Source organism: Oncorhynchus masou, chromosome 32 (genome assembly GCF_036934945.1).
Source record: "Oncorhynchus masou masou isolate Uvic2021 chromosome 32, UVic_Omas_1.1, whole genome shotgun sequence".
Lineage (NCBI taxonomy): Eukaryota > Metazoa > Chordata > Actinopteri > Salmoniformes > Salmonidae > Oncorhynchus > Oncorhynchus masou.
The window spans coordinates 39,942,768-40,086,946 of record NC_088243.1 but is presented as its reverse complement, the minus strand read 5'-3'; the positions used below and the strand labels follow the sequence as shown (position 1 = coordinate 40,086,946).

The following is a 144,179-nucleotide window of genomic DNA, read 5'->3' as shown; positions in this document are numbered from 1 at the left end:
TTGAGTGATGATGAGAGAGATGTTGTCTCTAGAAACATCACTGAAACCAGGAGATGTCCTCGCATGTGTGGGTGGTGGAACTAATAGGTTGGATAAGGTATAGTGAGCAGGACTAGAGGCTCTACAGTGAAATAAGCCAATAAATACTAGCCAGAACAGCAATGGACAAGTCATATTGACATTAAGGAGAGGCATGCTTAGTCGAGTGATCAAAAGGGTCTAGTGAGTAGTGAGGTTGGTTGGGGTCACGGCGATTCAGACAGCTAGCCGGGCCATCGGTAGCAAGCTAGCATAGGATGGAGGTCTGTTTTTAGCCACCTCGTGCGTTTCCGTCGGTAAGATTAGTGGGGTTCCGTGTGGTAGAGGGGATCAATCCAATTTGCACAAAAAAATAGATATAGTTATAGAGGCCCAAGAAAATAAGAAAAAAATTGTCCGAGAGGTCTATTCAGATAGCAGCCAATAAGACAGCTAGCGATTAGAGGACCGCAGATGGGCGTTCAGGTAATGTCGCGACGGAGGAGCCAGCCGGATAACTCCCTCCTGCAGATAACGTCGGTAGTCCAGTTGTGAAGGCCCGGTGGGGCTCCACGTTGGCAGTAAAACAGGTCCGGATAGGTGATTGTAGCCCAGGAGTGACTGATGGAACTCTTCAGCTGGCTAGCTCCGGAATAATTGATGTTTGCTCCGGAATCGACGTAAGCCGATAGTCACACGGATAGCAGCTAGCTAGCTGAGAGATCCAGGTATAAAAATGGCTGGAGCCCGCAAGATGAAGGTCGTCTTCGGGGAGAACAACACTGAAAAACTGAACTTCCAGAATGGCATATCAGAAATGATGGATGACCTACTCAAAATGATAAAGATTGCCTTTTGGTTGAACGGCAACATTAGGCTGCAATACATGGACAAAGATTTTGACAACGAGTACTTCAATCTGACTACTACCTCTGAACTTCAGGATTTGGGGACAGTGAAGGTGATCCAACAACACACCATCTCACCTTTTACCAGTACCCCTGTTGAGACTGCGTCTCACTCAGCCTCACATGGCTCTAACGACAGCATTTCGATATTATCGGATGACACGCTGATCCTTTCGTCCTCCGAGTCTGTGTCATCCTGAACAGAACATTGGCCAAAGGACTTTCCGATTCCACGCTTCTCATATGACAGTGTGATCCAACTTGAGAGGGCAAATGCTGAATACCAGGTTAGCCAAACAATGCTGACTATCAGCTCCAAGCTGAAAACCGATATACTGGATAAACTAGCAGAGGAAATCTTCAAATACAAGACCTACCCAGCAGAAATAGATTTTTTCAATGTTTTGGAGGCCTTAATCAAGAAGCACCCCTGCTTGAAAGAACCCAGATCGTTCAATGGCTTCTACGGTTGGAAACAAAGACTTAAGCACAAAATGGGAAACTACAGGACACAGCTCAAATTACCCTGGTGTCTTGAGATCTCAGTTAACTCACTGAAATCCAAAGTGACTGCTGATCCTTTCCCTATTAAATAAAGGTTAAGAGGCCAAAACGTTTCTGAGGCTAACTACTACCCATCCATCCCTACTGGTCAGTCTCTCCAAAGCCATGAAAAAGAGGGGCTTGAACTTCTGAAAGAGGTTGGGGAAAGGAATAATGAGAAGACTACCTGGGACAAAATGGCAGGAGGTGGAGAGCAATCAACCCAGGATTGAAGGTTTTAAGACAATACTGCCTATGCTGTTCCAAGACAAAGAGGTAGGCCTATGTCTAAAATAATGGAAATGAGAGGATGTGCGAGCTGAATTGATTGGTTTAGTTACAGTGGGCTATTATACATTTGTCACAATGTGCAAAAGTTGAGAGGAAATAGATGTTGGGGATTTGAATATAAAATTCAGGCCGGATTTGTTATTCTGATTCCAAAGCTCTGTGCTATGTTATATGTTTCAGATAAATGCTGAGTTTCTGTGGATAAGTTCATGGGCAAGTTAGACGTGCATTAAGTCAGCTGATCAAAGTAATCCAAGCCAAAGGAGGAACAACGTGGGAAAAGACCACTGACATCATGAACATCAGGTACATCTAGTACATTTTTGATTGTACACACAAGACAACTATGCATGTGCTTCTTCAGAGGTGGAGGTAGATGGAGCAGAGAGGTAATTAGTGAAACTCATGCAAGGGAGAGAAATAGAAAATGGGGGATGATGAAATGTGTATGTGTGGAAAGAGTATATGAAGGATAATTGATCAAGTTTGTCTTTGCCAGGACTGAGGACATTCACATTAAAAGAGAGTGTATCCTGAAGTACCTCATCATCTACCTGGGAGAAGACGAGAAGGACCTGATCAGTGAGTACTTGGTAAGGTTCAACATTCATTCATTCAGGTCAGCATTTCTTGTCTTGATACTAAATTCCTTTACAGGACAGATAAAGCTGAGTGAACCGTGTCTTTCTTAGATTTTAACTAATTAATCTTTGCATTTTTGTCATGTTGTCTCTTGTAGGAAAGCCAGGCTGACGAGGCTGTGAAGGACCTGGAGGTAGCTCACTATGGCAGTGCTTGTCATTTGGAAGGAAGGAAAAGGACCCAAGCATCCTCCAGAGGACATTGGTGTAGTTATCAAAGGTGTGGAGGTAGTGAATTAACTGACTTCAGTGGCATCTGCTTGTACCATACTTCTATGTTTGATATATGCAAACTGGATGCAGTTTACCACAGTGCCATCCGTTTTGTCACTAAAGCACCTTATACCACCCACCACTGCGACCTGTATGCTCTAGTCGGCTGGCCCTCGCTACATATTTGTCGCCAGACCCACTGGCTCCAGGTCATCTACAAGTCCATGCTAGGTAAAGCTCCGCCTTATCTCAGTTCACTGGTCACGATGGCAACACCCATCCGTAGCACGCGCTCCAGCAGGTGTATCTCACTGATCATCCCTAAAGCCAACACCTCATTTGGCCGCCTTTCATTCCAGTACTCTGCTGCCTGCGACTGGAACGAATTGCAAAAATCCCTGAAGTTGGAGACTTTTATCTCCCTCACTAACTTCAAACATCTGCTATCTGAGCAGCTAACCGATCGCTGCAGCTGTACATAGTCTACTGGTAAATAGCCCACCCATTTTCACCTACCTCATCCCCATACTGTTTTTATTTATTTACTTTTCTGCTCTTTTGCACACCAATATCTCTACCTGTACATGACCATCTGATCATTTATCACTCCAGTGTTAATCTGCAATATTGTAATTATTCGCCTACCTCCTCATGCCTTTTGCACACAATGTATATAGACTCCCCTTTTTTTCTACTGTGTTATTGACTTGTTAATTGTTTACTCCATGTGTAACTCTGTGTTGTCTGTTCACACTGCTATGCTTTATCTTGGCCAGGTCGCAGTTGCAAATGAGAACTTGTTCTCAACTGGCCTACCTGGTTAAATAAAGGTGAAATAAAAAAAATAAAAAAAATATATGCACTTGATTTGAGCTACCCAGAGACACTCCATTTCACTTTTGAAGTGTTCCAGAATATACTAGTGCAGCTTGATCAACACAAGATGTCTTTGCAAAGTGCAAAGTCTGTGTTGCAACCTATGTAAGAAAAGTAAACACAGCAAGAAAAAACATTGTGTTTATCTCTTCTGATGGGTCCAAATATTTTTTATTTTGCTTTCAGGACTTTAGTACTTCAATGCGTGTAAGGTAGCTCCTACAAACAAAAATGAACCCTTATGGACCACAACTGTTGAACATTCAATAGAATGTAGCGCTTTGTAACTATACATGTTTAAAGGGGTTAGAGATCAGATAACTCAGGCTGGCTTTGCAGGGAATTACTACGGGGCACACACGTCACAAAACAGGGAAGTGACTAATAGACTAGTCCACTAACAAGGAAAATGGGGGATATAATTGGCCACAATCTGCATTCATGAGACATGCACCCTCCCCTCATATTATATAAATTCTTGCTAAGCAGTTGGAGCAAGATCTTTGGAATGGTTGATAAGATCTCCCATGTTCCCTTCCCACTAAAACTGAGTCTCCCCCCAGTGCCTTTAGAAACTCCTGTGGAAGCGCCTTGACTCCAACCATTCAAGTGTCTATTGTACCTGTGTCTTTAGTGATCTTTTCTTGGAAAATATTGTTGAATGTGTCATAGAACAGATTGTTGAATGTGACCACTGGTCTCTCAGGTAAAATATGACGAACTGGAAATGTTTTTGTCATTGAGGAAAGTGCACTACCCAACTAATGCGGACAAATTGACTTGTGTACATTGAAGGAGTTGTCTTTCTTGAGCTTGCACAACAGTTCAACACAATATTATTGATTGCTTGATGACTCAGTTGACTCAGTGCAAAATCTGTTTAGCAAACTACAAAACCCACTGTAACAAACATTATTTATCCTCTGTGCTTATTGGTCCAAATATTTCGTTTTTATTTTATGACTTAAGGTGATTTTATTTGAATGGGTTATAGCTTTTACCTCTGTAAAAACATATCTCCTCTCTCTCCCCCCTGCTCTGCTTTCTCATCCTCTGTTCCCTGACCTCCTCTCACTTTCCTATCTCATCCTCATGTCCTCTCTGCCCAAAACCCTCCTATCGCCCTATTCTCTCGTACCCTCATCTCTCACCCTCCTCTGCCCTCTCCTATCCTCGACTGGGCCAATTCCAAATGGTTCCCTAAACCTACGTCTTATGCTCTTGTCAAGATCTGAGAGGATTTGCTTGATATTTAAGCAATATGGTATAACTTCAACCTAATGAGGCAAGATTGATTAAACCTGTCAAATAATTTAAGTACAGTGCCTTCAGAAAGTATTCAATTTTTCCAAACTTTACAGCCTTATTCTAAAATGGATTAAATAAATAAAAATCCTCACCAATCGACACACAATGCCCCCATAATGACAAAGCGAAAACAGTTTCTTGTAAGTTTGCGAATTTATTCAAAATGAAAACAGAAATACCTTATTTATATACAGTTGATGTCGGAAGTTAACATAGGTTGGAGTCACTAAAACTCGTTTTTCAACCACTCCACAAATTTCTTGTTAACAAAATATAGTTTTGGAATGTCGGTTAGGACATTTACTTTGTGCATGAAACAAGTAATTTGTCCAAAAATGATTTACAGACAGATTATTTCACTTATAATTCACTGTATCACAATTCCAGCGGGTCAGATGTTCATGTACACTAAGTTGACTGTGCCTTTAAACAGCTTGGAATAAATAAAAAAATGATGTCATGGCTATAGAAGCTTCTGATAGGCTAATTGACATCATTTGAGTCAATTGGAGGTGTACCTGTGGGTGGATTTCAAGGCCTACCTTCAAACTCAGTGCCTATTTGCTTGACATTATAGGAAAATCAAAATAAATCAGCCAGGACCTGAGGAAAAAAATTGTAGACCTCCACAAGTCTGGTTCATCATTGGGAGCAATTTCCAAATGCCTGAAACTACCACGTTCATCTGTACAAGCAATAGTATACAAGTATAAACACCATGGGACCACGCAGCAGTCAAACCGCTCAGGAAGGAGACGCGTTCTGTCTCCTAGAGATGAACATACTTTGGTGCGAAAAGTAATCCCTGTCACGACTTCTACCGAAGTCGGTCCCTCTCCTTGTTCGGGTGGCGATCGGCGGTCGACGCCACCGCAGATCCACTTTTCCATTTGTTTTGTCATTGTCTTACACATCTGGTTTCACTTATCCAATTACTTGTTTATTATTTAACCCTCTGTTCCCCATGTTTGTTTGTGAGTGATTGTTCGTTGTTAATCGGTCCGTTTTTGTGGGCTTGCTATATTTCGTATATTTTGAGTAAAGTACTTGATTACTCATATCTGCTGTCCTGCGCCTGATTCTCTACACCAGCTACACACAGGACCTTTACAGAATCACTCACCTGGAATGGACTCAGCAGTGTGGCAGTAGAGGAGCGCGTCCAGCAGCACGCGACCATGTTGCAACGTCTGGGCACCGCCATGCATCGCGTGCTGCAGACGATGTATCGTTGGGAGAGAGGAGGAGTTTTTCCAGCGCCTCCACGAGCCCCACTACAGCATGCCCCACTGTCCACCCCTCCTTCACCCTTCGCACTCCCGAGGGAATAAGATGAGACGGCTACCGGATGCCAGGGGTTCCTACTCCAGCTGGAGCTCTACCTGGCGACCGCCACCCAGCTCCTTCGGGGTGTGAGAGCGTGTCTGCCCTCGTCTCCTAGACACCACCCTCACGTTGGACCAGCTGGTGGACCTGTCCATCCGGCTGGACAACCTACTGGCTACCCGCGGACATTCGGATCGGGGCCCGTCAGTTCCATCCCTCAGCACCTCCGCTCCGACGCCTGCGCCTCGTTCTCCGGTCAACGTCACCGGCCCTCTAGCCACCGCCGATCCACATTTCATTTACCATTTGTTTTGTCTTTGTCTTACACACCTGGTTTCACTCACCCAATTACTTGTTTATTATTTTACCCTCTGTTCCTCATGTTTGTTTGTGAGTGATTGTTCGTTGTACATTTTGAGTAAAGTACGTTGATTACCCATATTTGCTGTCCTGCCCCTGACTCTCTACAACAGCTAAACACAGGACCTTTACAATCCCAGAACAACAGCATAGGACCTTGTGAAGATGCTGGAGGAAACAGGTACAAAAGGTACAAAAGTATTATTTCCACAGTAAAAACGAGTCCTATATCGACATAACCTGAAATGCACCTCAGTAAGGAAGAAGCCACTGCTGCAAACCACCATAAAATAGCCAGACTACAGTTTACAACTGCACATGGGGACCAAGATCATACCTTTTGGAGAATTGTCCTCTGGTCTGATGAAACAAAAATGAAACTGTTTGGCCATAATGACCATCGTTATATTTGGAGGAAAAGGGGGAGGCTTGCAAGCCAAAGAACACCATCCCAACCCCTAATGCACGGGAGTGGCAGCATCATGTTGTGTGGTTGCTTTACTGCAGGAGGGACTGGTGCACTTCACAAAATAGATGGCATCATGAGGAAAGAAAAATTAAGTGGATATATTAAAACTCTTACACCTATGGTGGCGATATTTCATTTTTGGAAGAAAAACGTTCCCGTTTTAAACAAGATATTTTGTCACAAAAAGATGCTCGACTATGCATATAATTGCTACTGTTCGAAAGAAAACACTCCGACGGTCCAGAAATACAAATATGCGTGGTGAGCTTCAGGCAAAACCAAGATGACTTGGCATCCAGGAAATGACAAGGATTTTTGAGGCTCTGTCTTTCATGATCTCCTTATATGGCTGTGAACCAAGAGGAATGAGTCTGCCATTTCTGTCGTTTCCCAAGGTGTCTGTGGAAAAGGCAGATCATTGGAAGATTGACCATAAGAGACCACAACCGGTGTCCTGAAACAAAAGTCACCTGCCATTTTTCCATGGGGCACAGAGAGAGGATCCGGATCAATGAAGAGATATGTTAAAAAACACTTGAGGATTGATTCCAAACAACGTTTGCCTCAGGTCTCAGTTAATAGTTTCACGTTGTAGGTGACTGCATTTCGGTTCGTTTCGGTAGCCAGGCGCAATGTAGAAAACGGAACGATTTCTCCTACACAGACGCTTTCAGGAAACATGCGCATCTGGTATGTGGCTGGGAGTCTCCTCATGAAAACAAAAGCTCTTCAAAGGTAAATTATTTTATTTATTTGGTTATCTGGCTTTTGTGAAAATGTTGCGTGCTTGCTACACAAAATCTATGCTAGCTTTGCATACTCTTACACAAATTAGTCAATTTCTACAAAAGCATATTTTGAAAATCTGAGATGACAGGCTCTTCATTATTTTAATTTTATTTGCGATTTTTCGTTAACGTTGCGTTATGCTAATGAGCCTGAGGCTTAGTCACAATCCCGGATCCGGGATGGGGAGTTTCAAGAGGTTAAAGTAAAATCTCAAGACATCAGTCAGGAAGTTCAAGCTTGGTTGCAAATGGGTATTCCAAATGGACAATGACCCCAAGCATACTTCCAAAGTTGTGGAAAAAGTGCTTAAGGACAAGAAAGTCAAGGTATTGGAGTGGCCATCACAAAGCCCTGACCTCAATCCTATTGAAAATGTGTCGGCAGAACAGAAAAAGTGTGCGGAAGTAAGGATGCCTACAAACCTAGTGGCCAGACTGAACCCACTCCTTAGTAAAAGGCACATGACAGCCCACTTGGAGTTTGCCAAAAGGCACTTAAAAAGATTCTCAGACTATGAGAAACAAGGTTCTCTGGTTTAATGAAACCAATATTGAACACTTTGGCCTGAATGCCAAGCGTTACGTCTGTAGGAAACCTGGCACCATCCCTACAGTGAAGCATGGTGTTGGCAACATCATGCTGTGGGGATGTTTTTCAGCGGCAAGGACTGGGAAACTAGTCAGGATCAAGGGAAAGACGAACGGCGCAAAGTACAGAGAGATCCTTGATGAAAACCTGCTCCAGAGCACCCAGGACCTCAGACTGTGACGACGGTTCACCTTAAAACAAGACAACAACCCTAAGCACAAAGCCAAGACAACGCAGGAGTGGCTTCGGGACAATAAATCAATGAATAAAATGTATTTATAAAGCCATTTTTACATCAGCAGATGTCACTAAGTGCTATACAGTATCTGAATATCCTTTAGTGGCTCAGCTGGATCCCGGACCTGAACCCGATGAAACATCTCTGGAGAGACCTGAAAATAGCTGTGCAGCAACGCTCCCAATCCAACCTGACAGAGCTTGAGAGGATGTGCAGAGAAGAATGGGAGAAACTCCCCAAAATACAGCTGTGCCAAGCTTGTAGCATCATACCCAAGAACACTCGATGCTGTAATCACTGACAAAGGTGCTTCAACGAAGTACTGAGTAAATAGTCTGAATACTTATGAAAATGTGATATTTAATTTATTAGTATTTATTTTGGGAAAGAACATCTACAAACCTGCTTTTTGCTTTCTCATTATGGGGTATTGTGTGTTGATTAATGAGAGGAAAAACTATTTAACTTGTTATGGCTGGGGGCAGTATTGAGTAGCTTGGATGAATAAGGTGCCCAGAGTAAACTGTCTGCTACTCAGGTCCAGTTGCTAATATATGCATATTATTAGTAGAAGTGAATAGAAAACACTCTAAAGTTTCTAAAACTGTCTAAATGATGTCTGTGAGTATAACAGAACTCATATGGCAGGCAAAAACCTGAGATAAAATCCAACCATGAAGTGGAAATCTAAGGTTTGTAGTTCTTCAACTCATTGCCTATCGAATACACAGTGTCTATGGGGTCATATTGCACTTCCTAAGGCTTCCACTAGATGTCAACAATCTTTAGAACCTTGTTTGATGCTTCTACTGTGAGGTGGGGGCGAATGAGAGGGGAATGAGTCAGAGGTCTGCCAGAGAGGCATGAGCTGACCACGCGCGTTCACGTGATAGTTAGCTTGCGTTCCATTGCAATTCTACAGACAAAGGAATTCAGAGTTACACATGGGATAAACAAACGTACAGTCAATAACACAACAGAAAAATCTATATACATTGTGGGCTAATGTAGTAAGATTAGGGGGGTAAGGCAATAAATAGGCCATAGTGGCGAAATAATTACAATTTAGCATTAACACAGGAGTGATAGATGTACAGAAGATGATGTGCAAGTAGAGATACTGGGGTGCAAAAGAGCAAAAAGATAACAATATGGGGATGAGGTAGTTGGGTGGGCTATTTACAGATAGGCTGTGTACAGGTGCAGTGATCGGTAAGCTGCTCTGACAGCTGATGCTTATAGTTAGTGAGGGAGATATATGTTTAGAGCTTCAGTGACTTTTGCAATTAGTTCCAGTCATTGGCAGCGGAGAACTAGAAGGAAAGGCGGCCAAAGAAGTATTGGCTTTGGGGCTGACCACTGAAATATACCTGCTTGAGCGTGTGCTACGGGTGGGTGATGATATGGTGACCAGTGAGCTGAGACAAGGCGGGGCTTTATCTAGCAAAGACTTACAGATGACCTGGAGCCAGTGGGTTTGGCGATGGATATGTAGCGAGGGACAGCCAATGACAGCATACAGGTCGCAGTGGTGGGTAGTATATGGGGCTTTAGTGACAAAACGGATGGCACTGTGATTGACTCCATCCAATTTGCTGAGTAGAGTGTTGGAGGCTATTTTGTCAATTACATTGCCGAAGTCATGGATTGGTAGGATAGTCAGTTTTAAGAGGGTACGTTTGGCTGCATGAGTGAAGGAGGCTTTGTTGTGAAATAGGAAGCCAATTCTAGATTTAACTTTGGATTGGAGATGTTTGATGTGGGTCTGGAAGGAGAGTTTACAGTCTAACCAGACACCTAGGTATTTGTAGTTGTCCACATATTCTAAGTCAGAACCGTCCAGAGTAGTGATGCTAGTCGGGCGGGTGTGGGCAGCGATCGTTTGAAGAGCATGCATTTAATAGTACTATCATTTAAAGCCTGTTATGGCTAGCGTTCCCCTAGTGGAACTCCCCCCCCCACCCCCATTCAGCTGAAAAAAATATTATTTAGAAATATTTAACTTTCACACATTAACAAGTCCAATACAACAAATGAAAGATAAACATCTTGTTAATCTACCCATCATGTCCGATTTGTTTTAAATGTTTTACAGCGAAAACACAACATATATTTATGTTAGACCACCACCAAATCCCCCAAAAAACACAGCCATTTTTCCCAGCCACAGATAGTCACAAAAACAGAATTAAAGATAAAATCAATCACTAACCTATGATAATCTTCATCAGATGACACTCACATGACATCATGTTACACAATACGTTTATGTTTTGTTCGATAATATGCATATTTATATCCATAAATCTCGGTTTACATTGACGCCATGTTCAGAAATGCCTCCAAAAAATCCGGAGTAATTACAGAGAGCCAAATAACAGAAATAATCATCATAAACTTTGAAGATACATGTTTTACATATAATTAAAGATACACTGGTTCTTAACCTGTTGCGTCGCGCAATCCCGGATCGGGGATTCTATTTATAGCCTCAAGCTCATTAGCATAACGCAACGTTAACTATTCATGAAAATCGCAGATGAAATGAAATAAATATATTTGCTCTCAAGCTTAGACTTTTGTTAACAACACTGTCATCTCAGATTTTCAAAATATGATTTTCAACCATAGCTAAACAAGCATTTGTGTAAGAGTATTGATTGCTAACATAGCTATAAGCCTAGAATTCAGCCAGCAACATTTTCACAACAACAAGAAAATAATTCAAATAAAATCATTTACCTTTGAAGAACTTCAGATGTTTTCAATGAGGAGACTCTCAGTTAGATAGCAAATGTTCAGTTTTTCAAAAAAATATTATTTGTGTAGGACAAATCGCTCCGTTTTGTTAATGTTTGGCTATGAAAAAAACCTGTATACAGTTATAGCCTCAAGCTCATTAGCATAATGTAACGTTAACGATTTCTGAAAATCGCAAATAAAATGAAAATAATGCGCCTGCTCTAAAGCTTAGCCTTTTCTTAACAACACTGTCATCTCAGATTTTCAAAATATGCTTTTGAACCATCGCTATTCACTAATTTGTGTAAGAGTATGCTAAGCTAGCTTAGCATTTTTACGCAACATTTTCACAAAAACCAGATAACCAAATAAATAAAATCATTTACCTTTAAAGAGCTTCGGATGTTTTCAATGAGGAGACTCTCAGTTACATAGCAAATGTTCAGTTTTTCCTGAAAGCATCTTTGTGTAGGAGAAATCGCTCCGTTTTGTACATCACATTTGGCTACCGAAACGAACCGAAAATTCAGTCACCAACAACGTCAAACTTTTTCCGAATTAACTCCATAATATCGACCAAAACATGGCAAACGTTGTTTGGAATCAATCCTCAAGGTGTTTTTTCACATATCTCTTCATTGATATATCGTTCGTGGAAGCCTGCTTTCTTCTCTGAATTCCATGGAAGAATACTTGCAGCTGAGGTTTGCGCACCAATTTCGGCGCAGGACACCGGGCGGACACCTGGTAAATGTGGTCTCTTATGGTCAATCTTCCAATGATATGCCTATAAATACGTCACAATGCTGCAGACACCTTGGGGAAACGACAGAAAGGGCAGACTCATTCCTCTCGCATTCACAGCCATATAAGGAGACAATGGAAAACGGAGCCTCAAAAATCCTTGTCATTTCCTGGATGCCGTTTCATCTTGGTTTTGCCTGTAGCTCACGTTCTAGGGCACGCACAGAAAGATATTTGCAGTTCTGGAAACGTCAGAGTGTTTTCTTTCCAACAGTTACCAATTATATGCATAGTCGAGCATCTTTTTGTGACAAAATATTGCGCTTAAAACGGGCACGCCTTTTTATCCAAAAATGATATAGCGCCCCTAGAGTTTCAAGAGGTTAATGCAACCGCTGTGTTAGATTTTTTTTTTAAAGCCTACATGCAATAATCTGAGACGGCGCTAAGACGTAAATATATTTCTCCACCATGTTGGAGTCAACAGAAATATGAAATTACATCATAAATATTCCCTTACCTTTGATGATCTTTCATCAGAATGCAGTGCAAGGAGTCCTAGTTCCACAATAAATCGTTGTTTTGTTCCATAATGTCCATTACTAGTGTCCAATTAGCTGCATTTGTTACCACATTCAGCTCACGTGCCCAAAAGCTGACGCTGGTCCATGAGAACTCGGACAAAAACTTCAAAAAGATATGTTCCAGGTCGAATAAACTGGTCAAACTAAGTAGAGAATCAATCTTCAGGATGTTATTTTCATATATATCCAATAACGTTCCAACCGGAGCATACGTTTACATCTGCAGCCAAATGGAACGATGGTGACATCAACAGACAAATGCGCAACAGGGAAATTGCATTCTGCCAGGACAGTGACTCATTCCCCTCCCATTCAGTCAAAGTTAACACCAGAGGCTCCATTCCACGTTCTACTGAATGAGGACATCTAGTAGAAGGCGTAGGAAGTGCTAACATATCCATATCTTGTTTGGAAGTGAAGAGGTGATGACTTGAAATTAGATCCGAATTCAGAATTTCACTTCCTGTTTGGAAGATTGCCTGCCCTATGAGTTCTGTTATACTCACAGACATCATTCAAACAGTTTTAGAAACTTCAGTGTTTTCTATCCAATAGTAATAATACTATGCATATATTAGAAATATAGGACAGAGTAGGATGCAGTTCACTATGGGCACGCAATTCATCCAAAGTTAAAATACTGCCCCCTATCCCCAACAAGCTAAGAGCAGTTGGAGGCCACGGAAGGAGTGTTGTATGGCATTGAAGCTTGTTTGGTGGTTTGTTAACACGGTGTCCAAAGAAAGGCCAGATGAATACAGAATGGTGTCGTCTGCGTAGAGGTGGAACAGAGATTCACCAGCAGCAAGAGCGACATCATTGATATATACAGAGAAAAGAGTCGGCCCGAGAATTGAACCCTATGGCACCCCCCATAGAGACTGCCTGTTGTCCGGACCTCTGATTTGACACACTGAACTCTATCTGAGAAATATTTGGTGAACCAGGCAGGGCAGTCATTTGAGAAACCAAGGCTTTTGAGTCTGCCAATAAGAATGCCGTGATAAGTTGCTGCGGGGAGTGCAGAGCTGTTTGCCGAATAGGGGTAGCCAGGTGGAAAGCATGGTCGGCCGTAGAAAAATACTTATTTAAATTCTCGATTATCGTAGATTTATCGGTGGTGACAGTGTTTCCTAGCCTCTGGGAGGAGGTGCTCTTATTCTCCATGGACTTTACAGTGTCCCAACATTTTTGGAATTAGGGCAACAGGATGCAAATTTCTGTTTAAAAAAACTAGTCTTTGCTTTCCTAACTGACTGTGCATTTTGGTCCTGACTTCCCTGAAAAGTTACATATCACAGGGGTCGATGCTGATTTAATACGCCACAGGATGTTTTTGTGCTGGTCATGGGCAGTCAAGTCAGGAGTGAACCAGGGGCTATATCTGTTCTTAGTTGTGTTTTTTTTTAATGGGGCATGCGTATGGTGGTGAGGAAAGCTCTTTTAAAGAACAACCAGGCATCCTCTACTGATGGGATGTGGTCAATATCCTTTCAGGATAACCTGGCCAGGTCGATTAGAAAGGCCTTTTCGCTGAAGTATTTTAGGGAGCGTTTGACAGTGATGAGGGGTGATCATTTGACCATTATGGACACAGGCAATGAGGCAGTGATCGCTGAGATCCTGGTTGAAGACTTCAGAAGTGTATTTGGAGGGCAAGTTGGTCAGGATAATATCTATGAGGGTGCCCATGTTTACGGATTTGGGGTTGTACCTGTTAGGTTCTTTGATAATTTATGTGAGATTGAGGGCATCTAGCTTAGATTGTAGGACGGATTGTAGGACGTTAAGCATATCCCAGTTTAGGTCACCTAACAGTACGATCTCTGAAGATAGATGGGGGGCAATCAATTCACATAGTGTCCAGGGCACAGCTGGGGGCTGAGGGGGTCTATAACAAGCGGCAACAGTGAGATCCTTGTTTCTGGAAAGGTTGATTTTTAAAAGTAGAAGCTCGAACAGTTTGGGCACAGACCTGGATAGCCTGCAGAATTCTGTCTTACTATCTCTGCAGTAGATTGCAACTCCGCCCACTTTGGCAGTTCTATCTTGACGGAAAATGTTGTGGTTGGGGATGAACATTTCAGAATTTTTGGTGGCCTTCCTATTCCAGTATTCAGATAAGGCTAGGACATCAGGGTTGGCGGAGTGTGCTAAAACAGTGAATAAAACAAACTTAGGGACGAGGCTTCTGATGTTAACATGTATGAAACCCAAGGCTATGTGGCACATAGTGTAATTAATGAGCGATTATTTATTTATTTGCGCAACTCATAAAATAATATCTCTTGTTCATTTGAGTTACATAACTTACTGCAACGTTTGGGACATTCTTTGAATCACTTATTGTGCTTTGTGGTCACAGCATGCAGTATACTGTACGCTTAGAAGTCATCTGTGTACTGCTTTACCATTCTGGCACCATGTCTTACAAACCTATTCCATTAAAACCTTTTACTGCAGTGGGCTAATTCAGAATCATGCAGTGATTGTTGGTAGTCTTCAACAAATCTTCTTTGAAACAAAAATGTACCTGTACCATGTCAGATATAGATTTGAAATGTATTCCATTTTGAGTTTGCGTCCAAATATTATACATTATATACATCACAGCAGACTGAAATATAACCAAACAGTTTGACATAGAAACACCGGATTTTCGAAAATATTAATAACATTCCATCCCATGAGGCCAAAGAGGGGAAATGATCATTGACTGCAGGGACAGGCTATGTAAGCTTATGCGTAGTGTATAATAATAGAGAAGAATATACATCCCTATACTATGACAGAGACAGACAATCTCATAGTCACTTCAGTGTCAACTAAAGATAACGATGATACTTTCAGTGAACTGCAATGTCCATAATGCATTTGGGACACTCTAATCACAAAAATACGCACATATAATCCATTATTAGGAATGGACTTAAATTAACGATTTTTCCTCCTTTCCAGTAACGAATACCTGAGTGTCCCAAATCCTGGGAGAGAAAGAGAGGCTAAGAATACACTTTATGACAGGTGGCACCAGAAGCTTATGTGATGCATAACACATGAGAGAGAGAGAGAGAGAGAGAGAGAAGCTGGGGTGTCATCAGGCAGAATGAGCAGGATTCATCAAGCACATCTGAAAACATCCAGAAACATTTCACATGACGTCTGTCTCCCACTCTCTGGGTGCTCCTACTCTAACTCATAGACATCATGGTAATTGGAGATGAGCAGACGTGTTGGACGTTTTAGACATATTCGACAACTGGGCTGTCATCCAATTAGTGCTGATCTGGTTGTTTATCAACTGCAGACATCATTTTGCTTCATTTAGAATATTGTGTATCATTATGAATTATGTGAGGATGAGGAACCTCCTGTACATACCACTATGCTGTGGAGTGTGTGTGTGTGTGAGCGTGCGTGTGTCAGAGTGTGTGTGATAGAATAATCAATGGCCCAACTCTACACATTGACAAAGACAGGCCCTTGACCAACAGGAAGCTATGGTCATGCCTGGTGATTCCATTCAACCCTCAGTAGTCCTCACCAGTCTCTCCTTCTACTCCGATGATGCAGGGGAAAAACCAGGGACTGCAAAGAAAACTGCTGAGGTACTAAAAGCACTTGAGGAGAGACTGGCTTCCTCAACTTGCCTTTTGGCTAATAAAAATGCTTACATACAATGAGAGAAATACACGAGCAATCAATATTTTATGTAAAAGCCAGGGATGGGCCTCAGAAAAGCAACAGAGAGGGAAGCAGAGGGGATGGAGCCAGGAGGAGATGAAAAATAGATTGCATTAATACAGCACAGTGATTTACTACAATTATGTGATCTGTCATAGGACTGGGACTGAGCAGTGAAGAGAGGGAATTGATAAGAGAGAGAGAGAAGGAGGAAGAGCGCGAGGAAGGTGGGGAGAGAAAAATAAGAAAAGGGAATTCATCCTGGGCCTCTACCTCTCTACCTCTCTACCTCTTTAATTAGAATTTTGCAGATTAACACTGAAGTGATAAATGATCAGATGGTCATGTACAGGTAGAGATATTGGTGTGCAAAAGAGCAGAAAAGTAAATAAATAAAAACAGTATGGGGATGAGGTAGGTAAAATTGGGTGGGCTATTTACCGATAGACTATGTACAGCTGCAGCGATCGGTTAGCTGCTCAGATAGCAGATGTTTGAAGTTGGTGAGGGTGATAAAGGTCTCCAACTTCAGCGATTTTTGCAATTTGTTCCAGTCACAGGCAGCAGAGAACTGGAACGAAAGGGGGCCAAATGAGGTGTTGGCTTTAGGGATGATCAGTGAGATACACCTGCTGGAGCGTGTGCTACGGGTGGGTGTTGCCATCGTGACCAGTGAACTGAGATAAGACGGAGCTTTACCTAGCATGGACTTGTAGATGACCTGGAGCCAGTGGGTCTGGCGACGAATATGTAGCGAGGGCCAGCCGACTAGAGCATACAGGTCGCAGTGGTGGGTGGTATAAGGTGCTTTAGTGACAAAACGGATGGCACTGTGATAAACTGCATCCAGTTTGCTGAGTCGAGTATTGGAAGCTATTTTGTAGATGACATCGCCGAAGTCGAGGATCGGTAGGATAGTCAGTTTTACTAGGGTAAGTTTGGCGGCATGAGTGAAGGAGGCTTTGTTGCGGAATAGAAAGCCGACTCGATTTGATTTTAGATTGGAGATGTTTGATATGAGTCTGGAAGGAGGGTTTACAGTCTTTCCCGGTCGTGTGCAAAAGAAAGGGATTACTACTTCACTAACACCCAGCCCAGAAGGCAAGCCAAAACAATAAAATAGGGATGCAAAATAGAGAGAGAGAGAGAGAGAGAGAGAGAGAGAGAGGGAGAGGGAGAAGAGGGAAAGAGGAGTGACGAAAAGTGCCACCCAGTGTAAATTCTTAATTTGAAATCCAGCCAGGCAACAGGCCCCAGTCTCAGTGGTCCTATACTCCTCTACAGCCCTACACAGTGTAGCCATCCACCATCACATTCTCCTTCTCTGCTCAATGTTCCATGACAACAAGGTGAGATGGACAGCAGAGGTTAGCCTGAACAGCTGCTTCCTGGCCTGGAAATTCCAGGCATTGAGGACCATCTGTCTATATGTTCACTGATGTATATGGGAGCCATCTATCAGGCAGCAGCTCTACATCTGCCGGACCCGTCAGGCCTGGTGCCTTCTGCAGGGCGCCCAACAATGAGAACTACTTCTTCACTTTGTGTCACACAGAATAGCTGATTTGATTAAGTCCTGGGCTCTCATTATGTTAGGTAGGGGTGTAGAATTTCAATGACAATCCATAATGCATGACCAGTTTTGTTGCCATGGCGACATAAATTCAAGGTTACTGGCTCAGACGCATAATTGGGTGTGCATTGAGCGCTGAAGAGGTGCTGTTAAAATTCTCCTCATGAAAGTGAAGCATTAATCATGCTGTCGCAGATTGCAAAGTACTCATAATCAGTTGAAATGCCTTGTAAAGAGAGAAAATGTTAAAGTTCCAATGCAGACGTTTTTATCTCATTGTCAAATAATTACTGGGTAACAGTTAAGTACTAACAATTTTCATGGAAGAAAAAAAATAAGGTTCTTAGCAAAGGGTAATTTCACAAGCAAGAATTTTTCTAGGACTGTCTGGGAGTGGTCTAAGTGGGGAGGAGAAAACTGAAAATGAGCTGTTATTGGCAGAGAGGTTTGGAACGCTCTCTCTTATTGGTCTATTAACTCATTTCCACATGGTGATGTCACAATGGAAGCCCAAAACTCCATTCCACCAAAACAAGCTGACATTTCAGGCAGTCTTTTCAAACAGCTCTTACACTAACAGGGCATTATCATAATTCTAACAATTTCACAGTGTTATTCCAATCTCATAGTGTGGAAATATATATAAAACACAGAAAAATCTAATTGTTGATGCACTGGGCCTTTAAGACAAACCAAAAGGATTCCATTAAAAGAAACCAAGCCAATACAGTGAAAGTACACTGATCTGAACATTTTGAAGGAAACCTCTCAATTTTTTTCTTACATTTTTTTTGCACTTTCTTGTAAGTTGGTCTCACTTCATTTGGCCCACATCTTGCTCTCCCGGGCAGGAATGTACCCTGATTCGGTGCAGAGCTCGAAATGATGGGAATCAATTCTCACAAGAGATCAGGACCTATATGACAAGCAGAGCCTCCAGCTCGTGCCTCATCAGACCCATTTCAACAGCAGACAAAAGGGAAAAGATGTCTGCCCCTGTGTCTCCTCTGCTTAAATCCCATTGAAAATCAGCTCATGCCTTCTCTTGTCTGCACCCACTTATTTTATTGATGCTGTTTTGAGGGCATAGACACTAGACAGAGGGATGTTATAGAAGACAAGGAGGAGTAAGGGAGGGGCGTCAATCCCTTGATAGAATATCTTCTTTCTTCCCCCTCTTTTTAAGAACTAACTTTTAGCATTGCTAACAAGTGTCATATGAAAAATACAAATTGCTTATTGAGGATAGGATAGAGAAGCTACTTTTGGAGTCATGGAAAAGTTTAAAGGCAGATTAGATTAGGAATAGAGAGTGCACATGGCCTGAAGTTCTGAATGACTTGTGGATAGTTGATTTAGCATATAGGTCTATATTGGCTCTACTATATCTATAGGGGTGGTTGTGAGCTCTAATATGCTTCTTCCATTTTACTGTAACTATGTGGGCTATACCATGGACGACCCCAGTCCATTAGTGTGGGGTGAGGCATAACCGTCACACAGCTAATAATCATAACTCCAATGAGATTCATAAGCCATCAAAATGGCATTTATGATCTCTGACACAGGCTCCTTGAGATATTCATGCCCTGAAAGTACAGTATATGCTGCATTGGACCAATAGTCCACTCCATATATTCAATATTTTTTTTCTCTTTCTTGAAACAAACATGGCAGTGAATCTTTATTTTGGTGCGGTTTTATTTTGGACTATCTCAGCAGGTGGTGTGTGTATATGTCCATTGAATGACTTCGTACGGCTACTCATGTCTTTTACGAGAACCGTATTCTTCTGCTGGTAAAATGTGAAGAAATGACAGCAGTCAGTTCGGTCAGTTTATAGGCCTGTGGATTCAAACCACCATGCTATCAAAACAACATGCTACCCTATGGATTAGTGGTATATTTAAACTGCAAAAAAATAGATGCAGTTTACTTGAGCAACAGTCAGCGAATTGTTAAAAGTTTTAAAAACAATTATAGTAAATGCAACAGTTGGACAATGCATGAAGATACTCCAAACTTCTCCACTTTTTATAATCCATCAGAAATTGACTGATTTATAGCACAAAACACATTTTACTGGCACGGACAAATAATGGAGTTCAGGGTATTCCCCTTTTATATGTGTGAAAAAAAGAATGTTATATGTGCCCTAATTGCAAAAATACACCGTGTGTACAGTGCATTTGGTATTATTCAGACCCCTTGACATTGACACCCCTTGACATTTTCCACATTTTGTTACGTTACAGCCTTATTCGAAAATTGATTAAATATTAATTATTTCTACACACAATACCCCATAATGACAAAGTAAAACAGGTTTTTAGGAATGTTTGAAATGTATTACAAATAAAAAAACGAAATACCTTATTTACATAAGATTTCAAACCCTTTGCTATGAGAATCGAAATTGAGCTCATGTGTCACATCTAATCAAGGTGGGTGGAATCAGGCGCAGAGAGCAGATAGCGATATAAAGTTTTATTCTCCGGTGAACAAAATATACAACGGTCAACCCAAATACACACAGGGTGAATTTATCCAACACAGGATAAAGACTAACCGGGGAATAAGAAACAATAAACACCGACAGACAAAACGAATGACAAAATAAACAATCCCGCACAAAACAAGGGCGGGACAACCTGCATTAAATACAGACACTAATTAACTAAACAACACACAGGTGAAACCAAGACAAAACCAACAGATACACGAAAAAGGGATCGGTAGTGGCTAATAGGACGGTGACGACGACCCCCGAGCACCGCCCGAACGGGCAGGAGAGCCAACTGCGGCGGAAGTCGTGACAGTACCCCCCCCCTGACGCGCGGCTCCCGCAGCACGCTGCCACCGTCCTCGAGGACGACCCGGAGGACGAGGTGCTGGGCGATCCGGGTGGAGGCGGTGGAAATCTCTCAGGAGGGAAGGGTCCAAAATATCCCTCACCGGAACCCAGCATCTCTCCTCCGGGCCATACCCCTCCCAGTCCACGAGGTACTGTAGGCCCCCCACCCGGCGTCTCGAATCTAGAATGCCTCGAACTGTATACGCCGGGGACCCCTCGATGTCCAGAGGGGGCGGAGGGACCTCGACACCTCACCTTCTTGCAGGGGACCAGCCACCACCGGCCTAAGGAAAGACACATGAAACGAGGGGTTAATACGGTAATACCTAGGAAGTTGTAATCTATACCACACCTCGTTTATTCTCCTCAGGACTTTGAACGGCCCTACACACTGCGGCCCCAGCTTCCGACAGGGCAGGCAGAGAGACAGGTTTCGGGTCGAGAGCCAGACCCTGTCCCCCGGTGCAAACACGGGGGTCTCACTGCGGTGCTGGTCAGCGCTCCTCTTCTGCCGTTCTCCCGCTAACCGTAATGAGTCCTGAACGGCTTTCCAGGTGTCCTTGGAGCGCTGTACCCATTCCTCCACCGCAGGAGCCTCGGTCTGACTCTGATGCCATGGAGCCAGGACCGGCTGGTAACCTAACACACACTCAAAAGGAGACATGTTAGTAGAGGAGTGGCGTAAGGAGTTCTGGGCTAGTTCGGCCCATGGAACATACCTTGCCCACTCACCAGGCCGGTCCCGACAATAGGACCGCAGAAACCTGCCCACATCCTGGTTAACGCGCTCCACCTGCCCATTACTCTCGGGGTGAAAACCTGAGGTTAAGCTAACCGAGACCCCCAGTCTCTCCATAAACGCCCTCCACACTCTGGACGTGAATTGGGGACCCCGATCAGATACGATATCCTCAGGCACCCCATAGTGCCGGAAGACATGGGTAAACAAAGCCTCAGCAGTCTGCAGGGCCGTAGGAAGACTGGGCAATGGAATGAGACGACAGGACTTAGAAAACCGATCCACAACGACCAGGATCGTAGTACTTCCCTGGGAGGGGGGAAGGTCGGTAAGAAAATCCACCGATAAATGTGTCCACGGCCGTTGTGGAATGGGGAGGGGTTGTAATTTCCCTCTAGGCAGGTGTCGAGGAGCCTTGCTCTGAGCACACACTGAGCAGGAGGAGACATAAAATCTCACGTCTTTAGCCAGTGTGGGCCACCAGTATCTCCCTCTCAGACTCTGCACTGTCCTCTTGATACCAGGATGACCCGAGGAGGGAAGAGTATGAGCCCACCTAATCAGCTTGTCCCGGACCACCCTCGGCACGTACTTGGTCCCAACTGGACAGTTAGGAGGAGCCGGCTCTGACTGTGAGGCCCTCTCTATCTCAGCGTCCACCTCCCATATCACCGGTGCCACGAGACATGACGGTGGAATGATGGGAGTTGGCTCTACTGACCGTTCCTCGGTATCATAGAGGCAAGACAGTGCGTCAGCTTAAGTGTTTTGGGAGCCTGGCCGATATGTGAGGGTAAACTGGAACCTAGTAAAAAACATGGCCCATCTAGCCTGACGTGGATTTAGTCTCTTAGCTGCCCGGATGTATTCGAGATTACAATGGTCAGTCCAGATGAGAAAAGGGTATTTAGCCCCCTCAAGCCAATGTCTCCACACCTTCAGAGCCTTGACTACAGCTAACAACTCCCGGTCTCCCACATCATAGTTTCGCTCCGCTGGGCTGAGCTTGCTCGAAAAGAAAGCACACGGGCGGAATTTCGATGGCACGCCCGTGCGTTGGGACAGCACGGCTCCAACCCCAGCCTCGGACGCATCCACCTCCAATATGAACGCTAAAGAGGGGTCCGGATGTGCCAACACGGGCGCATTGGTGAACAGCTCCTTCAGACGACTGAAAGCTCTGCCCGCCTCTGCTGACCAGCGCAAGCGCACCGGTCCTCCCTTCAGCAGTGAGGTGATGGGAGCAGCCACCTGACCAAAACCCCGGATAAACCTCCGGTAGTAATTGGCAAACCCTAAAAACCGCTGCACTTCTTTCACCGTGGTCGGAGTCGGCCAATTACGCACGGCTGTAACGCGATCATCCTCCATCACCACCCCGGAGGTGGAAATACGATACCCCAGGAAGGAAACGGACTGTTTGAAAAACTCACATTTCTCCGCCTTGCAATACAGGTCATGCTCCAGTAGTCGCCCAAGTACCTTACGCACCAGAGACACATGCTCCGCGCGTGTGGCAGAATAGATCAAGATGTCATCAATGTACACTACCACTCCCTGCCCGAGCAGGTCCCGGAGAATCTCATCTACGAAGGATTGAAAAACGGTTGGAGCATTCTTCAACCCGTATGGCATGACGCAGTACTCATAATGACCAGAAGTAGTACTAAATGCGGTTTTCCACTCATCTCCTCCCCGGATACGTACCAGATTATACGCGCTCCTCAAGTCCAGTTTTGTGAAGAATCGCGCACCGTGAAATGATTCCATTGCCGTAGCGATTAGAGGTAGTGGGTAACTAAACCCCACTGTGATGGAATTTAGACCTCTATAATCAATACACGGACGCAGACCTCCATCCTTCTTCTTCACAAAAAAGAAGCTTGAGGAGACGGGTAATATGGAGGGCTGAATGTACCCCTGTCCCAGCGATTCGGAAACATATGTTTCCATCGCAACTGTCTCCTCCTGGGACAATGGATACACGTGACTCCTAGGAAGTGCAGCATTTTCCAGAAGGTTTATCGCACAGTCCTCTCGACGTTGAGGTGGTAATTGGGTCGCCTTCCCTTTACTGAAGGCGATAGCCAAATCGGCATAATCAGAGGGAATGCGCACGGTGGAAACTTGGTCTGGACTCTCCAACGTAGTCGCACCAACGGCAACTCCTATACACCTACCTGAACACTCCACTGACCACCCCTTAAGAGCCCCCTGTCGCCAGAAAATCACCGGGTTGTGTTGAGCTAACCAGGGAACCCCCAACACCACTGGAAACGCAGGTGAATCTATAAGGAACAGGCTAATCTGCTACTTATGATCACCCTGTGTTACCATGTCCAGCAGCACCGTAGCCTCCCTAATTACTCCTGACCCTAATGGTCGGCTATCTAATGAGTGCACGGGGAAAGGTCGCTCTAACGACACCAGGGGAATCCCTAGCCTTAACGCAAGCCCACGATCCATAAAATTCCCAGCTGCGCCTGAATCGACTAGCGCCTTATGCTGTAGAGATGGGGGAAAACCAGGGAAAGAAATCAATACAAACACATGACCGACAGGAAGCTCTGAATGAGTTTGGTGCTTACTCACCTGGGGTGATCGAGCAGTGTTCTGCCTGTCCTCCCGACTCCTAGATGAGTTCCTCCAGCACCGGTCGGACGTGTGCCCTCGTCGACCACAACTGGTGCAGGAGGACACTCCTCCTCCGGTCCCCCTTGAAGCCGTACCTCCTAATTCCATAGGGATAGGAACAGGGGGGCTGGGGATTGGAAACGACAGGACCTGATCCGAACGCCCGCGAGCAGCCAACAGGTTGTCGAGACGGATAGCCAGATCGATAAGTCCATCCAGTGTGAATGTGGTGTCCCGACATGCCAGCTCCCTGCGGACGTCCTCCCTGAGACTACATCTAAAATGATCAATCAAGGCCCTGTTGTTCCATCCTGCTCCTGCTGCCAAAGTCCTAAACTCAAGGGCGAAATCCTGTACGCTCCTCGTCTCCTGACGCAGGTGGAACAGCCGTTCACCCGCCGCCCGACCCTCGGGTGGATGGTCAAAAACAGCTTGGAATCGGCGGGTGAACTCTGGGTAATTATCCTTAGCCGAGTCCGGACCATTCCATACTGCGTTGGCCCACTCGAGGGCTCACCCAGTCAAGCAAGAGACGAGGGCGCACACGCTCTCCTCTCCAGAGGGAGCAGGACGCACGGTAGCCAGGTATAGTTCCAGCTGAAGGAGAAAACCCTGGCACCCAGCCGCCGATCCGTCAAACTCCCGTGGGAGTGTCAGCCGAAGAGCCCCAGAGCCAGATGTGGTCGCAGAAACAGGAGGTGCTGGAGAAGGGGTTGCTAGAGATGATGTAGGGAGGCCAATCCTCTCCCATCGATCCATTCTCTCCATCATTTGGTCCATAGCAGAACCAATCCGGTGAAGCACGCTGGTATGATGGAGGACCCTCTCTTCCATCGATGGGAGAGGAGACGCTGCTGCTCCTGCTGATTCCATGGGTGGTGCGGGATTCTGTCACGTCTAATCAAGGTGGGTGGAATCAGGCGCAGAGAGCAGATAGCAATATAAAGTTCTATTCTCCGGTGAACAAAATAAACAACGGTCAACCCAAATACACACAGGGTGAATTTATCCAACACAGGATAAAGACTAACCGGAGAATAAGACATTTACATCATTACATTACATTTAAGTCATTTAGCAGACGCTCTTATCCAGAGCGACTTACAAATTGGTGAATTCACCTTCTGACATCCAGTGGAACAGCCACTTTACAATAGTGCATCTAAATCATTTAAGGGGGGGTGTCAGGATTTGGCCAGGGTTGTTCCGGGTTTTGGTCAGTAGATGTCCCCATTGTGCTTTTTGTCCCTATGTTTTCCCTTGATCCCCATTATTATTTGCACCTGTGTCTCGTTTCCCCTGATTGTATTTAAACCCTTTGTTTCCCTCAGTTCTGTGCTCTGTGTTTGTATGTTAGCACCCTGCCCTAGTGTTCTGTGTGCTCTTGTCGATTCCGGGTGAAGTTCTTGTGGTATTCTGTTTTTTTGTTTTTGTTTATTTTTGATGAGTTTCTTTTGAGGTCTTTTTGTGTTTTTCCTACCACCTTTTGGATTTGCCATTTTTTGTATTTTAGGATTTTTTCTTTATTAAATACACCGTCTTAAGTACTGCTGTGTCTGCCTCATCTTCTGGGTTCTGCTGTCTATTCGTGGCTCAGTTGGTTAAGTGACTGTTTCTCACTCCGGAGACCCAGGTTCGAAACCGGGTCCTGACAGGGGGTGAGAAGGATTACTTTATCCTATCCTAGGTATTTCTTGAAGAGGTGGGGTTTCAGGTGTCTCCGGAAGGTGGTGATTGACTCCGCTGTCCTGGCGTCGTGAGGGAGTTTGTTCCACCATTGGGGGGCCAGAGCAGCGAACAGTTTTGACTGGGCTGAGCGGGAACTGTACTTCCTCAGTGGTAGGGAGGCGAGCAGGCCAGAGGTGGATGAACGCAGTGCCCTTGTTTGGGTGTAGGGCCTGATCAGAGCCTGGAGGTACTGCGGTGCCGTTCCCCTCACAGCTCCGTAGGCAAGCACCATGGTCTTGTAGCGGATGCGAGATTCAACTGGAAGCCAGTGGAGAGAGCGGAGGAGCGGGGGTGACGTGAGAGAACTTGGGAAGGTTGAACACCAGACGGGCTGCGGCGTTCTGGATGAGTTGTAGGGGTTTAATGGCACAGGCAGGGAGCCCAGCCAACAGCGAGTTGCAGTAATCCAGACGGGAGATGACAAGTGCCTGGATTAGGACCTGCGCCGCTTCCTGTGTGAGGCAGGGTCGTACTCTGCGGATGTTGTAGAGCATGAACCTACAGGAACGGGCCACCGCCATGATGTTAGTTGAGAACGACAGGGTGTTGTCCAGGATCACGCCAAGGTTCTTAGCGCTCTGGGAGGAGGACACAATGGAGTTGTCAACCGTGATGGTGAGATCATGGAACGGGCAGTCCTTCCCCGGGAGGAAGAGCAGCTCCGTCTTGCCGAGGTTCAGCTTGAGGTGGTGATCCGTCATCCTCACTGATATGTCTGCCAGACATGCAGAGATGCGATTCGCCACCTGGTCATCAGAAGGGGAAAGGAGAAGATTAATTGTGTGTCGTCTGCATAGCAATGATAGGAGAGACCATGTGAGGTTATGACAGAGCCAAGTGACTTGGTGTATAGCGAGAATAGGAGAGGGCCTAGAACAGAGCCCTGGGGGACACCAGTGGTGAGAGCGCGTGGCGAGGAGACAGATTCTCGCCACGCCACCTGGTAGGAGCGACCTGTCAGGTAGGACGCAATCCAAGCGTGGGCCGCGCCGGAGATGCCCAACTCGGAGAGGGTGGAGAGTAGGATCTGATGGTTCACAGTATCGAAGGCAGCCGATAGGTCTAGAAGGATGAGAGCAGAGGAGAGAGAGTTAGCTTTAGCAGTGCGGAGCGCCTCCGTGATACAGAGAAGAGCAGTCTCAGTTGAATGACTAGTCTTGAAACCTGACTGATTTGGATCAAGAAGGTCATTCTGAGAGAGATAGCGGGAGAGCTGGCCAAGGACGGCACGTTCAAGAGTTTTGGAGAGAAAAGAAAGAAGGGATACTGGTCTGTAGTTGTTGACATCGGAGGGATCGAGTGTAGGTTTTTTCAGAAGGGGTGCAACTCTCGCTCTCTTGAAGACGGAAGGGACGTAGCCAGCGGTCAGGGATGAGTTGATGAGCGAGGTGAGGTAAGGGAGAAGGTCTCCGGAAATGGTATGGAGAAGAGAGGAGGAGATTGTTGGGCGGCCGGCCGTCACAAGAAGCAAGATTTCATCTGGAGAGAGAGGGGAGAAAGAGGTCAGAGCACAGGGTAGGGCAGTGTGAGCAGAACCAGCGGTGTCGTTTGACTTAGCAAACGAGGATCGGATGTCGTCGACCTTCTTTTCAAAATGGTTGACGAAGTCATCTGCAGAGAGGGAGGAGGGGGGGGGGAGGAGGATTCAGGAGGGAGGAGAAGGTGGCAAAGAGCTTCCTAGGGTTAGAGGCAGATGCTTGGAATTTAGAGTGGAAGAAAGTGGCTTTAGCAGCAGAGACAGAGGAGGAAAATGTAGAGAGGAGGGAGTGAAAGGATGCCAGGTCCGCAGGGAGGCAAGTTTTCCTCCATTTCCGCTCGGCTGCCCGGAGCACTGTTCTGTGAGCTCGCAATGAGTCGTCGAGCCACGGAGCGGGAGGGAGGACCGAGCCGGCCTGGAGGATAGGGGACATAGAGAGTCAAAGGATGCAGAAAGGGAAGAGAGGAGGGTTGAGGAGGCAGAATCAGGAGATAGGTTGGAGAAGGTATGAGCAGAGGGAAGAGATGATAGGATGGAAGAGGAGAGAGTAGCGGGGGAGAGAGAGCGAAGGTTGGGACGGCGCGATACCATCCGAGTAGGGGCAGTGTGGGAAGTGTTGGATGAGAGCGAGAGGGAAAAGGATACAAGGTAGTGGTCGGAGACTTGGAGGGGAGTTGCAATGAGGTTAGTGGAAGAACAGCATCTAGTAAAGATGAGGTCGAGCGTATTGCCTGCCTTGTGAGTAGGGGGGTGAGGTCAAAAGAGGAGAGGAGTGGAAAGAAGGATGCAGAGAGGAATGAGTCAAAGGTAGACGTGGGGAGGTTAAAGTCGCCCAGGACTGTGAGAGGTGAGCCGTCCTCAGGAAAGGAGCTTATCAAGGCATCAAGCTCATTGATGAACTCTCCGAGGGAACCTGGAGGGCGATAAATGATAAGGATGTTAAGCTTGAAAGGGCTGGTAACTGTGACAGCATGGAATTCAAAGGAGGCGATAGACAGATGGGTAAGGGGAGAAAGAGAGAATGACCACTTGGGAGAGATGAGGATCCGGTGCCACCACCCCGCTGACCAGAAGCTCTCGGGGTGTGCGAGAACACGTGGGCGGACGAAGAGAGAGCAGTAGGAGTAGCAGTGTTATCTGTGGTGATCCATGTTTCCGTCAGTGCCAAGAAGTCGAGGGACTGGAGGGAGGCATAGGCTGAGATGAACTCTGCCTTGTTGGCCGCAGATCGGCAGTTCCAGAGGCTACCGGAGACCTGGAACTCCACGTGGGTCGTGCGCGCTGGGACCACCAGATTAGGGTGGCCGCGGCCACACGGTGTGGAGCGTTTGTATGGTCTGTGCAGAGAGGAGAGAACAGGGATAGATAGACACATAGTTGACAGGCTACAGAAGAGGCTACGCTAATGCAAAGGAGATTGAATGACAAGTGGACTACACGTCTCGAATGTTCAGAAAGTTAAGCTTACGTAGCAAGAATCTTATTGACTAAAATGATTGAAATGATACAGTACTGCTGGAGTAGGCTAGCTGGCAGTGGCTGCGTTGTTGACTTTGTAGGCTAGCTGGCAGTGGCTGCGTTGTTGACACTACACTAATCAAGTCGTTCCGTCGAGTGTAATAGTTTCTACAGTGCTGCTATTCGGGGGCTAGCTGGCTAGCTAGCAGTGTTGATTATGTTACGTTACGTTAAAAGAACGACAATAGCTGGCTAGCTAACCTAGAAAATCGCTCTAGACTACACAATTGTCTTAGATACAAAGACGGCTATGTAGCTAGCTAGCTACGATCAAACAAATCAACCCGTTGTACTGTAATGAAGTGAAATGAAAATGTGATACTACCTGTGGAGCGAAGCGGAATGTTGACCGGGTAGTTGAAGTTCAATTCGGTAGACGTTGGCTAGCTGTTGGCTAGCTAGCTAGCAGTATCTCCTACGTTAAGGACGACAAATAGCTGGCTAGCTAACCTCGGTAAATTAAGATAATCACTCTAAGTCTACACACTCTAAACTACACAATTATCTTGGATACGAAGACAGCAAAGACAACTATGTAGCTAGCTAACACTACACTAATCGAGTCGTTCAGTTGAGTGTAATAGTTTCTACAGTGCTAGTAGACGGTGGACGTTAGCTAGCTGCTAGGCAGATAGCAGTGTAGACTACGTTAGGACGACGAAATACGATAATTACGCAATTATCTTTGATACAAAGACTGCTATGTAGCTAGCTAAGAAGAAATTGCTAAGATTAGACAAATCAAACCGTTGTACTATAATGAAATGTAATGAAAAGTTATACTACCTGCGGACCGAAGTGTAGATGCGACCGCTCGCTCCAACCCGGAACCGGAATAAGAAACAATAAACACCGACAGACAAAACAGACAAAACGAATGACAAAATAAACAATCCCGCTGTCACGCCTTGGTCTTAGTATTTTGTGTTTTCGTTAATTAGTTGGTCAGGCCAGGGTGTGACATGGGTTTATGTTGTTGTATTTCGTAGTGGGGTTTTTTAGTTATTGGGATTGCGGCTGAGTAGGGGTGTTGCATAGGTTTGGCTGCCTGAGGCGGTTCTCAATCAGAGTCAGGTGATTCTCGTTGTCTCTGATTGGAAACCGTATTTAGGTAGCCTGGGTTTCACTTTGTATTTCGTGGGTGATTGTTCCTGTCTCTGTGTAGTGTTCACCAGATAGGCTGTAATAGGTTTCACATTCCGTTTTGTTGTTTTGTATTTGTCTCAGTATTTTTGTTTATTAAAAAAACATGAGTAACCAACACGCTGCATTTCGGTACGACTCTCTTACGACAAACGAAGAACGCCGTTACAGAATCACCCAGCACACACAGACCGAGCAGCGTGTTAACAGGCAGGAGCCACAGGAGAGGCAACAGAAGCAGCTTCAGTGGGAGAGGCTACACCACTTGGAGAATTGGACATGGGAGGAAGAACTGGACGGAAAAGGACCCTGGGCTCAGCCTGGTGAATATCGCCGCCCCAAGGAGGAACTAGAGGCGGCTAAAGCGGAGAGGCGCTGGTATGAGGAGGCAGCACGGCGACGTGGATGGAAGCCCGGAAATCAGCCCAAAAATTTCTTGGGGGGGCTTTCAGGGAGTATGGCTACGCCAGGTAGGAGACCTGCGCAAACTCCCTGTGCTTACCCGGGGCTAGAGAGACCGGGCAGGCACCGTGTTATGCAGTGGTGCGCACGGTGTCCCCAGTGCGGGTGCATAGCCCGGTGCGGTATATTTCAGCTCCGCGTATCGGCCGGGCTAGATTGAGCGTCGAGCCAAATGCCATGAAGCCGGCTCTACGCATCTGGTCCCCAGTGCGTCTCCTTGGGCCGGCTTACATGGCACCAGCCTTGCGCTCGGTGTCTCCGGTTCGCCTACATAGCCCAGTGCAGGCTATTCCACCTCGCCGCACTGGCAGGGCAACCGAGAGTATTCAACCGGGTAAGGTTGGGCAGGCTCGGTGCTCAAGAGCTCCAGTGCGCCTGCACGGTCCGGTCTATTCAGTACGACCTCCACACCCCAGCCCTCCGGTAGCAGCTCCCCGCACCAGGCTTCCTGTGCATGTCTTCGGTCCAATACCACCAGTGCCAGCACCACGCATCAGGCCAACAGTGCGCCTCGCCTCTCCTGCGCTGTCGGAGCCTTTCTTCTCTCCTGCGCTGTCAGAGTCTCCCGCCTGTTCAGCGCTATCAGAGCCTTTCTCCTCTCCAGGGCTGCTGGAGCCTCCTGCCTGTTCGGAGCAGCCAGAGCTGCCAGTCTGCATGGAGCAGCCAGAGCTGCCAGTCTGCATGGAGCAGCCAGAGCTGCCAGTCTGCATGGAGCAGCTAGAGCTGCTAGTCTGCATGGAGCAGCTAGAGCTGCCAGTCTGCATGGAGCTGCCAGTCTGCAAGGAGCTGCCAGTCTGCATGGAGCAGCCAGAGCTGCCAGTCTGCATGGAGCAGCTAGAGCTGCCAGTCTGCAAGGAGCTGCCAGTCTGCAAGGAGTTGCCAGTCTGCAAGGAGTTGCCAGTCTGCAAGGAGCTGCCAGTCTGCAAGGAGCTGCCAGCTGCTGCCAGTCTGCAAGGAGCTGCCAAAGCTGTTAGTCTGCATGGAACAGTCAGAGCTGTCAGTCTGCAAGAAGCCGCCAGAGCTGTCAATCTGCATGGAGCAGCCAGAGCCGTCAGTCAGCATGAAGCATCCAGAGCCGTCAGTCTGCCAGGATCCGCCAGTCAGAGCCAGACAGCTTCCAGATCTGCCAGTCAGCCAGACTCTTCCAGATCTGCCAGTCAGCCAGGATCTGCCGGATTCAACTGCCTGGCTGGGCTTCCAGATCTGCAGTACTCTTCCAGATGGGCTTCCAGATCTCAGCCAGATTCAACTGGGCTTCATCTCAGTACTGGGCTTCCTCTCAGTACTGGGCTTCCTCTCAGTGCTGGGCTTCCTCTCAGTGCTGGGCTGCCCCTCAGTCCCGAGCTGCCCCTCAGTCCCGAGCTGCCCCTCAGTCCCGAGCTGCCACTCAGTCCCGAGCTGCCCCTCAGTCCCGAGCTGCCCCTCAGTCCCGAGCTTCCCCTCAGTCCCGAGCTGCCTCAGTCCCGAGCTGCCCCTCAGTCACGTGGGGTTCTGGGTGAGGACTATTAGGCCATGGTCGGCGGCGAGGGTGGATCATCCCAGGACGCGAAGGGGAGGAACTATGACATTTATGGAGTGGGGTCCACGTCCCGAGCCAGAACCGCCACCATGGACAGACGCACACCCGGACCCTCCCTATGGTTTTGAGGTGCGTCCGTGAGTCCGCACCTTAGGGGGGGGGGGGGGTGGTTCTGTCACGCCTTGGTCTTAGTATTTTGTGTTTTCGTTAATTAGTTGGTCAGGAAGGGTGTGACATGGGTTTATGTTGTTGTATTTCGTAGTGGGGTTTTTTAGTTATTGGGATTGCGGCTGAGTAGGCGTGTTGCATAGGTTTGGCTGCCTGAGGCAGTTCTCAATCAGAGTCAGGAGATTCTCGTTGTCTCTGATTGGGAACCGTATTTAGGTAGCCTGGGTTTCACTTTGTATTTCGTGGGTGATTGTTCCTGTCTCTGTGTAGTGTTCACCAGATAGGCTGTAATAGGTTTCATGTTCCGTTTTGTTGTTTTGTATTTGTCTCAGTATTTTCTTGTAATCGTTATTTGTTTCATTAAAAAACATGAGTAACCAACACGTTGCATTTCGGTCCGACTCTATTGCGACAAACGAAGAACGCCGTTACACCCGCACAAAACAAGGGCGGGACAACCTACATTAAATACAGACACTAATTAACTAAACAACACACAGGTGAAACCAATTTGGTAGTGGTTAATAGGACGGTGACGACGACCGCCGAGCACCGCCCGAACGGGCAGGAGAGCCAACTTCGCCGGAAGTCGTGACATCATGTGTATCCTGTTTCCATTGATCATCCTTGAGCTCTTTCTACAACTCAATTGGAGTCCACCTGTGGTAAATTATATTGATTGGACATGATGTGGAAAGGCACACACCTCTCTATATAAGGTTCCACAGTTGACATTGCATGTCAGAGCCAAAAAACAAGCCATGAGGTCAAAGGTGTTGTCCGTAGAGCAGACAGGATTGTGTCGAGGCAAAGATCTGGCCCGGACAGGGCCAAAACAGGAAGGATATAACCCCACCCACTTTGCCAAAGCACAGCCCCCACACCACTAGAGGGATATCTTCAACCATCAACTTACCATCCTGAGACAAGGCCGAGTATAGCCCACAAAGATCTCCGCCACAGCACATTGTGTAACATTAACGCAGTTTTATATTGAAAAATAACGGAGCTAAGGACAACATACCTCGCTAGCTGAAGGTCAGTAAAGAGACAACAATAGGAGGGTATGGTAACACAGATACCCCACGATGGACCAAACCAAAATGTGCAAAACTTTTACAATCAAGTGAATTTACAATATAGATATGAAAAAGTGTTTGCCCACAAAAAATAACATTAGCTATGCAGCTGTAATTAAATAAAAAGCACAATCTGAAATATTATTATTGGTATTATCAAATTATTAACATCCCCTCTTGATCTAGCCTATTTGAACTGGTCCTTGTGTGCACGTTGGTGCGTAATCTAGGGGAACAATGTCACACTACTACACTTAGCTCTAGATTAAAAATTTCCACCACGCTAACTCAGCTAACTTGGCATGTAACACAAGCACATGAAAACAGTACACAGGCATCAAATTAAGACCTGAGAAGATAACCGCATGCAAGGCCCATCACTCATCAACTTCAAAGGCCCGTGTATTACACGGGAAGACATTTTGTTTGAGAGTACGAAGAGGACGTCTTTAAAACACGTGACCATGCCACTGTATTTACCACTTATTATTCTGATGAGGGGCGTTTTTTAAAGCTGCTCAACAGGGTTCTACCAACGGGAGGATGGGGTTTAATGAGAGCTTGTTCTCATCCTCCCCTACAGTCACAGCTGTATGAAATGATGTGCCATTGAAGCTCAGTGGGATTAACACAGGCCTAACCCAGTCAATTAGAAATTAAGGCCAACCCGTCTTGGTTGTTTTGTTTTTATTCTTCACAACCCATGCTTTAGAGATGACAACACCCATACTTCCTCTCCTCAGAATCCCACACATGCCCTGTTATCACTGAGTTATTGTATGTTTCTAACGTTGTAAGTTATTGTACACTTTGAAATTCTAGCTCATTCTGTTATTATAGTTGGCCCTAGATGTAAATTGTTTGATTTAAAGATGTTGGTGTTGAATTCATTGCCATCCTTGACAGAATCATCAGAGCTACTCCCTTCTAACCCTGAGAGGGCCCATACTCCCCTGTCCTCTGTGTGAACCCTGGATACTGCCCCATATGTTATGTCCACCCATTCCCCTTGACATGGGGCTGATGTGTAGCACGTAAAGAGAGGTAGCATGTGTGCCAAATGTGTGTCAGTGTTTTTAGCTTGTGACCCACTCATGTGCTTTTATGTGTTGTACCATTCCATTCTGTTTAATTGCAAATTTCCAAATTTGCTTTATGTAAATATAGAGACAGCCTGTCAGCCAGACAGATACATTGTCTTCAGAAAGTATTCATATCCCTTGACTTGTTTCACATTTTGTTGTGTTACAGCCTGAATTCAAAATGGATTACATTTGTTACTCTCAACCATCGACACAGTACCCCAGAATGACAAAGTGTTTCAGATGTGTTATTTATTTATTGAAAATTAAATACAGAAATAAGAAATATCTTATATACATGAATATTCACACCCCTGAGTCAATACTTTGTAGAAACATCTTTGGTGGAATTTGCAGCTGTGAGTCTTTTTGGGTAAGACTCTAAGAGGTTTGCACACCTGGATTGTACAATATTTGCATATTATTCTTTAAAAAAAATCTTCAAGCTTTGTCAAGTTGATGGTTGATCATTGCTAGACAGCCATTTTCAAGCATTGACATAGATTTTCAAGCCAGTTTAAGTAATAAACAAATAAATAATCGCAAAACCTGTCACCAAGTCCTTGCCGATGACAAGTATACCCATAACATGATGCAGCCACCACCATTCTTTAAATTTGAAGAGTGGTACTCAGTGATGTGTTGTGCTGGAATTGCCCCAAACACAATACTTTGTATTCAGGTCAAAACATTCATTTATTTGCCCATCTTTTTACTAAAGTGCCTTGTTGCAAACAGGATGCATGTTTTGGAATATTTTTCTTCTGTACATGCTTCCTTCTTTTCACTCTGTCATTTAGGCTAATATTGTGGAGTAACTACAATGTTGTTGATCCATCCTCAGTTTTAAAATCACCATTGGCCTCATGGTGAAATCCCTGAGCAGTTTCCTTCCTCTTTGGCAACTGTTAGGAAGGACGCCTGTATCTTTGTAGTGACTGGGTGTATTAATAGACCCTCCAAAGCCTAATTAATAACTTCACCATGCTCAAAAGGATATTCAGCATCTGCTTTTTTTTGTACCCCACATCTCCCAATCTGGGGTACTGAGATTGGGTAGTCATTCAAAAATCATGTTAACCGCTACTTTTGAACACGGAATGAGTGATATGTGATTTGTTAAGCACATTTTTACTCCTGGACTTATTTAGGCTTGTCATTGACTCAAAACATTTATGCTTTGACATTTTTATTAATTACAAACATTCACATTATGGGGTATTATGTGTCGATCAGTGACACAAAATCTCAATCTAATCAATTTTAAATTCAGGAAGTGGAAAAAGGGGTGTGAATACTTTTTGAAGGCACTGTAGAGAGATAAACATAGATATAGAAACAAATATAGAAACATAGATATAGAAACATAGATTGATAATAACATAGATACATGGACAGATGGATCAGGGAATGTGATACTCAAGCATAGAGGCCCATAGATGCAGCAGTTGTAAAGACATGTCAGTCCTGTTCATTGCACCCAGTGCATGATGCATGGTGGCTAGAGAGGAATGCAGAATGGTCATTCACACACAGAGAAATAGGGAGTGCTCCTTTGCTCCCTGGGTACCATTGCATTGGGTGGACATTGTTAAGGGGCTCTTTTGTCCCTTTAGATTTGGGGTTCCCATTCAGCCAAGGCCATAGAGACCCTCTGTGCAAGCAGGCCATAGCGGGTCCTCAAACAGCTGTTTGGGATCAAGCTGAAACTCAGTTTTAAGCTGGGGTTCCATTTGAGTCAACTTATGACAGATGTTTATCCCACCGAATTAGCTGAAAAGCAGGATCATTCAGGCCTCTGTGTCTGCAATCAGGATGCTTTGCTACCGGAGCTTTACTGGGTCTGAAACACATCAGCATAGCTACCTAACCTTATGATAATTTTCTGGTTCAGACCCTATAGGCCTAGTACTGGATCTGATTGAATTCAGCCTAAACAGGCTTAGAGAGAGACAGACCATAGGAGCCCTTGCCAGTGTTCTCCCAAGCAGATATCCAATGCACAAACTGTGGCCTCCCCCCATTGTGCTATTTACAAGGTCAAGGTTAGCGGGTCAGTGTTGCAGGCTTAGTTAAATTGGCATGCTCTTTTTGATAATGGATTACTGACTTGGTGATGGCTTGATGCTTAGTGTCACTTTTATCAAGGTCAGAGAATAATATGGAGACAAGCGGGCAGATTTGAGGACAAACAAGGCACAATTGAAGCATCTCAATAGATATCGAACACAGTGGCAAAGGGGATTTGCATAACCTGGTCTGAAGCTGATAGGATAGAGAAAGCCACTCTTGGTCCTGATAGTCTGAAGGATCATTTGAGTGATTTATGCAGAGAATTGTATTTGCGAAGCAAGGGAAATAACTTAATAAACCAGGGCCTGGGTTAGTCCTCAAGAAGAAGGGGCTCATTGGTGAAAAATTATACTTCTCTTCGTCGCAGGGGATGCGAGACAACAAACTACAATATTTTATTAATGTGTGGATTTGTGCGTCTTCTATTTCCTGCTTCGATTTACCATTGTCTTATACAGACTTTTCTGAAATGAGCAAATATTATGTGCCTACATTGCATACATATAAATGAATAATATATGTAAATGTACAGTTTAATTTCCTTAATGTAAATGCTGCATCATTGCTATTAACCAAAATGAACCAAATATCAGTGAATCATCTGTAGCTTGAACCATGGCTGTGTATAATCATGAAATTACAAACCAAAGAAATGATCCTCTGTGAATGCAGATTAGTTTATGTTAAATAGGCCTATATGGCTTGTAATATTAAACATAAAAAAAAACAACACTTAGCTCAGTAGTTTTCAAAACAGTGTATTGAGACATATTCCGCACGCATGCACTGTGAAATGACAACAACAGACGCATCACTGGACATAAGCTAAATTGATGTAAGGGTGTTGACCCTGGCTGAAAAGGTGTTCTATGGCAGAGTGAAATGGGACAATCTATTGCCTTCAGGAAGAATTCACACCGTTTGACTTTTTCCACATTGTGTTGCATTACAGCCTGAATTAAAAATTTATTACACACTATACCCCCTTAATGTCAAAGTGGAATTATGTTTATTGTAATTTTTTACAAATTTTTACAAAATGTAAAGCTGAAATGTCTTTAGTCAATAAGTACTCAACCCATTTGCTATGGCAAGACTAAATAAATTCAGAGTAAAAAGTTGCTTAATTTTAGGGATTAAGTATTCGGAAGTTCGGATGACTGATGTGCCCAAAGTAAACTGCCTGTTACTCAGGCCCAGAAGCTAGGATATGCATATAATTCATATGCATATGCATGGTAGTATTGGATAGAAAACACTCTGAAGGTTCTAAAACTGTTAAAATAATGTCTGTGAGTATAACAGAACTGATATGGCAGGCTTGTTTGGACAAAGTCTATTGGTAACTTTTGGGTTTCCTTTGTATGCACTTTGAACGAGTGGAACAGATCGATTACTGAATCAAGTGTGCCATGAGGCCAATGGTGACTTTAAAACAGTTACAAAACATTGTTGTTACTCCACGATACTAATCTAATTGACAGAATGAAAAAAATATTCCAAAACATGCATCCTGTTTGCAACAAGGCACTGAAGTAATACTGCTTCTTAAAAGTATTGACTCAGGGGTGTGAATACTTATGTAAATGGTATTTCTGTATTTAATTTGCAAACATTTTTAAAAACATGTTGCCACTGTCATTATGGGCAATTTCGTGTAGACATAGTTTTAATCCATTTTGAATTCAGGCTGTAAGATATCAAAATGTGGAATAAGTTACTTCCCTCAACAACTCTTCCCTGACCACTGGTTGCATCACCTCTGACTTCAAAATGGCCCCCCGTCCTCAAGAAACCAACACTGAATCCCTTCTTTCTTTTTTTTCCAAATCACTTTTTTTTAATTTTACCTTTATTTAACTAGGCAAGTCAGTTAAGAAGAAATTCTTATTTTCAATGATGGCCTAGTGGGTTAACTGCCTGTTCAGGGGCAGAATGACAGATATGCACCTTGTCAGCTTGGGGGTTTGAACTTGCAACCTTCCGGTTACTAGTCCAACACTCTAACCACTAGGCTACCCTGCCGCCCCCACTTGAGTGTGATGTATCTGATCAACTCTCTCGTTATCTTTCTCAGAACGATCTTCTTGACCCTAACCTGTCAGGCTTCAAGATGGGTCACTCAACCGAGACTGCTCTTCTCTGTGTCTCGGAGGCTCTCTGCACTTCCAAAGTGGACTCTCTCTCCTTTGTTATCATCATCCTAGATATATCTGCTACCTTTGACACCGTGAACCATCAGATCCTCCTCTCCACCCTCTCAGGGCTGGGCATCTCAGGCTCTGCACACTCTTGGATTGCATCCTTCCTGGCAGGCCGCTCCTACCAGGTGACGTGGAGTGGATCTGTGTCCACAGCACATACTCTCTCTTCTGGTGTCCCCCAGGGCTCAGTTCTAGGCCCTCTTCTCTCTATACACCAAGTCACTCAGCTCCGTCATATCCTCACATGGTCTCTACTGTCATTGCTATGTGGATGACACTCAACTACTTTTCTCCTTCCCCCTTGTGACACCCAGGTGGCAACACGCATCTCTGAGTGCCTGGAAGATATCTCAACTTGGATGTCGGCCCACCCCCTCAAGCTCAACCTCAACAAGAAGGAGCTGCTCTTCCTGCCAGCTCAAAGACCTCTGCATCACAGTGACTCGCTCCTGCAGGTTAATACTCTACAACATCAGTAGAGTACGACCCTACCTCACACAGGAAGTAGAGCAGGTTCTAATCCAGGCACTCATCATATTCTGTCTGGACTACTGCAACTCCCTGTTGGCTGGGCTGCCTGCTTGTGCCATGACACCCCTGCAACCTATCCAGAATGCTGCAGCCCCCGCCTAGTTTTCAACCTTCCCAAATTCTCCCAAGTCACCCCGCTCCTCCACACACTCCACTGGCTTCCAGTCGAAGCTCTCATTCACTACAAGACCATGGTGCTTGCGTACAAAGCAGCAAGACGAACTGTCCCTCCCTACCTTTAGGCTATGCTCAAACCCTACACCTCAACCCTAGCACTCCGTTCTGCAACCTCTGGTCTCTTGGCCCTCCCACCCCTACGGGAGGGCAGCTCCCGCTCAGCCCAGTCCAAACTCTTCTCTGTCTCGGCACCCTAATGGTGGAACCAGCTTTCCCCCTGAAGCTTGGACAGCAGTCTCTGCCCATCTTCCAAAAGCACCCGAAACCCTTTCTCTTCTAAGGGAGTCTTAATTCCCTCCTCACCCTGACCCCCCCTTTCTATGAATGTGATATGTGGTTGTCCCACCTAGTTATTGTATCTTAAGATGAATGGACTAACTGCTCTGGGTAAGAGCTTCTGCTAAATGACTAAAATGTAAATGTAAAACATATAAATAAGTCAAGGGTATATGAATACTTTCTGAAGGCACAGTAAGTGGAGTAAGTTGGGTCTTGCTTATTATATATTGCGTGCAAGTGTGTGTGAAGAGCCTTAGTGGTATCTCTTTCCAGCAATTATCGTATACCCTGTGAGTACAGGGAATATACATCATAGTGCATCGGGAAGTATAGCAACAGATCTGATGCATACAAAGCAAACACATAGGGCTTTGTAATGTATGAAGAGTGCTTCTGGGCCCTGTTAACATTTCATGTGAGTGAGTGTAAAGGGCCTTACTGATACTTGTGTCCAGTTGTTATTGTATGCCCAGAATACAACATCACTAGTGCGCTGGGAATAGTGGTGGAGCTGATGAATCTAAAGTGAATGCATGTACAGTATGGGGCTTCTCTGATATCATATGTATGGAAATCTCTCTCTCTCTCTCTCTCTCTCGGCCTGATGCTTTCTCTCTCTCGCTAGGCTGTGCTGTGCTGAACTGGGCCTGCTGCTCTCTCTCTCGACAGTGGTCTGTTAATGTTTAAAAGCAGGAGGCCCAGGGGACTCTAAATCCCTGGGACACAAAGAGCCTCTGTGTGCTGCTGAGGTCACATCTGCCCGATGACTCTGGAGCATAGGAGCCCCAGCACCAACACCCTTATCACCATCACCACCGTCCATCAGCAAGGCCCTGCATGGCTGCAACTACATGGCCTCCTTTCATAACTAACGCCACTGCTGTTCCTGTAGGGGCCAGATGGGTGTGTGACATTTCCGCGTGTGGCGCCAGTCGCATTAAACTGACTGTCACTCGCGTCCCTTATGTCTTTAAGATTTTGGGAGAAATATGACTTCATAAAATAAAGGGGCATAGGGGTGAGATTAGGTTGTTGAATTATACAATTTGTAATTTGTATTTCATTTCTTGACTGACTCGATTGGTCTTATCTGCTCCTGAAAGGCACTACCTATTTGCCTATGAAATACAGATCAGGGAGATAGCGACCACTAACGTTTGCCTTGACGTGATTCCTTCCAATAACAGATGTTTACACAGTATCCCTATTTGGGCGCCTCTCCTTAATGAAGGTCTTTGAAGGTGAATACAGAGCTTTAGAGGAGCGTGAACCTTGTCCTTTTGATTAAAACATGAAAAACCAGAAATGGAACTGTGTCACCACCTCATTTGTCAGGTCCCCAACGAGAGAGGGAATATTGTGCCGGCTTGATGTTGTGCAGGAGTGATTAGCATAGCTATTGACTGGGTAAACAGTGATTAAAAATATATGCCTCTAATTAGCACGGGAGGACCAATCAGATAGTGTGAAGACTAGCTGCCGACATGCTATAAATCATTTGATCTGAATGGGGGCTGTGGTGGTGGACACTGTCAGTGGACTAGGCACTAACTGGATCCAGGTGGACTCAATATAGCGATATCAATGAAAGCCTTTGTTTTGTCTATCACAGCAAATGAAATGAGTCGGTTAAAGTGTGGTTGTATAGGACACTGTGATCCTGTGTGACCCTATAGGACAGTGACTGTCTTGGCAGTTGGATATCATCGAGGCAAACGTACATTTTCATAACAGAGAGGGAGAGAGTGAATGGGACCAAGAGAGGGAGAGAGTGAATGGGACCAAGATGGGGAGCGAGTCCGGACACCAATCAAATGGAGCCAGTATAAAATCAGTCAAATGGGACAGTGTTGTCATACATATGTTTGCAGCACCAAACCTGCCTTCGTGTAACCAGCTGTAAACATCCCATCAATTGTTTCGACGGTGGGCATCCATCCAAAGACGAGGGAACGAGGTCACCCCCTCCATCCTCCTGGTCCTTGTTTACCACTGAGAATAAAACTTTCTAGATCAGGGGCCAGTAAAAATGACACACAAGAGGCTCTAAGAGAGAGGGTGGTGGGGCCCCTTTTAGGTGACAATGACACTGTTGCATGAGGTCATGGAGGTTAATACCGCCCCATTCAGGGCTCAATGGCTCGCAGACATGCTAGAAGGCCTTCTGTGCATCCTCTGTGAAAGGAGTGGAGCCATTACACCAGGAAAGGTAGTTTATGATGGGTTGCAGGGTGAGGTTACAGAGAGAATAGGGAACATCCCCATACCAGAAGCATGCCTGGACACTCTCAGCATGCAAATGGCACCCGATTCCATTTATAATGCACTACATTTGACCAGAGCCCTGGTCAAAAATAGGGCATTATGTAGGGAATAGGGTACCGTTTAAGACACGGCCTGGACACTCAGCTTCATTTGGCTCAAAAGATAGCAATTCAACAACTATGGATGTGGTGGGTGGAATCTGGATGACTTTGTCGTTTTCTCAAAGAGGAGGCTAACATTAGGGGGACAGTGGCCGCAGCACTTCCAAATCTGACCATCTGGGTGGTGCTAGAGCGGGATATCAATCCTCATGGAGCTGCCAGTGGAGTCTTGTTTCAACTTTAGACTACAGCGCTTGATTAGCATGCCAATTTAGCCAGACAATACCTGGGGTGATAACCTGGACAAAGAGGAGCAACAAAAGGCTGGAGTGTGTGGGGACAGTTTAACTTTATGGGTGCATTGACTCTATACTGTTTGCGCGTGGGAACGTTGGGGCGGGATTGCATGTGTACACGCATGTGTGCAAGGTTGGTGTGTGTGGGCGTAAGAGGAGGAGAGGAAAAGGCAGAGAGGGAATGTGCGTGCATTCACACTGAACGTCTACATCACATGCTTATACGATACAACAATCATGACATCCAAATCACTTACGGATATGCTTTATTCATGTACCGTAAATCACAGGTACATGTGTTCGTTGGAACTGTTTCAAGCACGCGATCACCCGAGGGTGGTGTGACACTACACACATGCTTACAAATAAACTCGGCAAACCCTGTCTTTCAAAGATAATTCGTAAAACTCCAAGTAACTTCACAGATCTTCATTGTAAAGGGTTTAAACACCATTTCCAATGCTTGTTCAATGAACTATAAGCAACTAATGAACATGTACCTGTGGAATGGTTGTTAAGGTCACAGTTATACACACGTAGGACACTAAAGAGGCCTTTCTACTAACTCTGAAAAACACCAAAAGAAAGATGCCCAGGGTCCCTGCTCATCTGCGTGAACGTGCCTTAGGCATGCTGCAAGGAGGCATGAGGACTGCAGATGTGGCCAGGGCAATAAATTGCAATGTCCAAACTGCGAGATGCCGAAGACAGCGCTACAGGGAGACAGGATGGACAGCTGATCGTCCTCGCCATGGCAGACCACGTGTAACAATACCCGCTCAGGATCGGTACATCCGAACATCACACCTGCGGGACAGGTACAGGATGGAAACAACAACTGCCCGTGTTACACCAGGAACACACAATCCCTCCATCAGTGCTCAGACTGTCCGCAATAGGTTGAGAGAGGCTGGACTGAGGGCATGTATGCCTGTTGTAAGGCAGGTACTCAAAGGTCATCACCGGCAACAACGTCGCATATGGGCACAAACCCACTGTCGCTGGACCAGACAGGACTGGCAAAAATTGTTCTCTTTTTTTTCTCACCAGGGATGATGGTCGGATTCGCATTTATTGTCAAAGGAATGAGCATTACACCGCAGCCTGTACTCTGGAGCGGGATCGATTTGGAGGTGGAGGGTCCACCATGGTCTGGGGCGGTGTGTCACAGCATCATTGGACTGAGCTTGTTGTCATTGCCGGCAATCTCAACGCTGTGTGTTACAAGGAACACATCCTCCTCCCTCATGTGGTACCCTTCCTGCAGGCTCATCCTGACATGACCCTCCAGCCTCCATAAATGTCTGGGAACTGCAGGTGCCTTGGTAGAAGAGTGGGGTAACATCTCACAGCAAGAACTGGCATATCTGGTGCAGTCCATCAGGAGGAGATGCACTGAAGTACTTAGTGCAGCTGGTGGCCACACCAGATACTGACTGTTACTTTTGACTTTGACCCTCCCCCCTTTGTTCAGGGACACATTATTCCATGTCTGTGGAACTTGTTCAGTTTATGTCTCAGTTGTTGAATCTTGTTATGTTTCATACAAATATTTACACATGATAAATTTGGTGAAAATAAATGCAGTTGACCGTGAGAGGACGTTTCTTTTTTAGTAGTATACAATATGCCTGCTGAAATAGACAGTGGTGTATATTATAACATGCTTACTATGCTCCATTTTCCCTGCCGTGGCTTCCAGAATGATAAGGCAATTCTTGTGTATTGTGTTTCATGTGTTTTATCTCCACGCCCAGAAGTGGACAGGGGTGCACACGGGGGGGGGGGGGGGGGGGTGGAGGCTATGGGTTTTCTGAAGAGTGTCAGGGGATAATTTACGATTGTATGAGATTGTGTCTGTGGGGCCAGTCAAATGAGGCCATGACAAGAGCTTGCGGTGTGTAAATTTATCGTGCCTGTGACTCGCACACATTAGAAACATTACTGGTACTTTTGAAATGAAATATGCTAACCACAAACTTATTCGCTGGGTGGGTGGTGGGAGGAGTTGGGGGGGGGGGGTCCATATTTACTTCCTTGTGTAAGAGGAGACATGTGGTTCAACTTTGATGTCGACCTCAAAGAATTTAGTCTGCACAAATAACTGGCGTGTGGGCTGTGTTATGTTGATGTAATGCAGGGAAGTGATACTCTATCTATCCTAGCACCACTCTTCTTCATACCTACATCAATGTTAGAAAGCAATAGCATACCTGAAGCTCTTATTGAAATGGAAATGTTACTACAAGACTTCTTAATCCACTAGCAGCCTGTCCACAAATTGTTTACATTTTAAGCACATTTTCACTACAGCGAGTACTTGCAAACGTGGTACATTTGAAGTGAATGAAATAAAAAAATTACTGGGCTCATTGTGTAGCAAAGAAAGAGCCACACTCGACAAATAGAAGGGGTCATACATGTGCTTTAGTGACCCGGGAATGTGATGACGCTTCCATATTTACAGATAGATAAGATTCAGAACTAAAGGATATAGATTGGCTTCCAATGAGGATCTTGTTGCATGGGATTTTGAATGGCAGTTCTATTCGCCTCCTTGAGTGGCTCTGTAGTGGCTCAAAAACCGAATTAAACACAGTGTGACATGTGCTTTATGTTGTCTCTCATGTTGGAGTGACACAGATCAACGGCCTAGTAATCCTACCCTGAATTTCGACAGCTGACTGGTACCACCTCGGTGGCCAAACACTGTATGTTCTGATGAATCCTTTTTGTATTTTTCACGTCTCTCGTCAGAATGAGGATCGGACCAAAGCGCAGCGTGGTAAGTGTTCATGATTTTTATTTATCAAAACACTTGCACAAAATAACAACGTGAAAGATGAACAGTTCGGTAAGGCAAATAAACTATACAGAATAGCATAACAGCTACCCACAAAACACAGGTGGGGAAAAGGCTACCTAAGTATGATTCCCAATCAGAGACATCGATAGACAGCTGCCTCTGATTGGGACCACACTCGGCCAAAAACAAAGAAATAGAAATAAAGAAACTAGAATGCCCACTCTAGTCACACCCTAGCCTAACCAAAATAGAGAATAAAAGCCTCTCTATGGCCAGGGCGTGACAGTATTAATATAGAAACAATACACTGAAATCTGATAAATGTGAGGACAAAAACACTAGGCCTCTTATATTTACTCCTTGACAATATACACAGTACCCATTATATTGGACAAATGGACAGAGGGATAACTAGACAGGGAAGAGATATATATATAGATTCTGCAGCTAAAAATTTTGCATTTATTTTCTGGTGGTTTTTCATTGATTCAGCTTGCAGGACAGAAACACTCCCACAGGTCAGCAAACCTTGTACACCTTGGTCCTTCTGAGATGGGAAATGTGCAGGGCGCTAAAACCACAGGTAGCAAGGCTAAAATCTTTCCGGTAACACATAACTGGAGAAAATAACTACTTTGGATTTAGTATGCAACATCTGAGCGTGGGTAAACGGTTTACATTACAATTAGAGTGTCAAACCCAAGATTAAAAAAGCAGATAAATTACATCCTTTTGAGTTGATCAACGTCCCACGGCCTTTATGGGTTCTGTCTTCGTTAGGAACAAATGGCTGGGGGCCCATTTTGTATTGTGTATATTGTAGCTGTAGGCTAGAGCTATGTTGTATTTTAACTCCTCTTGTTTTCAAGCATCAGACCTCATCACCATCAATAGCCTTTGGATAATAACATTTTATCGCAGGCGCCCGATGTGCCTCGACTTTCCTATAACACTTCCTATATAAACTGATGCTGAGCACAAGCCTGTCTCTGGCGTTATAATTCAGGGTAGCTCTTGTAAGTGCCATCAGCCCAGATTGTAATTCAAGAAGCAACAGTGTTGGAGAGCCTCTTGTTTTTTGCAAAAGCCATTATTTGGGCATTGAGATGAAGCTTTTAGTGTAAAGAGGGCAGGCAAGCCAGGCATGGATGGGCTCGCCCAATTGTATTTACAAATGAATGTGCACCAGTTGGTGAACCAGCCAAACAGGACAGAATCCCTAGCTGATTCACGTGTTGCTCTCCCTCTCTCCTGACATCCGCCCTGTGATAGGAGGCCCGTTGTGATGGGCATAGAGGGTCATGATGTTATCCCCTCTGGTAATTACCACCATTAAAGCTAATCCTGGTCCAATTCAGGACCCTTTTGTTTTGGCCTTTATCTCCTCAATGCTCGAGAGTTTCTCCTTTCAGAGCACCACACAAAGACATTTTTTTTGGAGTTGGTAATTATCTGCTATATCCTCTCTGCTGAGAATAGGGTACTCGAGATGGGCAGGAGTCTCTCTCTCTATCTCTCTCCCTGTTTTGTAGTTGAGAGTTGGTGTGGCAAGCTCTGTCCTTCTTTCCCTGGTCTTTTCTTTAAAAAAAAGTTATTTGGTGGAGGGTTGACGCACTGTTAGTTTAGCGGTATTGGAGTTGAGGTGGAGGAGTTTCTGCTCGCGGTCGGTGAACAGGTAGGAGCTGAATTTATACATTCCGCATACAGAATGAACAAAGCTGTGGTTGTGTTCATGAAAAGAGTACATTTGGTGGGTAGGCTGATTACTAGTGGAATATTTGTAAGGGATGTGTTGGTGTCGATTTCTCCTCTTTTGAGTCCTTCGACTAGGGTGGTAGTTGTGAATCTGCCTCTGTTTATTATGGATGATCAAATCCGGAAAGAGCTGAGTCAGTTTGGTAAGTTTTCTAGCATTTTTTGTGTACTGTCTGCAGGTTTTTTACGCAGATGCTGTTAAGCATGTTGTTTCATTCCAGAGGCAAGAGTTGGTGGTGTAGCTGAGGCTGGGTCTAGTCATGTTATGGATGGTGGTGAAGCTGAGACTGGGCCTAGTCAGGTTATGGATGGTTGTGTAGATGAGGCTGGGCCTAGTCAGGTTATGGATGGTTGTGTAGATGAGGCTGGGCCTAGTCAGGTTATGGATGGTTGTGTAGATGAGGCTGGGCCTAGTCAGGTTATGCTAGTGGATGAGGGGAGTATAGTGGAGAAGGGCAAGCGACTATGGGCAGTGGAGGAGGGGGTCAAGTGGGAGACAAAAAAGGGGAAGAAGAAAGGAGGTGGGAGGGGAGAGGCTGCTGTGGTCAAAGGCACTAAGAAATATTTGGCTGGTGTTGGGGGAGAGGCCCCGACTAGAGAGAAAAGGCAGGTGGTCAGGATGGGAGATGGAGGGTGAGTCTGAGGAAGAGGATGATGAGGAGTCTTTCTTTTCAGACTCCTCCTCAATGGGTCCAAAGCTGACAGCCAGTCAGGCAGAGGGGTCAAGGTACTCTGTGAGGGAACTGTCAAGGTTCCTGAATGAGACTAAAGGGAAAAGGGTTAATCTTGAAGTTTTTTTTGCGAAGTCTGTAAAATCAGTACATCACACAATGAAAAATGAAGGGCAGGCTATCCTCTCACCCAGAAAACAGTTTAGGTTGAGGAAGTGGGCCACAACAGTGCGTAAGGGTCTACATTCAGATGCTGTTCAGATTTATCATTTTTTTCTGGCACTGGGGATTTTTGAGTTTTGCTATTGGTCTCTTTCTTTGCTGGCTTTTCTCCCACTTCTTAAAATAAATGGCACCAGAGATGCAGGAAAGAGGAGTGTGTTGGGTGAATATGTAAAACAAACAAAAGTACAGGTGCTGTTTCTGCAGGAGACGCATAGTGATGTGGTGAATGAAGTTGAGTGGGGGCTTTGGTGGAAAGGGGCAAGTGTGCTGAACCATGGAACAAATGTTAGTGCAGGGGTGGCAATCCTTTTTGCACCGGGTCTGGCCGTAGAAATGTGGTCCTCTAAGGTGTGTAGGGGTAGACTGCTTGTAGTAAAAGCAGAAATTAACAACAGGGGTTTTGTCCTTATAAATGTGGATGCGCCTAAAACAGGTATAGAAAGAGGGGTCTTGTTTTGGTGTCTTAGACAGGAACTTTCACAACTCTCATGTTCCAGGGTGGACTGGAATTGTACGATAGATTTTTTTCAAAAGATAGAATTGTGGAGGATCCTCATTCAGGCTCAGTGGGGGTAAGGGACATCATGAAGCAGTTTGACCTAGTGGATGTTGGGAGAACTAGACATCCCAACACAAGAAGGTATACCTGGGTGAAGGTCTTTGGGGCTAGGGTAAGTGCAGCTCGACTAGATCGGTTTTACATGTCCAGGAATCAGAGCAATAGGCTTTTGGGCGCTACCATTCTCCCGGTGGATTTTTCGGATCACCACATAACCATGGCTGGGCTGTCTATTTCACCAGGGCCTTGGCAAGCATCCTACTGGAGGTTTAATTAAGCCCTTACCAGATGCCACTTTTTGCTCAGGTTTCCAGACTTTTTGGGAAATTGGGGGCAGTGAAGAGAGGAGTATGAGTCAATGGTGGTATGTGGGAAAAGTCCAAATTTGGGTCTTCTGTCAACGGTATACAGCTCTTTCATCCTCAGAAGCTATTGGGGGAACTCGAGCATAGTATCAGTAAAGTAAAAGTATAGATGGTGGGGCAAGGCAATGTAGGCCTCCAGGCTAATTTAGATGAATTACGTAGGGACCTGGGCAGTTTTTTCCAGGTTAAAGCAAAGGGAGCACTTGTAAGAGCTACATTCTCCCTGCTCAAGGAGTTGGATGCTCCTTCTTCTTTGGTTTGGAAAGAGCAGTGAAGCCAAGGGATTGCATTGTCTGGGGCTGTCGGATGGGTGTGTGACCTCTGTGGTGGGGGAACTGTGTGATCCTATGTGTGCTCATGTTTTGTTTTCAGAACTCCCTAAGCTCTCTCTGGCACAGAGGGATGAAATTGACATACCCTGTTTGTCCCATGGACTGGCAGAGGCCGTAACCCAGATGTCCCCCACTCTGCACCGGTGGTCAATGGACTCCCAGTCAAGTATAAAAAATCTGGGGAATAATTGGAGTGGACTTCTTTTGCAGCTCTGACTTTCCTGACCAAAAAAAAGAGACTTGTGTGAACTAAAGAACTGGAGGCCTGTGACATTTCTCTGTGCGGACGACAAGATGTTTTCCAAGGTCCTCACTAACAGATTGAAGTCCCATTTGGACTCTATAGTACACAAGAACCAGACAAATTGTGTACCGGGACGCTTAATCATGGACAACTTGTTCTTAATCAGGGACATGTTGGACTTGTCACTTTAGACCAAGAGAAGACTTTTCATAGAGTGGAACATGAGTATCTCTGTTCAATGTGATGTGTGAAGATGTTTTTTTGCTGTGGCGTCATGTATGGTCAAGGTGGGAGGGGGGCTCAGTCGGCCAGTCTGGGTGAGGCGGGGCATTAGACAAGTATCCCCTCTATTGGGGAAGTTATATACACAAGCCATTGAGCCTTTTTTGGGCCTCCTACGAAAGAGACTACAGGGAGTGTGCTGGACAGGCATGGGGGTGTTGACAGGCATAGATAGCAGTGTCGGCGTATGCCGATTATGTTTCTGTGATGGTCAGGGATTCGCAGGATATGCAGGCACTAGAGACTAGACAGAAGGTATATGAGGGAGCTTCGTCAGCTAAGGTGAATTGGGGCAAGAGCAAAGCTCTATTATGTGGGGCATGGAGTGATAGCCCCCCCTGCTTCCATGGGGTTTGCAGTGGGGTTGTGAAGGGCTTAATATTTTGGGGGTGTACCTGGGCTTGGAGAGTTGGGTCAGGAAGAACTGGGAGGGGCTGTCACAGGCAGTGGTGTCAAGACTGTCCAGGTGGAGGTTGCTCCTGTCCCAAGTGTCATATAGAGGGAGGGTGCTGATAATCAACAACCTGATGGTATCCTCCCTGTGGCATAAATCGGCTGTCCTCAAATCCCCCGCCTTTCTGCACACAGACCTGCAACGCAAGCTGATGGATTTTTTCTGGTTGGGCCATCACTGGCTGAGGGCAGCAGTCCTGTACATGTCCGTCCATGAAGGAGGACAAGGCCTGGATGAACTGGAGAGCAGGGTGGCTGCATTCTGACTAAAGCCGGCGCAGAGACTGCTGTACCATACTGATGTCGGCTGGAGGGAACCAGCATGCGCGCTGCTGAGGAGAGCTGGCGGATTAGGGTTGGACCGGCAGCTGTTCCTCATGAGGCTGGAGAGAACAGAAAGTCTCTCTGATTTTTGCTCTGTGGTGTTGAGGGCCTGGCAGCTGCTAAGGCCCACACGAGAAGGGAGTGTGGAGCCTGGGCTGTGGGTGTGGGAGGAGCCTATCTTCCACAATCCAGCAATCCTTTTGAGATCGGTTCAATCGGCCACCTTGCAGAAGCGACTGATGGCAGCGGGTTTACTAAGGCTGCGTGACCTGCGGCTGCTAGGGGAGGAGGGGTGGAAAACCCCAGAAGTCCTGGCACAACAAACAGGACTAACTGCTGGAGAGATTCCTGGGGGAGGTCCAGGAGGCACTGTCTGAGCTGGTAAAGGGGGTGTTTGAGCAGCCAAGGGGGGAGGGGACACTGCAGGTGAAGGCTAAGACTGGGGACTGGCAAAGGGTATGGAGAACTTGTTGGACGTTAATACTCCGAACCTGGGGAGTTTGAGAGGGTGGGAAAGCTCTCTACAACCTCTGCATTAAGGTGAGGAACATTAGGAGCCTAACAGAAGTTAAGGCACATCAGTGGCAAGGGGTATGTGGGGAGGAGAGTATGGTGGGTTTTAGATGAAGGGGGCTCTACAAACTCCCAGTACTAAAGAGGTCAGGGGACCTCCAGTGGAGGGTTCTACATGGAGCACTGGCCACTAATAGCTGGTTGGCACGGGTCGACACGGGAGTCGGACAGGGGTGTCCTTTCTGTTTCTGTGCATCATGTGTTTTCTGTGTTCGCCAGGTTAATGGCATTAATGTCTCTGTTGAAATGTCTGTGTGAGAAGTTGAGGGTGGAGTTTACTGTCAGGATGTTTATAATGGGGTACAGGTATTTGGAAAAGGAAAAGTCCAAAGTTCGTCGTTGAATTTCCTGTTTGCTCAGGCAAAGTTGGCTATTTGGCTAACAAGGACGAACAGGAGAGGCTGTCCGTATAGCTAGGGAAGATGGGTTGGATATACGGTTGTAGAAGTGGTGAGGTTTTGGTTATTGTGATGATGTTTTGTATCGTGGGGTAGAGGGCAAGATGAGTATGCAGCACAGGGGATATTTGCTTTTAAAGGGGGAGGGGGGCTGGTCGTGGTGAGATTTTAATGAAATGAGGATATAGTTTTCAGCTGTGCTAACATAATTGCAAATGTGTTTTCCAATGATTAATTAGCCTTTTAAAATGGTAAACTTGGATTAACTGACACAACGTGCCATTGGAACACAGAAGTGATGGATGCTGATAACGGTCTTCTGTACACTTGCAGATATTTCAAAACAAAATCAGCCGTTTCCAGCTACAATGGTAATTAACAACATTAACAATATCTGCACTGTGTTTCTGATCAATTTGATGTTATTTTAATGGACAAAAAAACGAGGACATTCCTAAGTGACGCAAAACTTTTGAATGGTAGCGTACATATACCTACAATGTCTTCTGAAAATATTCAGGCCCCTTGACTTTTCCAAATGTTGTTAGTTCACCATATTAGCCATATTCTAAAATTGATTAAACTGTTTCTTTCCCTCATCAATCTATACACAATAATGACAAAGCAAAAACTGTTTTTCATTCTCCATTTTTGCTAATTTATTAAAAATAAATGGGTGTTCAAGCTCTGTCAGGATAATGGGAAGCATTGCTGCACAGTTATTTTCGCGTCTCTCCAGAGATGTTCGATCAGGTTCAAGTCCGGGCTCTGGCTGGGCCACTCAAGGACATTCAAAGACTTGTCCAGGAGTCACTCCTGCGTTGTCTTGGCTGTGTGCTTAGGGTTGTTGTCCTATTGGATGTTGAACCTTCGCCCAAGTTTGCGGTCTTGAGCACTCTGGAGGAGGTTTTCATTAAGGATCTACATTCATCTTTGCCTCGATCCTGACTAGTCTCCCAGAAAAACATTCCCATAGCATGATGCTGACACCGCCAGGCTTCCTTCAGACGTGACGCTTGGTATTCAGGCCAAAGAGTTCAATCTTGGTTTCATCAGACTAGAGAATCTTGTTTCTCATGGTCTAAGAGTCTTTAGGTGACCTTTGGCAAACTCCAAGCGGGCTGTCATTTGGCTTTTACTGAGAAGTGGCTTTTGTCTTGCCACCATAAAGGCATGATTGAGGCATGAGTGCTGCAGAGATGGTTGTCTTCTGGAAGGTTCTCCCATCTCCATAGAGGAGCTCTGTCAGAGTGACTATCGGGTGCTTGGTCACCTCCCCGACCAAGGCCCTTATCCCCCGATTGCTCAGTTTGGCCGGGCGGCCAGCTCTAGGAAGAGTCTTGGTGGTTCCAAACTTCTTCCATTTAAGAATGATGGAGGCCACTTTGTTCTTGGGGACCTTCAATGTTGCAGAAAAGTTTTGGTACCCTTCTCCAGATCTGTGCTTTGACACAATCCTGCCTCTCTTAGTCATTATGGGGTATTGTGTGTAGATTGTTGAGGATTTGTATTTATTTAATCCATTTTAGAATAAGGCTGTAACGTAACAAAATTAGGAAAAAGTCAAGGGATCTGAATACTTTCTGAAGGCACTGTATATATATATATATATATATATATATATGTCTCTCTCTGTCTCTACCCATCTCTCTCTCTTTTTCTCTCTCTACCTCCATCCATTTGTCAGGGCTATACGAAACTCATAATTGTGAAATTCTGCTGTGGATGTTATTGAGAGATGAACGAGATTGAGCGTGAATTTATCAATCTCTGTGACAATACGGTGATAAATGTAATTATATTCACTACTTATTAGCATGATGGTAATGCTGCCCTCTAATTTTCCACAGTAATTGCGGCCCCTATTTTTATGAGGTGTTAACCACTATAAATCACATAGAAGATTAGGTAAATGTAGTGCACAAATTCCCATTCAATCCCATTTCTTGTGACCTATCTCTGTCTCTTATCAAAGTAATAAAGACCACTGTTACATATAAAGAAAGCACTCTGTTTTCACCCGAAATGTATTTTGTAATCATTTTTAATTATACGATTTCTATTCCATTAGCTGGATATTTCATGATGGTAAATTACGTGATAACACAATGATATGTGTTGATGCATGGTATGAGCCACTAATCAAAGGGAGTGTGACAGCACGTTTTGGACCTCATCCTAATGTGGGCCACAAACTCCTCCACTGGGAAGTCTATCACTGAAGTCTATCATGGGGTGCGTAACATGTCTATTACAAAAAACATGACTAGAATCAGAATAAGACTAAACAACTACCATGGCAGAATTGTTGAACAAGATGAATCCAAATGCCCTTAACCGTATGTCACTTCTCTGTTTTGCTGTCCATATAGAGTCGTTCCCTCCCGCCCTCCTACCAGATGGTTCCTCTCTTCCTGGTTTCAGGACCTGCTGTGCTGGGACCGCCTCTGATTGGCTGGCCCAGCTGTTCCCCCACGGCCAAGGAGATGAGTGACAGGTGACTTCCCCAAACAGAGGTCCTGCCGCTGCCATTCTGTCGGTTGAGTGACAGCCCCTGCAGTGGACGGCTCCCTACTGATGATTCTGGGCATGGCATCATTAGTGTCTCTGCGAAACAGCTGTTCCTGATTCCTGGTGCCCACAAATGAAGCATTTCCCACTAACCAGTGTACATACAATGAGGTATTGCACCATACATCAATACATGTTGTTGTGTTTACTGTGTGTGTTAAGCAGTTAATTAAAGATGGAGTTAAAATCAAAGTATGACGCCAGTTTTAAAAAACATGACTAAACATACATCATTTTTAGCACTACTCTAAAACACAGCATGGACAGAAATGATGAAATTTAACAATTGTCGTCCCTAAACTCATGTTCTCTTAGTGAACATGAGCAACACCACATTCTTATTATGAATTAGTGTCATGACTTCAGGAATGTCAGAGTCTAACAACTTATTTCGGATCACGTTCCTCATGTTCTCAGGTTGTGTGGAGATGCCACCTACGTTGACAGCCAATCATCTGCTGCCTGAGTGACAGCAAGAGGCTAAGTGGTCAGAGGAACGGCAACGGCGCTCCTATCCCTTACTATCACGCGACAGATGGCAGGCTTCAGATGCACGTTGGCTGTTGTGGGATCTCTGGGAATCTAGGATCGGCTCTGGGATCTGTGGGAATGCAGTAGACGTGTGTCTCCGAGGAACAAGAGGAGCGGGCCTACACATGTAGCTAATGGAATACACTGCCTCAGACACCTGAGGGCATCCTCGGGCAACACACTGGCACCATGCCGAGAGGAATCAAAAGCTGTCATAATTCTGGACCACAGGTAGACCTAGACACAGGCAAACACAGGCAGACACAGGTAGACACAGGCGTGAAGATTGTGTTTCAGCTAGCTTTCTATTTTATTTGGTCAAGCGCGGGTTTTATGTATGTTATCATATCTGGGTCAAAACATAATTGTTTTGTTGTTGTGACTCTCTGCTCTTCAGGCAGGCTGCATGTCAGCGCAAAGGTGTAAGATGTTTTATTCCGTTTTAGCGGCCTCAAGGATTTTTGAGAGCCACAAAAGATATTTCAATGTGTCAAATTATTAAAATGAGACCATATTTTATTCTGTAGTCACCCCGTTGTCGGGGACTGGTGACCACGGGGCATTTTAATTATTGCGGTGCAATTTTTTTTTCTGCTAAATCTGATTAAGGAGTGTGTTTCTTATTCTGGGGAGATTAGCCATCTGGTAGAGGGACGTGGGGAGAGAGGGAATTTCTCTGCTTGTTAGTGACTGGCTTTCACAGCTCTCTCCCACTGCTGAGCTCAAACGACTGTGAGTGACACCGCTGCCCACTCACACAGACAAAAATAACCCGCTAAATGGCTAGCATATGTGAGCTGCTCTCTACAGGGTAGGGCTTGAAATGTAACGTGGAGAGAGAGTGTGTGGTGGGTGTAGGAGAGGAAAAGGGTGAGAGATAGTGAGAGAGAGTGAGGAACTGAGGAAAGAGAGTGTGAATGTGTGTCTTTTCCCATTCCTATATAACTAATTCATCGTAAGTCGGGGTGTGGAGAAGAGAGGGTGTGGGGGGTGTTACATGCATGTGTGGCAGAAACTTGGCCCATGGTTTTCCTAGATAAACCCGATCCCAAGCGAAGGTCCAGGAATATTTTCCTTATGGGTTAATGTGGGGAAAGTGTGAATATTTGGAAAAGCCGGTGCTGAAAGCTATGAGCGCTGCACACATGTGGGAAAGGTGGGCGCAACTAGGACAAATTAGACATCATCAGTTCAGGCGGTTCCTGCTCTTCAGGCTGGGGTAATTGAAGCTGACATAGGTGTACTTTTGTGGCTTCCTTTTTGGCTCCCATTCTATTGTTCTTTTCCTTGATGTTTGAGTCATAAACTAGGCATATTTAATTGTCGTGCCACTAATGTCACATTTAAATCAAGACTCCGTAAGGAAGTAAGCTTATTAACACTTGAAAATCAGCACATACTCCAATGAAATAGTACACTTTGAAATGTCACTTTTATAGCTTTTTGAAAAATGTCTGGATGTAGGCTACCCCTAAAACAGCTATATTTAAACATTGGTTTTAATGGGGCTTGCATAGTAAAGTGAGGGCAACACAGTAATGGTCAAAGCTTTATTAGGCTACAAACACACACACACACACACACACTGAGTGCCTGCCTGTGAAGAGTTAAAAACAAGTCACCTCTCTGACATTTACACAAGGCTGCTGCTTCCTTTCAGATGCACGGCGGGATACGACAATCCCCGCCATGCCAGAGTCATTGAAAAGTGTAATGGGGAGACAGGAAGCTTCCAGCTGCACAGTGCACCTGGACAACCTAAACAACCTGGACAAAGGTCCCTACTTCATGGCCAGTAGTAGAGGGGACCATTCTCACAATACAATAAATTGAGTGGTTAAACAATGTCAACTAACGTCACCTGGCATTCAACTGGACCCCTACCACTATTACTGTTGTCTCCGGCTACTGTGTCTGAAATACGTGCCTTTTTTATTTGCCTCCAAAACAAATTCTATATGTGGCGCTTAAAGCTTACAGTTTGGAATGGTTGATTTTATCATTGGTAAAAACAGTACGGAAGCGAAACAAATGCAATTTCAACAAACACACTTCACTCAAATCAAATGTATTTATATAGCCCTTCGTACATCAGCTGATATCTCAAAGTGCTGTACAGAAACCCAGCCTAAAACCCCAAACAGCAAGCAATGCAGGTGTAGAAGCACGGTGGCTAGGAAAAACTCCCTAGAAAGGCCAAAACCCAGGAAGAAACCTAGAGAGGAACCAGGTTATGTGGAGTGACCAGTCCTCTTCTGGCTGTGCCGGGTGGAGATTATAACAGAACATGGCCAAGATGTTCAAATCTTCATAAATGACCAGCATGGTCAAATAATAATAATCACAGGCAGAACAGTTGAAACTAGAGCAGCAGCATGGCCAGGTGGACTGGGGACAGCAAGGAGTCATCATGTCAGGTAGTCCTGAGGCATGGTCCTAGGGCTCAGGTCCTCTGAGAGAGAGAAAAAAAGAAAGAGAGAAAGAGAGAATTAGAGAGCGCATACTTAAATTCACACAGGACACCGGATAGGACAGGAGAAGTACTCCAGATATAACAAACTGACCCTAGCCCCCGACACATAAACAACTGCGGCATAAATACTGGAGGTTGAGACAGGAGGGGTCAGGAGACACTGTGGCCCCATCCGATGACACCCCCGGACAGGGCCAAACAGGAGGGATATAACCCCACCCACTTTGCCAAAGCACAGCCCCCACACCACTAGAGGGATATATTCAACCACCAACGCACCATCCTGAGACAAGGCCGACTATAGCCCACAAAGATCTCCACCACGGAACAACCCAAGGGGGGGCATCAACCCAGACAGGAAGATCACATCAGTGACTCAACCCACTCAAGTGACGCACCCCTCCTAGGGACGGTATGAAAGAGCCCTAGTAAGCCAGTGACTCAGCCCCTGTAATAGGGTTAGAGGCAGAGAATCCCAGTGGAAAGAGGGGAACCAGCCAGGCAGAGACAGCAAGGGCGGTTCGTTGCTCCAGAGCCTTTCCGTTCACCTTCACACTCCTGGGCCAGACTACACTCAATCATATGACCCACTGAAGAGATGAGTCTTCAGTAAAGACTTAAAGGTTGAGACCGAGTCTGCGTCTCTCACATGGGTAGGCAGACCATTCCATAAAAATGGAGCTCTATAGGAGAAAGCCCTGCCTCCAGCTGTTTGCTTAGAAATTCTAGGGACAATTAGGAGGCCTGCGTCTTGTGACCGTAGCATACGTGTAGATATGTACGGAAGGACTAAATCAGAGAGATGGGTAGGAGCAAGCCCATGTAATGATTTGTACGTTAGCAGTAAAACCTTGAAATCAGCCCTTGCCTTGACAGGAAGCCAGTGTAGGGAGGCTAGCACTGGAGTAATATGATCAAATTCTTTAGTTCTAGTCAGGATTCTAGCAGCCATATTTAGCTCTAACTGAAGTTTATTTAGTGCTTTATCTGGGTAGCTGGAAAGTAGAGCATTGCAGTAGCCTAACATAGAAGTGACAAAAGCATGGATTCATTTTTCTGCATCTTTTTTTGGACAGAAAGTTTCTGATTTTTGCAATGTTACGTAGATGGAAAAAAGCTGTCCTTGAAACAGTCTTGATATGTTCTTCAAAGGAGAGATCGGGGTCCAGAGTAACGCCGAGGTCCTTCACAGTTTTATTTGAGACGACTGTACAACCATTAAGATTAATTTTCAGATTCAACAGAAGATCTCTTTGTTTCTTGGGACCTAGAACAAGCATCTCTGTTTTGTCCTAGTTTAAAAGTAGAAAGTTTGCAGCCATCCACTTCCTTATGTCTGAAACACAGGCTTCCAGCGAGGGCAATTTTGGGGCTTCACCATGTTTCATTGAAATGTACAGCTGTGTGTCATCCGCATAGCAGTGAATGTTAAAATTATGTTTTCGAATGACATCCCCAAGAGGTAAAATATATAGTGAAAACAATAGTGGTTCTAAAACGGAACCTTGAGGAACACCAAAATTTACAATTGATTTGTCAGAGGACAAACCTTTCACAGAGACAAACTGATATCTTTCCGACAGATAAGATCTAAACCAGGCCAGAACTTGTCCATGTAGACTAATTTGGGTTTCCAATCTCTCCAAAAGAATGTGGTGATCGATGGTATCAAAAGCAGCACTAAGGTCTAGGAGCACGAGGACAGATCCAGAGCCTTGGTCTGATGCCATTAAAAGGTAATTTACCACCTTAACAAGTGCCGTCTCAGTGCTATGATGGGGTCTTAAACCAGACTGAAGCATTTCGTATACATTGTCTGTCTTCAGGAAGGCAGTGAGTTGCTGGGCAACACCCTTTTCTGAATTTTTTGAGAGGAATGGAAGATTCGACATAGGCCGATAGTTTTTTATATTTTCTGGGTCAAGGTTTGGCTTTTTCAAGAGAGGCTTTATTACTGCCACTTATAGTGAGTTTGGTAGACATCCGGTGCATAGAGAGCCGTTTATTATGTTCAACATAGGAGGGCCAAGCACAGGAAGCAGCTCTTTCAGTAGTTTAGTTGGAATAGGGTCCAGTATGCAGCTTGAAGGTTTAGAGGCCATGATTATTTTCATCATTCTGTCAAGAGATATAGTACTAAAACACTTGAGTGTCTCTCTTGATCCTAGGTCCTGGCAGAGTTGTGCAGACTCAGGACAACTGAGCTTTGAAGGAATACGCAGATTTAAAGAGGAGTCCGTAATTTGCTTTCTAATAATCATGATCTTTTCCTCAAAGTAGTTCATGACTTTATTACTGCTGAAGGGGAATGCTGCTTTTTAGTTAACTTTGCGACAGTATCAAAAAGGAATTTCGGATTGTTCTTATTTTCCTCAATTAAGTTGGAAAAATAGGATGATCGAGCAGCAGTAAGAGCTCAAGCTAGTCGGAAGACTTCCAGTTTGGTGTGGCGCCATTTCCGTTCCAATTTTTCTGGAAGCTTGCTTCAGAGCTCGGGAATTTTCTGTATACCAGGGAGCTTGTTTCTTATGAGAAATGTTTTTAGTTTTTAGGGGTGCAACTGCATCTAGGGTATTGCGCAAGGTTAAATTGAGTTCCTCAGTTAGGTGATTAACTGATTTTTGTCCTCTGGCGTCCTTGGGTAGACAGAGGCAGTCTGGCAGTACATCAAGGAATATCATACTACAGATGCCATTACTAATCTCAAAGGGACGTTTTGCATTCAGGAGCGTTTATTCTTTGCATTGACAGGCTATTTGCTCTATCCATGAAAACATCAAAGACAAGAAAATATACATTTTGGTGCATGTCATCAGTTTAAAACGTTGTGATGACACTTGCCCAAAATAAGGGTCCTATTTCATATCCTTCCTCATTGAATAAAACAACAACAACAATAACAACGACATCAATGAACTGAAGATGCAGTTGATGCAAAAAAAAATGGCTAATCTAGCTCCATATGAGAAAAGAGACTCATGCTTATGGCTTACATCTGTGGATATGTCTGGTATATTTGCTAAGAAGACAGCTTACATGCTGGAGTCCCAGACAACATCTCAATTTGCTAATCCTCTGTGTACATGCTAACACTTCACTTCTGATCCCTGGAATTTCTTGTTAGCATCCTGCGGTTCTTTCTCAGTGTGTATCAGATAGCCTGTGCTAGCTTCCTCTGTGCCTCTGCATTTGGTTCCCATTTGAACCGTCTCAAAGCCAATAAAGGACCTAGTCAATTAAAACAGACCAGGCACTTCATAAGCAGGAAATGGACCAATTATAGCGACCCCGCAGAGCGGCATGGGTTTAAACTCCTGAAATATGTAAAGAGACGGGCAGACAGGCAGGGAGGCAGTTTAGGGTTTCAACCTGGGGGCTAATCTTGAAAAAAACAAGCTGGCAGTGTGCTGGTCACTGATAAAGGCACTAGTCTGTCATCACACAGGCTCACCTCCAGTAATTCGGCCTGTCACAACATCATCTGTAATCAGGGCAACAGCCAAGGGCACGGGGAGACAGGCCAGAGGGGACGGATGTGTGTGTGTGTGTGTGGGGGGGGGTTAGGGTCAGCGTTATAGGCCTCCTTGCCCATCCAATTAAAATATTGGAATATTGATAATTTATTTGACCGAGACGCACACCGCAGAAAGACACATCAATCTCAGATAAAGCATCAGAGCGTCCCCTATACCATAAGAAGCTAACTATCCATGTCCACCACTAATAAGCTGAGCTTCTCAGTCATTTTGTCTTCACCTCATACAGTAAGTCAATGAAGTACACGACATGACCAAATGCATGTGGGCACCTGCGCGTCGAACACCTCATTCCAAAATCATCTGCATTGAAATGGAGTTGGTCCCTCCTTTGCTTCTATAACATCCTCCACTCTTCTGGTAAGACTTTCCACTAATGTTGGAACATTGGTGCGGGGACTTGCTTCCATTCAGCCACAAGAGCCAAACCCAGATTCATCGGTTGGACTGCAAGATGGTTTTATTTAACTAGTCAAGTCAGTTAAGAACATATTCTTATTTACAATGACGGCCTACCAAAAGGCAAAAGGCCTCCTGCGGGACGGGGACATGGGATTAAAAATAAAAATAGATACAATATAAATATAGGACAAAACACACATCAAGGGAGACAACACAATCTTACATAAAGAGAGACCTAAGACAACAACATAGCAAGGCAGCAACACATGACAACACAGCATGGTAGCAGCATTAAACATGTTACAAACATTATTTGGCACAGATAACAGCACAAAGGGCAAGATGGTAGAGACAACAATACATCACACAAAGCAGCCACAACTGTCAGTAAGAGTGTCCATGATTGAGTCTTTGAATGGAGATATTGAGATAAAAATGTCCAGTTTGAGTGTTTGTTGCAGCTTGTTCCAGTCGCAAGCTGCAGCGAACTGAAAAGAGGAGTGACCCAGGGATGTGTGAGCTTTGGGGACCTTTAACAGAATGTGACTGGCAGAATGGGTGTTGTATGTGGAGGATGAAGGCTGCAGTAGATATCTCAGATAGGGGGGAGTGAGGCCTAAGAGAGTTTTATAATAAGCATCAACAAGTGGGTCTTGCGACGGGTATACAAAAATGACCAGTTTACAGAGGAGTATAGAGTGCAGCGATGTGTCCTATAAGGAGCATTGGTGACAAATCTGATGGCCGAATGGTAAAGAACATCTAGCCACTCGAGAGCACCCTTACCTGCTGATCTATAAATTATGTCTCCGTAATCCAGCATGGGTAGGATAGTCATCTGAATCAGGGTTAGTTTGGCAGATGGGGTGAAAGAGGAGCAATTACGATAGAGGAAACCAAGTCTAGATCTAACTTTAGCCTGCAGTTTTGATATGTGCTGAGAGAAAGTGCTGAGAGAAAGTGCACCATCTAGCCATACTCCCAAGTACTTGTATGAGGTGACTACCTCAAGCTCTAAACCCTCAAAAGGTAGTAAGAACATCTGTGGGAGGAGGGGCATTCTCTTACCAAACCACATGACCTTTGTTTTGGAGGTGTTCAGAACAAGGTTAAAGGCAAAGCTTGTTGGACACTAAGAAGGCTTTGTTGTAGAGCTTTTAACACAACATCCGGGGAGGTGCCAGCTGAGTATAAGCTGTATCATTTGCATATAAATGGATGAGGGAGCTTCCTACTGCCTGAGCTATGTTTTTGACGTAAATTGAGAAGAGCATGGGGCCTAGGATCGAGCCTTGGGGTATTCCCTTAGTGACAGGCAGTGTCTGAGACAACACATTTTATGACTTGATACACTGCACTACGACTTTTACTATTACTTTTTTTTATTTATGACTTTATACACTGAGAGAGGTAGTTAGGAAACCAGCCCAAAGACCCCTCAGAGACACCAATACTCCTTAGCCGGCCCATGTATGGATGTATTTCAAGTCCTACCTTCAAACGCAGTGCCTCTTTGCCAGACAGTATGGTAAAATCAAACTAAATCAGCCAAGACCTCTGAAAAATGATTGTGATGTCTGGTTCATCCTTGGGAGCAATTTCCAAACGCCTGAAGGTACCACATTCATCTGTGCAAGCAATAATATGCAAGTATAAACACCATGGGAACACGCAGCTGTCATACCGCTCAGGAAGGAGACGTGTTCTGTCTCCTAGAGATGAATGTACTTTGGTGCGAAAAGTGCAAACCAATCCCAGAACAACAGCAAAGGTCCTTGTGAAGATGGAGGAAACAGGTACAAAAGTATCTACATCCACAGTAAAACAAGTCCAATATATACATAACCTGAAAGGACGCTCAGCAAGGAAGAAGCCACTGCTCCAAAACAGCCATAAAAAAGCAAGACTATGGTTTGCAAATGCACATGGGGACAAAGATCATACTTTTTGGAGAAATGTCCTCTGGTCTTATGAAAAAAAATAGAACTGTTTGGCCATAATGAACATAGTTATGTTTGGAGGAAAAAGGGGGAGGCTTGCAAGCCGAAGAATACCATCCCAAAGCACCGGGGTGGCAGCATCATGGTGTGGGGGTGCTTTGCTGCAGGAGGGACTGGTGCACTTCACAATATAGATGGCATCATGAGGAAAGGAAAATTATGTGGATATATTGTAGCAACATCTCGAGCAGTCAGGAAGTTAAAGCTTGGTCGCAAATGAGTCTTCCAAACAAACAATGACCCTAAGCATACTTCCGAAGTTGTGACAAAATGGCTTAAGGACAACAAAGTCAAGGTATTGTAGTGGCCGTCACAAAGCCCTGACCTCAATCCTATAGAAAATGTGTGGGCAGAACTGAAAAAGCGTGTGCGAGCAAGGAGGCCTACAATCCTGACTCAGTTACACCAGCTCTGTCAGGAGGAATGGGACAAAATTCACCCTACTTATTGTTGGAAGCTTGTGGAAGGTTACCTGAAACGTGTGAACCAAGTTAAACAATTTAAAGGCAATGCTACCAAATACTAATTGAGTGTATGTAAACTTGTGACCCACTGGGAACATGATGAAAGAAATAAAAGCTGAAATAAATCATTCTCTCAACTATTATTCTGAAATTTCACATTCTTAAAATAAAGTGGTGATCCTAACTGACCTAAGACAGGGAATATTTATTCAGATAAAATGTCAGGAATTGTGAAAAACTGAGTTGAAATGTGTTTGGCGAAGGTATATGTAAACTTCCGACTTTATGCGTGTGCACACACAACATTGATATTGCCTTGCTCAATGATCAACAAAGGTAATTATGATGATGAAGTAAGGATTAGTATCTCACGGGTGTCTTTTCATCCTATACCGAGGGATTCACTCTTATGCCTCGTCTGTGCATTCCCAGAATGTTGAGCATATGCAGGAGGACAACGACTGGGGGTTGGGGTTGATTTATATGTCCCTGATGTGACGCACAATGCCACACAAAAGGTTGATTGACCAAGAACTTCACATTGAACCACTGGTGGAAAAAGTGGTCCCCTCCTTTCTGATACAGAGAGGTGATTTCATGGGGTTCCAGACACCTAATGATCCTTTCCAAAAGAGGAAAGACACAGACAAAAGCGAAACGCTCAATATAAAATCCAGCAATGCTGGACTCCAATGCTGTGTTAAGACAGGCAACCCAATTCTGATATTTTCCAATTCTGATATTTTCCTTTTCCACTAATTGGTCTTTTTACCAATAAAGATCAGCTCTGAAAAAGATTGGTCAAAAGAACAATTAGTAGAAAAAAGATCAGAATTGGATGCCTATGCAAATGCAGCTTAAGATGTCACCCTATAACTGTAACATTGTAAAACCCTATACGCTTTTTAGAAATACTGTGTCTGTCCATTGACTCCTAAGTGACTTATATAAGCTCTACATCCGGCAATATATAGTTTGGAGGTGAATACAGCTCAAGAGGCAGTCAATCTTTCGTTAAACCCAGGGTGAGTAGGGTCAGATGCCCCTCCTTCCGGACCTAAATCTGCAGCACATCTGGTGTAGGGTGATGGCTGGAATGATAATGCCCCTGTGACTGAGCTGGCCTTGCTCTGTGCACTTCAGAGGTTTAAAACAAAAGGATTGCGAGTCTTCTCCAAAATGACAGATATGTATTTAAAAACAGTTAAACAAGCAGTCTTTTCCCATTTCCACAGCTCAATTTAAAGGAGAAGCAAACAATCAAGGATAGGTGTGGCCAATCAACACAAAATGGCTGCCACCAGCCCTGCAAAATTAACAGGTGAAGACAATTAAGCTGATTCGGGTGCAACTGACAATAGAGATCTCATGATGCTGATTGGATATGAAAAGTGGGATGAGACTGGGCCTAGGTAAAAACATACAACATTCAAATAGTAAAACAGTTTAGGGGATTAAAATAGCTTCCAGTGAGGAAGACTTCCTCACATTACTCTCTTCTTCTTACAGATCCCTAAATGCAGTTTTGAGCACTGTGCTGATGAAAGAAAGCAATGTCATTCAAACCTGTCATGTTCAAACGATTCAAAGTTGTCAATATGGCTGCTGATCCTCCAAAATATATACACACTGTCCCTTAGGGACAAATGCTGACTTCTCCAAGGGTAGCCTAGTGGTTAGAGTGTTGGATTAATAACTGGAAGGTTGCAAGTTCAAACCCCTGAGCTGACAAGGTACAAATCTGTCGTTCTGCCTCTGAACAGGCAGTTAACCCACTGTTCCTAGGCTGTTGTTGAAAATAAGAATTTGTTCTTAACTGCCTTGCCTAGTTAAATAAAGGTTAAAATTATTATTATTATTTTTTATTTAAAAAAATACGGTCCCACTGTGGAGCTTCCCATTCCACGACCCACACAGCTCAACCCCTGCAGTACTAGCAGATCCTTGTACATTCCTGCACTGTAGGGCCACAGGAACCTCTCGATTCCCCCAAAGCCTCCACCTTCTTAGGACTACTCCAAAACATTGAGGCCACAGCAGCAGCTCCTCCACGGCTCATGTCAGCAACACGAGGTCTTCCCGCTGCTCCCTCCATTGGGCTCAGGCTGTCCCCCACTCATCACTTAGTATTACAGCTGTGACACCTCCACTGCAATACGCCTCTTGCAGATTTACACCAGACAGATCCATCTTGTGAAAAAACTGTCCAAAGACCTCTATACTAAACAATTAATAGCATAGATCTCCCTTAAGGGACTAGGGCAGATGTGTCAAAGTCATTCTACAGAGGGCCAAGTGTCTGCGGGTTTTTGCTCCACCCTTGTACTTGCTTGATGAATTAAAGTCACTAATTAATAAAGAACTCCTCTCACCTGGCTGTCTAGGTCTTAATTGAAAGAAAAAAAGAAAAACCTGCAGACACTCGGCCCTCCGTGGAATGAGTTTGCCACCCCTGGAGTACGGAATAATCACAGTTCTGACAAACATACAAGATTTAAAAAAAAATAAAAATTCAATTTTATTAGGCAAGTCAGTTAAGAGCAAATTCTTATTTTCAATAAGAGCCTAGGAACAGTGGGTTAACTGCCTGTTCAGGGGTAGAACGACAGATTTGTACCTTGTCAGCTTGGGGATTTGAACTTGCAACCTTTTGGTTATTAATCCAACGCTCTAACTACTAGGCAACCCTGCCGCCCCAATATAGTAAAACAGTTAGGATGTCTTCCTCACAGATCCCTGTACCTGGCTTCTCATCAGGAAGGTCCCCTAGAGAGGCAGCAGCATCATTCATTTCTAATTGCACTTGACCTATAATGTCATTTCTGTGTTAGATTACGTTAGTTTGAATATTTGTCTTTGAGGTGCAGATTTTGAGGATGATCTGGCATGGAGCACACTGATAAACATATTTAGGTAATAACATGGGAAATCAATGGCTACTACATAGTAGGCTGGTATGTTGGGCAATCTTTAATGTTAAGGAAGTCTGAAGTTTTTGCTCAACCTGAGTTCGAGAATATACCTATTATTTTATTTTCCAACTAGTTCCTAAACATTTTTCGTAGCTGTCTATTTACCACAACAAACCAATGCTGGTATTAAGACCCTCAAAGAGTATCCTGGAAGGATATTGACTTCATCCCGTCAGTAGAGGATGCCTGGTTGCTCTTTAAAAGTGCTTTCCTGGCCATGTTAAATAAGCATGCCCCATTCAAAAAAATGTAGAACTAAGAACAGATATAGCCCTTGGTTCACCCCAGACTTGACTGCCCTTGACCAGCACAAAAACATCCTGTGGCGTTCTGCAATAGCATCGAATATCCCCCGCGATATGCAACTTTTCAGGGAAGTCACGAACCAATATACACAGTCAGCAAGGAAAGCAAAAGATATCTTTTCAAACAGAAATTTGCATCCTGTAGCACTAATTCCAAAATGTTTTGGGACACAAGTCTATGGAGAATAAGAGCACCTCCTCCCAGCTGCCCACTGCACCAAGGCTAGGAAACACTGTCACCACCAATAAATCTACGATAATCAATCATTTCAATAAGCATTTTTCTACGGCTGGCCATGCTTTCCACCTGGCTACCCCTACCCCGGCCAATAGCTCTGCACCCCCTGTAGCAACTTCTCCGCTTCTCCTTCACCCAAATCCAGACAGCTGATGTTCTGAAAGAGCTGCATCCCTACAAATCAGCAGGGCTAGACAATCTGGACCCTTTCTTTCTAAAAGTATCCACCAAAATTGATGCAGCCCCTGTTACTAGCCTGTTCAACCTCTCTTTCGTGTGGTCTGAGATCCCCAAAGATTGGAAAGCTGCCGTGGTCACCCCCCTCTTCAAAGTGAGAAACACTCTAGACACAAACTGTTACAGACCTTTATCCACCCTGCCCTGCCTTTCTAAGATCTTTGAAAGCCAAGTTAACAAACAGATCCCGACCATTTCGAATCCCACCGTACCTTCTCCACTATGCAATCTGGTTTCCGAGCTGGTTCTATGCGATATCACAACCGCCATCGATAAAAGACAGTCTGGTTAGACTGTAAACTCTCTTTCCAGACTCACATTAAGGATCTCCAATCCAAAATTAAATATAGAATCGGCTTCCTATTTCGCAACAAAGCCTCCTTCACTCATGCTGCCAAACATACCCTCGTAAAACTGACTATGCTACAGACTATCCTACCATCCTACACAGCCAATCTGTAAATAGCACACCCAACTACCTCATCCCCATATTGTTATTTATCTTCTTCCTCTTTTTCACCCCAGTATCTCTACTTGCACCTCATCATCTGCACATCTTCACTCCAGTGTTAATGCTGAATTGTAATTATTTTGTGTCTATGGCCTATTTATTGCCTTACCTCCCTAATCTTCTACATTTGCACACACTGTACATAGATTGTTCTGTTGCGTTATTGACTGTATGTTTATTTATGTGTAACTCTGTTGTTGTTTTTGTCTCACTGCTTTGCTTTATCTTGGCCAGGTCGCAGTTGTAAATGACAACAACACAGTTACACATAAACAAACATACAGTCAATAACTGGTAAAAGGTAAACATAAATAAACATATATATATGTATAAGGCCATAAGTAAACAAGAAAATGCACATTCCGAGGCGGTGTTTCTCTTAGCCGTTTAAATTTTGATGCTGGGTAACTGAAATCCGTTTTAGCTCATTTTTACCAGCATGTCACCTGTGCAACTAGAGGTGACAAAACTCTAGATCACCTTTACACAACACACAGAAGTGCATACAAGGCCCTCCCTTGCCCTCCTTTTGGCAAATCTGACATTAACTCCACCCTCCTCTCTACCAGATGAATTCAACGCATTTTATGCATGCTTTGACAACAATAAGCCGGGTGTGAGGGCAGTCACCAACCGTGAGGATTGGGTGATTTCGCTATCTGAGGCCGACATTGGGTGATTTCGCTATCTGAGGCCGACATGAAAAAGGTTTTTAATCAGGTCAACACACACAAGGCTGCAGGGCCCGACAGTATGCACAGAAAAGAAGGCAGGCATATTCACGGTTACTTTCAACCTCTCCTTGTCCCAGTCTGTAATCCCCACATGTTTTAAGATGACCATCATCATTCCTGTCCTCAAGAACTCTGAAGCTTTATGCCACAATGACTACTGCCCTGATGCAATCACTTCTGTAATCATGAAGTGCTTTGAGAGGCTAGTTATGGCACACATTAACACTGTCATCCCAGACACCCTAGACCCACTACAATTTGCATACCGCCCCAACAGATCCATAGATGACGCAATTTCAATTGCTCTCCACACTGCCCTCACCCACCTAGATAAGAGGAATACATACAGTATGTGAGAATGCTGTTCATTGAATACAGCTCAGCGTTCAACACCATTGTCCCCTCCAAGCTCGTCACCAAGCTTGGGACTCTGGGTCTGAACACCTGCCTTTACTACTGGATCCTGGACTTCCTGATGGGCCGAACCCAGATGGTTAGGGTAGGCAACATCACCTCCGCCACGCTCACCCTCAACACAGGGGCCCCACAGGGTTGTGTGCTTAGTCCCTTCCTGTACACCCTGGAGTTGTGTACAGGAAGGGAGTTCCGCATGACTCCAACACCATCATCAAGTTTGCTGACGACACGACGGTGGAAGGTGTAATCACCGGCGATGACGAGTCAGCCTACAGGGAGGAGGTCAGTAACCTGGCAAAGTGGTGCCAGAACAATAATCTATCCCTAAGTGTTAGTAAGACCAAGGAGCTGATCGTGGCCAACATGAAACAGGGGAAGCGACCACGCCCCCATCTACATCAACAGGGCCGCAGTGGAGCAGGTCGAGAGCTTCAAGTTCCTCTGTGACCAAATCACTAAAGACTTAAAATGGTCCAAACACACACGTAGGTTGAAAAAGTTTGGCAAAAGTTCTACAGCTGTACCATTGAGAGCATTTTGATAGGCTACATCACTGACTTGAATCGCAACAGCATCGCCCTCGATCGCATGGTGCTACAGAAGATGGTGCGGACAGCCCAGTACATCACTGGGGCCAAACTCCCTGACATCCAGGACATCGATATCAGGTGGTGTGTTATGAAGGCCCGGACAATCATTAAAGACTCCAACCATGGCCTCCCGGGTGGCGCAGGGGTATAAGGCACTGCATCGCAGTGCTAGCTGTGCCCCCAGAGACTCTGGGTTTGAGCCCAGGCTGTGTCGGCCGTGACCGGGAGGTCCATGGGGCAACGCACAATTGGCTTAACATCGTCCTTGTTTGGGAGGGTTTGGCCGGCAGCGATATCCTTGTCTCATCGCGCACTAGCAACTCCTGTGACGTGCCAGGTGCAGTGCACGCAGACCAGGTCGCCAGGTGTATAGTGTTTCCACAGACACATTGGTGTGGCTGGCTTCCGGGTTGGATGCGTGCTGTGTTAAGAAACAGTGCGGTTTGGTTGGGTTGTGTTTTGGAGGACGCATGGCTCTTCACCTTCACCTCTCCCGAGCTTGTAAGGGGGTTGTAGCGATGAGACAAGACAGTAACTACTAACAATTGAATACTATGAAAAAGAGTGTAAAAATAATTTAAAAAAATAATAATAAAAGACTCCAACCACCCAAGCCATAGACTATCCTCTCTTCTTCCACACGGCAAGTGGTACCGGCGCATCAAGTCTGGCACCAACAGACTCTTGAACAGTTTCGATTCCCAAGCAAAATGTGATGAATAGCTAACAAAATAGCTAGAAAGACTATCTGAGTTAACCTTGTATCCTTATTGACCATTTTATTTCTCCATGCACACTCACAGGGCCACACACACACACACACACACACACACACACACCATCTGCTAACTCATACCATCTGTATGCACATACATTTATACTGACTCTACACACATACATGCTGCTGCTACTCTGTTTATCTTATATCCTGATGCCTAGTCACCTTGCCCCTGTAAATATCTACCTCCATCACTCCAGTATCCCTGCACATTGTAAGTACGTTATTGGAACTGACCTTGTATATAGTATGCTTATTTCTTCTTATTTCTCGTGTGCACAGACTAGAATATGTTCCGGGATTCATCCGATAACATTGAGATGTTTACCATATCAGTCACCGGCTTCATAAATACAGTAAGTGCATCCATCTTCTCCATGTACATACGGTCACTGCATTGCTTGCTGTTTGGGGTTATAGGCTGGGTTTCTGTACAGCACTTTGTGACATCGGCTGATGTAAAAAGGGCTTTATAAATACATGTGATTGATTGATTGACATATGCCAACCAGAGGCCATGGAGTACAGGCACCATCCACACTGAGCTAAAGGATAGAGCTGCCGCTTTCAAGGAGCGGGTAAACTAATCAGGACGCTTATAAGAAATTCCTCTACGACTTCCGACAAGCCATCAAACAGTGTCAATACTTGACTATGTGGCCGCGCACCACTAAAAATACCATCGTCAAGTTTGCTGATGACACGACGTGGTCCACACCACCACAAAAAGTTATCAAGCTGCACCATTGACAGCATCTCGACTGGCTGCATCACTGCTTGGTACGGCACCTGCTTGGCATCTGACCGCAAGGTGCTACAGAGAGTGGTCAGTATGGCCCAGTACATTACTGAGGCCAAGTGCCCTGCCACCCAGGACCTCTATACCAGGCGGTGTCAAAGGAAGACCCCAACAATGGTCAATGACTCCAGCAACCCAAACCATAGACTGTTCTCTCTGCTGCCGCACGGCAAGCAGTATCAATGAACCAACAGGACCGTGAACAGCTTCTAGCCCCAAGCCATATGACTACTAAACAAGACTGCTAAATAGCTAGTCAAATGGCTACCCAGAGAACCTGCATTGACCCTCTTTTGCACTAACTTTCTTGCGCTGACTCTATGCACACACACTGGACACCCCAACACACACACAGACACACACACATACACTACACACGCCCACAAACACATATAACATGTGCACACATGCATACTGAGTTCACACACACATACACACACCTTCACACTCACCACATATGCTGCTGCTACTGTCTATTATCTATCCTGTTGCCTTGTCACTTTACCCCTACCTATATGTGCATAGCTACCTCAATTACTTCTTACCGTTGCACATCGACCCGGTACTGGTACTGTTTTTCTTTATCTTTTACTCTGCATTGTTGGAAAAGGAACCATAAGTAAGAATTTCCCCGTTAGTATACACCTGTTATTTACGAAGCATGTGACAAATAAAATGATATTTGATTTTTTTTTGTAGGAATCAATGGGATCATTATTCTCCTGGCTGCTTTGTCCTGAAGACATGATGCCCTATGTAGCTCACACACACAAGACAAGGAGGCTAATCTTAGAAACCCAGCACATAACTCTTCAGATAACCTCAATAACCAAAACACCTTTAGAGTAGAGGGGAATGTCTTTGATCATGTTCTCTAATGTGGATTTTGTCAAACATCTGCTGTACCACGTCAAGTTGTTCTTGTTACAAGGAGTTGGAGGTTAAGTGTGTTAAAGAGACAAACAGGACAGGTGGCGAATGGTGAAACCCTTCATGAATGTATGGAAAGGGTATTCTTCATTTTTTGTTCCTCTTGTAAAGTAAAAAAAATGAAAACATGTCCTTCCCCTAATCTGTCATCTGTTATCACTGTTTTATTAGGTCTTGAATCTTAAAGAGATTGCTTCCGGTCTTCGTCAGTCTATCTGACTGTAGGGTCTGTCTAATAGAAGCAGCCAAGCTTTTGTTGGTCCCTAACCTGAAATTGGATCTTTCCAGATAACCTCTTCTTGTTCTGTTGGTACCTTACATTGCAATTTGTTACAATAGTTCTGATTTGTTGCTGGTCAATGTACATATCATCTATCTTGTATTCACATACATCACACGACCAAAGGTATGTGGACACCTGTATATCAAACATCTCATTACAAAGTCATGGGCATTAATATGGAGTTGGTCCCCTTTTTCTGCTATAATAATCTCCACTCTTCTGGGAAGGCTTTCCACTATATGTTGGAACATTGAGCGGGGGACTTGCTTCCATTCAGCCACAAAAGCATTAGTCAGATCAGGCACTGATGTTAGGCGATTACGCCTGGCTCACAGTCAGTGGTGCAATTAATCCCAAAGGTGTTCAATGGGGTTGAGGTCAGGGCTCTGTGCAGGCCAGTCAAGTTCTTCCACACTGATCTCAGAACAAACATTTTCTCTATGGAACTCGCTTTGTGCATTGGGGCATTGTCATACTGAAACTGGAAAGGGCCTTCCCCAAACTGTTGCCACAAATTTGGAAGCACCGAAGTTGGTCCCTCCTTGTTTGGGCGGCATTCGGCGGTCGAAGTCACCGACTTTCTAGCCATCGCTGATCCTCTTTTCATTTTCCTTTGGTTTTGTCTTGTATCACACCTGATTCCAATCCTATTCATTACATGTTGTGTATTTAACCCTCTGTTCCCCCCCAATGTCCTTGTCGGTGATTGTTTGTTTGTAAGCATTGTGCAAGATATGTTCTGGTGTGCGATGGGTTTTGTTACCCACTATTATTTTGTATATTTTGGTTTTCAGAGATTTTGAGCACTTATTAAACTGCTCCGTTTATACCAAGTTCGATCTCCTGTGCCTGACTTCTCTGCCACCAGCACGCACCCTTGAAGAATCGTCTAGAATTTTATTGTATGCTGTAACATTAAGATTTCCCTCACCCAAACCATGAAAAACAGCCCCAGGCCATTATTCCTCATCCACCAAACTTTACAGTTGGCACTAGACATTCATGCAGGTAGCATTCTCCTGCCATCTGCCAAACCCAGATTCGTCGATTGGACTGCCAGATTGTGATGACTGGTTCATCACTCCCTGCACCACTCCAACTGACGCTTGGCATTGCGCATGGTATTTTTAGGCTTGTGTGCGGCTGCTTGGACATGGAAACCCATTGCACCAAGTTCCTGACTAATTACTTGTGGTGACATTGCTTCCAAAGGCAGTTTGGAACTTAGTAGTTAGTGTTGCAACCGAAGACAGACGATTTTTACACGCTACGCACTTCAGCACTCGGCAGTCCTGTTCTGTGAGCTTGTGCAGCCGACCACTTCGCGGATGAGCTGTTGTTGCTCCTAGATTTTTCCACTTCACAATAGCAGCACTTACAGTTGATCGGGTCAGTTCTAGCAGGGCAGAAATTTTACGAACTGACTTGTTGGAAAGGCGGCATCCTATGACGGTGACACATTGAAAGTCACTGAGCTCTTCAGTAAGGCCATTCTACTGTCAATTTTTGTCTATGGAGATTGCATGGCTGTGTGTGGTTGTGACTGAAATAGCCGAATCCACTAATTTGAAGGGGTGTCCTCATACTTTTGTACGGATAGTGTTTTTGCCATGTAAGGTATTAGTTGGGTATGCCATTAAAAATAACATCCCTGTAAAAGTGGTAACACTGATACATGTTTAGCTATCCTTATTTCCTTATAATAACCAATTTCAACAAGAGGACATACCAAGGTTTCTTCCATAATTTCCCCATCCGTACCCTGCCATTCCATTCAGTTGGGTCTCCATACCCAAATGTCCTTCAATTAGAATCCAGACCCTCAGGTATGGACAGCATCGCTGTTATTCCAATCCAAACATCCAAACCGAGGAGAACCAACTTGTCTGAATTTAGCACACGAAGTTCCGTTCTGTTTAGTAAAAAGTATGCCGTATGCCACGGCCCGAAACATACTACCTTTTGTCCATTCAAGATAACTGGGAATTCGGAAACATAACAAGCTCAGTGGGAATATCATGAGGTCGGAGCACGTTTTTGTTCTGAGTTCCATGTGGTCTTGAACGCACCACCAGTTACAGCTTCATATGATCCGGAAAGGATCGTCTGTAGCCCCACCTAGTAATCTTTCGTGTTGTTGTTTTGGACTAAAGTTAACCTCTTACACTTATGGTGGCGCTATTTCATTTTTGGAAGAAAAACGTTCCTGTTTTAAACAAGATATTTTGTCACAAAAAGATGCTCGACTATGCATATAATTGCTACTGTTCGAAAGAAAACACTCTGACGTGTCCAGAAATACAAATATCTTCTCTGTGCGTGCCCTTTAACGTGAGCTTCAGGCAAAACCAAGATGACTTGGCATCCAGGAAATGACAAGGATTTTTGAGGCTCTGTCTTTCATGATCTCCTTATATGGCTGTGAACGCAAGAGGAATGAGTCTGCCCTTTCTGTCGTTTCCCCAAGGTGTCTGCAGCATTGTGACGTATTTGTAGGCAGATCGTTGGAAGATTGACCATAAGAGACCACATTTACCACGTGTCTGCCCGGTGTCCTGCGCCGAAATTGGTGCGCAAAAGTCACCTGCCAGTATTTTTCCATGGGGCACAGAGAGAGAAGCAAGCTTCCACGAACTGCATGTCAATGAAGAGATATGTGAAAAAACACCTTGAGGATTGATTCCAAACAACGTTTGCCATGTTTCGGTCGATATTATGTAGTTAATCCGGAAAAAGTTTCACGTTGTAGGTGACTGCATTTTCGGTTCGTTTCGGTAGCCAGGCGCAATGTAGAAAACGGAACGATTTCTCCTACACACAGACGCTTTCAGGAAACACTGCGCATTTGGTATGTGGCTGGGAGTCTCCTCATTGAAAACATCAGAAGCTCTTCAAAGGTAAATGATTTTATTTATTTGGTTATCTGGCTTTTGTGAAAATGTTGCGTGCTACATGCTACACAAAATGCTATGCTAGCTTTGCATACTCTTACACAAATTAGTCAATTTCTATGGTTCAAAAGCATATTTTGAAAATCTGAGATGACAGTGTTGTTAAGAAAAGGCTAAGCTTGAGAGCAAACGCATTATTTTAATTTTATTTGCGATTTTCAGAAATCGTTAACGTTGCGTTATGCTAATGAGCCTGAGGCTTAGTCACAATCCCGGATCCGGGATGGGGAGTTTCAAGAGTTAACATAAGTAGCTAGCATTTGGAACAGCGTATTTGGAGTGAACTTGAGTGTACCGTAAGCCTACGCATGTATCAATTGAAGAGTCACCTGAAGCTTAAGGGAGATGAAGTAGAGGAATGCAGTGCTGAGGCAGAGGGCTCGTAATGAGGATGACTGGCTACTACTCTGAACTGTATGCTTTGAGCTTTCTGGAGCCCAGAGCTGCTGATTCATCACCCAGTTGATGCCATACACTGTAAAGGAGCAATCCAGTGGCTACATGACTCAGAGTAGTTAGCCCTCTACAAGATCGTCACCAGACTTCTTCATCAACCATCTCCCTGGCCACCTTCTTCTGATCAAGCCATGGCCTGTCCCTCTCCATCTTTGGAGTATGCATGCACTCAAAGACTTGGCCTATTGGTTGACCTCGCCAATTTACAGCTAGGCTACTCTTTGATGTACTTTGAGATTGTTATAAAAAAGTGCCATAGAAATGTAATAAATTATTATTACACCAAAGATGGTTTATTTAGTTTAGGGATTGTACATTATTTATAATAAGGGTTACCTGGAGAAAATCGGACCTCTCTGAAATGAAAATGGATGGCCCGCCCTTCAACAAGATATATTTGAACTAAACCCTCCCTAAAAACAAGTGACCCTCCCCTATACCCAAAATAATATTTAAACATAAAGTGGATAGAAGAGAACATGTCTACCATTTACCCTCGCTTCTAGGATAGACCGGAGACCTAGATATGCAGGTTTAGAAACTGTTATTCGCCCTGTAAGCATTACTGCACATTACAATGAAGGAATGTTGAGCATAGGGCTTCAGGCCAGAAGGTTGTGGGTTTTCTGGACACTGTGGACAAGAGTCTGGTTGGAAAGATCTTCTTTATAATAAAAGCATTTCATGAATCTATCATTGCGTTTGTGGGTCTGAGGAAAAGTAGCCTTTCCATGTCATTTTCCATGACTGGAAACCATAGCTGAATATTTGTTTATTACCACACAAATTACTAAGATTACATGGACAGAGAGATAGGCCTATGCGTTCATGCCTAACCAATGTGTATCGTTTGCAAAGAAATTACATCAGAATTATTGTCACGTTCTGACCTTAGTTCTTTTGCTATGTCTTTGTTTTAGTATGGTCAGGGTGTGAGTTGGGTGGGTCGTCTATGTTAGTTTTTCTATGTTGTGTTTTGTGTTTGGCCTGGTATGGTTCTCAATCAGAGGCAGGTGTCGTTAGTTGTCTCTGATTGAGAATCATACTTCGGTAGCCTTTTCCCACCTGTGTTTCGTGGGTGATTGTTTCCTGTTTTGTGGTTTGTGTCACCATCCAGGACTGTTTCGGTTTTCGTTTCCATTCACTTTGTTATATTTGTATTGAGTTCGTGTTCAGTTATTATTAAAGTATCATGGATACTTACCACGCTGCGTATTGGTCCGACCCTTGCTACTCCTCCTCAGAAGAGGAAGGCCGTTACAATTATGAATCTAAGCATGGTGGAGTACTTTCAAAACTTAGGCAGCCTTTCCACCCCAAACAGCGGAGGCCTTTTTTAAGTTAGCTTTAGCTGTTGGCTACTCTTCTTCCGTGGCATTAGTGTTTGCCTAAAAGCTGTCTGGGTTTAAACATCTTCTGTTTTACAGAAAGTGAAAAGCTTGATCAATTGATAGTGACAGAATTAGATTATATCCCAAGCAAAGTCCATTTTTTTGTCTCCTCGGCGATAGAAGGTTGTAGTTCAGCTAATGAATGTCAGAAACGAAACAATGATATCACATATGCATTCGGACTCATGTCTTTCCCGGCTATTTTACAGCTTGTTTCTAACATAAAGCATTGAGGACCAAAGCACTGTTATAGATCACTTTATATAGTCAAATCCGTTTATTTTCCTCAATGTTAAGCTTACAAGGTTTTTTTTTTGTTGCCATTTTCTTTAACAAAAAGTAGGCCTATGGCATAGCCTCTCAATTCGAGTACCGATTTTTAACTACACTGATTCAGAGGTAGACTATTGAAAGAGTGCATGGTGAGTGGAGGAATTGGCCTACAAATCTATATCTAACAGCCTAGCCTAATTTCGTCTGTCAAACATGTAGACCTACCTCTTATTTCTTAAATAGGAAGAAATAGGCTCCAACACAAATCGCTCTTGTTGGTAAAGTTGAATTCAAATTGAAATGAATTAGTGTCACAACTTCCGCCGAAGTCAGTCCCTCTCCTTGTTCGGGCAACGTTCGGTGGTCGAAGTCACCGGTATTCTAGCCATCGCTGATCCACCTTTCATTTTCCATTTGTTTTGTTTTTGTTTTATACACACCTGGTTTCATTCTCTATAATTACATGTTTATGTATTTAACCCTCTGTTTCCCACATGTTTTTGTGCGTGATTGTTTCTATGTTAATTCGGTACGTTATGGCTGGTTTCAACAGATGCTGTTTTCACCCGTGCGTAATTGATTACCGTTTATTGTTGGTCAAGTGCATTGTTTACCTTGTGCCTTTATTTTTGAGTAAAGTATGTTGCTCACTCATTCTGCTCTCCTGCGCCTGACTTCATGCACCAGCTACACCCACCTTCTGAGAGAACACCCCACTCTGGCCATTTTACTCACCCTAGCAGAACTGGTTAGGCTGTTTTTCATGTTATCCAGAGCGTTGGTTACTGTAACTGTGCTGCTTTGCTGGTTTACTGACACTGGCCATATTCAACAGGTGTTGAACATTCATAAATTCATCAGTTATTCTGCGCTCTGACACACTCAGACTAGAGCCGTTTGTTAAGACATGTAACTAACTAGCTAGGTAAACAATGAACCATAATTCCAACTCATGGCGCTACTACCCTGCATTAATCTAATCAACCAGGTTCAATGTTAGCTAGTTAACATTAGGCTATAACTAATCAAGCAAATGGGTCTGAGATACAAATAATAAGATCAAACACGTATGGTTAGCTCGAGAGCCAGCTAACGTTAGCGCGCTAGCTAACAGTGCACTTTACCTTGAAATGAAAAGACTTTGTCAAAATTAGAAATGTGTAATATCTTAAAATGTAGCTAGGTAGACTATCTTACCCGTGGTCTGAAATCAGAGTAGATAGCCAGAGCAAATTTTTCCAGCTAGTAAGTATATCAACAATTGTTTCAGTGTACTTAAATAGGAGTATTTTGTTCAGGCATGTCTGAGATACGAATAATAAGATCATACATGTAACGTTAGCTAGCGAACCAGCCAGCTAACGTTAACTACAGTAGCTAACAGTACACTTTAACTTCTGTCAAAATTAGAAAAGTGTAATATCTGAAAATGTAGCTAACTATACCTGTACTCAATTCCCAAAGATTCCACACTGAAAAAAGGTTATGCACACTTTAGTCTACAGCACAGTATATGCCAAGGGTTGGAAGGGTTGACATGACTGGTATGCAAATAAAAGAATGCTCATCAGAAAGCTGTCTGTCATGCTGCTTGAATCACATACAAGCTTGCTGGGTTAATTGGTCACAGGCCTGCGAGGTCAATGGAGTTTGATTGGGACAAGGTATGGTCCCTCTGTTTTCCAGAGATCTGAGTGCTCTCACTTGCTCCTCCTTATTTTGCATTCCACTTTTTCTCCCTCTCATTTTATCTTTCTCAAATCTTTCTCTCCTCTCTCCCCTTCTTTCTTAACTCTCCCTCTCTGAATTTCTCTCTCCTACCTCCCAACCTCCCTCCCTTTCTTTCAATCTTGCTCCATCTCCCTCCCTCCCTCCCTCTCTCTCCCCTCCTTCCTTCTTTCACCCTCCTCATCCCCCCTCTCTCCCTGTCCTCTCTTTGGCCTCCGCCTGGGGCCCTCTGCTTGTTGAAAGGTAACAGAATCTGCTAGAATGACCTGCTGAAAAACGTGGAGTTGATTCACTGAAGTCCTATCAGGGAGAAGCAGAGGATGGGCCTGTGTTTCCTTCCCATGCTGAAGGTGTCCATTACTGACTCCAGTGCCTGTAAAATGGGCATGGAGGCAGTGAGCCCTGTCTCATAAAGGAAGAGACGGAAGAGGGATGAGAATTGTTCAATTTTCAAACATTTCCATACAGGCAGAAGAGTTACCAAAAACCAAGGCACCTGCTCCTCGTGCTCATCAGTCAAAACATATGGCCTTGTTGGAAAGAAACGGTGCCAAAATACTTGAATGGACAAGTTCAGATGGTGCGCTGTAACTTTTAACACTTCTCAGTGAAATCCAAGGATTTGACGTTCCTCATCTGAGTAACTCGGCTCCCCTCCGTTTCCCTTCCAAGGTGAAAGATGTGAGCCTGAATTCCGTCTCAGAACAGAAACGAGAATGGCAAAAGACCTGCAGCAGGTTTCTCACCGGACAGATCTTTCATCCAAGTGTTTTGGCACTGTGGTGGGGGAACCACATTGTTTGACCATAACTTAGCTATGCATAATCCTCTTTCATCTACACACTATCAAACAAAAGGAGCATCTGTCCATAGTTGAGGGGGAGAGTTGGAGACTTTGCCGACATAAACGGATGACGGCGGAGAGGTGCGTGTCTGGACTAACATTTGTCACCGTCCGTATTATCCATAGCTTCGAGTCAAAACTAAACAGCGTTCCTGAGAAGGGTTGCTGTGCACGGCACGCTGCCCTCCACTGTTGTTCTACTGTTGAAGCCAGGCAGGCGTGCTGTTCAGACGGCCCTCCTCCTCTCGCTCTCTTTCTATAGGGGCTTTCACACTTTTACTGGGCTCGCCAGCACTCATCCATCCCCCTGTAAAAGGAAGGAGTTTGGTGCTGGTACCCCTCTCTCTTTCTCCCTCCCTCCCTCGCTCTCTCTTTCTTTCTAGGTTTCTCTCTCTTTCACTCTATCACACTCGGTGCAGCGGGTTTGAGTGCTTCCAGCTGCTGACATCGAATACTGCCTCCCACACACACACTCTTTGAGAAACATGCATGCGTGCAAGTCGCACACAAACACATGCACACACACACACACACGCACACACACACACACACACACACACGGTTGGACATACATTAATGGAAGCAGTGAGACACGCACACACGCATGGACAGGCAGATACACACTCACAGGCACAGTAGGATACTTCCCTCAGTGAAACGCCTGCCAGTTGTTCCTTTCTGCCTCTATGGGCCCCTCGCCCATCCCTCCTATACCCACCTCCACTCTCTTTTCCTCCAGACTGGAAGGATGTGGGTGATGATTTATAGAGCATGTCCAATTGGTTGTGTTTGTCAGAACCTGGCATCCAGTTTTTTCCCCTCTCCCTCAGACGATGAGGGTCGCAGGCGCGTTTGGTAGGTAGCCGGCCAACGAAAACACCTCGCAGCATGCAGACCCCAGAAAATCGCCAGCTAAGCAAAACAGGGAGGAGGAATGCAGTCCTTGTCAAAGAGCGGTTTATACCATGGGCCGGGCTATGTGTATTTCACTCTAATTAAAGTCTGGCTGCGTGTGGATATGGACCGGACCAGGCCTCGTGAAACACTAGAGCCTTCAGTCTTCAGTAGCAGCCAGCAGCATGGGCTGGCAGGTCTTTCATCATATTATGAAATCAAGAGGAAATGGCCAGAGCAGAGAGGACCTGTTGCTGGGTATAAGACTGAAGTAGCCTTGGGAAAAAATGGTAATGCGACGCAGGGGGGCAGTGGAGGGCAGTGGAGGGGAGCGGGGGTCCGGAGGGGTGTAACTATAGCTGCTAAACTTGCATTCAGGCCTTTTTGAGGGTTCAGATAGGCTGTATGGCGGGGTACGGCGGCTACTTAGGGCTGGAGACAGAGAGGGCTTTAAGCCTCTTTGTCAAGCTCCTCAGATCTCAGTGGACTGCTGTGAAAGGAACGAGCGCTTACAGCTGTCTAGCAACCAAAAACCCTGATACCCATGATACTGGGGATAGGGTTAGCTTTAGGTGTTTGTCTGTGTGTACAGTACACACATACTGTTCCAGGTGGTGTTACATACACACACTGTCTGCAAGCGTAGTGGATCTGTAAAAAAAACATATATATACAGTATATTGTGATGGGAGCTCTGTCATGTTTTGCCAATAAGTCAAATACATGTGTTTAGCACATTATATTGCGGGTGTAGTGAAATGCTTGTATTTCTAGCTCTAAAAGTGCAGTAGTATCTAAAAGTAATATCTAACAATTTCACAACAATACACACAAATCTAAAGTAAAGGAATGCAATTAAGAATATATAAATATTGGGCGAGCAATGTAAAAGAGGCATAGACTTAGATACTGTAGAATAGGATAGAATACAGTTTATACATACAGTGCCTTGCGAAAGTATTCAGCCCCCTTGAACTTTGCGACCTTTTGCCACATTTCAGGCTTCAAACATAAAGATATAAAACTGTATTTTTTTGTGAAGAATCAACAACAAGTGGGACACAATCATGAAGTGGAACGACATTTATTGGATATTTCAAACTTTTTTAACAAATTAAAAACTGAAAAATTGGGCGTGCAAAATTGTTCAGCCCCTTTACTTTCAGTGCAGCAAACTCTCTCCAGAAGTTCAGTGAGGATCTCTGAATGATCCAATGTTGACCTAAATGACTAATGATGATAAATCCAATCCACCTGTGTGTAATCAAGTCTCCGTATAAATGCACCTGCACTGTGATAGTCTCAGAGGTCCGTTAAAAGCGCAGAGAGCATCATGAAGAACAAGGAATACGCCAGGCAGGTCCGAGATACTGTTGTGAAGAAGTTTAAAGCCCAATTTGGATACAAAAAGATTTCCCAAGCTTTAAACATCCCAAGGAGCACTGTGCAAGCTATAATATTGAAATGGAAGGAGTATCAGACCACTGCAAATCTACCAAGACCTGGCCGTCCCTCTAAACTTTCAGCTCATACAAGGAGAAGACTGATCAGAGATGCAGCCAAGAGGCCCATGATCACTCTGGATGAACTGCAGAGATCTACAGCTGAGGTGGGAGACTGTCCATAGGACAACAATCAGTCGTATATTGCACAAATCTGGCCTTTATGGAAGAGTGGCAAGAAGAAAGCCATTTCTTAAAGATATCCATAAAAAGTGTTGTTTAACCTCTTGAAACTCCCCATCCCGGATCCGGGATTGTGACTAAGCCTCAGGCTCATTAGCATAACGCAACGTTAACGATTTCTGAAAATCGCAAATAAAATTAAAATAATGCGTTTGCTCTCAAGCTTAGCCTTTTCTTAACAACACTGTCATCTCAGATTTTCAAAATATGCTTTTGAACCATAGAAATTGACTAATTTGTGTAAGAGTATGCAAAGCTAGCATAGCATTTTGCGTAGCATGTAGCACGCAACATTTTCACAAAAGCCAGATAACCAAATAAATAAAATCATTTACCTTTGAAGAGCTTCTGATGTTTTCAATGAGGAGACTCCCAGCCACATACCAAATGTGCAGTGTTTCCTGAAAGCGTCTGTGTGTAGGAGAAATCGTTCCGTTTTCTACATTGCGCCTGGCTACCGAAACGAACCGAAAATTCAGTCACCTACAACGTGAAACTTTTTCCGGATTAACTACATAATATCGACCGAAACATGGCAAACGTTGTTTGGAATCAATACTCAAGGTGTTTTTTCACATATCTCTTCATTGACATGCAGTTCGTGGAAGCTTGCTTCTCTCTCTGTGCCCCATGGAAAAATACTGGCAGGTGACTTTTGCGCACCAATTTCGGCGCAGGACACCGGGCGGACACGTGGTAAATGTGGTCTCTTATGGTCAATCTTCCAACGATCTGCCTACAAATACGTCACAATGCAGACACCTGGGGAAACGACAGAAAGGGCAGACTCATTCCTCTTGCGTTCACAGCCATATAAGGAGATCATGAAAGACAGAGCCTCAAAAATCCTTGTCATTTCCTGGATGCCAAGTCATCTTGGTTTTGCCTGAAGCTCACGTTAAAGGGCACGCACAGAGAAGATATTTGTATTTCTGGACACGTCAGAGTGTTTTCTTTCGAACAGTAGCAATTATATGCATAGTCGAGCATCTTTTTGTGACAAAATATCTTGTTTAAAACGGGAACGTTTTTCTTCCAAAAATGAAATAGCGCCACCATAAGTGTAAGAGGTTAAAGTTTGCCACAAGCCACCTGGGAGACACACCAAACATGTGGAAGAAGGTGCTCTTGTCAGATGAAACCAAAATTGAACTTTTTGGCAACAATGCAAAACGTTATGTTTGGCGTAAAAGCAACACAGCTCATCACCCTGAACACACCATACCCACTGTCAAACATGGTGGTGGCAGCATCATGGTTTGGGCCTGCTTTTCTTCAGCAGGGACAGGGAAGATGGTTAAAATTGATGGGAAGATGGATGGAGCCAAATACAGGACCATTCTGGAAGAAAACCTGATGGAGTCTGCAAAAGACCTGAGACTGGGACGGAGATTTGTCTTCCAACAAGACAATGATCCAAAACATAAAGCAAAATCTACAATGGAATGGTTCAAAAATAAACATATCCAGGTGTTAGAATGGCCAAGTCAAAGTCCAGACATGAATCCAATCGAGAATCTGTGGAAAGAACTGAAAACTGCTGTTCACAAATGCTCTCCATCCAAACTCACTGAGCTCGAGCTGTTTTGCAAGGAGGAATGGGAAAATATTTCAGTCTCTCGATGTGCAAAACTGATAGAGACATACCCCAAGCGACTTACAGCTGTAATCGCAGCAAAAGGGGGCGCTACAAAGTATTAACTTAAGGGGGCTGAATAATTTTGCACGCCCCATTTTTCAGTTTTTGATTTGTTAAAAAAGTTTGAAATATCCAATAAATGTCGTTCCACTTCATGATTGTGTCCCACTTGTTGTTGATTCTTCACAAAAAAATACAGTTTTATATCTTTATGTTTGAAGCCTGAAATGTGGCAAAAGGTCGCAAAGTTCAAGGGGGCCGAATACTTTCGCAAGGCACTGTATGAGAAGAGTTATGCAAAATATGTAAACATTATTAAAAAGACTAGTGTTCCATTATTAAAGTGGCCAGTGATTCCAAGTCTATGTATATAGGGCAGCAGCATCTAATGTGCTAGTGATGTCGTTTTAACATAATTTAATTAGACAGTCTGATGGCCTTGAGATAGAAGCTGTTTTTCAATCTCTCGGTCCCAGCTTTGATGCACCTGTACTGACCTCACGTTCTGGATGATAACGGAGTGAACAGGCAGTGGCTCGGGTGGGTGTTGTCCTTTATTATCTTTTTGGCCTTCCTGTGATATCGGGTGCTGTATGTATCCTGGATGGCAGGTAGTTTGCACCTCCCTCTGGAGAGCCCTGCGGTTGCGGGCGGTGCAGTTGCCGTACCAGGCAGTGATACCGCCGACAGGACGCTCTCAATTGTGCATCTGTAAAGGTTTGGGTTTTAAGTGCCAAACCAAATGTATTTTGCCTCCTGAGGATGAAGAGGCTCTGTTGCGCCTTCTTCATCACACTGTATGTGTGAGTGGACCATATCAATTTGTCAGTGATATGTACGCAGACAAACTTTCTCCACTGCGGTCCCGTCAATGTGGATAGGAGGGTGCTTGCTGTTTCCTGAAGTCCATGATCAGCCCCTTTATTTTGTTGACGTTGGGTGAGAGGTTATTTTCCTGGCACCACACTCCCAGGGCCCTCACCTCCTCCCTGGAGGCTGTCTCATCATTGTTGGTAATCAGGCCTACTTTTGTTGTGTAGTCTACAAACTGGATGATTGAGTTTGAGGCGTGCGAGGCCTCGCAGTCATGGGTGAACAGGGAGTACAGGAGGGGGCTGAGCATGCATCCTTATGGGGCCCCAGTGTTGAGTATCAACGAAGTGGAGGTGTTTTTTCCTACCTTCACCACCTAGATATGGCCCGTCAGAATGTCCAGGACCCAATTGCACAGGGCGGGGTTCAGACCCAGGGCCTCAAGCTTAATGATGAGCTTGGAGGGTACTATGCTGTTGAATGCTGTGCTATAGTCAATGAACAGCATTCTTACATAGGTATTCCTCTTGTCCAGATGGGATAAGGCAGTGTGCAGTCTGTGGATCTATTTGGGCAGTAAGCAAATTGAAGGTTGAGGGTGTCAGGTAAGGTAGAAGCAATATGATCCTTGACCTGTCTCTCAAAGCACTTCATGATGACAGAAGTGAGTGCTATGGGGCAATAGTCATTTATTTCAGTTCATATTTCCATATGTAGGGATATATATTGATAGAAAAGGATACACATCGACCACCACATTTGCCTACAAAACATCATCATTAATCACTCTGTGATTTCTCATAGAATGTGCACCAAAAACATTTGCACATTCCCTTCATCTGTCCCCATAGTGATACACCATCGTCTGTCTTATAAGCCTCCTCATCACACTGGTACTCCAGACAGAGCTTCAGATATTCTAGACTCTACCAAAGAACCATAGCTCTTTCAATGAAAGTCACACCTTAGCTGGAACGCTGCTGTGGCACAAGCCTGGAGACACAGAGGAGTTTTATGAACTCCTCCCACAGTGCTCCAAATGAGCCATGGTAAATTCCTCCATGCCAGTCAATCCCCAGGGAGGCAGTAAAAAAAAACGACTGTATTTCGGGGCAGACACCGCTCAAACTGACAGCAACTGCTGCTACAGCAAAGTCGGAGAAGAGAGAGAGAGAGAGAGAGAGAGAGAGATGAGAGACGCCATGTCCAAATACCCATACTTGCGTCCTCGATAGTAAGAAATTGTGACATTTTGAAACAAAAACTATTATACCCAGATGTCATATGCCCAGATGTCATACTAATTTTGGCTTTGATCAACAGCTGATAAATTAGATATGGGGATGCCCTACTGAAATCAATGAAATTCTGGGGGTAAAAACATGTTCGCGCATGATGCATTCTCAGTATGTGAAAACAAATGAAAGGGTTATAGTATGCCAGGATGCTATCGTCATCTAGTAGAATTTGCTGTACACTTCTCAGGAATTTCACAGCCACAATGCATTGGAACAGGGGGGCTGCAAGTCTTGATAGGTAGTAAGTACACAAGTAAACAACAAACCAACTTGGAAGATTGCCACGACTTCTCCCGAAGTCGTTGCCTCCTTGTTCGGGCGGTTTTCGGCGAATAGTGAAGCTTCTGTGATGGTATTCAAATGTCACTTGTTTTTGATCGCCATAAAATGATCCCCACTATTTCATCGTAATGTTACTTTCTCTGAAAACATATCTGCAGCCGGCTGCCTGCCGTGCTTTTAGCTAGCTATGTGCTTTAGGATGACTGGAAGTTAAAGCCGTTCGAACTGTAACGTTAGTTACAGGGTGACTTGCTTGCTTTTGAGCGAAAATGTCATATTCAACATTAGCTTAGATTGCTAGCTAGCTTCTTGTTGTGAATACAGGGCTTGTGTTCAAACTGTTACAGGGTCTGATGACAATACCAGGTATTTAATTCAGTGTCAAATACAGCAGGAGAAATGCCGCCAAAAAAAGGGTTTTGAGTAAGTCTTGTGGCCATAGTTAGCGATCTTGCCACCGCTCTAAGCACTGCCACTAGCTATAGCCTATGTTAGTAATGTGGTAGCCTACATTTCTATTTTCCATGGCGGTGCTGGTTCCAACACTTCTCTATCCTGATTTGTCCTGTCGGTTTATCGGTGTTAAATTGATTGTAAATGTTCATGCTATGCAATATTAGTTTCTACCTGAACAGTTACAGCCTGATTGGGTCTAGCTACTTTCATTGCACATAATCTGTTATGGTGAAAGTAATGGTAATCTGCACTTGTTACTGTTTCACCTTGGCACTCCAATTTGATAAAAGTATGTGGCAGTCTAGCTATCTACAGAGCGTTCACACAACTCCACTTCGCTAATGTTTTGGTCAATGTTGTACTTCATCTTATGTCTTTTCAGGATCTCTGTGAAGGAGTGTGAGCTGGAGGGGCAGCTGTCACCTGCATGGGTGAAAAATAAGTAGGAGAACCATAAGCAAAAATACAAGGCACACTACTGTATGTTAACTTGACATGTATTGCTTTTACATGCCTTCACATGTAATGTATGTTTGATGCTGAAAGCTATCCTTTTCCATATTTTTCAGGAGTTGAAAGCTCCCCCCGGGGCTGCCACTCCATCACCCCAATGGTCATCATCTCCTCCTCTCCCTCCCAGAAAGGTCCAGATGTGGAGGCAGGATAAGTATGTGACTGTCAGGGAGACATGCCTTACGGGCATTTTAGAGGCCATGATTAAGAAGTAGTTTTAGGTATTTTGTATGTCATTTATCGTCAGCTATTCATTTATTCATTTTCTACTGTTTAGTCCTTTTTTAAACCAATAGTAGATTTCTTTTCTCTCAGGATTCCAGGAGGGCAATTTTGGGGCTTCACCATGTTTCATCGAAATGTACAGCTGTGTGTCATCCGCATAGCAGTGAAAGTTAACATTGTGTTTCCGAATTACATCACCAAGAGGTAAAATTTATAGTGAAAACAATAGTGGTCCTAAAACAGAGCCTTGTGGAACACGAAAAGGACAAACCATCCACAGAGACAAACTGAACTTTTTCCGACATATAAGATCTAAACCAGGCCGGAACATGTCCGTGTAGACCAATTTAGGTTTCCAATCTCTCCAAAAGAATGTGGTGATCGATGGTATCAAAATGTCTTGTGGGGAATGCATGGGTGTCCGAGCTGTGCGCCAGTAGTTCAAACAGACAGCTTTGTGCATTCTACATGTCAATACAAGTAGTGATGAACTCAATCTTTCTTCCACTTTGAGCCAGGAGATTGACATGCATGTTATTAATGGTAGCTCTTTGTACATCCAAGGGCCAGCCGTGCTGCCCTGTTGTGAGCCAATTGAAATTTTCCTAGTGGTCTTATGAAGCTAGAGCAGCACTTTATTATGGACAGACTTCTCCCCATCATAGCCACTGTTGTATCAATATGTTTTGACCATGACACTTTACAATCCAGGGTTACTCCAAGCAGTTTAGTCACCTCAATTTGCTCTATTGATTAGTTTGCAGTGTACGATCTCAAATATGTGATTGGAACAGTAGTAACAGAACGTCTGATGCAACAAACATGTCTAAATAGTATTGTCTGATCAGCATCTAAATATTTGTTGGTACTGATGGGAAATTAATGTCTTAAACTTATTCCTCAATTTGACCTTTTATGGTAAAAGATAAATGCGAACTTCATCATCCAAGCATCACACAGAACACATCCACAGCCAAACTCATTCCATACACCAGTCTAAATAACAGGTTGCGCTGACAAAAAACTACAGTTAGCAACCTAACAGCTAACTAGTTTACAATGTGCCGCATCTGGTGAGCACAAGAGACTAATGTAATCTTGTTTAGCTAAATTCTTTATGATGGCAGCAATGTTTGTTTATGTTTGAAAACTCCCTAATACCAGAATGCCATTCACTATAAGATGCAAATAAACAAAGACAAAGATGGCTTTGCTCATTGCCTGAAAAATATGAACTTAGTTTAGCCACTTTTCAGCATATTACAACTTGTCGATGTAATTGTTACAGCCTATACAAGACCCGGAGGACATGACTTGACAAGTCGTTTACCGTTTTTGACAAATCACAAAGCAGGTACAAATTTTCACCTCACAGATCATCACACCAAATACAAGCCTACTGCCTAGCCTAACCATAGCCCGAAAGCAAATCAGGGATAAAACCATTTTAGGGGGTTTGTGCGGGGGGGGGGGGGGGTATTTAATTTGTGGGGGTGTTTCAAGTCCATGGGGGGTAGAAATGGGGTAAGATATCGTGGGGGGATATGATGCAGGTAATATTACTATGATCGGGGATTTATCAATAAATGGGGGGCAAACACAAGAGAAGTTTATACGCTAAATATAACCCTGGAAAGGGGGGTCTGAGCTGGCAACCCTGAGGTACCAAAGTCATGCCAAAACAACTGGGAACTGGGAAATCTCCGACTTCCGACCAGTGCGTTCAAGACAACTGGGAACTCGGGACAAAACGAGCTCCGACTGTGAAAAATCGCTTTGAAGGGCCATCCAACTTGGGAACAACTTTCCAACCTGACATCAAGATTTTACCGAGTTGACAGTTGTCTTGTACGCACCATAAATCAGTCGAGTTAACTATCCCTTTTTATTACATCTTTGGTCTGACAGACGCTTACGTGACAACCAGAATGCATTGCATGATGTCAACAAACATGGCGCCACACATAGCCGGCAAATAGCTTAGCATTAGCGAATCATAATCAGTAAAACATTCATTTACACACATCACGTGTCCATTACAATCGGAATGCAAGATTTGTCACCAGTACTTGAAAACATGTGAATATAACAGTAAATACATTATGATCCATACATAGATATGGTGTGCTACAGCAGAAACGACAACACGATATACAGAAAATAAGCCATTTACTTTGATAGGAATGCACACATGTTTGTAAGAAAAACAACCATGAAGTCAATGCGGGCACCAGCCAGAAAATGTGCTGGGGGAAAACGTTGCAACGTCTTCATACTTGATCTGGGGAAACACTAGGGAAGTGCTTGGGCTCTTGTTGAAGAGAGAAGTTTGTCCTCGCAGTAAAGCCACAAACATAAATTGTCTGCAACAGTGAAATGGTATACTTCATATGCAAATTCACGAGGATTCATTTCAATTCAACCTCAATTCAAACTGTTGTTAGAAAATAATTTGAAATATAGCATATAGATAATTAGCAGGCAGCATGCCTTGGTTTGAGGGCAGCGCGGGTAACTGTGCTGTTGCGTGACAATCACATTTTGGAACATTGAGAGCATTCTGACATTACGCACATGAAAAAACTCATGCAGAGGCGAAGGTTTGAGATATTTGGAACTCACGCGTGAAAGGGTTAAGCTTTGCAGTCGCTATAGTAGCTGATGTGTATAGTGTTGAGTCATCAGCATACATAGACACACACAGTGGCATGTCATTAGTACAGATTGAAAAATGTAAGGTGCCCTGGGGAATTACTGATTCTACCTGGATTATGTTGGAGAGGCTTCCATTAAAGAACACATTCTGTGTTCTGTTGGACAGGTAACTCTTTATCCACAATATGGCAGGGGGTGTAAAGCCATAACACATACGTTTTCCAGCAGCAGACTACAGTACGATCGATAATGTCAAAAGCCGCAAAGTCTACCAAAACAGCCCAACAATCTTTTTATCATAAATTTCTCTCAGCCAATCATCAGTCAAGCTGTGCTTGTTGAATGTACTTCCCTATAAGCATACTGGAAGTCTGTTGTCAATTTGTTTCCTGTAAAATAGCATTGTATCCGGTCAAACACCATTTTTTCCAAAAGTTTACTAAGGGTTGGTAACCGGCTGATTGTTTGTCTATTTAAGGCAGTAAAGGGGGCTTTACTATTCTTAGGTAGCTAAATGACTTTTGCTTCCCTCCAGGCCTGGGGGCACACACTTTGGGCTGGTGTAAGCTAGCCCGTGTTGGCCTGGTGTAGGCTAGCCTGTGCTGGGCTGGTGTGGGCTAGCCCATGTTGGGATTGGTGTGGGCTGGTGTGTGCTAGCCTGTGTTGGGCTGGTGTAGGCTAGACCATGTGAGGCTCTTGTGGGCTTGTTGAGGGAGTGTGTAGGCTAGCCCCTGTTGGGCTGATTTGGGTTTGTTGTGGGATAACTTGTGTTGGGCCGGATGTACCCTAGCCCGTGCTGGGTTAGACCATGTGGGGCTGATGTGGGATTGCTGTGGGCCAGCCTGTTGCTGGGCTAGCCCGTGCACTGCAGACCTAGGTGGTATATGTTGTTGAAGAGGAGCAGAGAGTCTCCTGGGAGATTGGTCTGTTGGCATTTCATTTTTTAAGTTCCTTTCATATGGCCAAACTAATCAGAGAGACAGATGAAAGCTGAGGGCCAGAGGAAGGGTCACAGATACTCAGTGATGGCTGACGTCTTTCTGATGGATGGGTGCCCTTTGACCCCCCCACTAGAGCAACATGGGTAGGGTAAACCAAGTGTAATGGAAGTCCAAATATTAGCTCTGAGGGGTGAGGTGAGGCTTAAAGGGGCAATCCTTATGTGAAACAGTCAGACCACCTCTGATTTGGTAAAAAAAAAAGCTTGGGCATGGGCCTGGAGAAAAGTCATAGACAGCGCTATGGATGCAATGACTGACCAATTATAGTTTTAAGCTTTTGAGGAATTCCCAGAACATTTGATGAGATGCCCATTAAGTTCTAATTAGGGTTTTATCTAACATTAGGATGATAATGACTGGACAAATAACACATTTGTCCAGTCATGCTGATGATTGATTATATAATGTTTGAATTCAAAATGTTCCTGATTTTGCAAGAACGTTTCTGAAACATATTAAACTTCACAGAACTATTTTTGGTTTGTTTGTTTACATTTACCAACATTGGAGTAAAACAAGCATATATTTTGGGTTCTGATTTTGACAGTTGAACTAAGCTCTTGAGGCATTTATAAGTTGTATTCTTCAAGAATCAATGGGTATACACAGCCAGTCAAAAGAATGAGTAGGTGTTCTAAAACCTTTGACCGGTAGTGTATATAATTTAATTTAAGTCCAAATAATGTATGTAGCAACTGCAGATTGCCCCTTTAAGGTACTTACCTGAAAGGTGAGGACTTGTGTTATCATAAATCACAATGGTATATACTCTTTATTCTAAATTTCAGTAGGCAAATGATTCATCATCGTGATATAATAGGTCATAATATTGTGTTATTTCATTGCCTTTTCCCGACAACTAAGGTGAAAGTAATTTATTTCCCTTTATTTTGCAATGAAAAGCTATACACATATAAGGGACTGTTAAAGGATTAGAATTGGTACAGCACCCCCATTGTTCCTTGCCGATGAAGTAAAATAGAGCAGGTGAACCCTGAACTTTGAACTTTAAAGAAGTCAGCAAGGTTGTGATCTAACCATACATTTACAATTGGAAGTGGGTTACATAAGCTGAATTCCTGTGCTCAATGGATCCTATAATGGCACACTGAACCAGACATCTTCTCACTCGCTGCCCTTCAGTCGGCTATAGCTATATTTACTCCTCTCACGTTTGGACAAGTTTCCACTTGAAACAACCTATTGTTTTGGAATGGATTAGGTGTTCATGTACTGTAGCAAGCATCAGGAGTTGAGGACATGAGGTTAAACACCATGGTCTAGTTACGGTCGATTGCCATAACGCTCTCTCGTGTTGTTCAAGATGCTGAGGGGTTATTTGCTCAACCACAGTGTAGAATTGGAAGTTAAATAAACTCCCAGAATGAGGGCCTTTCTTCTCGGCGTGAAAATGGTGTGAGACAAACGCGCAGTTGAGAAGACATTAGGCTGTTTATGGTTTATTAATTGTTTCTGAGGGAGAGGCCGTTCAAGCGTGACCACCCGTTAACTACCATATAAAACTTCCACATTTTTAGAACATCTGGGAATTCAAGGTAAACAATGGCAGAGAAAAGACTCTCAGCATGTATTGTGTTTTTGGTCCAAGCCTATGAAAGCAGGAGTCATGAGCCTCCATGAGCCTGCATGTAGCTGGCCTTTTGCTCACCATGTCTGCTCTGCCAAAATGGTCACTATATTCAATTATACCGCTCTAATTGTAAATGCTACACATCAATCACACTTAATAATCATTTTCCACGTGACATATGGTCAGTGGAGTGCTATTCAGCGCAATATTTTGAGAATATAGCCTCAAAAATGTCAAAGTTTATGGCTTAGGTAAAGAAATGGTCGTAATTATTATTCATTAGTGCCAATAATAATAGACAGGTCATTCAGGTAACGTTTTCTCATAACCCTGGAATATAATAGATGGGAATCTCCATCCCTCACAACGACGTCTTGGAATATACCTTTCATTGTTTATCTAGGCATTCATGACATTTACGTGGAATGGACAATCAAATGTTGATTTGGTTATGTCTATAGGACTAGTGTTCATATTTAGGCTAATATAATTATAGAGGTTGATGCAATATGAGGTGGTTAAGCATCGTAGTTTTTTCCCCGGTCTCATTATAATATGTAAAAAATACTGTAATTACATAAATCATTCTAGTTATGTCAGTTAAGATGACATATTATTTACAGTTGGTGACATATTATTTACTGTATTACATGACTATGACGACATATTGGTTTTATGAAATGCACGTGACATACCAGTAGAGCAAATAATGAACACTATATTAAACGCGACCAATAAACTTTGATTTGATATGAACATGTACAAGCCAAAAGTGCCTGATATCATTGTTTAGGTGGTACACAATTCTCGGCATAGATCTAGGGCCAGAGCCAAGAAAACATCACATGTGTATATTAACTTACATTATAACACACAAGAATGCTGTGGCTACTCTGATGCTTTCTGAATCCTATTTACATCTATTATTGGATTGAAGAAATAGGACTATGACTAACACGAGCATGATAAACAAGAAATGCTTCAGATCTGATATGATTTAGCTGTAAGTCAAATGTATTTACAGTACATGACGTAACCTTGGGTGCTTCCTCTGCCTGTACCTGTCACTCACATGGTCTCCGTCTGCCGTGGTTATACACCAAGGTACAGCGGCACACCACCAAGACCTGACCCTGTTTGGAACACTGAAACCCACCCTCAGCTGTCAACTCATCTTCTTCCTATGGGGACATGGTAGCACTGTATTGTATTTTCTACTCACGTTTGGTTCACATACAATTGAAAACATTTCCATTTGAAAAGGAAGTGAAAGTCAAAGAAAAAGCAAGCCTTTACTATATGAGAGTTAGGAAAAAGTCACTAAACTATATATATACTGTATATATGCAGTGGGGCAAAAAAAGTATTTAGTCAGCCACCAATTGTGCAAGTTCTCCCACTTAAAAAGATGAGAGAGGTCTGTAATTTTCATCATAGGTACACTTCAACGATGACAGACAAAATGAGAAAAAAAAATCCAGAAAGTCACATTGTAGGACTTGTAATGAATTTATTTGCAAATGATGGTGGAAAATAAGTATTTGGTCAATAACAAAAGTTTATCTCGATAAAAGGCTTTTCTAATGATCAATAAGCCTTTTAAAATGATAAACTTGGATTAGTTAACAAAAGGTGCCAATGGAACACAGGAGTGATGGTTGCTGATAATGGGCCTCTGTACGCCTATGTAACAATGTATTTCTGATCAATTTCATATTATTATAATGGGCAATTTTTTAAAACCTTTTCTATCAAAAACAAGGACATTTCTAAGTGACCACAAACTTTTGAACAGTAGTGTATATATTATATATATATATATATATATATATATATATATATATAGAAAATTGAATTGAAAAGGGCAGTCCATAAGCGCAGACGAAGGATTTCAAGGATCTAAAAAATATTCTGTAAAGAGGAATGTCTAAGAACCCTCCCAATGTGTACTCCAATCTCATAAAACATTTTAGAAAAAGTGTTGTTATCCTCGCAAGGTGAGGGTATTTATTTTTTATTACTTGTTAAACTAAATCTAAATTATATTAGTATAAAATAACATAATTTCCTCATTTTTGTATACAATATAGCTCAGTATTTGTTTTATACAGTCTTTTTTGCTTATCTTTACCAAGGGTGCCAATCATTTTGGACCCCACTGTATATGAATGAATATAAATTACACATACCGTTTTACTATCCAAATTTTATTATTAAATTGACATCCACATGAAGCTTGAATTAAAATTTTAAGGACACCGAAGTTTCTCAAAAATACATGGCGTGTTGATGTGGTCAAGTCATTATAATAGGGATATTCATACTCACCATAGTTTTCTGCCAACTAAAATATCATGACAATATTTCCATCAAAAAGACTGCAGGCTTCTTTCCATTCAGAACTATCAAAGCATTTAATAATTTATTGAGACTTCATCTGTCTCAGCATTGATGTTTTTCTCATCCTTTGCTCTCCTTATTTATCTTTCCCCTTTCTCTCTACATCTTAAATGCTTTCCATACAATGGGATCTTTCATTGAAAACACCTGTATAGACTGAGAAAACAAGCAGGTCTATGCTATCTGATGGTTCTACCATCCCAGTGTCCCTGCACATACTCTGTTCCAAGACAATCAAACTGAGTGCACTACATTTCCTGCCTATAGTTCCCATGGGTGGGAAGGTAACCAGCAATATCCAATATCAAACCTCTGTAGCCTACGTGAAGTCCACAGTCTATCGTCCTGTTTAAATACATAAACTGCGTCCTTTCTAACTCCCTTCCTTGAAGTAATCACTGATCTGACATGACTAGATAGGTGTAAGCAAGCTTTCCACTGCAATGCTTTCACCCATTATTTAATGTCAGGTCAGTGATTACTTCAAGGAAGGGATGACAGATTGCATTTTATAAGTCTTCCAACAGGGCCTATGTGTATAATCCTCTGAGCTCTCCCTTGATGAGTACAGAAGGCTGGATGTCTCATGTTGGTTCACGTTGTGTTTCCATGATGAGCGAAAGCAATACGTGTGTGGCGCAATCACAGTGTAATATGATAGCTGACTAACACGTTAGCCATTGCTTGGTTGATAGGGCAGTCGCCACAGCGTCTGTGCTCAGGCACGTACACACACATGCATTTGAGTGCACCACACACGCACACACACCTCGCCCCCGGTGATATTGAGAAGCCATGTTGCGGGCTGTTCACATGTTTTGACGAGGAGGGTCCGTGTCACGACTGGTTCACGTGTTGTTTTGATCCCAACTGTCGGGGCCCAGTGAGCTAGCACAAGCACAGCTGGCCAGGGTGGCTGAGAGTGCGTACACAGGGAGTTGAAGGACATGGATCCCTGCCAATGCATTTTATACATAGCACACATAGTACAGCTGAGAATTAGGGGTAGGGGGCCCTTGCTCCACCACCACATCCCAACTCCTCCATCTGCCTGCCTAGTGCTGCCTAGGGCTGCCTGTCTCTGGCTTCGCCTCCACATAGCCAGCTCTCTGACAGCCCTCTACCAAGCTCCTCCCCTCCCTATCCCCCTGCTACCACTTCTCTCTGCTTCGCTTTGCTTTGCTTTCCTCTTTTTCTTTAATGACAGGAACACAGTAGTGTGAAGGCTCACTGTATTTCTTAGGGATGTCAAAGCAATGGGAGATCACGAAGCTTTTACAATCGTTGAGGGGAAGACATATTTTCTCCCGGTGTGTAATTTAGTTCCTGTTCAGAAAGGAGTGGAAAGAACCCAGAAGAGGTCACAAGTCTCACTGCGGTAATAATTATTTGAGGAAAGCAACACTGAAGCATACATGAACACAACAGCTGTTCCGGACAACTGTGTGATCACGCTCTCTGTAGCCGATTTGAGTAAGACCTTTAAAACGGTCAACATTCACAAGGCCGCAGGGCGAGACGGATTACCAGGACGTTTACTCCGAGCATGCGCTGACCAATGGGGAAGTGTCTTCACTGCCATTTTCAACCTATCCCTGACCGAGTCTGTAATACATGTTTCAAGCAGACCACCATAGTCCCTGTGCCCAAGAACACCAAGGTAACCTGCCTAAATGACTACTGACCCATATCACTCACGTCTGTAGTCATGAAGTACTTTGAAAGGCTGGTCATGGCTCACATCAACACCATTATCCAAGAAACCCTAGATCCACTCCAATCTGCATACCACCCCAACAGATCCACAGATGATGCAATCACTATTGCACTCTACACTGCCCTTTCCCACCTGGACAAAAAGGAACACCTACGTGAGAATGCTATTCATTGACTACAGCTCAGCATTCAACACCATAGTGCCCTCAAAGCTCATCACTAAGCTAAGGACCCTGGGACTAAACACCTCCCTCTGCAACTGGATCCTGGACTTCCAGGTGGTAAGGGTAGGTAACAACACATCTTCTATGTTGATCCTCAACACTGGGGCCCATCAGTGGTGTATGCTTAGTCCCCTCCTGTAATCCCTGTTCACCCATGACTGTATGGCCAAGCACGACTCCAATACCATCATGAAGTTTTCCGATGACACAACAGTGGTAGGCCTGATCACCGAAAACGATGAGACAGCCTATAGCAGGCCTGGGCAATTCCAGGTCTCGGGGTCCTGATTGGTGTGTTAGCTGGGGAAAAAGTGTGACACCAACCAATCAGGTCCCCGAGGACTGGAGTTGCACAGGCCTGGCATATAGGGAGGAGGTCAGAGGCCTGGCAGTGTGGTGCCAGGATAACAACCTCTCCCTCGACGTGATCAAACAAAGGAGATGATTGTGGACTACAGGAAAAGGAGGGCCGGGCATGCCTCCATTCTCATCGACGGGGCTGTGGTAGAGCAGGTTGAGAGCTTCCAGTTCCTTGGTGTCCACATCACCAAAGAACTGTCATGGTCCAAGCACACCAAGCCAGTGACGACGGCACGACAACGCCTAATCCCCCATCATGAGACTGAAAAGATTTGGCATGGGTCCACATATCCTCAAAATGTTCCACAGCTGCACTACCCCCAAGCCATAAGATTCCTGAACAGCTAATCAAATGGCTCCCCCCCCCATTTTTACACTGCAGCTACTCTGTGTTTATTATCTATGCATAGTCACTTTACCTCTACCTACATGTACTACCTCGACTAACCTGTGCCCAAACACATTGACTCTGTACCGGTACATCGAGCATACATTTTATTGTTGCCCTTTACTTATTTGTTTTTTTAATTTGTATTTTATTTGTATTTATTTATTGTTTCCTTAAGTTTATTTAGTAAATACTTTTATCTCCCTCACCAACTTCAAACATCTGCTATCTGAGCAGCTAACCGATCGCTGCAGCTGTACATAGTCTATTGGTAAATAGCCCACCCATTTTCACCTACCTCATCCCCACACTGTTTTTATTTATTTACTTTTCTGCTCTTTTGCACACCAGTATCTCTACCTGTACATGACCATCTGATCATTTATCACTCCAGTGCTAATCTGCAAAATTGTAATTATTCGCCTACCTCCTCATGCCTTTTGCACACAATGTATATAGACTCGTCTTTTTTTGTACTGTGTTATTGACTTGTTAATTGTTTACTCCATGTGTAACTCTGTGTTGTCTGTTCACACTGCTAAGCTTTATCTTGGCCAGGTTGCAGTTGCAAATGAGAACTTGTTCTCAACTAGCCTACCTGGTTAAATAAAGGTGAAATAAAAAAAAAAATTCAAATTAACACGTAAGTAAGCATTTCACTGTAAGGCCTATGCACCTGTTGTATTCGGCACATGTGACAAGTAACATTTGATTTAGATTTGATTGAGCTTCCCCTTTTTTTGCCATTTATCTCTCTCTATCTGGGCTCGTAACATGTTTTGGTAGTTAACAACAACTTTGGAATTGGGCATCCGTCTCAACTCGCCCCTCATTCTACTCTCTTCCCCAGGTTATAAATCATACATCCTGTTTCTTCCCAGCCAAAACAAGCAACGGGAATGGATAAGCAACGGCCAAAACGAATATGGCACCACGTTAGTGTCATCGCACTCTTTAATCGGAACACTTAGCGATGTAAAAGTCAACGTCAGCCCTTGTCAGGTGTCACTAATCAGCCGCGAGGTGCTAACGTTCAGCGAGAGTCCTCCGGTCCTCCTTTCATCCTTCCCAAACGCCGCTATAAATAAAAGCAGGTTACCAAGTATGGGCTGACTGACGACTGACTCATGCACATTCTCTGTGCTGCGTCTGGCCTAGCTTCCCTTATAGCTGTCATGAAAAGCCCCTTTATATCATCTTAGCTACAGCCAGAGTTACAGGAGTTAAAGACACCCCCAGTCAGCCGCCAGTGATATCTATGATGGCCCTAGATCCTGCATGGGGAAAAGGGTGGTGGGTGGTGGTGTTTTCTCCTTTATCTCGCTACGCGCTAAGTGCCACGCGGCCTTAATACGGCTAATTAAACGTTTGAATCAAGGAATGCGTCGGTATTAATACCAATCATTGGCTGGGGAGAGAGTGTTAGCCCTTTCGTGATTATTCCTGCTCCGCCAGAGCTGTCACTCTCCACTCTCCAACCGCAGTCATCCCATCAGCCACTGCTGCTGCTGCTGTGTGCCGCTGGGTGGGAAGACCAGTAAAAAGCAAGCTCAAGCCATCCTCAGACTTATAATTAATCTCTTGTCGACTTCTATTGACACATCCACTCTCTGATTAAATAATTACCTAAGCGCCATAAGCCGCTCTGATTGAGTCATAAGCCTGAATGGGCTGTTACATGCAATGGTCACCTCCTTGGGTATGATAAGCTCATCGTTTGCATGCCAGGCAGGCAAGAGCTGCTCTCTCTCTCTCCATCTGTCTCTGCTCTGGTTTCGGGGTCTGCAGTTTTGGGTTGCAGTGTTGTTGTTTATACCTCCTCTACAAGATCTTACTTGACTCAGACACAGACACGCACACAGACACACACATAGACACACACCCTCCCCAACCAAACACATTCCGGAACCTGTCACCGGGGTCACACACCATCTGAACCTCCTCTGCCCTCCTGACCCCTTGACAGGTACATGGTGGAACTCTGAGGGAGAGGAGAGATCTGGGATGGGCCCTCTCCAAAGGTACCTGTCTACTCCTTCTGATTCCTCTTGGCTCCTGGGGACGTCTCAGCCTCCAGCATGCCTCTCCCAGGAAGCCATAACTCTCTTTTTCAGGAAGTGAGCTGTGCATGGAGTGCTCTCTGCATCTGTCTGGGAGAGAAAAGGGGGAACAAGAGGTCAGACAGGCCTGGGACCACTTCTAACATGCATTATGGATGACGGCTAGCATGTGCTTGAATATTTACATTTGTCTAAAGGTGATGCAAATACTAAGTTGACTGAGGGAGTGCTATGTTAGTCTGACAACAAAGGTTCCCTCACAAACAGTATTGTGCCAATCTTGAACATAAAAAGAAACATGATTGGCACACCTTAGTTAATCATTTGCATGGAGGCATAGATTTAATCAAGAACCAAAATGATGTAATTGTAAGTGTATTCATACTATGACTTACAAACACCAGGATGCTTTATCCTTCACTGTACTATTGAAGCGTTCTGCTTTTTAACCAGATCAACATGTTTTTCTTCTCATCTCTTCCTGAGGGATCATACAGTATATGGGTCCTATATCCATCCCCTCTCTAGTATCGGTTGGAGCCTTGGAGGAGCCCTGAAACAACATGTCATATAGGAATATCAACAATATGCTCTCGCAAAGCTGTGTTAAAAGCTTTGGGGGTGATCCCTGTAAACTCTCCCAACAATTATAGGCATTTAATTAAGAGTTTGTTTCTAATTTCAATGAGATGAAATTAGCACGTGTGACGCAATTGTTAAATCATGGCCAGTGGTGCCGGCCCCAGAGATGGAGATGAATTGGAGTGGGTTGGACAGTCGCTTGATAATTTTGACAATGGGGTTGGTGGTATCATCCATCACTCAAGCGGCGTACATTTAAGTTTTGACAGGTAGAGGTCATTGCAATGGGGCAGAAGCCAGAGGAGATGGATGCCTTTAATTCGGGTAATGAAGAGTTAACCATCTTAGCAGAGCGAGGAGAAGCAGTAAATGGGCAAGCCAATTCCTCTCTGTCTAAATGGGGAGCCATTGGAACACAATACAGTGATTGACAACGAACCCCTTCGACATAATTCCCAGCAGACAGTTCACTTAAATTCCATCCCTTGTTAATCTCAGATATAATGAATTGCAAAGCTAAGGTTAAACGTGCCAGCGTGAATTCATTATTGCTAATAGATTAGTCCATAAGATGATTTACTGTAACTCTTTTTCATTAACGCTGAATGGGTGCCTTGACTTAACAGAAGTCCTCTTGGGCATGTCCATTCTGACCATCAATCTCTCGGCTGTGGTCAATGTCCTCCTTTATGTGACCCCTCTTCGCTTTACTATGGAGATGAAGAATGAAAACATGTTGGAGCCTTTGACGCCACTAGAAAAATTATGATTCTGTTTTGAGTGCGCCGAACAAGACCCCGCTCTATCGTTTCCTCTGAAAATGATATTCATCCCGGCCTGTCATTCAGGTTGACCCTGTCTTACTGTTCTGGGCTTAATGGTTAGCACCTAGCCAAGATAACGCTTAATGCTCTTCTGACGACCAGAAAAGACCACATCGTCTTTAAAACTCCAGCGGGATGATATCTGCATACCGTGTTCATAGATATGCTTACATTTAATGTATGTCATCTATAAGTCTATGCTAGGTAAAGCTCCTCCTTATCTCAGCTCACTGGTCATGATAACAACACCCACCCGTAGCACGCGCTCCAGCAGGTATATCTCACTGGCCATCCCCAAAGCCAACACCCCCTTTGGCCGCCTTTCCTTCCAGTTCTCTGCTGCCAGTGACTGGAACGAATTGCAAAAATTGCTGAAGCTGGAGACTTATATTTCCCTCACTAACTTTAAAAATCAGCTATCTGAGCAGCTAACCGATCGCTGCAGCTGTACATAGTCCATCTGTAAATAGCCCACCCAATCTACCTATCTCATCCCCATATTGTTTTTATTTACTTTTCTGCTCTTTTGCACACCAGTATCTCTACTTGCACATCATCATCTGTTCATCCATCACTCCAGTGTTAATCTGCTAAATTGAAATTACTTCGCTACTATGGCCTATTTATTGCCTTACCTCCTCATGCCATTTGCACACACTGTATATAGACTTTCTTTTTTTCTATTGTGTTATTGACTGTACGCTTGTTTATTCCATGTGTAACTCTGTGTTGTTGTTTGTGTCGCACTGCTTTGCTTTATCTTGGCCAGGTCGCAGCTGTAAATGAGAACTTGTTCTCAATTAGCTAACCTGGTTAAATAAAGGTGAATTAAAACAAATAAAAATAAAAATGTATGCACATACCTTAGTACCTCATTCATTAAGGAAAGGATAGGCCCCAATAACATTTTATTCATATTTCAGTAAAAATTCCCAAAATATAGCTCTGAGGGCTCTGCTGTATAACATTACTCGTACTTTGTGGGTGAGGCAACTCTCCCTCTGCTTGGAGAGGAATGCTTAGACGAATGCAATGCATACAGTGTGTCAGCCTATTAGACATATACAGCCCTGAGCACTGTGGGTTGACTGAAATTTGCTTGACTGAAAACTCTATATAGATATTACATTAACGTGCCACAGTTTGCACCATGTGCGTGTGTCTATGTGTGTGTGTTTGTGTTTGTGTCTACCAGTGTGCATACAGCCTGAATGTGTTTGTGTGCTTATATGTGACCTCTGTACAGGCTGTAAGGTTGCCAGCGAGAGGAGACGGCAGCACATTGGATGTGATCTGATGACTGACAGTTTGGTTACATGGTCTAATGACAGGTTTTAAAGCTAGGGCTACCACTAATTGGGGCGATGTGTCCATCCCCATGTCCCCCAAAGCTGTGACTAGCGAGATTATGCATGATTAAGGTATTGGCGGTCCATTGGCTTTAAGATCTCCCAGCATTTAGTCTCAAAGGTAAAATTAGGCCTTACCCGGTGATTGACAGAGAGGGATCATCCAGGTCATATCCTGTAGATATCTCTATATAGGAAAGTGTGAGAAGCTGTTAAAAGCTCTAAATGTAGCTACCTCTCCTGCTGTGAGGTGGTTGGTGGTTGATTCCCAAGCATGGTGTTGAACGTTATAGATCGCCAGTGAGACCATGTGTTGAGTCTAAGAGCCAATGTAATATTTATGCAATCAGCTTGTTATATAAAACAGTTCAGGAACGATTCCGGTGGATATTTTTCAAGTTCTTCTGCTCCAACCTATTTGGGAGAAAAGGAGGAGCTGTTGAATAAAGCATATTTTATTTTGGGCTAACAGTTTAGTGTACCACACAAAGTGTAATTAACGAGTGGTGGTATGATCATAACAACATACAGGACAACATACAGGAGCTCAAGTCTTTTTGTTCACCTGACCTAGAATTCCTCACAATCAAATGCCAACCGCATTATCTACCAAGAGAATTCTCTTCGATCATAATCACATAATCCCCCCAAGCAGACACCTTGACGGCCCTGAAAGAACTTCATTGGACTCTATGTAAACTGGAAACGACATATCCTGAGGCTGCATTTATTGTAGTATAATCTGAAAAAAAGGCTCCCTAAATTTTATCAGCATATCGAATGCGCAACCCGGGCCGGCAAAATCCTGGATCATTGTTACTCTAACTTCCGCAACACATACAAAGCTCTCCCTCGCCCTCCTTTCGGCAAATCTGACCACGACTCCATTTTGTTGCTTCCAGCCTATAGACAGAAACTAAAACAGAAAATACCCGTGCTCAAGTCTGTTCAACGCTGGTCCGACCAATCTGATTCCACTCTTCAAAATAGCTTCGATCACGTGAACTGGGATATGTTCCGGATAGCGTTGAACAATAACATTGATCTATATGCTGTTTCCGTGAGCGAGTTAATTAGCAAGTGCATCGGTGATGTTGTACACATCGCGAATATTAAAACCTTCCCCAACCAGCCACAAACACAGGCTGCTACCAAAACCTGCGGGCTCTCCTTCATCGCAGCCAATGTGAGTAAAACATTTAAACAAGTTAACCCCCGCAAGGCTGCCGGCCCAGTCTCTATCTCTATCCGTGTCCTCAAAGCATGCGCAGACAAGCTGGCTGGTGTGTTTAAGGACATATTCAATCAATCCCTATCCCAGTCTGCTGTTCCCACATGCTTCAAGTCGGCCACCATTGTTCCTGTTCCCAAGAAAGCTAAGGTAACTGAGCTAAATGACTATCGCCTCGTAGCACTCACTTCCGTCATCATGAAGTGCTTTGAGAGACTAGTCAAGGATCGTAACACCTCCACCCTACCTGACACCCTAGACACACTCCAATTTGCTTACCACCCCAATAGGTCCACATATGATGCAATCGCAATCACACTGCACACAGCCCTAACTCATCTGGACAAGAGGAATACCTATGTAAGAATGCTGTTCATCAACTACAGCTCAGCATTTAACACCATAGTACCCTCCAAACTCGTCATTAAGCTCAAGACCCTGGGTCTCGACCCAGCCCTGTGCAACTGGGTCCTGGACTTTGTCAGGACGCCCCCAGGTGGTGAGGGTAGGAAACAACATCTCATCCCCGCTGATCCTCAACACTGGGGCCCCACAAGGGTGTGTTCTCAGCCCTCTCCTGTACTCCCTGTTCACCCATGACTGCGTGGCCATGCACGCCTCCAACTCAATCATCAAGTTTGCAGACGACACTACAGTGGTAGGCTTAATTACCAACAACGACTAGACGGTCTACAGGGAGGAGAAGTCCCTGGGAGTGTGGTGTCAGGAAAACACTCAACGTCAACAAAATAAATGAGATGATCGTGGACTTCAGGAAACAGCAGAGGGAGCACCCCCCTATCCACATCGACAGGACAGTAGTGGAGAAGGTCGAAAGTTTTAAGTTCCTGTGCATACTCATTACGGACCAACTGAAATGGTCCACCCACACAGACAGCATGATGAAGAAGGCAACGGCGCCTCTTCATCGTCAGGAGGCTGAAGAAATGTTGCTTGTTACCAAAAACACTCACAAACCTCTACAGATGCACAATCGAGAGCATCCTGTCGGGCTGTTTCATCGCCTGGTAGGGCAACTGCTCCGCACACAACCGTAAGGCTCTCCAGAGGGTAGTGAGGTCTGCACAATGCATCACCTGCAGCAATCTACCTGCCCTCCAGGACACCTACACCACCCGATGTCACAGGAAGGCCAAAAAGTTAATCAAGGACAACGACCACCCGAGCTAATGCCTGTTCACCCGGCTATCACCCAGAAGGCGAGGTCAGTACAGGTGCATCAAAGCTGGGACCGAGAGACTGAAAAACAGCTTCTATCTCAAGGCCATCAGACTGTTAAACAGCCATCACTAATATTGAGTGGCTGCTGCCAACGTACTGACTCAAATCTCTAGCCACTTTACTAATTAAAAATTGGATGTAATAAATGTATCACTAGTCACTTTAAACAATGCCACATTATATAATGTTTACATACCCTACATTACTTACCTCATATGTATATACTGTACTCTATTCCATCTACTGCATCTTGCCTATGCCGTTCGGCCATCACTCATCCCTATATGTTAATGTACATATTCTTATTCATTCCTTTGTTGTTGTTAGATATTACTGCATGGTCGGAACTAGATGCAGAAGGATTTCACTATACTCGCAATTAACATCTGCTAACCATGTGTATGTGACCAATAAAATGTGATTTGATTTATTGATAAGCTTTGTTAATGATGTGTCAATTATGAGTGGTTCCTCTTTAGGTTTAACAGGAGGGCTCGATGGTCTGTTCATTTTATCCCTGAAAGTATCTTCAAGACTAAATTAAAAAATGTATTTGCATCAAAGTGTTAAATTGACATATTTTGCCACAACAATTGTATTAAACTTCAGGGGATAGGAATTCCTAAGTGTGGGGATTTGTGGACTTGTTTGGGCCTCAGCATCATCAGCTGGGACTCATAACATGACTTCACTGGAAATAATCATATGTTTAACCCTAGAAAAGAATCAACACAAAATGTGAATATTTATTGAACACAGATGTTTATTGCTACTTTTCATGAGGAAAGCCCCGAGCACCAACTACGAGCCTCTTGGGTCATTACACCATTAAACAGTGCTGTGGTCACATTGAACACATTAGCTAGGAAAACACATTCACATTTAAACAATTTCCGTTGTCAGGAGTTTAAATGATCAAAAGTGGATGAAGCTAATCCCCTTTTTTCCCTTGTTAGAATATGTCGTTTCCACAAAACCCTCTCGTGAGTTTTCATTTGTAAAGAGAAAGAGAGAGAGAGCTAGCTGAGAAGTTAAAGGTGCAGGAATCGGTATCTTGTTAAACTGAATTGTCATGTCTGCTTGACAGACACTTATAATGAGATAACATGCAGATATCAAAGAGGAAAGACTCTGGAATAAGAGAAGTTGGTAATCCGCTCACACTTTTATAACAAATCTCCATCTCTTGGCTTTCTTAAAAACTGTGCATCCCTTCCTCATTAGCTTCATCAGACTTCGTAACACTAGTCTTGTAATCTCCAGCACGTCTATCGACACAAACACTTTCCTTGAAAAGTCCCAGAAGTGGGAATTGGGTTTAGGAAAGGGGGATTTCTGATTTCAGGTAGAATTGAACAGTTATTGCCTTTGAACAGCGATGACGTCATCACGTCAGCTAACTATCTAGCAATTGACACGACATTGTGTTACATGTCGTCTGTGTTGTCATAAAACTGTTCACCAATGACACACTCCAAATTCAACCTCGACACATCTTTCCTGCCTACCTGACCTCATCATCTCAATAAAATGACCCAGGATGAGGTCTTGCAACTGGAGACACTTCTTTAGTCTGAAACGCTCATTATCAAACAGAATATAGATATATATTTTTTTAGATAGTTTTTAAGTGCTCTCGCATGGAGACAGATTATCCTTTCCCTTCCTTAACTCTCATCCAATGACCTTTACTGTTCAGATAGAGATAGCTGTCATAACATATTGTGTGGAACTGTGGATGGATTTGCAAAAGAGGACATTTTTGAAAATCCGCCTTGAAGCCTGCCTGAGAAATCCTTAAGAGACATGAAGGAAAGGGCAGTGTATCGTCCTATGGAGAGGAGAAAAATACCAGTCTATATGTGCATATATAAAACTTAGTCGAACGGAACTGACCCTATAACCATTGAAACCATTCTGTTTAAAATAATAGCATATTGCGCATATACAGTATCTTGTGGGAATTCTTACACACCATGCAGGAAAAACAGACCATATTATTTGACATCAAATGATATCCAGCATTAAAAGCAAAACCACTAGGAGAGCCATACACAACAACAAAAATGTGTCTAGAAGGAGTCCATCTACTGCGGAAAATATAGATGAATGCACTCTATTCTGTTTACATTTACATCTTCAGAGTGTAAAACAAATATCAACTATTGACTGATATTCTGAGAATCCAGTTATTGGTTTTCATTTAAATAGGACCCTTCTAGTGATGTCACTCATTTGAATTGAGCTGTTGGTGGGTTGTTTGTCAGCAGGGGTCGGAGCCATTGATTCTCTTTCCCTCTCAGCACATTGATGAAACTCCTCTTTGGAGCTCCCCTGGGAATTTATCTTGTGCTGATAACTTTGAGCAATCTTATCTGGTCAATACTCAAACAAGAGTGAATGCTCAGATTGTCCTTTCGGGTGTTTGTCTCAATTGTAGGTCTATTTTGTTTTCAGTGTTCTCAAGGTTACAGCCTGCACCCTGAATAGTTACTAAATAATGTTGATGTGTTTTTGATTGTTTATCCTTATTCCAGTCCCATGTCATTATTTTGTGGTGATTTTCTTCTGAGGTTCATTCTTGTTAAAGACCCCCGCTCTCTCAGTATTAAGATTTGTATTAGCAAAATGATTTTATATTTCCAGTTTTGTCAATTATTAATGTGTGGGGATATACCTAAAATGCATGTTGTTGCAGTATGTTCAGTCATGTGGTGTAACATTACTCATTAATAGAATCCAATGAATAAGTAAATTGTTTCATAAACTGATTATAAGCAACATCTCTCTTGTTTTGATGCTGGAGTTGAGCATTTGATCCAAGTCCCATTTCTATACTTTATGTTTTACATTTTATTATTTGTTTGGTTTCTACAACAACTCTTATAGCACCATGCAATAACAACACTCGCCTATGAAAACTGCATTCAGAAAGTGACTTTATAAAATGTACATGCTGTGGTCATTGTGGGCTCATATAAAACTTGATCAAATGGTTTGCGTACAATGTCAGCACATGGGTGAAATGAATTGCATTGTGGGTAGAACAGAAGGTGTATTTTTTTATTTATTTAATCAGGCAAGTCAGTTAAGAACACATTCTTATTTACAATGACAGCCTAGGAACAGTGCCTTACTCAGAGGTGGAACGACAGATTTTTACCTTGTCAGCTCAGGGATTTGATCTAGCAACCTTTTGGTTGCTGGCCCAACACTCTACCCACTAGGCTACCTGCCCCCCCAGGTAGAATGTATGCTAGGCCTTTGATACAGGCAATCAGATAGCCCATTGCATCTTGGGGGCCAACAGTAGTCATGTGACCCCAATATTGTGTCACTGCTTGTGTAGCCTACAAAACTAAATCAACAGATTCATGACATGTATACTTACAAGACATTACACATAATATTTCCAGAACGTGCAGCATCTGCATATTATCAAAAAAAGTGTAATTACAATGATGTACACCATATTCATTCATTATAAAAAAATGAAATAATACGTAAATATATATTGTTACCAAATGTTGAGTCTAATTTGGGGTTATTTAGAACCACTAACGACAGGAGGTAGAGGACCTAACATAGTGTTGCGTGAGCTTAGCCCCGAAGGCCGTCGATTCTGAGAGGCTGCTTTGAACTGTCACAATTGGGCTTGTGGTGCAAAGATCATAAACCAGTAAAACATCAGAGTACAGGATATGTCTGAGAGTCACTAACCACATTGGAGGCCCCTCTGCTCTCTTCTCCTCTACACACCGACTGGCCTGTAATGAACCCAATCTTATCTAACTGAAAAGGACATGCATGGGCTGGTCAGGCTCACGGCTTGACTAGAAACAGTCCTGCACTTCTTAGAAATCATGATATGCAGCCGCCTGGTAAAAATGTTATAAACAAATCACAAATGACACACTGTCAGTATTGGTCAGTTAAATCTTATGCCACAATCTTCTTAAAGGGAATTAAAACAAACTTCCCGAACTGAAAATCAACTAAAATACATTATATTTGTAAAATACCGAAACGAAGAGTTGTTTTATGCATACTCTCCACACAAGTAAAACTTCTGAAAGTGAAAAAACTTTTCCTAAACTTTCCTTACTAAGAGAGAGAAGGGAGTCTGACCTGCAGCCATACAATCCATCAGCATTTGTCCCAGTCTCTAGACTAAACACACTCTCATTACACACAGCCTTACACAGCGCTAGGGGCCCTGAATGGATTCCCCAATAATGTTTATTAGCCCAAGACAGTGTACACAAATCGTCGGCTGTACAATACAGTAAACACAATTTGTTATGTTGATTTATAATTAAAGGACCTCAGCAAGCACAGCTTACTGGATGACAACAGGTGACGTGACAATGTGCTTAGGAACTTAAGCTATGACTGCTCTGCAATGATCTCACCACGTCCCACACCCTCTCTGGATTCCCCTAGCCTGATTAGAGTTGAGCTGGTGTAACGTCAAGGAAGGCCGTATGCTGAAAAAGGAACCTCAAAATGTTTTCTTAGTGAATTCCAACAGTGGTTTACTGTGGCTCACTGTACGATGAAGGCCTACTACTTCAGAGCAATTCCCTCAAGTGTATGGGTGTGGTTTTATCATTGCGATTTTGCATTTAACAGTGTAGATTACATCTAAATTAGAAATCAAGTAATGCATGGGGCACTCCTGAGTGGCTGGCCTCTGAGCTGAGGGAGTGTTTTGCAAGGGCAAGTGCACACATGATTCAGGCCGAGGTTGGCCCTTGATTGTGTTTGTGTGCTTTGTGCAACAAACATTCCAGGGAGTGCTTAGCGTCAGCAGTTTACATTCATGAAAAGATACTCCAGTCTCAAGTATCTTGCTAAGCATCAAGACTTTGAGAGAGGGGCGACATCAAGGAGGTCAACAAAGAATCTGACACCCTGGAGATACATTTGCATTGACTCAACAATGTTAGACAACAACATGGCAAAATCAAATCAAATCAAATCAAATTTATTTATATAGCCCTTCGTACATCAGCTGATATCTCAAAGTGCTGTACAGAAACCCAGCCTAAAACCCCAAACAGCAAGCAATGCAGGTGTAGAAGCACGGTGGCTAGGAAAAACTCCCTAGAAAAGCCAAAACCTAGGAAGAAACCTAGAGAGGAACCAGGCTATGTGGGGTGGCCAGTCCTCTTCTGGCTGTGCCGGGTAGAGATTATAACAGAACATGGCCAAGATGTTCAAATGTTCATAAATGACCAGCATGGTCAAAATAGGTCTCGGTCCTTGGGCCCAACACATAAAGTGGTAAAACATTGTGTTACGGTTCTATGATAATATAAGTGAGATGTCTCACAATGGGATTCGCACAGCGGATCACTGACGGCTCGAAAAGCCAAGCACTTCACGTTTGTTTCAGACAAGACAGGTCAAGTGGCAAGTTCCAGTCCTTATAAGGTGCCACTCACACGCATTGGTCATTCTCAAGCAAGCCTCTCTTCATTGAGCTATTGGGAGCAGGGAAATGCAGTGAGACATTTCACTCATATTATAATAGAATCAAGGTCATGTAAGTAACACTAAGTTCTATTTCAAATACTCGTTTAGATGTCTCCCAGACATGCTCAACAAAGCCAGAAGTCGTCCCAAAAGCATCACCCCTCAGAGGCTCTTCCAATGTGGAAAATACGCTCCAACGAAGATGCAGTGACATACAGTCGGTAAAACCTCATAAATGTATGAGGGGTGACCCAACATGCTGCCTCTTTTGAAAAGAGATGCCTTTGAACAGTGCCCGAGAGGTAGCCATACCTCTGGTGGAATGAGCCCTCAGGCCCTCAGGGGGCTGTAAACCCTTGCTATCATAAGCCAATATAATATCCAATGGGATATCCATTGAGTAAAGAGGGGCCCACCCTTGCAGGGGTTGCGCCCAAGACACGCAGAGTTGGTCGCTGTTACGCCATGTTCTCATTTTATCCAAGTAGATGCGCAAAACACGTACGGACAAAAATGGTGGACACGCTCTTCTTTCACAGAAGTGAAGGGCGGTGGGTGGAAAGACATAAGCTCTAAGGCGAGACAATTGTAATGGTCACTGATGTTAGGCATGAAGGTGGGGTTGGTTAACAATGTTGCCTTGGACAACGCCGGAGAAAAATGTAGGCACGAATGGTGGACTGACAGTGCATGCAGCTCACTCACTCACGTTGCAGATGTAAGAGAAATCAGCAAAGCTTTCCAGTGGCTCAAAAGGTTTTTGCCTCAATCACAATAGACAGATCCCAAGATGGGGCTAAAAGCTTGTAAACTGGGTGTACAGAGGGTGTTTCCCTACTGTGTTGTTGTCAAAGCCTATATGACAGGCCGAGAAAGTGGCTAAAAATAACTTAACAGTGGAGAACTGTCAAAAAGGTCCAGAAAGAAGCATAAAACCTTGGACACAGAGTATTGTTAAGGAATTATCTGTTTCCAGTCACAACACTTCTCATAAACAAACCACTTGTTTCCATAGAGTTAACATGTAGAAGGGGCACTTGCACTTTGGACAGCCTCAATGACTCTGAGAGGCAAGCCTGTCGAATTCAGATTTATCCTCTCACAGGCCAGGCCCAGAGGACCATGGTTTCTGGGCGAGGGTGGAAAATCTCTCCATACATCCAGGTCAAAAGATTCCTGCGCAAAGATAGTTGCTAGGACTCGTCCTGGCCATCGAGGAGCCATCACGTTGAGGAATATCCCTCACTCTGTCCAGAGTGGTGAGTATCAAGCATAGAGGAGGAAAAGCGTAGACATAGGGCATCACCTTTTGCCACGGTTGTGCCAGCATGTCCAATTCCATTGTTGCGTTTCCTGCAATCACAAAGAACAATGGACAAATGCGTGTCTTTGTGCGATGCGGAGAGATCTACGGTGGCTACACTATATACAGTGGGGCAAAAAAGTATTTAGTCAGCCACCAATTGTGCAAGTTCTCCCACATGAAAAGATGAGAGAGGCCTGTAATTTTCATCATAGGTACACTTCAACTATGACAGACAAAATTAGAAAAAAAATCCAGAAAATCACAATGTAGGATTTTTAATGAATTTATTTGCAAATTATGGTGGAAAATAAGTATTTGGTCAATAACAAAAGTTTATCTCAATACTTTGTTATATACCCTTTGTTGGCAATGACAGAGGTCAAACGTTTTCTGTAAGTCTTCACAAGGTTTTCACACACTGTTGCTGGTATTTTGGCCCATTCCTCCAAGCAAATCTCCTCTAGAGCAGTGATGTTTTGGGGCTGTTGCTGGGCAACACAGACTTTCAACTCCCTCGAAAGATTTTCTATGGGGTTGAGATCTGGAGACTGGCTAGGCCACTCCAGGACCTTGAAATGCTTCTTACGAAGCCACTCCTTCCTTGCCCGGGCGGTGAGTTTGGGATCATTGTCATGCTGAAAGACCCAGCCATGTTTCATCTTCAATGCCCTTGCTGATGGAAGGAGGTTTTCACTCAAAATCTCACGATACATGGCCCCATTAATTCTTTCCTTTACACGGATCAGTCGTCCTGGTCCCTTTGCAGAAAAACAGCCCCAAAGCATGATGTTTCCACCCCCATGCTTCACAGTAGGTATGGTATTCTTTGGATGCAACTAATTTTTTGCCCCACTGTATCTCCCAGATCTGGCTCACCACCTGGGGATGGAGTCTCCAATCCCCGTAACAGCGATTCCCTCTGGACAACAAGACCCCTCCTCCATTCAGTACATCCAGGACGTGCGTTCTGTGTAATGAGAGGTGTGCCTTGTTCCACAGGATAGTCTTGACATGTCACACCCTGATCTGTTTCACCTGTCTTGTGCTTGTCTCCACCCCCACCAGGTCTCTCCTATTTTTTTACCATTATCCCCTGTGCATTTATACCTGCATGTTATGTTTGTCTCTTGCCAGTTGTTTTCTAATCTTCCCAGTTCCAACCTTTCTGCTTGCCCTGACCCTGAGCCTGCCTGCCTTTCTGTCCCTTTTTGACTCTGCCTTGGACTATAAACTTCTGCCTGCCCTCAACCTGCCCTTTTGCCTGCCCCTTGCTTATAATACATATTCTGAGTACCGAACCAACCACCTCCATTGTTTGCATCTGGGTCATATCCTGAGTATCCTCAGCTCGTTTGTGTAGGTGCAGAGAGCGAGTGGCAATATCGAAGGGAGGCCAGAAAGTGTATCACTGAATGAAACATGGTCAGCAGTTCAAGATACATTTATATAAGCTTGGCCGAGCTGTGGGGTCAACAATCTGTTTATTGCTCTTCCCTCGTGAACTGAAGGGCAGGGTTTAGGAGAACAGATGTGCTTCCGGGAGCAAAGTCTGTGCTTCACCTGAGAGAGGGCAGGCCAGGACATGGATTGAACTGTTGGCTGCCTCTCTCTGTTGCTGGGAATGTATCCCTAGGTCAGATACCCCTTCTTTCCCCCAGGGGAATTAGGTGGGCAGGACCTCGATACAGCAGCAGTGAAGTTCCGCTTCCGTAGGTTTGCAGCCTTTTGGATCGCTGTAATTGCAGAAAATTCTGGTGCCAGGAGGTTGCAAGTCTGTTATGTGGGCGTCTGTCCACGGTGGCAGCTCCGGCGTGGGATGTGGACCCACTCTAACAAAGTCTAAATCCGTCCTTAGATAGGCGACACTCGCCGCCGACCTTGGCCGGGTAGTCCTCACCCAGGACCCCACTGGAATGAGAGGCAGCTCGGGACTGATGGGGAGCTCGGGACTGAGGGGTAGCTCGGGACTGAGGCGTAGCTCGGGACTGAGGCGTAGCTCGGGACTGAGGCGAAGCTCGGCACTGAGAGGAAGCTCAGCACTGAGAGGAAGCTCAGGCAGGTAGTTGGCTCTGGCAGATCCTGGCTGGCGGTTCTGGCAGATTCTGGCTGACTGGCGGATCTGGAAGAGTCTGGCTGACTGGCGGATCTGGAAGAGTCTGGCTGACTGGCAGATCCTGAAAGACTGACGGCTCTGGCTGCTCCATGCTGACTGGCAGTTCCGGCTGCTCCATGCTGACTGGCGGCTCTGGCTGCTCCATGCTGACTGGCGGCTCTGGCTGCTCCATGCTGACTGACGGCTCTGGCTGCTCCATGCTGACTGATGGCTCTGGCTGCTCCATACTGACTGACCGCTCTGGCTGCTCCATGCTGACTGACCGCTCTAGCTGCTCCATGCAGACTGGCAGCTCTGGCGGCTTCTTGCAGACTCGCAGCTCTGGCGGCTTCTTGCAGACTGGCAGCTCCATGCAGACTGGCAGCTCTGACAGCTCCTTGCAGACTGACTGCTCCATGCAGACTTTCAGCTCTGGCTGCGCTGAACAGGCAGGAGACTCCAGCAGCGCTAAACAGGCGGGAGACTCCGGCAGCACTGTAGAGGCGGAAGGCTTTGGCAGCGCTAAACAGGCGGGAGACTCCGGCAGCGCAGGAGAGGAGGAAGGCTCTGGCAGCGCTGGAGAGGCGAGGCGCACTGTAGGCCTGATGCATGGTGCTGGCACTGGTGGTACTGGGACGCCGCTTGGTCCTGTTGTGGTGGGTGATTCTGTTACGGTTTTCTGTATGCGAAGGAGAGTCGGACCAAAATGCGGCGTGTAGATTACGATCCATGTTTAATAGACAAAAGTAAACACGAATCAATTACAAAAACAATAAACGTAACGAAAACCGAAACAGCCTATAGTGGTGTAAATTAACACAGAACAGGGACAAAAGGACATAAGGACAATCACCCACGAAACACTCAAAGAATTTAGCTGCCTAAATATGGTTCCCAATCAGAGACAACGATAAACACCTGCCTCTGATTGAGAACCACTTCAGACAGCCATAGATTCACCTAGAACACCCCACTAAGCTATCATCCCAATACCTGTGAAAAAACCCCAATAGAAAAACACACCACATACAAAAACCCATGCCACACCCTGGCCTGACCAAATAAATGAAGAAAACAGAAAATACTTAGACCAGGGCGTGACAATTTTGCTCTTGCTTCTCCTTCATTTTGGAAGAAATGAATTTGTTCAAAACTCTTTGAGTCACCTACTCACCACATTTTATATAATGCAGTATAGCTGTTGCTTATGCTTTCAGTACAAGATTAATTCTCTGATCCTTTGATTGGGTGGACAACAGTTCATGCTGCAAGAGCTCTGATAGGCTGGAGGATGTCCTCTGGAGGTTTTGTATTGATGTCAATGTACCCAAAGGAGGACGGAAGCTAGCTGTCCTCCGGCTACACCATGGTGCTACCTTACAGAGTGCTGTTGCGGCTACTGTAGACCTTCATCGGAAAATAGTGTGTTTTCATCAGCTATTTGGTAACGTGATTATATTTAGTATAGTTTTATCTAAAAAGGATCACTTTTTAAATGTTTTACAAATGCCTTTTTATGAAATTCACTGAGGAGGATGATTCTCCCCTTCCTCCTCTGAGGAGCCACCACTGTGTGCCATACAGATTGCAAATTAGTTGGGAAGAGATTTAAGATGCAGATTCCACGGCACATGAACTGATACACAAAACATTGCCGGAATCAAAACTTAAGAGTTTTTCAATTTAAATGATAATACAAAATTATTGCAACCAGTAGAATGTTATATATATGGGGGATACAATCATCCCAGTGTAACAGGGTCGGCCTGTAACAGCGGTAGGCCTGGTCACCGACAACGATGAGACAGCCTTTAAGGAGGATGTCGAGACTCGGCAGTGTCTTTAACTTCTTGAAACTCCCCATCCCGGATCCGGGTTTGTGACTAAAGCCTCAGGCTCATTAGCATAACGCAACGTTAACGATTTCTGAAAATCGCAAATAAAATGAAAATAATGCATCTGCTCTCAAGCTTAGCCTTTTCTTAACAACACTGTCATCTCAGATTATCAAAATATGCTTTTGAACCATAGAAATTGACTAATTTGTGTAAGAGTATGCAAAGCTAGCATAGCATTTTGAGTAGCATTTAGCACGCAACATTTTCACAAAAACCAGATAACCAAATAAATAAAATCATTTACCTTTGAAGAGCTTCTGATGTTTTCAATGAGGAGACTCTCAGTTACATACCAAATGCGCAGTTTTTCCTGAAAGCGTCTGTTTGTAGGAGAAATCGTTCCGTTTTCTACATTGCGTCTGGCTACCGAAACGAACCGAAAATTCAGTCACCTACAACGTAAAACTTTTTCCGGATTAACTACATAATATCGACCGAAACATGGCAAACGTTGTTTGGAATCAATCCTCAAGGTGTTTTTTCACATATCTCTTCATTGATATGCAGTTCGTGGAAGCTTGCTTTCCTCTCTGTATCCCATGGAAAAATACTGGCAGGTGACTTTTGCGCACCAATTTCGGCGCAGGACACCGGGCGGACACCTGGTAAATGTGGTCTCTTATGGTCAATCTTCCAATGATCTGCCTACAAATACGTCACAATGCTGCAGACACCTTGGGGAAACGACAGAAAGGGCAGGCTCATTCCTCTCGCATTCACAGCCATATAAGGAGACAATGGAAAACAGAGCCTCAAAAATCCTTGTCATTTCCTGGATGCCATCTCATCTTGGTTTTGCCTGAAGCTCACGTTCTAGGGCACGCACAGAGAATATCTTGGTATTTCTGGACACGTCAGAGTGTTTTCTTTCGAATGCTATCAATTATATGCATAGTCGAGCATCTTTTTGTGACAAAATATCTTGTTTAAAACGGGAACGTTTTTCATTCAAAAATGAAATAGCGCCCCCATAGATGTAAGAGGTTAAGTCTTTACTGAAGACTCATCTCTTCAGTGGGTCATATGATTGAGTGTAGTCTGGCCCAGGAGTGGGAAGGTGAACGGAAAGGCTCTGGAGCAACGAACCACCCTTGCTGTCTCTGCCTGGCCAGTTCCCCTCTTTCCACTGGGATTCTCTGCCTCTAACCCTATTACAGGGGCTGAGTCACTGGCTTACTGGGGCTCTCTCATGCCGTCCCTGGAAGGGGTGCGTCACCTGAGTGGGTTGATTCACTGATGTGGTCATCCTGTCTGGGTTGGCACCCCCCCTTGGGTTGTGCCATGGCAGAGATCTTTGCGGGCTATACTCAGCTTTGTCTCAGGATGGAAAGTTGGTGGTTGAAGATATCCCTCTAGTGGTGTGGGGGCTGTGTTTTGGCAAAGTGGGTGGGGTTATATCCTTCCTGTTTGGCCCTGTCCGGGGGTGTCCTCGGATGGGGCCACAGTGTCTCCTGACCCCTCCTGTCTCAGCCTCCAGTATTTATGCTGCAGTAGTTTATGTGTCGGGGGGCTGGGTTCCGTTTGTTATATCTGGAGTACTTCTCCTGTCCAATTCGGTGTCCTGTGTGAATCTAAGTGTGCGTTCTCTAATTCTCTCATTCTCTCGCTCAGAGGACCTGAGCCCTAGGACCATGCCCCAGGACTACCTGATATGATGACTCCTTGCTGTCCCCAGTCCACCTGGCCGTGCTGCTGCTCCAGTTTCAACTGTTCTACCTTATTATTATTCGACCATGCTGGTCATTTATGAACATTTGAACATCTTGGCCATGTTCTGTTATAATCTCTACCCGGCACAGCCAGAAGAGGACTGGCCACCCCACATAGCCTGGTTCCTCTCTAGGTTTCTTCCTAGGTTTTGGCCTTTCTAGGGAGTTTTTCCTAACCACCGTGCTTCTACACCTGCATTGCTTGCTGTTTGGGGTTTTAGGCTGGGTTTCTGTACAGCACTTTGAGATATCAGCTGATGTACGAAGGGCTATATAAATAAATTTGATTTGATTTGATTTGGTGCCAAGATAACAACCTCCCCTTCAACGTGATCAAGACAAAGGAGATGATTTGTGGACTACAGAAGAAAAAGGAGGACTAAGCATGCCCCCGTTCTCATCGATGGGGCTGTAGTGGAGCAGGTTGAGAGCTTGAAGAACCTTGGTGTTCACATCACCAACAAACTATCATGGTCCTAACACATCAAGACAGTCGTGAGGGTATGACAATGCCTATTCCCCATTTGGCATGGGTCCTCAGATCCTCAAAAAGTTATACAGCTGCACCATCGAGAGCATCCTGACTGGTTGCATCACCGTCTGGTATGGCAACTGCTCAGCCTCCGACCGCAAGGCACTGCTGATGGTAGCGCGTATGGCCCAGTACATCACTGGGGCCAAGCTTCTGCCATCCATGACCACTATATCAGGCGGTGTCAGAGGAAGGCCCAAAACATTGCCAAAGACTCCAGCCACCCTAGTCATAGACTGTTCTCTCTGCTACCACACGGCAAGTGGTACCGGAGGGTCAAGTCTAGGTTCAAAAGGCTTCTTAACAGCTTCAACCTCCAAGCCATAAGACTCATGAACAGCTAATCAAATGGGTACTCGGGCTATTTGCATTGCCCCCATCCCACCCTCCACTTTTACACAGCTGCTACTTTTACTTCAGTTTATTTTAGTAAATACTTTAACACTTTTTTTCTTAAAACTGCATTGTTGGTTAAGGGCTTGTAAGTAAGCATGTTGTATTTGGCGCATGTGACAAATAACATTTGATTTGATTGGTGATTCCCCTTGCCACTTTATTGTTAAGCCAATAGGTTTTTGGTTTTAGTTTTGTCTTGCCTCCACCTACTCAACAAGACATCTTATTGGCTGGTTCGCGTGGCTTGCTTACGACGGAGGATGTTTAAGTTAGAATCGTCCCAGTGAACAAGCACCAAACCAGCCATAAGTTGTTGATTACAAAGCACTGTACGTTAAAAGTGATTTTTATACTCCTAATTGATGATTTTAATATACAATTTATATCTATTTGTTTGTAAATGTTATTAGAACACCACATATAAGATGCAGCATTTGTTTGTGCATATTTGCTATGAATTTTGTTGTAGTGAATTCCAGCTAATGCTAGCTAGCAACCTACTGTGTCTGGTGGGGGGGGGGGGGGGTTCGTATATTTTGTACAGTGCGTGAGTGCAGAGTTGGATGGTGAGCCGTGCATTGCATGACGTACAATTTTGTGCTGTTTCTATCAGAATAAATCTCCATGACTGATGCTACAAGTTGGAATCCTTGTCGATGATTGTACACAACGCAAGAAGAGTACTGTCACACAGATTTGACTATGAAGTGACAGAATCATTTGATCACTTGTTTTGGTAGTGCCCAAAGGTAGCTTGTTTTTGGCCATAGATTCGGGAATGGATGAAGAATTGAAACATTTACCTAGAGTTAACTCTGCAAATAGCACTGGTGGGTGAACTGAAAAGCCACAGCACAGTTTAAAAACGGGAGCTGAGGCCTTACGTTGGGCAGCTTTAACCTGACCGGAAAACAGTTCAGTAGGAAGACAGGGATTTAGTTGTGCTGAGGAGAGCTTCAGTGATCTCTTCAGTAAGGAAAAGGGGGAAGAATGACCAGGGCAAGTGACGCAGAAAGAGAGGGGCTGTTGCAGTGACCATATTACCGCCACACTGGCAGTAATGAGTCATGACCGCAGTAAAATTCCACCTGACCGTCTCATTTTGTGCACTCTGGACATGGCAGTACCCAACTTGCTAACTACCATAACGTCCTAATGGCCTGGTACTCAGGGCTATATTGTCCCTCTATTGTCCCTCTAACCAAATTTCATATCAAATACTTATCATCAAAACAGTAGGCCAATCAACGAACCTCAGTGTGATGAACAATTTAAAGAAAGACGTTCAACAACAGTTTGAAACAGTGTAAAACATAGTTGTTGTGTATGTTGTTTCAAAGACTAACACAACAAAATGGATAGCCTTTCTAAGGTGATGATTAATTAAAATCACTCAAATGCATATTAGAGCTTATGCATAGGCTTATGATCCCAAGCCCGACATTAAAAATATATACAGCTGAAGTCGGAAGTTCACATACACCTTAGCCAAATACATTTAAACTCAGTTATTCACAATTCCTGACATTTAATCCTAGTAACAATTCCCTGTCTTAGGTCAGTTAGGATCACCACTTTATTGAAAAAAAAAGTGAAATGTCAGAATGATAGTAGAGAGAACGCTTTATTTCAGGTTGTATTTCTTTCATCACATTCCCAGTGGGTCAGAAGATTACATACACTCAATTAGTATTTGGTTGCATTGCCTTTAAAATGTTAAACTTGAGTCAAACGTTTCGAATAGCCTTCCACAAGCTCCCCACAATTAGTTGGGTGAATTTTGGCACATTCCTCCGGACAGAGCTGGCGTAACTGAGTCAGGTTGTAGGCCTCCTTGCTCGCACACGCTTTTTCAGTTCTGCCCACAAATTTCCTATGGGATTGAAGTCAGGGCTTTGTGATGGCCGCTCCAATACCTTGACTTTGTTGTCCTTAAGCCATTTTGCCACAACATTGGAAGTATGTTTGGGGTCATTGTCCATTAGGAAAAGCCATTTGCGACCAAGCTTAAACTTGATGTATTGAGATGTAGCTTCAATATATCAACATCATTTTCCTTGCTCATGATGCCATCTATTTTGTGAAGTGCACCAGTCCCTCCTGCAGCAAAGCGCCCCCACAACATGATGCTGCCACCACCGTGCTTCACGGTTGGGATGGTGTTCTTCACCTTGCAAGCCTCACCCTTTTTCCTCCAAACATAACGATGGTCATTATGGCCAAACAGTTATATTTTTGTTTCATCAGACCAGAGGACATTTCTCCAAAAAGTACGATCTTTGTCCCCATGTGCAGCTGCAAACCGTAGTCTGGCTTTTTTAATGGTGGTTTGCAGCAGTGGCTTCTTCCTTGCTGAGCGGCCTTTCAAGTTATGTCGATATAGGACTTGTTTTTATGTGGATATAGATACTTTTGTACCTGTTTCCTCCAGCATCTTGCACTTTTTGCACCACAGTACGTTCATCTCTAGGAGACAGAACGCGTCTCCTTCCTGAGCGGTATGGTGGCTGCATGGTCCCATGGTGTTCATACTTGCATACTATTGTTTGTTCAGATGTACGTGGTACCTTCAGGCATTTGGAAATTGCCCCCAAGGATGAACCAGACTTGTGGAGGTCTACAATCTTTTTTCTGAGGTCTTGGCTGATTTCTTTTGATTTTCCTATGACGTCAAGCAAAGAGGCACCGAGTTTGAAGGTCAGCCTTGAAATACATCCACAGGTACACCTCCAGTTGACTCAAAAAATGTCAATTAGCCTATCAGAAGCTTCTAACGCCATGATACCATTTTCTGGAATTTTCCAAGCTGTTTAAAGGCACAGTCAACTTAGTGTATGTAAACTTCTGACCCATTGGAATTGTGATACAGTGAATTCTAAGTGAAATAATCTGTCTGTAAACAATTGTTGTAAAAATGACTTGTGTCATGCACAAAGTAGATGTTGTAACCGACTTTCCAAATCTATAGTGTGTTAACAAGATATTTGTGGAGTGGCTGAAAATGAGTTGTATGTACACTGTACACTTCCTACTTCAGCTGTTATATATTATGATTGTGCCGTTATACATTACAGAACTTACTGCATATTACGCATGGCAGAAAAAACATCAAACAAAACTGATTTGGTACATAATTGATCTAGTGGCTAGCCTATACTCCAAAGCTAAACAAATTAGAATAATTGCTTTTCAGTGTAGACTCCATTATTATGCATACTGCATGGACTGGTTACCTTATGCTACGCTCCAAAATGTCTATCCATCAGTCTGGGAGAGAATGTATATCCTTAGGCGATACTGTTGGTTCATTGATTGTGCTTACAGTTAGCCTAAAGTAAGTGAATTTGTATTTGATTTTGAAGAGCCTAGTAATAGGGAATTTTTTATATTTTCATTATTAATTGAGTGACAGATTACCTTCAGCTATACAGAATATCTCACCACCATGCATTTCCATCTCCCCTCTCTCTCCTTTATTCCTTTCTTGAGCTTGCAGATGTTGGAACAGTGCTGCGAGGACTTGCTTCCATTCAGCTACAAGAGCATTAGTGAGGCCAGGTACTGATGTTGGGTGTTTAGGCCTGGCTCACAGTCGGCGTTCCAATTCATCCCAAATGTGTTCGATGGGATTGAGGTCAGGGCTCCAACAAACCCTTTCTGTATGGACCTTGCTTTGTGCACGGTGGCATTGTCATGCTGAAACAGGAAAGAGCCTTCTTCAAACTGTTGCCACAAAGTTGGAAGCACAGAATCGTCTAGAATGTCATTGTATGCAGTAGCGTTAACATTTCCCTTCACCGGAACTAAGGGGCCAAGCCCGAACCATGAAAAACAGCCCCAGACCATTATTCCTCCTCCACCAAACTTTACAGTTGTCACTATGCATTCGGGTAGGTAGTGTTCTTCTGGCAACCACCAAACCCAGATCCGTCCATCTGACTGTCAGATGGTGAAGCGTGATTCATCACTCCAGAGAACGTGTTTTCACTGCTCCAGAGTCCAATGGTGGCGAGGTTTACACCACTCCGCCGACCCTTGGCATTGCACATAGTGATCTTGGGCTTGTGTCTGGCTGCTCGGACATGGAAACACATTTCATGAAGCTCCCGTTGAACAGTTCTTGTGCTGACGTTGCTTCCAGAGGCCGTTTGGAACTCAGTAGTGAGTGTTGCAATTGAGGACAGACAATTTTTAAGCGCTCCGCGCTTCAGCACTCGGCGGTCCTGTTCTGTGAGCTTGTGTGGCCTACCACTTTGCGGCTGAGTCGTTGTTGCTCCTAGACAATAACAGCACTTACAGAGGGGCAGTGCTAGCAGGGCAGACATTTTACGAACTTGTTGGAATTGTGGCATCCGATGATGGTGCCACGTTGACAGTCACAGAGCTCTTCAGTAAGGCCATTCTACTGCAAATGTTTGTCTATGGAGATTGCATTGCTGTATGCTCAATTTTATACACATGTCAGCAACGGGTGTGGCTGAAATAGCTGAATCCGGGGTGTCCACATACTTTTGCATATATAGTGTATGTTTCATTGCGAAAACATGTTAGAATTGATGTTCCCAAACTGATTTCACTTGGTTTCCCAAATTAAGCACTGGGTAGCTGCAGGAACAAGGTTTGAGAGTCCATGGCATATAGAGTTTGGGCGGAATATCACCTGTTGGGCAGCGAGAGCATGCTCCTGAATCAGTGGTTGATGCGTGGAGGGAAATAAGTGTTCTTCAATGTATATTTATTTCTCAGCTTCTCATATTAAGCACATGCTCTGCTATAAAACCAAAGTAGCCTGCAAAACGGACTGGCAGGAAAGCGTTAGGCCTCCATTCGCTATTCGAGTGCATACAGATTACTTATTATTTCCCCATGCCTCTGTTCCTGCAAATTTGATAATGGGCCATTCTAAATCAAAACTAATTTGACATATTAGTAAAGACAAGATTATATTGAGAATAGTCTGATGGTTAAAAATATGATCAGTTGATGAGAGAACAGCTGTGCAGCCTGAGGCAAGAAACAGAGCGCAGGGTTTTTGTTGCTACTTTCTCAAATCATCAATAGCCGATGGTCGGACCATGCAGCCCATATGTTTTGATTTCTAAGACATTCTAAGGTTTGTCTCCTTTACAACTTAAGTTGCCAAGTAACTCTAAATCTAGTATATACAGTAGGACCTGTTTCAAATGTTCACTTTTACCTCAACATAGATGTGCTTTTACACCTGCATTGCTTGTTGTTTGGGCTTTTAGGCTGGGTTTCTGTACAGCACTTTGTGACATCAGCTGATGTAAGAAGGGCTTTATAAATACATTTGATTGACTTCATATGAGCACTCGCTCTGTAACGGGAAAATATCCTATCTATTTTATTCAGCTAAAATCAATTGTATTCTTCTTACTATAAAATCAGATAAAATAAAGGCACAGGACTAAGCATAACTTGTCAGCTAAATGTACAAGCCTACAGACTAAGGAATGGAGCATAGCCAGATAACATAGGTCTACAGGAGGCCAACTCATATTCTTCTTCTGAAATCCATTTTCTTCAAATCATGTTTCTTTAGACCTGACTAAAGTAAATCATGGATTTATTGTGATGGTGTATATTAAATGGATTCATTAAACTTTTTTTAACAGTAGATGTTCCAAAGAGCTTGTTTTTGTGGAGGCCTGGAGATGCTAAACGTGTTTATGTTCGTTAACAGTCAATTACCGCGAGACCGGCAGTCTTTTGCATGACAATAACCGGCTGACAAAATGTCATGAACGCCACAGCCCTATGCTCACCTCATTTGCCACCTGTTTGTCTCCAATAGACGTTGTGTGATTGGTTCTTCGACCAGTCAGTGATCCACTGAACAAATCTCATTGTGAGACATCGAAACTAGTGTTTCAAAAAGAACCAAAACTTCACTGAAATTCTTCTCATTGTGAGCGGTTTCTCTATTATCTGGAGTGAGACTGAGGAAAACATTATGTACTGGTTTGTAAGTAATTCAACCAACCACAGTGACAGACAGTGGAATTTATGTTTGGCAGCTGGTATGGCCTGTTTTAGTATCATCTTACATCTTGAAACAACTAGACAGGACAAATTAATGTGAGGAACCCCTTCTTTCCATAAAAGTAGGGCATTTTGTTTAGTAGTTGTGTATACAGCGTCAATTAATACAATTAATTGTCACTTAAAGCAACAAACACCATGAAAAAGGTCTAAATTCCTGTGTGAACCCGAGGCAGTAGGGGTAACTTACTACAGTAATTAACATTGTCCTTAAAGGTGAGTATCAGCAGTTTTCATGAATATCCTCAATATCCCCTGAGACTCATGCATACCATCAGATTACCATTAAGTGACTCCATTGTATTGTCCTGAAAACAAACAAATCCCACCACACACAGCAATACATACTCTACCCTTTGAGAATGAGTCTGTCAAGTGCGAAGTTAATTTGCATCTGTATATGCCACCAAAACAACTCTCTTCCACCCACCTCCACCACGTCCATTGTGAACCCATCAGATAGAGGCTGACGGAAGCACAAGTCTGGATGCTATGCAGAGGAGATGGATCCTGTGCATTGTGAGCATCAGATAGCCCCTTGTCAGGGTTAGTATTGATCCAATGCTCCACTGCTCCATTGTGAGAGCAGCAGCTGCTTCTGCGGCCTTTTAGATAAGCTTGTGGGAAAATGAAATTATCTTGAAAATAAATAAGCTTTCAGTGTTCCTACACTCCATTGCTTTGGAATAAAAACGATGTCGTTGTCTCCCTCCTGAACACGAAAGTGACAAATAAATAGTAGCATTCAACTTCAGGAGCTGGAAATCATGTAGTGAGAAACATCTTTATAGATGTTTTATTCTAACTATCAGGGGTAGAAATATTTTGTTACTGTACTTAAGTACTTTTTAGGGTATCTGTACTTTACTATTTCTATCGACTTTTACTTGACTACATTAAAAAAATAAAAATAAAAATGTAAAAGTATACTTTTACTCCGGTACATTTCCCCTGATAACTTCATTACCCACTAGAAAATCAAATCAATCTGAATCTGGAAGAAAAAAAACGAGTCATGATGGTGAAAAGATGCAAGCAACGTCGGCTAGCCTGCGCGCTGATGGGTGAACTTGTGTTTTGATATGCAGCAGGCGACGACATGCAAGCAGAGCTGAGCCAATCCTCATATGCTTGGGAAAATACAAGGCTCCTAAAGTGTAAACCACACCCACCCGGAGCCTGTCACCTGCAAAACGTTCATCCACTCAATCGCACAATCATGTCCGACATCGCTCTACCATCACCCACTGATGAAGACAAACACCCATGGCTGTATCTAAAATAAATGTTTTATTTTCTCGGAATTAAGAAATGTTTACCAGAAATTCAGGAAATACTAACGTTCAAGAACTCGCCATAGACTCTAAAAAACACATATAGGTAAGCCTACTGTTAGCTTGCTAGCTAGCTAAAATAACGTTAGTATGCTAGCTAATGATACTTATATTAGCATGCTAGCTAACATTAGCTAACCTAGCTAACTAGCCCACATTTGCTAATGCAACAAGCAGTGTTAGTTGATGCTAGCTAATCTTATACCTAAATAGTTTAATAACTACCTAACCTAAAATGTGCCCAGATTTGGGAGCTTTGTTAATTAACACAATCTAACTACACTGACATGAGCTAACTAGTAGTTTACGAATTTGGAAATCGGATACTCAGTTTACTCAGATTGCTTTAGCAAACAAAGCCTCCGAATCTGCACACATTTGTGTCAGCTAATGTTAGTCTAGCCAAATATATATTTCTCTAAACACACCTGGGCAAGCTAGCTAACTAACATTAGGTTTTGAATTTTAGCTAACACCCACTAGTTTAGCTAGTTAGCTAGCCATTTTATTCCTTGTGTTTGTTGATGCAGTTGTTCTTCTTACCTAGCTAATTACTGTAGACTTAAGCTATTGACGTAACCTACTAGCTAGATCAATTAGCATAGTTTTTTCTGTAATATTAAATGGTGGTCACAATCTCTCACTTAAATAACATTGTTCATTGCTTTAAAATTGGGATCCTATCCTTTAATTATTTGGTGATGGTAGTTATCTAGCTAAGTAACTAATGTCTTTCTCTTTTCCTTTTATTATTATTTCAGAGAAAGCATGTATACCACCTCTTAAGGATTGGACCCTTTGTTTCAATTTTCGCCTAAAATTCCATACCCAAATCTAACTGCCTGTAGTTCAGGACCTGAAGCAAGGATATGCATATTCTTGATACCATTTGAAAGGAAACACTTTCAAGCGTTTGTGAAATGTGAAATTAATGTAGGAGAATATAACACATTAGATATGGTAAAAGATAATACAAAGATATTTTTTCCCAATTATCTTTCAAATGCAAGGCACAATTTAGATTTTACCCACTAGATAGCAGCAGTGTGTGTGCAACGTTTTAGACTGATCCAATGAACCTTTGCATTGCTGTTCAAAATGTTGTATCAAGTCTGCCCAAATCTGGTCAATTGATATATTTTCAAGCACATAACTATAGAGGACATACAAAAATTATATGGTAATAAAACTCATTTTTACACACTCCCAGGAATTTCATAAATTATGGATAATTAGCTTCCCTACAGAAAATACACAAAACTTCACACATCTAGATAGGGAGGGGAGGGGGGGGGGCAGACATTGCAGGGGTTCAAACTGTAGAACCCAGTTCCTACATTTGAATATAAAAATGGATTTATCAAATTGTAAGTCGCTCTGGATAAGAGCGTCTGCTAAATGACTTAAATGTAAATGTAAATAAAAAAATGCTACATTTTATATTTTATCTCTGGGACCCCCAGGATGACAAATCAGAGTAGGATTACTGAATGTAAGTACATTATTTACCTTCAGAGGTGAATGTATCAAACCAGTTTAGTGATGACAGTTTTTTGTTGTTGTGCACTCTCCTCAAACAATAGCATGGCATTTCTTCACTGTAATAACTACCGTAAATTGGACAGTGCAGTTAGATTAACAAGAATTTAAGCTTTCTGTCCATATAAGACATGTCTAAGCCCTGGGTAATTGTCTTGTTATTACAACATCATGCTAATTAAATTATTGCATGTTAGCTCAACCGTCTCAAGGAGGGTACACCGATCCCGTAAAGGTATTAAGAAGTATGGAGAACTGACAGCAAACACACTGAAGAGAAAACATGCCCCTGAGACACCCTCCACCATCAAGCAGTGCACATTACTGAAGACAGAAAAAAAATCCATTGACAAAGCTGTGGTGAAATATGTGAACCAAGGACTCCAAACATTCGCTGTTGTAGAACAAGAAGCATTCAGAGAGTTTGTGCAGGATCTGCAGCCTAACTCAAAGATTTCCCACACTGTGCTCCAGGATTAATGAAGCATCCAATGAAATTAATAAGAAGGTGACTGAGGCCATGAGAGGAGTTGACCACCTTGCCACCACCACCGACTGCTGGTCTGCAAGAATACAGAGCTTCATTGGTGTTACAGCACATTGGATAGACCCTGACCGTCTCAACAGACACTCTGCAGCCCTGGCCTGTAAACGATTGGGAGGCTTGCACACCTACGATTGTAAAAACAACAACAGACAATGGCTCTAACTTCTTGAGAGCTTTCCAAGTTGTTGAAGAAGTTGATAACAACGAGGCAGTCAAAGTAGTGGGAGGAGGTGGTGAAGCAGCTCCGCCAGGATCAGGACGATGGTGAAGAGGAATAACAGGAGATTGAAGAAGTGGAGTTTGTTGATGTGGCAACGATCCTGAATGAAGATGATGGTTTTGAGTACCAGCTGCCGAAGCACTAGCGTTGTGTTTGCCACCTACTCAACTTAGTATCTACAGTCGATGCCCTGAAAGCAACATCCAGTGGGGCCTACAAAACAAAGTGTCCTGTTCAACATTTGGCAAGTGCCAAGCACTTTTGAACAAATGCGGGAGATCCAAACTTGCAGCCGAAACTGCCAGCTGCTGCGCCCGAATGCTACAATCTGGAACTCCTGGTTCATGGCTGTAGAAAGACTCCTGAGGATCGTCAGAGACAAAGGAGAGGCGGCCGTCAGAGTTTCAATCCAGCTGATCTTGCCTTCCTCACATAGTATGCTGCTACCATGAGCCCAGTGGCAAAGGCCAACAACATCCTGCTGGCTGAAACCAATGTCCAGATGTGGTGGCTACTTCCAACTACCAACCTGCGGATCACAAAACTTGACCGAATCAAGTTGTCCCTGAGGTACTGTAAGCCTCTGGTGGATGTGCTACAACTGGGACTGAAGAAGCAATTCAGCCACGTTTCAAGACCTAGAGCTGATTGCTGCTGCAATCCTTCTCCCCAAATTCACAACAGACGACGCCACCACCAGAATGTGTAAGATAAATATGGTTAATTAACAATATTTTATTATTCATAAACTTTGTATGGTGTACATTTTGACACTTCCATAGATTTGAGAATCACCAATTTAAACTACAATAATGACTTTGTGGTTCAGTCCAATTTTTATTCTGCCTTGTATTTAACTAGGCAAGTCAGTTAAGAACAAATTCTTATTTTCAATGACGGCCTTGGAACAGTGGGTTAACTGCCTTATTCAGGGGCAGAACGACAGATTTTTTTTAACCTTGTCATCTCTGTGATTTGATCTAGCAACCTTTTGGGTATTAGTCCAACGCTCTAACCAGTAGACTACCTGCCACCCCAATGGGCCACCCCAAGCCTACTTAGGCCAGTTGCTCGATTTATATAGATTGGGGGGGGGGTTTATGTAGACTCGCAAAAAAACATAACTGCATGATTTATATTGTCATCTCCCTTGTATTTCAGGAATAGACAACATCAAGGACCACATGGAAGAACCCTTGCTGCAGCTAGGCGATGGCACCAGTTCATCAGATAAGGAGGACTTCTTCTCTGCCATGACGAGGTCTCAAGCACAAGAAAGCTCCAAACAGCTGGACCTGGCCTGTTCAGCAGATAATATGGAGTTGCTCGAGTCCTTCCCAGCAGTCTGTAAGTTTTCTCTGTGGCTGAACACGCCCTTACCTGCCTCAGCTGCCTGTGAAAGGCTGTTCAGTATTGCAGGACTTGTTTTCCGCCCAAGGAGAGCAAGGCTGTATTCCAGAAACCAGCTTTTACTGAAGATGATTCGCAAATTCTTCAACTTCAATTAAAGACAGCTTAATGCTAGCAAGCCCAAGGACAAGGATGCCTTATGTGTTTTGTGTTTTGTTGAAAATTCACAAGTTATAGGTGTCCTTGTTACAAAGGTATGACCTGACAGACTGCTTTCTAATGCAGTTACATCAGTGGTGAGCTCATCATCTACATTTTTTACAACATTTCTATAGGATGTTTTTTCTAAAGCAAAGTGACTGTAATTGCTTACGTTTACTGGCTCTATTCCTTAATTAAGGCATAATTTGATTTTGTCTGTAAGAGATGTATGTTCAAGTGTTGCCTATTTGAGAATCCACTTTTTTTTATCTGAGCACTTCTTGCATCCATAAGACTGTTACCTTTCAGAAAAACTCAAGTTCAAACTGAAAAGGTTTGGCTGTTTTGCTTTATAGATTTACCACTCTTACTTTTCATGCTTTTCCTTTTTCGACTCAAGCACATTTAATTTCAGGAACTTTAAGACGTTTACTCAAGTCGTATTCTAATGGGTGACTTTCATTTTTACTTCAGTCATTTTCCAGTAAGGTGTCTTTACTTTTACTCAAGTATGGCTTTTTGGTATTTTTTTCCACCACTGCTAAAAATTACCCATGCCCTTTTTTTCTATTCCAATTTATATCATCAATGAAAAGTAATAATTCTTATGGGTAAAAAACACTGGCTGCATAGTTTATGATGTATACCTGTCCTTTCCTTATAGGTTTACTGAACATTATGGTATTTGTCACTGTTACTGGGTAAGTCACCACCTCCGGGTCTACCTGCCTATGGTATCTCACTGAGCCATGAATGGCGCTGAGACCCTCCCAGGGATGAGTCATAGCCCTGCCTGGGCTGACACCAGCACCTCATTCACAGCCAATAATGAGACATGCTAATGAGAAGGCTGGCCGCCCTACATGCTAGCCATTATGCAGTGCTGTGATTCATGCTCTGTTCTGTAGGAAACCATCATCAGGCCTGGTGCATTCTGGGTCCAGAGATTAACTCCATGATGAAGTCTTTCTATAGTATCAGGGTGATTATATTTGATCTATGCCTCTCATCCTTCGGCCTTGTGGTGAAGGAAATCAGAGAGGAACTGCTTATGGTGTGCATGTGAATGGATTCAATATTGGCTTCATGCAATGTAAAATACATGTGGTCTACTTGATTTAATATTGAACATGTTATATTGAAAACCTTGTTTTAGTATGGGTTTTCACCAGGGGCACAACTTTCACTGGGGACGGGGGATCATGTCCCCTCCACATTTTGAAATTGCCCCCCCTCAGTTTTATCATTGCAATATGATACAAAAAGCGGCAACAATGGGCTTTAGGACCATGCGGGTGCCTCAGAGCAGTCGGGTAGGCTGTTTGGAGTGTTCAGCTGGCTGGATTTAGGACTGCTCAGACACCATAGAGTGGGCTGACAGGCTGTGTGAAGACAAAGCTTCTGGAAGGCTGGCTGAAGCAGCAAGGGAGAGTTGAGCATAGTTCAGTGTGTGTGTTGTGCTCGTTCACCGAGATGTAAAAGCAAGCAGAGCATAAACTGGTTGCTATTTAGTTGACTGATGTAGCTGGAAAGGTAACTGCGGTTTAACATAACAGAAGAAAAAAAAACTGGCATGTAACGTTACCTAATGTTTCATACCCTCTAGACTGAGGTGAATGAATAAGCTTTGCTAGCTAGCTACCACAGCCAGGTCAGCTCTAGCCTCTAGTTATCTGTGGGATAGTGATATGAGGTGGCTATTATTACTATCTAACAGCTGTTGTTTGTATGGAAATGTTTTGTAGCCTTTGTTTGGTCCAGTTTCAGAAGTAAATTAACTTGGCTAGTTTTTGCCAGTTGATGTACCGTTAGAGAGAGTTGGCCAAAAATTGGCTAATGTTAGCTATTATTTTTGCCTCAATCACACTAGACCTGAATCAATGATGAAACCATCGGCCAAACAATTGAATATTGATATTCTGACTAGTTTTCAGTGCAATGTGGGTTTTATTAGTCAGTATGGCAATGTAACATTATTGATCTGTCAGTTTCCATAACTAATTCCCTACTTTTCACATGGACACAGTAATAAACAACTCAATTGTTACAGGCTTCACTGTCATGGTGCATAGTAGAGGTCTGGGCCAGGCCGATTTCTTCATCCCGCCCACACCAGCTGGTTTTCTGTCCGACTACCACCCTCTGCCGCAAGAACTGGTTCTAAACCCAACCACAGTCCCACAATGTTATTCTAGGCATATGTGACGCAGCTCACTTGCCAGCCATGGTCCCAGCAATTCTGCGCTTCTCCGCCCATGCATAGACTATACAGTACCCTACTCTATTTTATTGAGACCATATGCGCACCTGATCTCGCTGGTATGGCTATTGAACTGGAAGCAGCAAGAATGATGACAGCGACACTTCCTACGTTTTGCATAGGCCTATAGGATATAGCCGACCTTTTAGGAGGATGATTTGCAGGCAGAGAGAAATAAATTAGTAATCACTACTTATTGGAAATGAAAATGCTCAACGTTTGCTCACCACAGTAGCCTAACCTATGTGCGCAATGTGCCTTTTCCTTTTCAATGATGATAAAATGTTTTGATTGTACTTCAACTCACGTTGGTTGAGCGCCCTCCTCTTCTTTCCATTATCAATATTTATTTGCAGACACTGTAGTATACTACAATCTAATCGTTTTTAAGTTAATTTAATATTCAAGCTAACTGCCACGTGATTCTCCGTCCAAATATGTGCTTTTAAAACAATGGGTAGACTAACGCATACAAAGCAGAAAGAGGACAGTTTCCAAGTCATCTGGAACGCATTTTGTTGTGTTACAGCCTGATTTTTTTTATCACCCATGTACACACAATACCCCATCATGACAAGGTGAAAACATGTTTTTAGAAATGTTTGCAAATGTATTGAAAATGAAATACAGAAATATATCATTCACACCGCTGAGCCAATACATGTTAGAATCACCTTGGCAGCAGTCTTTGGATTGTACAATATTTCCAATAATATTTTCCAAAATGTTCAAGCTCTGTCAAATTGGTTTTGATCATTGCTCGACAACCATTTTCAAGTCTTGCCATAGTAGAGTAACTACAATGTTGTTTATCCATCCTCAGTTTTCATTAAACTCTGTAACGGTTTTAAAGAGTTACCAATGGCCTCATGGTGAAATCATCTGAGAGGTTTCCTTCCTCTCCAGCAACTGAGTAAGGAAGGATGCCTGTTGTTGTGACTGGGTATATTGATACAGTATCCAAAGTGTAATTAATAACTTCACCACGCTCAAAGGGATATCCAATGTCTGCTTTTTTTACCATCTACCAATAGGGGCCCTTCTTTGCAAGGCAATGGAAAACCTCCCTGGTCTTTGTGGTTGAATCTGTGGTTGAAATTCACTGCTCGACAGAGTGACCTTACAGACAAAATGTGGAAAAACAGGGTGGTCATGATAAAGCATCTCTCTCTCTCTCTCTCTCTCTCTCTCTCTCTCTCTCTCTCTCTCTCTCTCTCTCTCTCTCTCTCTCAGTGGTGACACTTTATAAGTTCCAGCTAAGGGAAAGGTGCGGGTGGGGGAGGGTTTCAAAAGGGTAAGTGATTGCCCTCTAGGGGGCGAGGGGAAAAAAACAAGCCCTAACCTCCAATAGCACTGCTGGCTGCCACCCAGAGCACAGCAACGGGGGTGCAGTCTGATCTGAACACTAGCAGGGAGGGAGACCTACGCTGTACTGCTGCCTCCTGACACAGCAAACTCAACAAGGAGAGAGGAACTATTAGCACATCGTTACAAACACTGTATATAGACATAATGACATTTTAAATGTCTTTATTATTTTAGAACTTCTGTGAGTGTAATCTTTACCGTAGATTTTTATGGTTTAATTCACTTTTGTTTATTATCTACTTCACTTTCTTTGGCAATGTTAACATATTTCCCATGCCAATAAAGCCCTTAAATTGAAATTGAATTGAGAGGGAGACCAGACGTTGCATGGTGTCGGAGCAGGGTGTTTAGTGCATGCATGCACCTAGACGGGCGTCAGGCCATGTCAACATTATGCTAAAGAGCAGTAGCATCAACAGGACGCTCTTTATAATATATTAGATACAGTTGGTTGATTTAAATATTATCTTACTTTTTTTGAGAGGTTATAAATGTATTAATATTATACTACTAAACATTGTTTAAAAAATATTATTATTACAAAATCAACAAAATGTACATTGCTCATCATAGTGTGAATTATTAGAGCATTATTAGAGCATATTATCCTAAAAACAGGTGAACTAATGAGATTTGTTAATGTATTTATTAAACAGCTGCATGAGATTAACAAGGCCTGAGAACGTGTGATTCTGTTATTGCCATTTAGCCTTATAACTTTGAATTACTCTAAAGGCTACTGAGGTCCACACGCCACTGACGATACAACGTATCCAGTCCGCGCGCTGCAACAGTGTCCAAGCGCCACCTTCAGTGTATCCAATTTAGGCGAAAAAAGAAACATCAACTGTAAACTGATACATTTTCTAGGCGCGTGAGTCGGATACATTATTACTGGGCTACTGTGCGTATCTCCAACTCTTTCCATGCTGACAATCTGACTGCATTTCTTTCAGCAAGACTAAAATCATAAATGGAGAGAGTTTTACAATTTGCGCTCCTCATTGGTTGTTCATGTTCCGGGCACTGTGAGTTAAGTGTATGTTTAATATGCATGTCTCGCGCAGCATGGGTCCAGACACCCGTACAACACTACCTACCTCCAAATCCCACCTCCAATGGGAGCTAGGAAGGGCGGTCTAAAGGGTTAAGGGACTGTATGGACTCTGTTGGGCGGAGTGGAGGGGACGTGATTGGACACTTATCAATGACGTAATGGACATGAAAAACCCAATAACTAGTTAAGAAGGCAGTTTGTAAATCTGGAAAAGAGAACCGAGTTTGAGACATAGAGGACGTGGACGCGTTGGTGAAGCGAATACAAAGACTTGGCAGTGGGCTGTTAGATACTGCAACGTCTGGGGGAAGATAACTTTAAAAAGAGACCATGGTGCAGCACACCGACAACAGCGAGACGGAGGGTAGCATGTCCAGGGAGGCTACAGATTCAGAGGAGAGCGAATTTATGGCTTGCAGCCCCGTGCCGATAAACCCAGACTGGTGCAAGACAGCAACCGGTCATATAAAGAGACCTATGAATGCATTTATGGTTTGGTCTAAAATTGAAAGGAGAAAGATCATGGAGCAGTCCCCGGACATGCATAACGCAGAGATTTCCAAAAGGCTGGGAAAGCGATGGAAGATGCTAAAGGACAGTGAAAAGATTCCCTTCATCAGGGAAGCAGAGAGACTCAGGTTAAAACACATGGCTGATTATCCCGATTACAAGTATAGACCCAAGAAAAAGCCAAAGCTCGACAGTTCAAAACCATCAGCACCATTTCCTGAGAAATCTAGCAGCAAAATGGCAAAGACTCCCGGGAAGAAATGCTCAAAAATAAAGGCTAAGACCCAATCTAAATCGTCTCACAGCTACGGAGATGACCGTGTGTTCCCCAAAATTACAAAAACGGTTAAAACTGAACTCACAGATGATGATGACGCTGATGAATACGAGGAGGCCTATGGTATGCGGATTAAACAGGAGGACGAGGAGCAGATGAGGCTGTATAATGTAGCAAAAGTTCCCGCGAGCCCAACTTTGAGCTCCTCGGCTGAGTCCGAGGGGACCAGCATGTACGAAGAAGTACGGAATGCGGCACCGAACAGACTGTTTTACAATTTCAAAAACATTACCAAGCAGAGCACAATGTACCCTGCTTCCGTCTCACCAGCATCTTCTAGGTCAGTTTCCACATCTTCCAGTTCCAGCGAGGACGCGGACGACTTGCTTTTTGACTTCAGTTTAAATTTCGCCCCCAGCGCTCACGGGCAGGAGCTGGGAAACACGAATTCAGGAAATCTTTCCCTCTCTCTTGTGGATAAAGATTTGGACTCTTTCAGTGAGGGCAGTCTGGGCTCTCACTTTGAATTTCCAGACTATTGCACACCAGAGCTCAGTGAAATGATAGCAGGGGACTGGTTGGAGGCGAACTTTTCTGACTTGGTGTTCACATACTAAATGTAAAGTATCCGAGTAGTAACAGAGAATGATAAATGAAATGATGTCCTGTTCAAGTTGTTCCTATAGCCCTGCCTCCTCTGTGGTTTCTAGGGGTCCGGGGGAGGAGACGAGGTGAGGTTTGAGGAATTAGATGCTTATGAAGCTGGTAGCCTACTGTAGCAAAAAAAAAAGTCTGCAGACGTTTTTCTGGCAGCATGACAGGGTTTTATGGATTTTTCTGTAGGTCTACAATTACTATTAAACTAAAACGGACCGCAAAGGGAAACATCTGTGAACTTCTATGCATCTTATCCTCTTAAAACTGCAGGGAGCTGAACACGTAGGACTGTGGACTGACCTAAAGAAAATCTGTGAACTGACATCGTTCAGGATGTTACTTTTGCAACGGTTTTATGTCATTTCTATATGCCGCAAACGTTTTTTTGTTTTGTTTTTGTAACTGATTCCGTTTACCTCCTGATTTGAAATTAAGCAGCCTAAACCTCTTCAGAATACAGGTGTGGAGGAAACATTTTGATACATAACAGACCTCATCTTTTTAAAAGAAAAGTAAGATATTTTCAGGCATATTTTTGTACAGTTAAAAGGGAATGTTCTTACTGTGCTTTCAGTGAGTTTCAGGCACTTCTTCCCTTTATCATTTGTTTTCGCATGCAAGGAAGTCCTGGTTTTAAGGATTAAGTTCAATTAAAACTTGCATCAAAATGCCTTGTGGATTTTAAGGTTTTGTACAGTTGTAGAGCAGATTTGTTCAGTATTTGTAGACGATACAATGGCATCACGGGGACAACATACCTCAGTGCTGGGACTAGTTTCAAGATTGTATATGTACTGTAATATAGTAAAGTTAGGAGTTTATGTATATCATACTCGTGATATGTGGATGGGTCCCAAATCGCAGGTGTGAAACTGGATTTTGGTATTTTTTATGGCACATACTGTTTTTCCCCCTCATTGTTTGTGCAATATATACTCTTAAAATACAGACCATCTGCATTTTTGTAGCAAGTGATGGAAAAATAGCCTTGTGCACTGTCAACATCATTATCTGTCATGATGCGGAAGTCTGCCTTGACAGAAAATGAATAAATCAGCTGGAACTGATACAAAATGACTTAATATGGCCATGTGGTGTGATACATTTAAAAGACAAAACAAAGATACCAATTTGAATTTTATTTGACCCACGAGTTTACATATTGGGCATATCCAAAACATATCTCAACCAAGCTGTAAAACCCCAAACTTCTGGAAGGAACAAAAAAATAGAAGTACTGCTAGTGACATACTTTTATGTGGGTGGTCTGGCAAAAGTCAAAACGAGGAAGCAAAAAAGAACATTCCATAGTCCTGTGTCATGAAATGAAACTTTTTTATTTGAAACTGAAGACTGCCTTCTTTTCTTAAACATTAACCATAAACCTGTATTTATGTTTCTTGCACTTCAGAAAGATATTGTTTATTTTTTATGTGGGTCTTACATATGAAGTCTGTTTGAATACAATGTTTGGAACGTGACCTAATTATATGCCGGGAAAAGGTTCATGGCAGTAGTTATTTCACGTTCCAAGTGTGAATCTCTCTTTGACTCATCTTTTAATAAACAAGTACATACCACCATCAACTGTCCTTTCAGTTTGTGAATAATGCATTATGTAACACGTGCTACTTTGTTGATCGTGAGATGGTGTCATGACAGAAAATGTTAGATGCGTATTTTTGTCAGAACAGACCGCTTTGTTGCCATAGAACACAAATTATATTGCATGGGAACAACAACAATATTGCTTAGTATATACATATTGCATAGGAATAGTAAATGATGAGTACATAACAACATTGCATATTGGCCAAACTCAACTGAAATGGATTCAAACTGTAAAATCGCATTGAATAAAACAACAGGTATTCATACAAACTACAGTCTTGAAATATGTTGCAATCTACATTGAGTGTACAAAACAGTAGGAACACCTTCCCAATATTAATTTTCACCCCCTTTTTCCCGTCAGAACAGCCTCAATTCGTCAGGGCATGGACTCTACAAGGTGTAGAAAGCGTTCCACAGGGATGCTGGCCCATGTTGACTCCAATGCTTCCCACAGCTGTGACATGTTGGCTGGACGTCCTTTGGGTGGTCAATTCTTGATACACACGGGAAACAGTTGAGCGTGAATAACCCAGCAGCATTGCTGTTCTTGACACACTCAAACCGGTGCCCCAACACCTACTACCATACGCCACTCAAAGGCTGTTACATCTTTTGTCTTGCCCATTCACCCATTCACAATCCATGGCTCAACTGTCTCAAGCCTTAAAAATCCTTCTTTAATCTGTCACCTCCCCTTCATCTACACTGATTGAAGTGGATATAACATGTGAAATGATGAGTGATCATAGCTGGATTCACCTAGTTAGTTTGTCATGGAAAGACTCTTTTGAAGACTCAGTATATATATGTTCTCCTGTTACTTGCATACTGTGCCTATAAGGACACCGTAGCTTTAAGAAATTGAAAATCAGTCTCCAGCAAACTGAGCAATGTGATTGGGGAGATTGCCCCTCCTCTTAGAAATGGTGTTGGTAACCAGAGAAGGCCCTCTCAGCATGTGTGCCTTCCTAGTGCCTACTGGCCAGTGTGCTCCCACTCAATTCCTGATTCAGAGTTTCCCATCTGAGCTAAAAGACAACACCTCAGTCCTAGAATAGAAATGATTACATTCCAAGAAGTAAGCGAATAGAACGCGCACCACTGCTTGCATCCATTCAACAGCGGTTTATCATTGCTGTTAACCCGGGGCAAACTGAAATATGTTCTAAAGCATTGACATGTACGTTATGAAAATGTTGTGTTATCTTCACTATTTCATTTTTTTTAAGCAAATATTGAAGCGAGAGGGATAGCGTCCTATCGGTTATTGATAGACCTATGTCAAATCTGATATGGATTTATGTGTGTAATAACAACAGCATAAGCATCACTCTTGACTCCTCATCCTTAGGGGGAAAAGTAAGACTTTCAGAAATACACATGACTTGAAATATACTCTGTTGGATTACTTCAGTAATCATGTATTGTCATGTATTGTAAAATAAATGACATGATTGATGTGTCGGTTGATGAATAGGGACCGTACATATACAGTGCCTTCAGAAAGCATTCCCTTGACTTATTCCACATTTTGATGTGTTGCAGCCTGAATTCAAAATGGATTAACTATAAGTGTCCTTACCCATCAACACACAATACCCAATAATCACGAAGTGAAAACATGATTTTAGAAATGTTTTGCAAACTTAATGAAAATGAAATACAGAAATATCTAAATTAATTAAGCATTCACAACCCTGAGTCAATACATGTTAGAATCAACTTTGGCAGCGATTACAGCGCTAAGTCTTTCTGGGTAAGTCTCTAAGAGCTCTGCACACCTGGATTGTACAACATTTGCACATTATTCTTTTTTAAATTCTTCAAGCTCTGCTAAGTTGGTTGTTGAACATTGCTAGACTGCCATTTGCATGTCTTGCTATTGGTTTTCAAGCTGATTTAGGTCAAAACTATAACTTTGTTACTCATGAACATTCCGTGCTGTCTTGGTAAGCAACTCTAGGATATATTTGGCCTTGTGTTTTTGGTTATTTCCCTGCTGAAAGGTGAATTTGTCTCCCAGTGTCTGTTGGAATGTATACTGAACCAGGTTTTATAATAATAATATAATAATAATATATCCCCAGCTTTTTGTCTTACAAGTCGGCTGGGGCCACTACTTTTACATATGGGTGGCCCTAGCTGAACCCCAACGCTTGGCGTTGCAAGCGCCATGCTCTACCGACTGAGCCACACAGGACCCATCTTCTAGGTTTTCTTCTAGGATTTTGCCTGTGCTTACCTTTATTCCATTTATTTTTATCCTAAAAAATACTTCCTAGTCCTTGTTGATGACAAGCATACCCATAAGATAATGCAGCCACCAACGTGCTTGAACCTATGAATACTGGTACTCAGTGATGTGGTGTGTTGGATTTACCACAAACATAGCACTTTTGTATTCAGGACATAACGTTTTTAAAAAAGCCACATTTTTTGCAGTTTTACTTTAGTGCCTTATTGCGAACAGAATCCATGTTTTGGAATATTTATTATCCTGTACAGGCTTGCTTCCTTTTCTCTGTCATTTAGTTCACTATTGTGGAGTAACTACAATGTTGTTGAACCATCCTCAGTTGTCTCCTATCACAGCCATTCAATTCGGTAACTGTTTAAAAGTCACCATTGGCCTCATGGTGAAATCCCTGAGCGGTTTCCTTCTTCTCCGGCAATTGAGTTAGGAAGGACGCCTTTGTAATGACTGGGTGTATTTATAAACCACCCAAAGTGTAATTTATAATTTCGCCATGCTCAAAGGGATATTCAATGTCTGCTTTTTGTATTTTTCTCCATCTACTAATAGGTGGCCTGCTTTGCGAGGCATTGTAAAACCTCTTTTGTCTTTGTAGTTGAATTTGTGTTTGAAATTCACGGATCGACAGGGACCTTACAGATAAGTGTATGTGTGGGGCATAGAGATGAGTTAATCAGTCAAAAATCATGTTTAAAAACTATTATTGCACATGAAGTTCATGCAACATATAGACTTCTTTTAAGCACATTTTTACTCCTGAACTTCTTTAGGCTTGACATAACAAAAGGGTTAAATATTTGACTCATTACATTTCAGCTTTAAATGTTTTATTTGTTTGTACATCCTGCCTGATGGCAATGGTATAGGCTGGTGGCGGTGGTGTAATTGTCAGGCATATGTGTATAGGATGCAGGGAAGTCAGGCGCAGGAGAGTCAAACGGAGTGTAAAATGGAGTCTTTTAATAAAGTCCAAGTAACATGCTCCATAACACTAAATAGACAAAAGAATAATAAATAAATATGGGTACAAAGACCCGTCGCGCACCTATACAAAAACACTACACTGACGATAAACAATCTCTGACAAAGACACGAGGGGAAACAGAGGGTAAATACACAACATGTAATGAATGGGATTGAAAACAGGTGTGTGGGAAGACAAGATAAAACCAATGGAAAATGAAAAATGGATCAATGATGGGTAGGAGACCGGTGACGTCGAACACCGAGCACCACCCGAACAAGGAGAGGCAACGACTTCGGGAGAAGTCGTGACAGTAATGGCGTGAGAAATGTTTTCCTGGCACACGTTATGTCCCTTCATACCAATTGAGCAATGTTACCATTTCCCCCGAATAATTCATGCTGTTCTGGAGGCAAAGGGGGATCCGACCCGGGAATAGATGGGTGTACCTAATGAACTGGTCACTGAGTGTATCTCAACCAGAATCCATACACATAGCACACAACATTTTGAAATATCAAAACTAATTTGTGATGGTTTTCACTTTTCATACTGGCGTCTGACATGGCTGACTTTAAAACCATGGAGATGCTGCCTTTGTCACCACTGAGAACAGGTGGACACAAAATGTCACCAGTAACCTATCAGAAGTCAGGAAGCGCCCTGCATGGCTAAAACTGATCTGTGCGAATCACACCAATGGAATCTAATGATGAATATTTGCCATGCGTGACTGCACAGGTTTAGCCCTCCCATTAAGTCAGTTTGCAAATCTGTAATAAAACATTTATCTAGCTATTACTTTACCTGACCTATTGGTCAAAGGTACTAATGGATTCCCTGGCAATTCCCAATAGAATCTGAACATTGATTTTGTGTTTCTCTGAAATATCTGCTCTGGGCTAATGCCATTGGTACACGGTGAAATGAAATTAGTGACCCGTTGAAATTTCCCTTCTATTTCCTCCTTAAATAAATAAATGGAAATCTAGAATGCTCGGGAGACATTGAATGAGATACCATCCAAGGCAAACTCCAGGCAGGGGAAAATGTCAGTGACAAAAGAAAGTAATTTCCAATCCCTTGAGCTCTTAAATCATTCATGTAACCCGGTATGTCATGGCCAAACGCTGTACGTGACACCTATACAAAGCCCTCTGCCAAAGAACTGAGGGGCTGATGGGTGATTTTCTGATTTGCCAAGTTACTTAAAGCGGACATCCGAACAATTTCATCACCGTCTCGGCCCCGAGGCTCAGTCAAACCCTTGGTGGCTCATTTCTGTCATACTCTGTCGCTGTCGAATCAGGCAATTATAAGGTATATTCGACGATTTGCACAGATCTCGGAGTCTTTCTCCTCCCATTTTTTGCTATCCATGGTGTTGCAGCAGCAACATGTTTAACATCACCTATCTGGCTAGCTCAGAGAGACCCAGGAGGACCCCTGTTGTGCTGTGGCTTCACATGTCCCCTTCTCTCAGTGGGGATGGTCTGATAAAACATGGCTGTGGGAATAGCTACAGTAGCTTAGCCTCCACAGCTAAAGGTATCGGAACAACACAGCGCTGTTTGCCTAAAGATAAACATGTTTGGTGTCGGTAGAATTGACGAGTGGGCAGGATTTGTGCCTCCTTCAAATCTGAGTTTTAATGAGGATGACACCCCTCAAGGCCTCTCTACATGATGATATGTAGGCTCACCATGCTGCTATATACAGTCAATACTTTGCCCTTCCCTTTCCTGCAGCCGAGCCTGACAGTTAACTGCGATGATGCAACAACAACAGAGGCTACCGATCCCTATTGTCCCAGGTAGTTCATGATTTTTCCAGGATCCATTTTTAGGATAGAGAAGATGGAGAGAATGTGCATTTGGATGTTCATTTATTGTGTAATCTTATGCACGAGCTCATATCTGCACCTTTAATGTCCCCCGTAAATAGTCCTAGAGAATTTGTCTGTGGAATTGGCTGCGTAACAGGCCAGTGTCCACTGCTCTCATCTTGGCCCCGGGCCTTTCCTTCTGCTGATGGGTATCCATTTGCTGCTGCTCCCTCTGCATGGGAAATGGTGGGAGAGAGAGAGAGAGAGAGAGAGAGAGAGAGAGAGAGAGAGAGAGAGAGAATCAGTCCCATCTGTTGCAGTGATATTTACAATCGCCATCTCTTCACATTTGTGAGAGGGAAGGCGAAGGCACCCCCCCCACGGTATTTCAGTACCCAAGCCAGCACAGCGTAGACAGAAATGCACTCTCAATATAAACAGGGGTTAACCTTTTACTGCAGTGGACTAAATCAGGGTCACACAGAGGGTTTCTTGGTCGTCTTAAACAAATCTACTTTGAAAAACGTATACACCTCACACACATGGTTATGGGCTTAAAAAAGAAGGCACCTGTACCACGTCAGATATAGATTTGAAATGTATTTATTTCTGAGTTTGCCATCCAATATTGCACTTTATAATCTCAATAATACACCAATAGGACTGAAATATGACAAAACCGTTTGACATAGAAACACCAGATTTCCGTCAGGTTTTTTACAATATTTTTTATTAGTTATGAAATTATAAAAAAATATGAACTACGTTCCACCCATGGAGCACTCGAGGGAGATTTGGTCATGTGCTTGCAGGAAAGGGGTATAATATTTGGACTAAATGGGCCAAAGAAACAAATGTAGAGGAGTTACTGATATGTTTTGTAGTTGGAAGCAACCCACCTGGGCTGTAGGCAGCAGCAGTGTCCATGCACAACTTTGTCACTGGTGTGCTGTGTTTTTATTATGTCTTGCGTCACAGACGGGTTGTTGAAGATGTAAATCACAAGGTGCCATGGTCACTCCCAAGCCACACCCATAGACATTTCCTGGTTTGAGTGAGGTGTGTCAGAATGGTGGCAGCTGTTAAGATTAATCATTATTTTATAATTGATGTATTTCACGTTAGATTCTATTGTGCTTTGATTCAGAGACAGGGCCTATACATTATCGTTGACTTGGGGGGAATGTGGGTTTAATTATATATGCCAGCAGATTCATTTGTGTATATACATCCCTCTTTTCATGACATTCGTGTCCTCCCTTTTGTATTAGCGGTGTTGGGTTCAGTGCTAACTGACCGTTATTAAGAAGTAGCCCGGAAGGAAATTGGCTGTGTTTAGTGGTAGAGGTGACCGTCCAATTGTCATACAGGACACAGCAGTAACAGTTCAATCACAGCTGTAAGAATCCACTTTGTCAGGTGGTAAAATCTCATTGGCAAAGGTCACATATATTATTTCTGCGGAGGTCATGCGTCAGCCATTTGAATGATCTATTCGTAAGACAGGAGCTCCCTGTAATGACTGTAAGGACACCTGCTTCTGTTCACCATAGTTCTCTGTTAGATTGAATCAAGTCCCCACACAGACATATCCCTTTACATAGAATCTGGGACTTGGCTATGTGGAAGTTAGCTGCACTGTGTGTGATAAAGTTGGCTGAGAAGGAAATGTTTA

The 144,179-nt window shown here is 43.7% G+C and overlaps 1 protein-coding gene across 1 annotated transcript; it reads left to right on the top strand.

Annotated features, from left to right (window-relative positions):
* Positions 1-134,621: 134,621 nt before the first annotated feature.
* On the top strand, positions 134,622-137,434 carry LOC135526063 (transcription factor SOX-11-like). The gene has a single exon (XM_064954125.1). It carries the CDS (start codon positions 134,734-134,736, stop codon positions 135,805-135,807), a length of 1,074 nt encoding a protein of 357 aa, XP_064810197.1. The 5' UTR covers positions 134,622-134,733; the 3' UTR covers positions 135,808-137,434.
* The last annotated feature ends 6,745 nt before the right edge of the window (positions 137,435-144,179 follow it).

Coding starts and splice junctions, on each gene's coding strand:
- LOC135526063 (XM_064954125.1), top strand. CDS start 134,734: ATGGTGCAGCACACCGACAACAGCGAGACGGAGGGTAGCATGTCCAGG.